Genomic DNA, 144179 nt, shown 5'->3' with positions numbered 1-144179 from the left:
AGCGTTCCGTTGACTTTTCGTGTGCGTCAAGAGATCTGCCTGCTCACAAACACAGCTGGCGAATTTCATGCAAAATCGCTTCATTCTATCGAAAACCTCATACGTCTCATCACCAAGATATGCATATTCAGTACATTAGTTATCAATTGGCACCATCTTCAACATCAGTAAACTCTCACGTGTGTGTGTGCGTGCGTGTGTTTGCGTGTGCGTTTGTGTGTGCGTGCGTGCGTGCGAAAACATTTATTGAAATGTGGTTCGGAGGCTCGATTTCTGAAGCATGCACCCTCTGGACGGCCCTTAGTTTGCGCGTGCCAGGGGCGAACATCCCCTGTCACGCTTCGGCCTCCGCGGCCCCAACATACGGGCCGCCCTGCTTCCAGCTTCGTTCGCCCCGCTACCCTTTGGGTGTCCCGGAGATCCTGCACGACCTGCTTTATTATAACCTCAGGTGTTCTCCTGAGTCATGCGTTTGCCGTTTACATGTGCCCTTCAGGAGCAGTGCTTGTAAAAATTACAATCTATCGCCGCGACGAAAGAAAGCGACCCGCGACTTATACAACACCAGTCAGAACCTTGCCCCTTCCAACACAGCGATCACCAAATGGTGCGTCCTTGACCACTGCCTCACCGCGCGGGCAGCCACCGGTGGAGTGTAAACAAATTCGACCGCACACCGCCATGCCGGCATGATTCTGGGACAAACGCATACAAAACGCACTAAGAAACCCCCTCCGTAGTGTCTAGGCAGAGTCACATATTCAAGGAGGAAAAGACCCCAGCTTTCATCTCTCGCACCGGCGCTTACTTGCGCCTGTGCAGAAACGTCGAACGCCGCAAGCACCGCCACGCCCCGTTGTACCTACTGGCAATTGTGAAAATGCTACCAAGAAAAGAGGAGCACACCAGCTTGAGGTTCTCTATCGCAATCATTCGCCTCAAATTGCCGGCAAAAGGCCTCATTGCTGAAACCTCTCGCATAATACACAGGTCCTGTTGAGTGGTGAAACACCGTCGAGGTTTTTTCGCCTACAGGCGAGCCAGCGGCGCTTCTGAAGGCGATGCCCGACTAGTTACCACTGCTGTTCGTGGGCATGATCACCATTCGCATCGCAAAACCACACAGTTTGGACACTGTGCGGCTATTTATTCTCACTCTAAGTGACAATATAAACGTAATGCAAATAGTGTCAGCCGGTTCTTTCTGAACAATAAGTGATGCAACCGGTGGAAGTGCTTTCTCTGCCGCAGCTGCGAAACTAGCTGTCCGAGAAGAGACTCAACGCCGGCGTCGAGATGACCGTGTCGTTCTGAATGAAATTCTCTGCCACAAAATATCGCGAATTGAAAACAGCTAAACGGCTGCGCTCCAAATTCGCATTACTGAATATCCTAATAGTGAATTTGTCTGCTTACTTTTTCGCATGCTCCCTTAAGCGGTCATTCTTAAGCAACATTTTGTTTGGCCGATATACACGTTAGCGCAAGACATGGTCAGGTAGTTTCACCTCATAGCAGTGCGTGGAAACAATAGTATAGAGCTACCGTGGTGGCTTAGTGATTTTGATGTTGCGCTGCTAAGCACGAGGGCGGGGGATGAAATCCTGGCGGCGGAAGGCGTGGTATTGGCATGTAAGTAACGCAGAATTCAATTTATTATAAATCATAGCGTGATACTTGCTTGAAATATCCCGCTGATAAGGCCAGTGGACACGACATTCCCTAGAAGAAATCATTATATCCAGGAAGTGCAAGCCCGCAGCGTCAAGTAGCTCATGCGCCAGAGAAGGCTCTTATTAGGAATTTTTAAAAGCTTATAAATTGATAGAAGGCCATGTAAGAACAGAATTTTTGTCTAGAAGCGCTCTAAATCAGCAAATACCTAAATACCATTGAACCTTGCCTCCCCCGGCCACACACACACACCCCATTCAAAGCACGCTTCAACGACCTATCAATAAAGGGAAAGAAACTGACATAAAAGCGGAACAACAGGCGATACAAAAAAGAACACCCGACATTTACAAAATATGTATTCTAGCTTTACTTGCCGAGTAGGCCGGATTCTGACAACTGACTTCCCTTTGTCTGTCGCGAATAGTTTAGCCGAGACACCACTACAAGACATTAAGCACGAAGCACGTAATTTAACAGGCCCAACATTCTAAGCTGACGCCGGAACTTATACCATTTGTTCACAAAATGTTGCACAACTTTAAGAAAGACTGCCAGCCAGCGCGGTTTGGCTCTCGTTTCTTCTGCCCCAAACAAGCTTTGTGAACTGCGCCCTCGAATTTGCTACGGAAACAGACGAGGTGCTAGTACAAAACACGAGAAGTAGTTGGTCAAGATCTGCAGAGGTGTGGTTCATGCCATGCCGATGTCTTCCGGCAAAGTGCACATCACCCAAACCGAACGTTGCGCAAACGACCTCTTAAGGGAGCATGCGCAAAGCGCAAAATGTAAGCAAGAAAAGGGACAAAGGCGCACGTATGGTGGTCTACGTTAGTGGGGATGGTTGTGAGGCTTCTTTTTCGGAGGCTACCATTCGGGGCAGCAATGATAATGCTTCTTATCTACTTGCATTGGAAGCCACTTTTGAGAAAAGGAAACGGAGATCTTTATATAGGTAAGCCGTCGATCGAACATTCCCCTACATGTTTGCTACCTGCGAGGTTCTTGCATTTTTCTTGTGGGCTTTCGCGACAACGCGATATATATGGGAAACTGATCCAGCTAACGAACATTTGCGACTGCAGCGGTCATAAATGTATTTTCTTTAAGTGTGTGTTGACATTTTCTTTGCGATAGTCTTCCTTTTCATGAACTAACCTGAGCACATTTCCTGCTTTTGCAGCTTTAAGAAATTTTAACCATGATTAGGATATAAAGTATATTTTTCGTAGATACTTAGCCTTATTTTTCAGAACTCAAGATGCTGCGTGTCTGGGAAATGCACAGTCACGACTGTCACCTCCAATTTCCGAAGGAATTTTGAGAAAGCCCTTATTAAACGCAAGCAAATACTGCAAATATCTTCACAAACATGCCGCAACTGTGGAATACAAGCCGGTAAGTGTCCTTACTCGCCTATTTATACCGAGTAATAATAAAATAAAATTCGTTCTGCAGCTTTTCTAAGACAAACGAATCGTTGATACTGTCAACGAGGTCAACCATTGGCACCTTAACGTGCAAATGGGCATCAGAGAAACATTAGAAAAATGAACATCAATAAAATTTCAATCTGATTTGAAATCTGGGACAGACTGCAGAAGAACAAGTGTTTTTCTTGTGTTTTAGAATTACAGTTTGGACCACAACATTGAAAATTGCTATTTGGTGTGCATGACAATGGATTCTGCTGGCACAAAAGAATACAACTTGCATTACGCACCTGATTACACACCTTGTAGCGACACGAACAAGAAGGTAAGTCACTCTTTGCTGTACTTCCACACAGTCAATTTATCCATACATGTATACCTAATAATTTTTGTTATAAATATATATTGCAGTTTGTGCTAGCATATAGTAGATTTCATTCAACGCTCACAATAAAGGCAATCGTTTGGCTTTCCTAATTCATGCATTAGTATGTGAATTTGAAAACCACCCCAGCAGTCTTAAAACTTCGACAGACAAGCATATTACAAGGTTGTTTCTTCTATTGCACAATCATTACCAGATGCTGTCTTAGCTTGATGGGCAACGAATTGAAGTATCTTAGCCCAAAATAGATTTTTGTAACACGTAATTCTAGCCTAAATTGACTCCTCTTGACATACCTGAATTCCCGAAGCATAATAACACAGACGTACAAAAACAAGCATTTAGGAGAGGCCATAAGCTGCAGAAAACCATTCTCCGCCATAAAACTCACGGCTACAAACACTATATCATTGTTATTATGAAGGAGATGGGGTTCTAATGCAAGCCATAGAATATTTACAGCATCCTCTGCAAAAATGACTTGTCAGACTGGAAACATACTTAGTCCCCCCCGAGAAAGTTTATACTATAAGCTTGTTAGGGGATAAGTAATCATTATAGAAAATTAAATGAAACCATCAAATCAGTTGGGCAAAATTGTATGTTTGCCTTCTATAAATGCAGATGTGCATTACAGTGCGGTGCGGCATGTTCATACAGTACAAACGACGTGACTTCGCTGGTTACAATACCTGAGGAAATCGGCCTTTGTGCCTCTCTTCATGCAGTAAACAATCTACGCCAGACAGCGCAAAAAGTGCTCTGGAAAAACTCAGGAAATTCTTATTTCTCAACAGCATCACTTTCTTTGCCTACATTGGATATATTTGCTGATATTACCCGGAGCAGCTAACGCAAATAATTCAAATCAGGGGAGCTATAACGTAAAGCTCTTCCAAACATTTCTATTCCAATTCTGCAATAAGCCCTACGCAATGGGTTAAAAACTTTTTTGGAACACCCCCACTTCGCCTGGCTGTCAAGGGAAGTCACAAAAACCGTGATAGCTTCCCAACTGATATGACGTGTGCACACTGAATATGCATGATTTGACCGAACAAAAGCAAAATCGTTAAACCTGATTCGACGCCTTCTCGCCATTAGCCCTCGGCTATTGGTCAAAGGCTTTCGGGCTGAACCTCCTTCACCTGCCTGTCATGGACATAACAAAACCACAAAAACTCACCGCGTCAAAGTGACGTGTACGCATTAAAGATTCATTAATATGCCGAGCAAAATGAGTTTTCTTCTGAATCTCAGTAGGCTGCCCCGTTCCGAAAGGAATAAAAGATGGCTGCCCCCGATCACTCAGGCACAGGCTACTCGCACCTACCGGAGAGCCATGGGTTTATTTGCGTAAATAAAACTTGTTACGTGGCCGTGTAATGTTTTCGAACACTTTCAGCACGTTTACGACCTCGTCCTGCCAACTCTTCTTTGCTGAGGATCCGTTTTAGCGTCATTTGTAAGCTTATGTTGCATGCCACCGGGACTTTCGACCAGCCACTGCAAGCTAAGTGAGGGAAAGCAGACCAATCGGAGACGCCAGCACGACCCTCTTCATCCGGTTATCAATTTCCCGTGCAGTGGCTCGGCCCCATCGAATCCATGTCCACTTGAGCGTACTCCTCGCCTCTTGTCAGTCAGTTAGACACGACAAGCCGCTCAGTGTAGGCAAACTTATTCGTTTTTCAAGCCAACAAAAGTGACCTCCTATGAAGGAGAGCTTTTGACTGATCAGTCCAGAAAACCCTGCGGCTGACCGCCCGATGCTTGCGTCGGCGGTTACGCAAATTTGACGTCAGGAGATTGGAATAAAAATATTTTGGAAAAGTTTTACGTTATAGGGCCCCAGAAGAACTTCAGCAGAACTTCAGTTTGGCCTAGTTGGTGTTTGCTGCATACCATATTAACCGAAAAACACGGGGACAGTGGAAGAGCACACGAAAGCAAGATATGTAATTGAAATACGTTGACATGCATCTGTTCCGGGGCTGCGTACGGCTTCACAACGGCACGCCCACTTGTGATCACGTGTTTGCCATGATTCAATCATGCAGACCTGTTGATCTGTTGTTGCGAAACATGTTAAGGAAGCCGAATTCTAACATGACCCAATGTATTGCCGGTGTATTAAACACGTATACGCGACCAAAACGTCCGGCGAATGATATCACAACCGCATACTTCAAGCTCGCCGAGCGTTATATATGTCAGAGTTGCTATTTCGAATGTCGAGTGTCGTTATTTCGCTCTCGCTATTTTGAAAGAGGGTGACGAACGCACCCTAGACCACCGCTTGTAAGTTTCGTTTTTTCGATGAGACATTGAACAAGTTCAACGTGCAAAAAAAAATACATTACGGGGTTTTACGTGCCAAAACCACTTTATGATTATGAGGCACGCCGTAGTGGAGAACTCCGAAAATTTCGACCACCTGGGGTTCGTTAACGTGCACCTAAATCTAAGCACCACGGGTGTTTCCGCATTGCGCCCCCATCAAAATGCGGTCGCCGTGGCTTCAACGTGCAAGCAATGACCATTCTGTTGTCACACTTGCCAGCATTTCCTGGCCAAGCCGCTTATTAGCGATACATGCGCCTCTGCGAACCTCTAAAGTGTCTGTTAAAGAAGGATAAATCGATTCTCTTTTTTTTTCAGGTGTGCCTTAACCGCCTATGTAGATATATTCCTTCGAAAGCAAAGCCCTTTCACCACCAAGTGAAGGAAGTTGCCAAACGCCGACTTCTCATATCAGATCTAGCGTTTCATGAATAAAGACTGCCATCACTTTATTTCGGGCCCACTATTTTATAGAAGCGAGAAGAGCCGTAACGACAAAGGTTAATGCTAAGTGCATAAGTGCTCCTGAATTTTCCTGCATACCATTTACCATACTAGGCGCTGTAGTATTGCGCAGCAGTTTGTTTTTCACGAGCGTTCGTTTCAAAAGTTCTTTAACTTGTATTATTATGTCTACCGCTTCCTGAAAATGTAGAAGAGCAAATAGAAGTTCTGAATTGGGGAATAGGTAGGGGGACAAATTGTTTCTTCTACAACAAACCATACACGTTGACCGCTGAAACCAGAGTTACCAGGCAGAAAAGTCCAGTGGGCATGCTGCTAGACTGTCCCTACACTAGCGAACGACAACAAAGCTGCGGTACGGATGGTTGTCCTAGAACATTATATTTGTCTATTCACGTTCTCTTCTCTTAAAATATGAGCTATTGCCGCGATTATTGTGAGCACAAATGACATGCAACGGTTTGCCTAATAGTCAAGTTGTTTGTGGTATCCTCTGTTTCTGCCAGAGTGTTAGCGATAGTGTTAACATACTGTATCGAGACAAAATTTTGTGTAAATATCTCCTTACCATGGTCGCATTGATTTTTTGGAGTATGGGGAATGTCCTCTAATCCTACACCTACGTTTAAAAATAGTGACACCTGTTTTAAAGGAACTTAGGTCAAACTTTAGGTCAAACTAAAGTGACAGCTTATTGCTAGACAATCTCCAAGGCAAAAATATTATCGCGAATAGAGCCTTAATATTCGGGAAGTTCAGGCAACTGCAGGATATGATTAACGACTCCCCCGAGACATTCAATACTTGCACGATGACGAAAACACTCCTCAGTTAAATTATCTCTCTAGTACTCAGCCAGTCGTTGCAAAATATTTGTATTATCAGACGAAATAATGCTTTACTTGACCCGTTCTATTTCGTATTTAGGAAAAAGAACTTATTGAAATTACCATTGACAACAGCGTGGGCGATGCAAAGGTTTCGTTTTCGCTCGACTCCACGCCGCCCACGCTTTCGCGTTTTGGTATTTTCGTTGTCGCGTAGTGCTGCGCATGTTTTGCTGGCTCGCGGAACTCGCGCGAACTGCAAGTATCACAGAATTCAACTTCCATGTAATGTCGCTGGATGCCCGAACTGTCAACGCCACTTGACCAAAAAGCAGCTGCAACAGCGAATCCACCGCTCTGTCTTGGCTTGGTGGAGCCATCTGTCGGGTGCAGTTTTACTAACGGACGGCAGCAAAAGGTTGGTGATGGCGTATCGAACGTCACCACTCCTCCTGTTGGGTGGCGGGAGTATGGGGAATGTCCTCTAATCCTACAACTACGTTTAAAAATATAGACATCTGTTTTAAAGGAACTCTAAAGTAAAACATTAGGTCAAACTAAAGGGATAGCTTATTGCTAGACAATCTCTAAGGCAAAAATATTATCGCGAATAGAGCCTTAATATTCGGGAAGTTCTTGGACGCTTCAGATGCAATTTTAGCTTAAAATAGGTTTTTTTATGGCACGTAACAAGTGTTGCGAGCTTTCCGGAATGGTATTTAAACAGTCCACACCGACGTATTACTTACCTTTAGTGCCCCTTTAGGCTAACTAATAGTCTAGATTCACCTTAAAAGAACGACTTCAAAACTATTGTCAGCTTACGGGACATTACCACATAGTGAAGCAGGAACGTTATTTACTACAGACATCATTTACAAATTCTGATATTATGATAACTCCGTTCGTTTTGGCACAACTGCGTGAGTACTCCCTATTTACAGCTAGAGGCAGTCACCGTGAATTTATAATCTGCTGAGAGAAAAGTTTCTCAGCGAGAAAGCAGATGTTATATCTGGTAGCCCTACCTTAACATATATATTACACCGCCACCCATGGTGTATGGTGAGTAGTCCCCTTTAAATTTCCGAACTTGTTCCCACATCCTTTTGGATGTGACGGTGCTATTAATTGTAGATATTTATTTCTGCCAAGAAAATTTTTCCGTCTGTTTCCGAATATATCGAGTTATCGCTTTGGTTTGTTTGAAATTCAGAAAGATATGTGTTGGGTATCTACATAAGATTCCCCAGGTTTATTTTGCTGCTTTTTTGCTTCGGTGCATTCATGTGTCCACCAAGGATTCAGCTTTTTCCGAACAACGCCAGAAGATTGTGAAATAGCCTTTTCCGCTCCAGAAGTAGCACAGTTAGTAAATTTTTCATTATTACGCCAATGTTTATGTCTGTAAGAATAAGCTCCTCTAGCCTGGCACTTTCTGTGAAAACAGACCAGTCTGTCATTTGTAATTTCCAATGGCGCGGTTTGTGGGATATAATTCCTGGCGTTGATGTGGGGTTGATTATTGTAGGTATATAATCACTGCCATATGAAGTCTCCAGTACATCCCATTTAAAATTGTCAAAAGTATGCGGAGAGCAAAATGCTAAATTAAGGCAGCTAAAACGACGTGAGCTGGGGGGAAAATGAGTCGGCGCAGCTGAATTCAAGACAGGTGTTGTTTGTCAAAATAAAATATTGGATAAGTTGTTCTCTTTGGTCGTTCTTATCGCTGTTCCAAAGAGTGCAATGAACATTAAGATCTCCGACTAAATAAAAAGGCTCCGCCAGCTGGTTAAATAAATTTTCCAGATCTCGAGTTGTGAAATGGCTACGGGGAGGAATGTACAATGAACAGATGGTGACAGTCTTAAATGATAAAACGGTGAAAGCTACTGCAGCGTACGGAGTATTTAATAAAACGTTCCGTGTTGGGATGCCGCCTTGGAGGACAATAGCGACACCTCCTTATAGACGGCTGTTGTGCTAGCGGTCCTTTCTTGCGAAAGTAAAACCTTTAAAAAAGTGTGTATGCTTGGGTCCTAGGTTCGTTTCTTGAAGGCATAATGCTACTGGTGATAACCTATTTATTATGTCTTTGATGTCACCTAGATTGTGAATTAGGCCAGTGCAATTCCAATGAATGATGCAAGTGATTTAATTGAAATTGAAAAAAAAATTACTCATGTGCTTGAGCGTACAAGTCGTAGGTGAGATGTATTAAAAAGCTGTTTACTCTGATGAAGGGCCGTAACCGTTTAGGTTAGCCTTCCTTTTCTTGGCGGAGTTACAATGTGTTCCTCCTTCTTGGTGCGCTCCAAGGAGCGCGGGTTTTTTGTCGTCGAGGACGGCGGGGTTTTTGAATCGATCTCCATCACCTTTTCTGAGGCGCGAAATGATCGAGAGCCAGGCGCCGTGACGCACGTCTCGGGCCGTGGGGTTCGGTTCAACTTCGGGCCCTGCGGCACTATAGCCTGCCGGCCCGTCTTTAATAATAATGGAGCAGCACTGGCTGCAGACACCATGGGGGTGTTTGGAGTTTCTACGGGAGAACCGGACGTGGACCTTTAGACTCCGGAAACCGCTGTGGCGCTGCCTCCTACCGCGTCACACTGGCATAGCTTACTTGAGCTAAGTGCCCTAGCCTATTCTTCGCTTCATATAATGAGATCTTTTCCTTTGCAGTTATTGCGAAGATTTATTTTTCTTTTTACCAGCAAGGGCAGCTCCGTGAGTAAGCTGGGTGGTTGCCCTTACAATTGACGCATTGTGCGGGAGCACTGCAGTTGCCAGATGGATGGTCGTTGGTACTACACTTCGTGCATGTTTCCTTTCCTCTGCATGATTGTGATGCATGTCCGAATCTCTGGCACTTGAATCTCTGGCACTTGCCTTTGGTTCGGTATGTATGGTCGGATGTTGATTTTCAGTTAGCCTGCGTTCAGTGAACTGGGCACAATACTAGAACCAAATGGTACTACTACGTGTTTGGTGGGGATCTGTTGGTCGTTTCCTCGAAGTGTTATATTTTGTATGTTGATTACATTTCGCTCCGGGAATCCCTCAAGGACCTCTTCGTCAGAGAGGTTCAAGGAATCCTCTTCTGATATTACTCCTCTGCTGGTGTTGAGCGAGCGATGTGGGTAGATTGTGAGAATAATGTCACTGATACTTGTGAGTTCACTGATTTTTTCGACTTGGTCTTTCTCTGTCAGTTCGAGGAGATCTCCGCTTGAAATCTTTGATGTTTTGTAGCCTGATCGGAGCGTGTTTGATTGACATGCGGATACTAAGAAAGGTGATAGTTCTCCAATAGTCGTGTTGCCTTCACTGTGAAGGACATGGAACTTTGAGGTGTCATGGTTTGGTTTCAATGGGAACTGTAATGTTGCTTCGGTGCGCCCTCGTTTCTGAGGGCGATCTTGGAGCGGGGGAAAAGCACTGGTTAATTCGGTGGCGATGGTAGTCACCCACCACGGAGCCCACCTAGGGGACGCTACTAGGTGGGGAATAATACCTGCAGACGCCAGCAATGCATCGCCGCTATGACCTGACGTATATATACATAAGACTGGATATATTACACGCGGTTAACGATTGCCACCTTGAAATGCGGAAGTAATAAGTGAAGAGAAGACAGGCAAGATTGAAAGTGAGAGAGAAAGAAAAATTTGAGGAGGAGCACAGGAAAAGGCGACTGCCGATTTCGTCCGGGTGGGTCAATCCGGGGGTGCCGTCTATGTGAACCAGAGACCAAAGAGGTGTGTTGCCTCCGCCGGGGGGCCTTAAAGATTCCAACAGCCGGCATCGACTAACCTCCAGGATCCCCTTTTCCCCAGACACGGCTAAACCGCGCACAGCTATTCGCGGGAGGGTCCTACCCTCATGTGCTCGGGTACGTGGTGTCGCAAAACACCAAACGCCTGTTGACGCAGACGCCCCTGCGAAGGGAGGTGATGCAAGTGGAAATGATTTGGGCTGAGGTGATTGATATAGAGGCGGTCCAGGCTGATACAATGCATTCTGAAATGATTGAACAGGAGGTGCTTCTCGCAGACCTCACTGTTGAAGACGTGGCTCAGCCCGACCTGAGGCACTTCGACGTCATTTAGTCTGATATTAGCGAAGTCGAAATGACCGAGCAACCACTCGAACTGCAGCAGATGGTTACCCTCTTTGAAGAGGAGCCTTTAGTGCAGATATTAGACACTGCCATTCTTGAAGCACCAATGGTCTCTATACCCCCAGAGAAAACGCATCATCCAATTAGCAAAGACAATTGCCGGGTACACCTGGAGAAAGTGAAGAAGGAGCCGAAGAAAGGAGCGCTAAAAAGAAAGCCCAAAGTCGAACCAAAATCAAGAATCGTACCTCACATGCATATTGTTCATACAAAGAGGCTGCCACCACCGCCTGCGAGTCAGGCCATAGCACAGTCGCCTGCCCAATCACACTGCCTAGGCTGTCTCAAGCAGAAGATAGGCCGACTACATGCACCCATGCGTGGTGATATCTCACCAGTGTCGACAGCACGCTGTCAAATTGCGTACGAGGTGTTACCTCCGCTCCTGTCGCATGAATCGCCTCGCAAAAACAAGAAGGGAAAGAAAGGCAAGGCGAGTGAACACCTCAAGCACGCGTGCAGGTGGGAGGGTGAGCCGTCCTATGGGACTGTTTGAGCTAAGCGTGCTCGGCTTATCTTGGGCGAAGATGAACTTGATATTGACATTCCTCCCAGCAAATGCAAGAACCGCTGCTGACCAGCTGTATTTTTTACTTTTTTGTTCTTTTTGACATTGTGATCTGCTCATGAGGGGACAAGTGCTTTGCAGCACGCATTTCTAAATGACTCATTTGTCTGGACTAGGATTAGTGTGAACAGCCTGATCCTGGTCCACACGTAGGCAACCAGTAGTCCTTGCCAGACTACGCGACTGTATGCCACAAAACAGTTACAGATCTTTTTTTGTCGGCGATTACCTTAAGGAGGACATTAGGATTTCAGGAAGGTCAAGTGTTAGCTATTTCGCAAGATGCTAGCTGGCGCCGCCTACCTTGTAAACCGCAATCTGCAGCCGAGACGCGCCTTGTTGTTCTGTGGGAATGTGCGTTCGCTCGTGCGACGACGAGGCTGTGCGTGTGAGAGAGAGGCACCGTGTGCGTGTCTCACGGACGGCATGTGTGAATTCCTGTATGACAAACCTGAACACCTGCGTTGCTTCCTGTGAGCCTTCTTTTTATTTCACTTAAATCCAGTTCCATTCAATTAATTGTGACATGGGGGACGCGGCGGTCTCCAACACGTGATTGAAATTTCTGTAACACGTGTTCCTAAATTGGCTCTTGTGGATGCCGACGCAGCCGTTTCTGTGATAGCCGATAAACCATGCCGTTCACTGCGAAAGGTGATCACGCCGCTTACTGAGCTGTCGTTTCGTACGGCAAGCGCCCATCACGTCACTCCTCATGCAGCCTGTATACTATACATGTGCTTATGCGCGGCATTCTTTATATCGTCCAGTGTATTGCTCTTCCCGCCTTCTCACATAACGTCATCCTCGGATGGGACTCCTTACGCCATCATAGAGCCGTAAACCAATGCACACGCGCCGAACCTAAATTGTCACCTCTGAGTGACGCACCATTGCACGAAGATCGTCATCACACTTCTAAACTTGCCATGCACGAGGACACAGATATTCGCCCTGTCAGCTACACCCTCGAACCCGTATCCGGCGATGTCATCACTGGTGCAACGGTCCTATTCACGCCGTAAGCCGCCTTCATGAGCCGGGAAGCTTTACCACTACCCTTTGCATTCCTTGACATCGCCGGTAGCTGCTGCAATAGGTACTTCTGCAATCCCTTCTGTGCGCCTATTACGTGGCTCGTTGTTAAATGCATTTAATTCGTGGAACACCTCGACTCTTCGTCTTTGGTTTACGTCCCTGGAAACTCTCGATGTCGACTCAGGCCAACCATCTATGATTTCGGCGCTTGAGTAGACGTGCAGGGATACGTTCTTTAGTGACGTCGCCGCCTCCCTTACACCTGCCGAACGCGCCAGCCTTCTTGATCTCCTGCACCACTCTAGAAGTTCATTCGACCTTTCACAACCTCAACTGGGCCGCGCGACGGAAGTGCAGTACTACATTTACACCGGTTCGCATCAGCCGTTACATCAACGACCATACCGCGTCTCTAATTAATAGTGTCGTGTCATTACCACCCATGTCGAGGGTATGCTGCCACGGAACGTTATTTAATCTTTGCACAGTCCCTGGGCATCTCCTGTCTTTCTCGTTCACTAGAAGAATGGGTCTATTCGCTTTTGTGTCAACTACCGTCGGTTAAATAAGGTAACGCGCAAAGATATCTATTCTTTGCTGGGCATTGACGATGCCCTCGACAGTCTTCAGGGAGCAGAATTGTACTCGTCCCACGACTTGCGTTCAGGGTTCTTGCAGGTTCCGATGGCTGCGGTCGATCACCCGAAAACCACATTCATTTTGCCTGAAGGCAGGCATGAATTTAACGTGGTGCCTTGCGGGCTTTGTAACGCCCTTGCCACGTTTGAACGACGCATGTACAACATGCTGCATATCCTGAAGTGATCTACGTGTCTGTGTTACCTCGACGATGTCATGCTTCCTTCGCCTTATTTTCGGACTCACCTGCTCCGCCTCGGAAATGTTATGACCTGTCTAACAAACTCTGGCTTCCAATCCAACCTGAAAAAGTGTGGCATCGTAGCGCGGGAGCTCACCATATTAGGCCACGTAGTGTACGAGCACGGCGTTCTACCCGACACTGCAAAACTTCGAGCAGTTGCTGAGTTTGCGATGCCTAAGATCATGAAAGAACTTCGAAGCTTTGTGGGCCTATGCTCATATTTGCGGCGCTTTGTTCGGACTTTCACATCGATCATGGCGCCATTGCCTGAGCTTCTACACGGTGACACCGACTACTCCTCCTGGTCCTATGAATGTGAATTCGCATTTGCTACGCTGCGTCGTCTACTCACCTCTCTTCACCTTTTTTCCGCCATTTCGACCCATCAGCTGCAACTGAGGTACTCACAGACGCCAGCGGGGTTAATCTTGGTGGCGTCCTCGCCCAACGAAAGCGAGGCTACTCCGAATACGCAGTCGTCTCTGTGACTCACACGCTGACGAAGCCCGAGGACAATTCACAGCGGGACCGAAAAAAGTGTGCTTGGCTTTAGTTGGGCCACTGTCAAGTTCTTACCATACTTATATGGGCGCCCATTCTATTTAGTCACATATCACCAGACGCTTTGTAGGCTTGCCAACTTGAAAGATCTCACGGGCCACCTAGCCCATCGGGAACCCATATTCGCGTCGTATGCCGCAGCGGGGGACACACTCAGACTCAGACGCCCTGTCCCATTCACCTTTCCGTCCAGACTTGGCCTGCAGAACAACTTGCGCACACTCCGTGTGATCTTCCAACATGGACTCCTCTGCCACCGCACAACGTCGTGAACCTAGAATCGCTTCTCTTTTCGACTACCTCGATAATCGACCATCCCCATATCTCGAGGCCACCGGTGACAAGCAATTCATTTCACCATTCGTGACCAGCTGCTCCACCGAAGCGATTACGCTCCTTAAGGCCGTAGGCAGCTTCTGGTGATTTCCCGCAGTTTAAGATCACAAATATATGCCTGTTTACACAATGATCTACAGTGTGGCCACGCCGGAGTTTTCAAGCTGTACGAGCGAATTCGCCACCGCTACTACCAGCGCGGCATGTAGAATTTTAGCCAAAAGCTTGTTCGGTGCTGTCTTGACTGTCAACACCGCAAGTCACCGCCTTTACACCTGTCTGGTGCCTCGCAGCCGCTCCCGTTTCCTGCCATACCTTTCGATCGCGTCGGTATCGGCCCATAGGGCCCGCTTGCCATGGCAACAGACGGCAATCGGTGGATCGTAGTTGCTGTTGACAATTTGACACCCTACGCCGAAGCTGCTGCTTTACCGAGAGCTACAGCGCAGAATGTAGCCTCTTTCGTCCTTCGACACGGCGCACCTCGAGAACTCCTCAGTGATACAGGTGGCACCTTCCTCTCGGAAGTCATCGGAGGTTTGCTTCCAGAATGCCACGTTATTCATCAAACCACGGCATATCATCCCCAGACTAACAGGGTCACAGAGCGATTAACCCGACCACTTGGTGACACGCTATCGATGTACGTGGTATCTGATCATCGTAACTGGGGCGCATCCTTCCATTCACAACGTTCGCGGACAGCACCGAAATCCAGGACACTACGGTATTTTCACCTTTTTTCCTCCTGTATGGTTCCGAGCACGCTCACCATCTACACGCTCCTTTCATACCGTCCTGGCTTCTACGACTGTCTACCTGTGTCCGACATAGGCCGACAAGCCAAAGAAGGCCGCCAGCTTGCGTGCACCTTTACGGCACAGCAGCAGCAGCACCAGAAAGAAAATCGCACCGACTCCCTTCCAAACACCACCTACGCTCCAGGCTCTCTCGTGTGGCTGTCTGTCCCTTTTCAAAGGCCGGGTGTTTCCCCGAAACTCGCCCCAAATACGAAGGGCCTTACCGAGTCTTGGAGAGAACAACCCCCATGAATTTTCTCATTGAGCGACTGTCACAACCTGACGACTTGCGCCGGGTTGGACGCGACAATGTCCACTTCTCGCATCTCAAGCCCTACCACGACCCTCTGCTTCCGATAATTAATTCACCAACATGGCTCTTTTTGTCCGCGGTTACATTGTGAAGATGAAGGCGCATCTCGCTGCACAGCCGCATTACCAACGCGCGGTTTGGCTCTGCTCGCGTTGCTGGTTGCTGGCGTTCTTTTGGACGGTGCTTAAGATGGAGCTGCTTAGGATTTAGATGCATAAGATGCAGTTTACAACATATCATAATGTCGTAAACTATATCTAATGGCAGATCTAAAATGGACAAAACATATGGTTTAGACACGGTATCCAAGTACACCAGTAATATGTCAGTAGAATGTTTGCGATACACCGGTAAACTAAACAAGAAATTCGCGTGATATATAAATTAATATATCCAAATTTTTCACTTCAGACGCTTTAACAGATCCTGTCAGCAAGATTGCAATATGTGGTTTTAGTTCAGGATTTTGAATTTGTATACAAGTTTTCCCGGGATTTTTCTTTAAGACATTACGAGCATAAATCGAACTTTTGCTTCATATACCCGCTAAAATGAATTTTCTGCCCTAATAGCAATATATTTCATTCAAATTATCCTAAAGGTTGCCTCGAAAAGGATGGGTACCTTGTGTACCTCGCCATCTCCAAGAAGTGGGCTTGGCAGCAACATGCTCGGACGGATGCTCAAACATTTCTGCTTTTACGTCCAGATTAACCTTTTGTGGGCGGATGCCGTGGCGGGACCGACAGAGATTCACTGCAAAACAGAAGTGTCGCACCTGCGCCGGAATGCTCCCTCGATGCAGCACCGTCATGGAAAGCCGCACCCTAAGTGCTGTTCTGACACAATCTCATCAGCATTGTGACGTCAGCGGACACTTCCCAGCTTGAGCACAATACCAGGAGCCATCTCCAGCAGCCTTTTAGTGGGCTTGGAAGCACCATGCTCGAACAGATGCTCATGCATTTCTGCTTTTTCGTACAGGTTGGCGACAAATATTTTGTCTACTCTATTCGGGACGATTCACTTACTTTGAGAAAGCTGCCAGGCCGACAGTGCCAGCTTGTTTCTCTGTGCAATTGTTTGCATGTTATTAGACGGCTCTTGTTAACAATAGGGGAAGTACAGCTTAACCCTGGACCGCACTCAGAGTCAGAATCCGAGGCAAGTGTAAAAAGCCAGCTTCTCAGAAAAATCCCAATAGTGCCAACAAAGACTAATTAGACGCTGAACATCATCATCAGCAGCAGCCTGGTTACGCCCACTGCAGGGCAAAGGCCTCTCCCATACTTCTCCAACTTCCCCGGTCATGTACTAATTGTGGCCATGTCGTCCCTGCAAACTTCTTAATCTCATCCGCCCACCTAACCTTCTGCCGCCCACCTAACCTTCTGCCTTCCTGTTAAGCTTCCTGTCCCTTGGAATCCAGTGCGTAACCCTTAATGACCATTGGTTATCTTCCCTCCTCATTACATGTCCTGTCCATGCCCATTTCTTTTCTTTGATTTCAACTAAGATGTCATTAACTCGCGTTTGTTCCCTCACCCAATCTGCTCTCTTCTTATCCCCCCCTAATGTTACACCCACCATTCTCCTTTCCATAGATCGTTGTGTCGTCCTCAATTTCAGTAGAACCCTTTTCGTAAGCCTCCGGGTTTCTGCGCCGTAGGTGAGTACTGGTAAGACACAGCTCTTATACACTTTTATCTTGAGGGATAATGGCAACCTGTTGTTCATGATATGGGAATGCCTCCCAAATGCGCCCCAGCGCATTCCTATTCTTCTGATTATTTCAGTATCATGATCTATATCCGCGGTAACTATCTACCCGAAGTAGATGTGCTCCCTTACGACTTCCAGTGCCTCGCTACTTATTGTAAACTGCTGTTCTCTTCCGAGACTGTTAAACATTACTTTAGCTTTATGCAGATTATTTTTTAGACCCACTCTTCTGCTTTGCCTCTCCAGGTCAGTAAGCATGCATTGCAATTGGTCCCCTGAGTTACTAAGCAAGGTAATATCATCAGCGAATAGCAAGTTACTGCGGTATTCTCCATTAACTCTTATCCCCAATTCTTCCCAATCCAGATCTCTGAATACCTCCTGTAAACACGATGTGAATAGCATTGGAGAGATCATATCTCCCTGCCTGACGCCTTTATTGGGATTTTGTTGCTTTCTTTATGGAGGACTACGGTGGCTGTGGAGCCGCTATAGATATCTTTCAGTATGTTTACATACCGCTAGTCTACACCGTGATTCCGTAATGCTTCCATGAATGCTGAGGTTTCGACAGAATCAATCGCTTTCTCGCAGTCTCGCTGAACATGCTCTCCGCCAACCTGAAACAACTGGGAATATAGGTAGGCAAAGTTTGAGAAAGGTTATCTTCAATGGAGAAAGCGCTTGGACGATTACAAAATGTGAGGAGATGCTGGTTGAGTACGAAGCAAACTACAAAGAAATGAGGGAGCTAGTGAATGAGCTATCGAATAAGGTTAATGATATGAAAACCAAATTCCAAGCAACGACGCGATCATTAACGCATTAAGTAAAGAAGCAAAGGAGAATAATAAATGCTTGCAAGATAGAGTCAAACAAGATATATTTAAGGAGTTGCTTGACATCAAAATCAATTCAATCGAGCGCATTCACAGGGTTGGTTATAAACATGCTGGGACATGCCGACCGGTTATGCTGAGGCCCTTCGATTTTTCAGAGAAAGCTAGAATACTGTCAACATGCTATAAGCTAAAAGGAACGCAGATTGCAATATCAGAAGACTTTTCTAAAAAGATGCGTGACTTGCGCAGTAGACTGTGGCGTTCTGCAACTGTAGAAAAGGCTAATGGAGCAAAGTTTTCACTTGTTTTTCATAAAATGAAAGTAGATGACAAAGTTTATATCTAGGACCAGCTTATACACCGGCGAGTAGAAATCACACGATCTGATGCGCAGACGCTAGGTGATTCGGATCATCCTGCTTCGGCCCGTGTGACCACACGAAGTCGCTAAAAAAATCTTCAAGCCAAGGTAAATTAAAATTTGGGGTTTGGCGTGCCAAAACCACTTTCTGAATATGAGACACGCCGTAGTGGAGGACTCCGGAAATTTCGACCACCTGGGGTTATTTAACGTGCACCAAAATTTTAGTACCCACAGGTGCACTTGCGTTCAGCGTCGTAAATAACATTACTCTGCCGGTGATAAACTGGTCTCATTTTTGTAACGGTGGCAAAGATTATAAAGGTGCTCATGCAGTGCTCACGACTACGTTCAGCTTTTGTTTACACCAACTAGTTTCCGACGATACCAGGCTCAATTGATCATCATCTTCACTCCTTGATTTAGCACTTGTGAGCAGCTTACTTCAAGGTTGTACGGTTAGTGTTGAAGACGGCATATCTGATCATAACTTGCTTGCTCTGTCAAGTCCGGTTGCAGGGATGCGTTTTTTTTTATTAAGCCTTCAGAAACTTTGGTCAGACATCAGAAGCAGGCCAACGATATCGTCGTTTTAAACTCTTTGGAATCACGCCTTGCTAATTTCAGGAAAATCAGTGATGTTAATAAAATGTGCTTTTACTTTAGAGAAATTCTTCTCTTTGGCGAGCAAGAGTATGTCCCGGTAAAGAGAAACGCACTAATAGGCAATGGCCGTGGTTCACGCGAGAAATGATTCTTTTGAAGCTTAAAATTGATCGACGACGTAAACGCGGTAATACAAGTGACCTTTCAAGACTTATTTTAACCTGCGGGAACAAGCAAGATCGGCTAAAGAACGTTTTTTTCAGTCACTTTGCAGTCATTTATGAACAAAGAACCCAAAAGTTCTGGCACTATCTATCAAAGGATAAACGGTATATATCAGAGAAAAAAGTTTCGGGTGAAAGTACTGTTGACTCGACTGTCATTTCTAACAAATGTAATGCATTTTTCCAATCCGTGTTCACGCGGACAGTTTCGCATGTACTGTTAACGTCATGTGTATGTGATAGTGCTATGCATGATGTAGAGATAACTGAGGACGGGGTTCTTGGCCTCTTGCATAGGCTAGATGTAAAGAAATCGCCTGGACTTGACCAACTATCCAATACCTTTTTGAATAGATATGCTGTATACGTAGGCAAGTATTTACTTCACATTTTCGTTATATCTTCAAGCACTGCAGTAATTCCTGATGATTCTCGCTCGGCAAAAATCATTCCGGCGCATAAATCTGGCTCCCCTCTTGAAATCAACAACTAGTGGTCCCTGTCTTTAACCAGCACCTTTGTAAATTATTCGAATACATTATCTTTAAAGCCATTATTACTTACTTAGAACATAATAACTTGCTTGTCCTCAACAGCATCGCCTTAAATCTGATTTATCTACTGTAACCCAACTAGCTGAAATAACTGATGAAATTATTGGTACACTCAATATAAAAGACCAAACAGACGCTATTTTTTCATTCTTCAAGAGCGTTTAATGTCGTTCCTTATAGAGATTTACTAATAAAACTAAAGGCAATTGGCATTGAACAGAAAGTAGTGGCATGCATTTAATCTTACTTAAGAGATAGAAAGGACCGTGTTGCCATAAATGGGAGTGTCTCCGAAGATTTCGATGTGTACTCGGGTGTTCCACAGGGCTCGGTCCTCGGGCCTCTCCTTTTCTTGGTATATACCAGCGATATTCATCTTTGCGTCGTAACACCAATCCAGATTAAACTATTTTCATACGACTGTGTTGTATACACAGCCAAAAATACCCGAGATGACCAAATTAAATTGAACAACTTCTTACATTCCAATGATGCATGGTGTGCAAGGTGGGGCTTAAGAATAACTGCTTCTAAAACAGCTTCCATTACGTTTAGCAACAAAAAGAAGCCCGTTGACTTTACTTACTCTTTAGGTAACGTTGCCATCACCAGAACTGACAAAATTAAATGTTTAGTCATCACGCTTACCAGGAACTGCAATTGGCAATTTACCAACAACTCCGATTCAACCGCCTGTTGAAAATGTCTGTCGGGGTGCACTTCAGAAATTGTCGTCTTTGAAAAAGAAACTACATAATACTCCTCCTGCAGTAAAACTAAATGAATACGAAGCGCTAATACGACCAAAATTGGAGTAGGCATCGGTTATTTGGGCCCCGTGCCAACAATGCTTGATTAATAAAATCGAAAGAGTACAGAATTTTGCTTTGCGTTTTATTTATTCTGTTTACCCGCGTCACTCTAGTGTCAGCAACTTACGTAATAGGGCCAACCTACAAAAACTTGAGCAGCGCAGGGTAATATCTGGAATAATATTTATTTACCAACTTTAACACGAGAACATTAAGCTATCACGGGAACGATACGTTCAGGATCCTTTCAAACGATCAGAGAGAACGCACCGCAGTAAAACTATCAGACAACCAGTCAGCCACATTATTGCTCACAAGTTCTTTTCATTTCCTCGCGCAATTTATCATTATATGTTATCTGAGGAGGCAGTGAACTCCGCCTCGTTTCAATTATTTGTTCAATGCATTAGTAATATCAACTTTTGATAAAATTCGAGTCCTATAGTGGAGTACACTCTGGGTTGATGATATTCCCATGTTCTAACATTCATTTGTGTCTTCTATGTCCACTGTATTGCCACGTTTTCCCACTCTTTTATGCAATACATATTTTGCAATTATGTCAATTAATTAGTTGAAATTTCCTTCTCTTGTTTACATCCTAAGCAATCCCTCCTCCATGGGCCCGAGAAGGGCCTGCAGTATCTGTAAATAAAAAAAATGAAAAAGTGGTCCGGCACCTGGGTAGACCAACTGCAGAACAGTCGGACCATATTTCGGCGTTTTACGGCCAATTTTCCACCTTCACAACGTTGCCGGCTGCTAACCCTAAATTCGAGTAGGGCAGCAGCGCCGGCGCCTGCGGGCGGGCGCGCACTCGAGCATAGCGGCCTTCAGAACTCCGGCTACGACATCGAACCCGTGACTTACGACAACGGCGCGACAAGAAGACATGGATTTCACTGCATATCAGGTGGGTGATGCTACATTCCACGACGAATGCAATAAGGTAGCTGCGATCAACAACGAGTTTTTCACCATCATCATCTTCTTTTGCGTCCGTGTCTTTTCTCTTGCGCAATAATACTTCAGTAACGGATTACCAACTTGCCCGGAATGCTGCTCTCATTATTCTCATAATGAGATCGTGATTATAAAGTCCCTTAATTATTTTTAAGTATACGGCAGAAAGAGGAAACAATGCGCCACACTGAACATTACTAATTTACATGAAAATCAGCAAGCTTTGTGTCAGCGTAGGGAATAACACATGCCATCGATTAAGGCAAAGGCGGTAACATTCTCGGGAATTAAAACAATGGTAATGTGTAGAGCTCCATGAAGGAACTAAGATGTAGTCCATAACTTTAGGCTATAAGCTAAGGAGAAGGTAAGCAATAAAAGAACTATGCAGCCTGTAAAGCAGGACATATCAACCTAACGTCATTAAAATAGGGGCCACCGGAGCAGTACGGGCCCCTGGTGTTCTTATTACATATATTGTGAACGTTTTCAACAAAGAACTTCTCTTACATATCAATGTTTCTTCTTATATTCAATAAGTATTTCTTAAGCATTTCTATGTGAATCACCATAACCTCGCACTTTCCAAAAGTCACCAGCAAATGACCAACTAGCAAAAGTCCAACTAGCAAACGACAAAGTATTGAAGAAAAATGCGAAAGACACTTGCCATGCCATATCAGAAAAACAACCACTATATCCCTTGGCTGAGAGTCCCGAAGCGCACATCTGCTATCACAAGCTCTTTTTCTTAATGAGGGCTGTCTGCCAGTCTATTCCTCACATCTAGGAAAAACGGTCCAGGCGCTTTTCGACCGATAACATTGTACTGCGAACATCCTTCGGCAGCGGACTTGTTCGAGCGAGTCATTGTTCCCCTCCTTGAAAACGTGGAGTGTCACCAAAGCTTCATCATCGTCATCAGCATCAGCCTGGTTACGCCCACCGCAGGGCAAAGGCCTCTCCCATACTTCTCCAACGGCCGCGGTCATGTACTAATTGTGGCCATGTTGTCCCTGCAAACTTCTTAACCTCATCCGCCCACTTAACTTTCTGCCGCCCCCTGCTACGATTCCCTTCCCTTGGAATCCAGTCCGTAACCATTAATGACCATCGGTTATCTTCCCTCCTCATCCCATGTCCTGCCCATGCCCATTTCATTTTCTTGATTTCAACTAAGATGTCATTAACTCGCGTTTGTTCCCTCACCCAATCTGCTCTCTTCTTATCCCCCCCTAATGTTCCACCCACCATTCTCCTTTCCATAGACCGCTGCGTCGTCCTTAATTTGAGTAGAACCCTTTTCGTAAGCCTCCAGGTTTCTGCCCCGTAGGTGAGTACTGGTAAGGCACAGATATTATACACTGTTTTGTTGGGGGATAATGGCAACCTGCTGTTCATGATCTTAGAATGCCGGCCAAACGCACCCCAGCCCATTCTTATTCTTCTGATTATTTCCGTCTCATGATCCGGATCCGCCGTCACTACCTCCCCTAAGTAGATGTATTCCCTTACCACTTCCAGTGCCTCGCTACCTATTGTAAGTTGCTGTTCTCTGCCGAGACTGTTAAACATTACTTTACTTTTCTGCAGCTTAATTTTTAGACTCACTCTTTTAGACCCACGGACAGTAAGCCGACCGGTCTATAATTTTTCAAGTCTTTGGCGTCCCCTTTCTTATGGATTAGGATTATGTTAGCGTTCTTCCAAGATTGTAGTACGCTCGAGGTCATGAGGCATTGCGTATGCAGTGTGGCCAGTTTTTCTAGAACAATCTGCCCACCATCCTTCAACAAATCTGCTATTACCTGATCCTCCCCAGATGCCTCCCCTCCTTGCATAGCTCCCAAGGCGTTGTTTACTTCTTCCGGCGTTACGTGTGGGATTTCAAATTCCTCTAGACTATTCTCTCTTCCATTATCGACGTGGGTGCCACTGGTACTGTACATATCTCTAGAACTCCTCAGCCACGTGAACTATCTGATCCATATTAGTAAGGATTTTGCCGGCTTTGTCTCTCAAGATCTCATTCTTGCCTATTCCCCTATTCCTAGTTACTTCTTCACTGCTTTTAAGCTTCCTCCGTTCCTGAAAGCATGTTCAGTTTTATCCATTTTATACTTCCTTATGTCAGCTCTCTTACGCTTGTTGATTACCTTCGAAATTTCTGCCAGCTCTATTCTAGCTGTAGGGTTGGAGCTTTCATACATTGGCGTTTCTTCATCAGATCTTTCGTCTCCTGCGATAGCTTACTGGTATCCTGTCTAACGGAGTTACCACTGACTTCTAATGCACACTCCTCATTGATGTCCATAAGATTCTCGTTCATTGCTTCAACACTAAGGTCCTCTTCCTGAGTTAAAGCCGCATACCTGTTCTGTAGCTTGATGCGAAATTCCTCTATTTTCCCTCTTACTGCTAACTCATTGATCAGCTTCTTATGTACCAGTTTCTTCCGTTTCATCCTCAAGTCTAGGCTAATTCGAGTTTTTGCCATCCTATGGTCACTGCAGCACGTCCACATCATGTATGGTGGCAGGGTTAGCGCAGAGTATAAAGTCCATTTCATTTCTAGTCTCGCCATTCGGGCCACCCCACGTCCGCTTTCGGCTATCCCGCTTGCGGAAGGAGGTATTCATTACACGCATATTATTCTGTTCTAAAAACTCTACTAATAACTCTCCCCTGCTATTCCTAGAGCCTATGCCATATTTCCCCGCCGAGTTGTCTCCAGTTTGCTTCTTGCCTACCCTGGAATTGAATTCGCCCATGAGTATAGTGTGTTTTGTTTTGGCGTTACCCATCGCCGATTCTACGTCTTCATAGAAGCTTTCGACTTCCTGGTCATCACGACTAGATCTAGGGGCGTAGACCTGTACGACCTTCACTTTGTATCTCTTATTAAGTCTTACAACAAGACCTGCCACCCTCTTGGTAATACTATGTAATTCCAGTATGTTACCAGCTATATGCTTATTAATCAGCAATCCGACTCCTAGTTCTCGTCTCTCCTCTAAGCCCGGTAGCACAGGACGTGCCTGCTTTTCAGCGCTGTATATGCTTCTTTTGTCCTCCTGACCTCACTGAGCCCTATTATATCCCATTTACTACCTTCTAATTCCTCCAATAGCACTGCTACATTCGCCTCACTAGATAACGCTCTAGCGTTGCACGTTGCCAGGTTCAGATTCCAATAGCGGCCTGTCCGCTAACAGCTTGTCCCTTGATATTTTGGTCTGCGGGACGCGAATACAGCACAATGTTTCTGCAGAGCGTGAACACAATCACTGTGTCTTCTTTCTGTCATATTTGTGGTAGCTAGAATTTTATATAAACATAGTGCCACCTGATTCTGAGTTGATGAGGTGTTTTATTTATTTTACATTTCTATTGCGTTCAATATTTCAATGCACAGGTAGCGTTGGTTATAATCGTATTTCCACGGCGAACTTACCGTTTTTCTGCGAACGAAGCAGATTACCTGGCTCAGACCCAGACTATTTCAACCGTTCCAAATGTCACAGGCCGCATCGCTGCATTTCCTTCTTGTCTCTTAAGGTGTCAGCTGAAATCATGTGAAAAGGGCAGGCTTTCTGTTTGCTACGGACAAGTCCGCATGTTCATAATACGTGAACAAGCTAATTATTTCAGATTGATCGCGTGAGTCATTTGACGTAGAACAATATTCAAAATTTCCCCGCTCTGGTATGCTAAATAGAGATAAGGCGTCACTTGTCAATTAAGGACCTTAAATGCTCTGGCGACCCGTCAGCGCACCAATGTCATTTTCAATTCACCACTTATTATATACAATTATCTTGGAGCCTATTCTGTAAAAGCAACGGAAGCATGACTTACGCACTTTTCCAGCTTGGTGGAGTTGGGCTCTGCACTTAAGGTTATGTTCGAATTTCAATATAATGTCAGCACAAATTAGCCCATGGTTAGACTCCACGTTTTGTACGCTAGCTGGTTTTCATTTTTGTACTGAAGGCAGCTTGCATCGAACAGAGCACTGTACCTGTAGAAAGCGTACGGCGTCGTGCGCCGCCATTATTATTTTTTCCCCAAGCTCAGTCGCATTCGCTGTATAGAGGTCTTCTCTGTATTAGCATTACATATGCTACGATAAATTTAGTATTTTGGCCAAGTATGACCTGGACAAGTATTTCTGGCGTCGCCAGAGTCCCGATTTTATGCATAATTATTGTACTTCGTTTATCAAGAGCAAGTAAGTACTCTGAAAATAATATATTCTCTTGCTATTTCACTTTATCTATATTTGGTCTCAAGCATACCACAGATTAGTTTTATTGAAAGCATCTTGAAATGAGGAGGGTCATCGTTGGTCTATTGTTTACCTAGAAGGAGACAAAAGAAAGGACCTTCGGTGCTTTACCATGTATGTGCCTTAGCTGCTTCAGCAGTGTCCCGTTTAGTCGACACTACATCGCCCCTCACCGTGGGAAGGGTCTGCGCCGCGACGTACGATTTCCGGTAGCTATGCATTCTAAATAGGGCTCATCCCGGTGCCCTATCCTCAGGGGAGTCAAAACAATCTAGACATCTATCCAATTATAGGCACTGCTGCTTCTCCCACATTCGGTGTAACGCCGTCAGTTTGCGTGCTGCTACCGAAGTTCTGAGCCGAAGACCCCTTTCCGTAATTCCTCTAAGTTAAAATCAAGTTCCGCCTGCAACACGTCACCTCACGGTTTCGCCGGCGTTAGCGGATGCGCGAGCCTTTTCCTCCACAAGGTTTTACATGGGTGCGCTACGGTCTCCTGGTGCCCGTGCACCCGATACGATCTCCAAGAACGCTGATCGTCAGGTCTCCTCACGCGACGACTTTTGCCTCTGCTTGCGAAAGCGGAACTCGGTGATAGTTGCCCGACGCAGTTCTATGAAATATTGGTACATCTTACTTGTGACAAGGCGCCCACTTTAGCGCATCCATTATTCGTGAGCTATTAATACAATGTCCTTCTCCATTTTGTAAGAGTCTAACAATCACGCACCTGCACTCACTCTGACAACTTGATTACTTCGCTGATCACATTATAGGAGTTGCGTAACTGTGTTGCCGCTTCACAAGCAACACGAGACAACATCCCGCAGAACTTTAGTGCTTGGTGCAGAAGTCTACTGCCCGGATGAAAGTTCTCAAAAAGGTGCTCTAGCGAAGTTCCTTCACCTAGCTGCCGTCATAAATGATCCACGTCTTCTGGTGCTAGCCGCCAATCATCATCACAGGTGTCGCGCTGAAGCTTATGGTTCTGGTTTATTGTGGTAATATTCCTGGAAAACAGCACGCAGTTTTCGGAGACTAAATATGTTTGTATGTTTGTACTTTGTCAGCAAGCGGGTACTTGGCACGGCCGCACATGGTTTCGCACGGCGTATTATGAAAGTGTTCTGCAGACGGCTTATACTTTTGTGTGCACTGTGTTCTCGCCAGTCTTGTGTTACTTCTCTCGCTGCTGCCGCTGCTGCGCTTGCTCACACCAGCGTATTGAAGGCGAGTGTCCACGCTCATGGAGTGTGATGTGTTCATGTTTGCTTGTGCGCGTTGACAATATCCTTGGTAATTTAGTTAGTAAGCTAATGTTTCCAAGTTTATACGGTCGAGAAAATTGCTACCTTTACTTCGTATAGCTGTCTATTAATTTGCTATCGCAATCGATGCTTCGCTTCTCGGGCAAAATTCGGACTTGTTTTATTATTGTGCGAGAGCATTTCGAGAGTAATTCAAGAAATGCAGACTGAACTTTCTTAGCTAAGCTCCTCATCACGACCTAAGGTCAGGTAATTACATCTTCACAAATTCAAAAGCTTCATTGGCCTATCTGGGCCATCTTGACTTCAGATATGTACGCATTTGCTAGGTTGAGTCTCTCGGCCCTTCTAAACGCCATATAATTAATATTTATGCAAACATAAATGTTTAGAATCGATATCTATGCAAGCGCTATCGAAATCGATGATAGGTTGACAGGCTAGTGTAGGGCACTTACAAGCAGATAGAGAAGGGATTGCTTGACAGAGAAGAGGAAAGCATGCCGACCGCACCGCAACCGTATGGTGTGTAGAGGACAGCTGAACATTACTCAGCAGTAAGCGGAAGGAGGAGAAGACTCGGGAATGGGAAGGTGGCAAAATGTGCAAGGGTGAGAATGCTCTCAGTTGATAGCTCTGGTGGCCTAAGCTGCTCTATGAACGCTAAAAGCATTCAGTAGAAAAGCGAAAAAAAAACGAATATTGTTCTGTCCGCTACCTTGCCTCAACGGCAGAATTTCGCTATTGCACATCTTCAGCTTCAGTGAGCCTCCACCTCCCACTATTGTGGAACATTTTGCCATTCATGAGGCGTACTCTAATAAAAAAGCCCAAATTACCATTTTCTCATTGCACCTGTCGCAGTAAAAAATATCTGCCTGATGAGAAATACAGAGAAGGAAGGTGTTTGTCGCCACCAACATTTTCAAAATTTTCCTCTAGAATAGCTTAAATTCGTGTAGGATGCTCAGAGAGCCTGGCAGTTGAAGACGAACGCAAGATTTGCAACAAATTGAGAGCGAAGGCAATAAACGACCTTTCGTTAATCCCTTCCTTGCTAGAACGAGATAGAAAAGCAGTTACTGGCATAATATTTATAAACATACAAGGCTCTATATGGGTGCGATTTTTCTGCCCCAATGATGCAACTAAGATGGGACGAGTACGCAATGATGCCAATACACGCAAGCGCAGAGTACCTCTTCGAAAATTCTGCACAGATTTACACACTTTTCGCCTCGTCTGCACTTCAGCACCAAGTTGTGACATCAAATTATGTTCTGTATAGAAACCAAGACGTCCATTAACATACTGTGTTAGTCATTCGAGAAGCTTTGTCAAGCAGGTTTTATGAAGCATTTTGAATGAGGGTGTCACTACAGCGTCCTCTTCAGCCATTTTTCAGCGGCAAAAGGTAGGATCCTGTGTTATCCTGCCGTGCTCATATCAAACGTTCGTTGTGATAGAGTTGTCGCAATGCCGTCACAGCCGTTACCTTGTCATCATTATGACTTCATCTGCTGGCATTCATCATGCCGCTTTCGTCATGTCGTCATCGTTATCCCATTATCTTCCCACTAATGCCATGACTCTGTTGTATTTATACCATCGCTAATATTGCGGAATCGTCATCTCCATATCGTCACGCCAATTCCATTCTACCGCCTTCGTCGCTGCCCACGGAATTTTGGTTTTCGTCAAAGCGACGTTATTCTCTCATGCTCATGACCGACCTTGAGATGTGGGTTCCTTAGCAAAATGGCCCTATACTGGAAATGTTTTGTACCCCATTTAGCCCAAGCAAGAACGTATCAGAATTACCACTGCATAGTCTAAATAGGCTTGTGTTAATATGGCATGTCGTGCAATGCTTGAATGCTAATCGCATTGCCTTCGAGACACATGGTCAGATAGGTCCTTTATGACCTTTATAATTTGTTGTGGCTGTCTGTCGCTTGCTCCCCGCTGCATCGAGTAGGCTAAATGATTCCTAAATAGAACACGATTTCTTTGACATTAATGCGGCGCGGCGACTCGCGACTGTGAGCAGGCAAAGGACAGCAGCAAGCATTATTGCCGCTAATATTTGTTCCTATGAAATACGATTAGCATGCATGGGGATAAAGGGATATATAACTATTACGTCTGACAGAAGACTTCGAAAGACTTCGGAAATATGTAGCTACAAATATGACACTAATTGTATTCTTAGTGCCATCTTTAGGCTATCGGAAAGACTAATCCAGTTGTTACTTTTCATACATCAATATCTGCTATACATTCTCTGCCGCTTAAAAGAATTAAAAATAATGACCTTTCATGTTTCAGGCACAACGTTTGGAACGATCGAAACGGGGCTCGTCGTGAGCTCTGAATATGCTTCTATATTTAAAGGAACGGAGGACCACGAATACAAAAGCCTGCTGGAATATTTGCGCGTTTTCTTCAGCGCCGTAAGAATAACCCTTACTTTCCCACAACTGTTCACCGACATACGACGCACTAAATCAATGGACGCGGTTTTGTGCTGCTTAAAGTGTGATCGCGGGAGCAATCCTAATTGCGGCAACTGAAACATCGGTGTTATTTATTTACGCGTTCAGCAGGCTAACGCAAGAATTCGAATAATCGCTGCCAAATTGCGGTATGTTCCCTAACGTAACTGGTGGGCAAAAAATGTAAAATTTATCGACAGCATAAGTTCTTGCGGGCAGAACTTTTACAATGATATTGTCAAGTGGTGGTGACGTTGAAGAACACAGTAGCAACACTGTGAACGACAAAACTAAATTTTATTGGGCGAACCTGTGCCCACAAAACAGGCTACACTTATAGCACAACGATAGCGGCGAACACAGTCGGCGATCGTCGAAAATCTGATCAGCGGGTCAAGCGCGGCGGCTTTTATAGATCAGTCATCGAATGTTCCAGATTAACCGCTGGGACCCGCGTGTCTTCCACAAAGTTCTACACTATTCACGTTACGCGATGAAATCAGATAACACCAGGTTCGGCGACAAAAGACAGCCGGGTAGAAGCATCGGTAACTTTCCAGAAACTTCAGATACATGCAGGCGCGTCCCGCGCTGTGCGATTACATTTGTTAGGCGGCGAAACGTGGTCGCCCGATAAAGATAAGTAGACGTGTCAATACCCCCCTCTTAAAAAGCATCGACCCGATGCTGCATACAAACGAAAGTAGTAAAGAAAAACACCCGTAGCAAAGAAAACAACAAAATAAGGAAGTTCGTCAGCGTCCATAAAAGGGTTTGAGACGCACCACGTGGTTCACTTCAGATCGTGCGCGGCGCCGCTGTGAATGCGAAATTCAGTCTGGCACGACCTCATAGTCCAGTGCGCCAATACGTCGAATGACCTTGTAGGGTCCGAAATAGCGGCGCAATAGTTTCTCACTCAGTCCTCGTCGGCGTATCGGTGTCCAAACCCAAACACGGTCGCCGGGCTGGTACTCGACGAAGCGTCGTCGGAGGTTGTAGTGTCGGCTGTCGGTCCTCTGTTGGTTCTTGATGCGTAGGCGGGCGAGCTGTCGGGCTTCTTCGGCGCGCTGGAGATAGCTAGCGACGTCAACATTCTCTTCGTCAGTGACGTGGGGCAGCATGGCGTCGAGCGTCGTCGTCGGGTTCGTGCCGTAAACCAGCTTAAACGGCGTGATCTGTGTTGTTTCTTGCACCGCCGTGTTGTAAGCGAAGGTTACATACGGCAGGACCGCGTCCCACGTCTTGTGCTCGACGTCGACGTACATTGCTAGCATGTTGGCGAGGGTCTTGTTCAGGCGCTCTGTGAGACCATTCGTCCGCGGATGGTAGGCCCTCGTTCTCCTGTGGCTTGTCTGGCTGTACTGCAGAATGGCTTGGGTGAGCTCTGCTGTAAAAGCCGTTCCTTTGTCGGTGATGAGGACTTCTGGGGCACCATGTCGCAGCAGGATGTTCTCGACGAAAAATTTCGCCACTTCGGCTGCGCTGCCTTTTGGTAGAGCTTTGGTTTCAGCAAAGCGGGTGAGATAGTCCGGCGCCACGACGATCCACTTATTCCCGGATGTTGACATCGGAAACGGCCCCAACAAATCCATCCCAATCTGCTGGAATGGTCGACGAGGGGGTTCGATCAGCTGTATTAATCCTGCTGGCCTTGTCGGTGGTGTCTTGCGTCGTTGACAGTCTCGGCATGTCTTGACGTAACGGGCGACGTCGGCGGTCGGACGCGGCCAGTAATACCTTTCCTGTATCCTTGACAGCGTCCGGGAGAATCCGAGGTGCCCAGCGGTTGGATCGTCGTGTAGGGCGTGCAGTATTTCTGGACGCAGCGCTGACGGCACAACAAGAAGGTAGCTGGCGCGGACTGGTGAGTTCTTCTTCACGAGCAGGTTGTTTTGTAGCGTGAACGAAGACAACCCGCGCTTAAATGCCCTAGGGACAACGTCGGTGTTCCCTTCCAAATACTCGACGAGGCCTTTTAGCTCCGGGTCTGCTCGTTGCTGTTTAGTGAAGTCTTCCGCGCTTATTATCCCAAGGAAGGCGTCGTCGTCCTCGTCGGCCTGCGGCGGGGGATCGATTGGGGCGCGTGATAAGCAGTCGGCGTCGGAGTGTTTTCTTCCGGACTTGTATAATACCGTGACGTCATATTCTTGTAGTCTCAGGCTCCAACGCGCCAGCCGTCCTGAAGGGTCCTCTAAGTTAGCTAGCCAACACAACGCGTGGTGGTCGCTGATGACTTTGAATGGCCTGCCATAGAGGTAAGGGCGGAATTTAGCTGTAGGCCAAATGATGGCGAGGCATTCCTTTTCAGTCGTAGAATAATTGCTTTCCGCTTTTGACAGCGACCGGCTAGCATACGATATCACCCGTTCAAGTCCTTCTTTCCTCTGGACTAGGACGGCACCGAGGCCTAGGCTGCTGGCGTCAGTATGGATTTCGGTATCGGCGTCCTCGTCGAAGTGTGCAAGTACCGGCGGCGACTGCATGCGTCGTTTGAGTTCTTGAAATGCCTTGGCCTGCGGCGTTTCCCACTTGAACTCGACATCACATTTGGTTAGATGTGTTAGCGGCTCCGCGATGCGTGAAACGTCCTTGACAAAGCGCCTATAGTAGGCACACATGCCAAGGAATCTGCGCACTGCCTTCTTGTCGGTTGGCTGCGGGAACTTTGCGATGGCAGCTGTCTTCTGTGGGTCGGGGCGTACTCCTGATTTGCTGATGACGTGACCTAGGAACAAAAGCTCATCGTAAGTGAAGCGGCACTTTTCCGGCTTCAGAGTGAGCCCTGATGACTTGATGGCTTCTAATACTATCTCAAGCCGCCTAAGGTGATCGTCGAAATTTCCGGCGAAGACAACGACGTCATCCAAGTAAACAAGACACGTCTGCCACTTCAATCCTGCTAAAACCGTGTCCATCACGCGCTGGAACGTTGCAGGCGCCGAGCACAGTCCAAACGGCATAACCTTGAACTCATAGAGGCCGTCTGGCGTGATGAAGGCGGTCTTTTCGCGATCCCTTTCGTCGACTTCTATTTGCCAATAGCCAGACTTGAGGTCCATCGATGAGAAGTATTTAGCATTGCAGAGCCGATCCAATGCGTCTTCTATACGTGGGAGGGGGTATACGTCTTTCTTCGTGATTTTGTTCAGTCGACGATAATCGACGCAGAAACGTAAGGTTCCGTCCTTTTTCTTCACTAAAACAACTGGAGACGCCCACGGGCTTTTCGACGGCTGGATGATGTCGTCGCGCAGCATTTCGTCGACTTGTTGTCTTATAGCTTCGCGTTCTCGCGTCGAAACCCGGTAAGGGCTCTGGCGGAGTGGTCGAGCGCACTCTTCGGTTATTATGCGATGCTTTGCGGCTGGTGTTTGTCGAATGCTCGATGACGTCGAAAAGCAGTCTTTGTATCGTCGAAGCAGACTTCTGAGCTGTTGCTGCTTAATCACGGGGAGACTTGGATTTATGTCGAAGTCTGGCTTGGGAACTACGGTCGTCGAGGTAGATACGACAGAATCCGAGTGGACAAACGCATCGCTGGTTTCCTGTATTTCCTCGATGTATGCGATCGTCGTGCCCTTGTTTATGTGCTTGAACTCCTGGCTGAAGTTTGTCAGCAGCACTTTCGTGTTTCCTCCGTGCAGTCGAGCGATTCCTCTTGCGACGCAAATTTCACGGTCGAGCAGTAGACGTTGGTCGCCTTCGATGACGCCTTCTACGTCAGCGGGTGTTTCGGTGCCGACCAAAATAACGATGCTGGAGCGAGGCGGGATGCTCACTTAATCTTCGAGCACACTCAAGGCGTGGTGACTACGAGGGCTCTCCGGCGGTTTCGCTTGATCTACCTACAGCGTTATTGACTGCGACTTCAGGTCGATGATTGCGCCGTGTTGGTTCAGGAAGTCCATGCCGAGAATGACGTCTCGTGAACACTGTTGCAGGATAACGAAGGTGGCAGGGTAAGTCCGGTCATGAATGGTAATTCTTGCCGTGCAGATGCCAGTCGGCGTAATGAGGTGTCCTCCAGCGGTCCGAATTTGGGGGCCCTGCCATGCAGTCTTAACCTTCTTCAACTGGGCGGCGATGTGTCCACTCATTACGGAGCAATCGGCCCCTTTGTCGACTAAGGCAGTGACTGCGTAACCGTCGAGAAGCACGTCAAGGTCGGAGGTTCTTTGTCTGGCGTTGCAGTTAGGTCTTGGCATCGGATCACGGCTGCGTCGTGTTGAACTGAAGTTGGAACGTCGCGTCATCAAGTCGTCGTTCGTCGGTGTAGTCTTGCCTTCCTGACTTCGTCGGGACGGCAGCGTGTCGTTGTTATGTCGTCGAGATCGTTTGTTCATCGTCTTCTTCGGCGGCGGAGGATCTTCGTCAATTCGACGAACAGCAACCGCACCTCCATCGGTTGCTGCTTTTAGTTTTCCGGATATGGGCTCGCAGAGCGGCCCCGGGTTGGGCCGGTGTATGGTCGGCGCTGCGGCGACAGGTAGCGGCCTGGTGACGGCGAACGGGACGGTCGTCGAGGGCTCCACTGAGTAGCGGCGAGGTAGTCGGCGATGTCACGAGGGCGTTCACCTTCCCTCGGGCGCTGTGCGTTGACGGCGAAGCCTCGCAATCCCAGGTCGCGGTATGGGCATCGGCAGTACACATGGCCGGCTTCGCCGCAGTGGTAGCAGAGCGGCCAGTGGTCGGGGCCGCGCCAAATGTCTGTCTTCCTCGCGTAGGTGCGGTGGGCGACGGGTGGGCGTGCTGGTGGCGGCGGCGGCGGACGACGGAATTGCGACGTTACAGGGCCCTGGCGCGGTCGCGAAGGGGTGCCTTGACGGCGTGCGACGGCGGCGTAGGTCATCGCTTCCGGCTGGGTCTGTGTCGATTCTGGTTGCACCTCAGGAACTCCAAGCGATCGGTGCACCTCTTCGTTCACGATGTCGGCGATCGAGGCCACTTGAGGCTGCGGCGAAGGCAAGACCTTGCGCAGTTCTTCGCGCAGAATGGCCCTGATGGTCTCGCGCAGATCGTCCGTGGCCAGTGATTGAATTCCTGCGTAGTGGGTAGAGCTTGTACGGCGGTTGAATTGCCGGTTCCGCATTTCGAGTGTCTTCTCGATGCTAGTGGCCTCGCGAAGGAACTCCTCTACTGTCTTCGGTGGGCTTCCTATCATTGCGCCGAAAAGTTCTTCCTTCACACCACGCATGAGAAGGCGGAATTTCTTCTCCTCGGGCATATCCGGGTCGGCGTGGCAGAAGAGACGGTTCATTTCTTCCGTGAAGATGGCAACGTTCTCGTTAGGTAGCTGCACTCGGGCGTCCAGCATGGCTTCGGCCCTTTCCTTGCGCACGACGCTCGTAAAGGTGCGCAGGAAGCCGCTACGGAAGAGGTCCCATGTCGTCAAGGTCGACTCCCAGTTCTCAAACCACGTTCTGACGGCATCTTCTAAGGCAAAGTATACATGCCGCAGCTTGTCGTCGGAGTCCCAGTTGTTAAATGTCGCGATTCGCTCGTAGGTCTCCAGCCAGGATTCTGGGTCTTCAGTCGCTGCTCCATGGAAGGTCGGTGGGTCCCGAGGTTGTTGTAGGATAACGGGGGACGCTGGGGCAGCCATTGCGGTGGTTTTGACCACGATCTTTGTCGACTCAGGTAGAAGTCCGTGCTCTGAGGGCAGTCCTTGCAGTCTGTGGCTAGCACGCTGGTCTTGGGCGATGTTGGTTTTTTCCTCGGGCTTCGGGCTTGGATCGCGGCTTTGCGGGGGCGTTCGGTACATGAACGCACTAACACCTCCACCAGATGTCACGTGGCGGTGACGTTGAAGAACACAGTAGCAACACTGTGAACGAGAAAACTAAATTTTATTGGGCGAACCTGTGCCCACAAAACAGGCTACACTTATAGCACAAGGATAGCGGCGAACACAGTCGGCGATCGTCGAAAATCTGATCAGCGGGTCAAGCGCGTCGGCTTTTATAGATCAGTCATCGAATGTTCCAGATTAACCGCTGGGACCCGTGTGTCTTCCACAAAGTTCCCCACAATTCACGTCACGCGATGGAATCAGATAACACCAGGTTCGGCGACAACAGACAGTCGGGTAGAAGCCTCGATGACTTTCCAGAAGCTTCAGATACATGCAGGCGCGTCCCGCGCTGTGCGATTACATTTGTTAGGCGGCGAAACGTGGTCGTCCGATAAAGATAAGTAGACGTGTCAATATTTTATCACAGCAAGATTTTATTTCTTTATTTGCATTTTTCCGCCGTTCTTAGTAGAGCCAGGCAACGCGTAATGGTCAGCAGTAACTATAGTGGGCGTATTCTGAATAATGCGTAATTGAAATTCCTATTAATTCGAATAACATTCTTGGGCTACGTCCGCTGTTTTTGAGCCTATCTCTCCGTCATTCTGTCCGTCCATCTGGCTGTCTAGCCTCTCATGCCAACCCAGTTTATAACGCGACAGCGTTAAGGAGCTTGTGTCGCAGAAAAGCCGGTGTCGTTGGTGTCAGCGTCAGCGGCGTTGGCCGTGAGCGATAAATCCCTCAGGGCACTTCATAAATGAAAAACATCTTGCAAGATGGGCTGGTGGGAATCGAACCAGGGTCTCCGGAGTGTGAGACGGAGACGCTACCACTCAGCCACGAGTTCGTTCCTCTTAAACGGGACAAAATCGCCTCTAGTAAATGCGGTGTTGCCTAAGAAACGTGCCGTAGAAAGTTATACTGCGGTGTATATAGGTAATAATGACCATGTCACTTACACACGTCGCAGTTTCACGAGTAGCGAAGTACGTTTCCGCTAAGTTTCTTCTGTGCTCTGCGCACACGCAGAGCCATCTTGCGGCAAACACAGAAGATCGCTTCCTCGCAATGTACGGCGCTGCCCCGACACGTGGCGCGCCACTCGCCCCATGACCGCGTCCGCCTTCATGGCGCGTCGGGGCCCGGCTATCTCTGTCCATCGCGACGTTTGGCTGGCGTAGCGCGTTTGAGTAGGCGGTGCGAACGGGGTGCGATAACGCTATCGCGTTCCACTCTTGAAGGCGAAGCTTAAGCGTCCTCCGATTTTTCAAGTTGTTCATCTGCTAGACCCACGCGGCATGTGAGACTTGTGTGCATTCACCTTCGATATCACTGTTAGAGTGTCACATTTCATTTCTCGACTGTACATGTCTTTAGTGTAATTTTACACTTACCTTTTGTTTCCTCCTTTCTTCATGTTTGTTATCAGATATCTATTCCTTGTGTGAAGAGAAATTTAGTTCATGGGGATCGCTAGTTTTGTGTGGTTCTTCTTCGTTGCGTGCGTTTGCGCTTACTAGCAACCATGAGTCCAAATTAACTAATAGCTTGGGCCGCTACACTTGTGTTCGGTGTCGTGATCGTTGCATCGTCATGCCAGGTTTGTCATCCTACTGTCTTCATAGCGTCGTAGTGACGTTGTTGTTTAATGCTTGTTATCACTTCAGTAATACTATCCCATTGCCGTCATTCCGCCGTCTTCCTACAACATTAGTGGTTGTGTCCACGTTAATATTTCATCTATATTCACTGCCCTCCCATTGTCCTCACTGAAATGTGATTATCCAGCCCTTGACATGCTGTCATCGTCATACAGTTACTTCAGGCATCTATTGTCAGACCGTCATCTTCACGCCCTCGTTGTCGAGCAATCACCGTCACTTCAGCTTGGTTATCCGACTCTCGTCATTTCACTACCGTCATAGATGTTTCATGATACAGTCATCGTCACGCCCTTGCCATCTTAGGCTCGTCCTCATCCAATTATCCTTATCCCGTTGTCAGGCCACTGTGTCATGCCCGCGTGGCATGCCATCATTACGCCGTCATCATATAATCGTTGTGACACCGTCATCGGGATGTCATCGCGGTTCTTTCATCGTCGTCATTATAAGTTGAACGTTCACTCTCATCATGGCTTCATCGTCATTCATTGTCGTCATACAGTCGTCATCGCTTAATTAACGTCATTCCATTACCGTGAACGACATCGTCGTCAGAACGCCTTCTGGATATATCAAAATTGTTCCCTCTTCGTTATTCTATTGTAATCGGTTATCATTCTGGCGTAATTATGCCGTCATTGTCGTGCCTTCGTCATCATTGCGTCTTCGTCATATAGTCGTCGTCATAAATTTGTTGTCGTACCATCGTGGGGCGCCGTGCCGATCGTGCCATCGCAATAATTGTAACTTCGACACCCGGGTCTCGTGATGCTGTCGGGGTGAGTCACCGTCATCACACAGTCGTTGTCATACCATTGTCATGCCATCGTCGCCACGCTGTACCTTCACCATTGTCACTTCAATAACGTGATTCCGTCGTAATCGTGCCACCCTTGTCATTCCAACTTCTTCATCGGTTGTCCTGATACAGTCGTCGCCACGCCATCGCAGTCATAAAGTTTTCGGCATCTCATTCTGCTCATATCGTCGTCGTCACACCCTTACACTCTAGTCAAACTAAAATTGACATCCCATTGTTGTCAGGCCATCGTCATTGTACCTTGTAACACTTTTGTCGTTCTACCGATATTATTCATAATTCTTCATTCATAATTTATAATTCCATCGTCACTGCAGGAGCATCACGCAGTCCTAGTCACCCGTCGTGGTGGATTAAGAGGAAGCTTTAGCTCCGGCCCAATTCCGACGCGGCCTATTCAAATACATGTAAAACGCAGAAGCGTTTTTCCGAGATAACCCCTCAAACAATTTTAATTAAATTTGTTGTATTTGAGAGAGAAAGCTAAATTCTAGCGACTGTTGCAAGCGCAATTTCTATTTAGGTCCTGAATTTTGTTACACACATTTTCAAAATTTTGCATGTTTGAGAAAAATAGCAGCACAAAGTTTACATATTCACAGCTCCGCATCAAGAAAGGATATCGCGGTTCTGTAAACAGCATACATTAGATCGTTAAAGGCGAACAAATTCGATAACTCAGTTGACATCTTACGTGAATTTATTACGTTGTTTACATGGTTCTGCAAAGGCTGTATTTACATATTACGAAATCTTTTTAAATTCATGTTTAACATATTAGTTATATTTCTGCTACGCTGAAACTCAAACGCAAACCCCTTTTAACGCGATGGCTTTCTTCAGCTGGAGTTTGAGGTCTGTCTTAGTAGGAGTGGTGCGGTCCCCTCGGTTCCCTGCACACCATCAAAACAGGAACCACAAAGCTCGCCTTCGTAGGCAGAGTTCGCCGCCCGCGTTTCACGGTAAACATTACGATTATGCAAGCTGCATTTTCCAGGAAGCGTGAGAAGCACTCATTGATCTTTGAATGCTATCGCGTTCCATGCTTAAATGCCAAAATTAAGCGTCCTTAACATTTTAACTAGTAGGTGAATGTTTACTGATGTTTACGTATTGTTTCTTCTGCAAGGCTACGAAACTTATTCCAGCAATTGTCTAATACTTTCCGATCGCTATCAATGCCTTGTTTCTTGGTCGAAACGGCGTTTTAACTGCGAATAATGTTTTGCCTAAAACGCGCAAACAATGCCCGAACAATATAAGCCACTGCCGCAGGTAATGCACATCGATAAGCTACTGCACATAGTACACAACAAATACTCGAATAGTGCAAATTACAGACGCCTGATTAGCCAATTCCGGACATAATGCAAACACCGGATATAGTGCGAAATAAGAAGGCCCGTGGTAGCAGGTCATTCACGTGTACGCCGATGTGATCTTTATTACCAAGGTACATTCCCTATCATTGTGTAGTCGTCATTCTGTAGTTGCACATTTGTTGCTTTCCATGACACTGTGATGATTATTTCTTTGTCGAGTCATCGTCACCGTTCCACCGGTTTTACCCTGCTGCTTTTTACCCTGCTAATACCGTCATCTTTATTTCATCGCCGTCATGTCTTTATCGACATGCGCCGTCATCACAAAGTCGCCGTCATGCCGTCGCGGTCCTTCCATTCTCATCAGTTTGTCACAGTGTGGATAATGTCGAAAGCTGATTCTCGACATTTTTTTTTTCTATTCAAGCCGTCGTTGTGATTCATCTTCGAAACCCCTTTCTGGTCACGCCGCCATTGACACAATGTTGTGGTCATACAGCCTTCGTCATACCGTAGTCGTCGTCTCGTCGTCGTCATTTCGTTCTAATCAGTTGAATATCGTTCTTTTATCAGCCTCACTCCAGCACCAGAATCACGCTCTAGTCAAGCTGTCGTCGTCATCTCATGATCCTCATGGAGTCGTCGTCACAAAGTCAATGTCATATAGTAGTGGTTACACCACCATCACCACTCCTTTGTCATCATATCGCTGTCGTTACTCCATCGTGGTCATCTCCGGGATGTCAGGTACTCGTCGCCAGTATTTCCACACTTTTGCGTCGTTTCTACCTTTCCTAAGTGCTTCACATCGCATAAATAGTAATCATGCATAGTTCTCGTCCTAATTTGTTGTGGTTTTTTGTGTGGTACGAATATTTATACGAGGTAGATGATACTAATCCCTATGCGGTAAACTAATTTGGCACTAGATGCAGTTCTCGAGTGGAGGTTGTAGCTTTATTGAGTGTTATTTTCAAATTTGAAATAATAAATGAATGCACTGAGTATGTCCTGGTGCGAAAATAATGGTATGGTCATTTTTTATTCCTGCAAATAGTAAGATGAAACGTTGGGAAAATGGTGAATGAAATTTTTCTAGAGTGGACGATGGCGAACTTAAATATCGGCTGTTAGTTTCATGTAGAGAAGCATCACAAGTAGAAGGCAATTTGAATATTTGTTTTGAAATTTTCATGCCCTATTCCATCTCTAGGTAAACGTAATTCTCGGAAACACACAGAAAGAAACTCTGGACATACGCCTCGTCATTAGCGCCATAGTTATTTTAACGGTAAGTCTTCCGTTTTCTATTTTTCACACAGCTATATTAGGCTCAGCGATTTGTGAACTGGCAATGCGGTAATCCGGTTTCCAAATGTATCCGCACTAGACAAACAAGCTTTAACTATACTTCAGGAAGGTAAGGTAGTTGTGCAGGCCTAAATTGCATGTCGAGATTTGTAGGCTGCTCTAACACGTACTACATTTCTATAATAAATGACCTCGATGGAAAGTAATATTTGGTCATATTGATCGGCCGTAATACAAAAGAAAAACAGATAGTATATGATATCTTTCTATGGCTGGCCCTAAGTCAGACGTCAATTTTAGTAAGAAGTATTTAGTAGGAAGGCTATTTTTGATTAACGTCATCACAGTGCACGTGCATTTATCGCTAGTTGCCGTTTAATTATGTTGGACTTGCTTTGTTTGCTTTCAGGAAGAAACTGAAATTCTAATTAAAACATATCCAGGTCACGATGACCTAATTGAAGCCGCTACGCCAGATGCATTGTTTGATTTTATGAGCTTGAATGGACACTTGTTTGCTGATCTAGACATAGCGTTATACTTGAGCAAGTAAGTTAGATAATTATTTCGATGTCTTCTTTCTATGTGGAATACACTGCCTGCTTTGTATTTTATAGAAAAGTTCTAATCGTAGCCATGTGTATTAGACTCAAGTGTCCTTGCCCAATGGTTCGCTCATTCACAAGGGTTGATATTTATAACCTGCTTTCTATCAGATGCTGCTTCACAACATTTTTCGAAAATGTCGAGGCACTCCATTGTGTGAGGCAACTTACAAAGGCGCTCACCTTTCGTTTTTATAATATGCTTGTTGTAATGTATGCGCTGTTAGTCTTAATTCCTATTCGGTGGCAAGATATTTTTGATTTTGTATCTTTAAGGAAAAACTGCGCTGACAGCACACACTATGGTAATGGACGTCATGCGAAGCATTTTGTTGGCAGCTGACTATGAAGCATCGTTTAGGGTTTTATAAAGCGTTACCTATGTGACCAAAGCATTTCTGTAAATCGAGTATTTGTGGGTTTGACATGAGTACAGTGAACTAGAATTAACCCGATTGCGTGCGTGTTACCATATCGGCAAGATGACGACGATGGTACGAGCTATTACATAAGTTCTGCGATCAATATGTGTTCACATTGATGTGAACGATTGACATGGAGGTGAAACATGAGTAAGAAACGCAAAAAGTAAATGCTCACTGAAGGCAGAGCGTGGTATCACGTGGAGGACACAAACGGGTGATTGACAGGGAGATTTTAGCACAACATCAAGCCCGTGTTATCGCTATTAGGACGAGTGGCGTGGTGCAGCTTTTTGCCTCGACTGAGCCGTGGTGACGCTGCCATAGTGGAATTCGATGCAGCGTTGTCACACTCAGACACTATGTGCACCAGGAAAGAGCACACCTCGATATTTGGTTAATCGGCCTAGTAACCACAATAAAGTGAGTGAAAGTCCGGTATGCGGTTTTAGAGGAAGGAGAAGGCGGCCCGTTTCTTTCCGGCGCTCGCAATTCACCGCTCTTGGGAACCTTTGTTTTCAATGGCTGCTTGACAGAAGCAACCACCACCCGCTTCTCTGCTGCCGAGAGCTCGAGCCACGATGGCACGCGAGAATCAGAGGCGGGAGTCGGATTGAGAAGCGCTACCGACGATGCAACGACCATCATGGCGTCACGAACACGAGCATATAGTAATCGGCTCAATTTAGCGGACAACTTGGTCCACCGGTTCGGCATATACTCAGACAAGGAGGAGGCGTACTGCTCGCTATCACGAAAAATTGCGCTTCACAGTGCATCCACGTCAACACCCCTTTAGAAACTGTCTGGGCATGCGTCGCCCTAAATCATAAAAAAGTTATTATTGGGGTCTGTTATCGGCCCCCTACCTATACACAGAACTTCGTAAATGAATTACACGATGTTGTTAACATCGTGTCATCCCGTTACCCAAACTGCCCATTACTTTTGCTGGGTGATTTTAATATGCCAAACATAACCTAGTCTAACACTGTCCCCACGATACACCCACCTTCCACGCTAGCTAAACAATTTTTAGAAATGTGCTCCGTTTTTTCTCTCGAACAGCTTGTAACTGAACCGACTAGAACCACAGACTCTGCTGCTAATACCCTTGACCTTGTTCTCGCTTCACAGCCCGACCTAGTTTCCAACATCACTCACGTTCCAGGAATGAGCCACCACTCTTTACTCTTTTTTCACTTAAATCTCGCACAACCTAAACATACCAAAAGGACTGTAACCATCCGTAATTACAATAAAGCAGACTTTGACGCGATTTATAGAGAATTATGTTCATTCCTTGATGTTTTCCTCCAGGATTTCGACAGCCGTACAGTAGAAACTAACTGGGCAATCTTCGCAGAAAAAGTTACTTACCTAACCAACAAGTACATTCCCATTCGCATCGTAACTAGCAAGTCAGACGCTCCCTGGTATAATTTTCATATAAGACGGCTATCAAATAAAAAGAGTCGATTGTACAGGTCGGCAAAGTTTTCCTCGAGTGAAGCTCGTTGGAGCGCCTACCGATTGGCTTCAAGCGAATATGTATCAGCGCTAAGAAACGCCAGAAACAATTTTTTTATGTCACACGCTGCCGTCCATGTTAACAAATGATACCAAGAAATTCTGGCGCGTTATTAACCAAAAAGATGATGACACCCTAACTCTTGTAGATAACTCTGGGAATGCCATACCCTGTGACCATATCGCATCCGTCCTCAATGAAACATTTATCCAAAACTTTTCTGTAACCTGTAATGTTTCCCCACCCACTGCACCTTGTTATGATTACCAGGCTATGTTTCCAAACACAATTGAACCCTGTGGCATCGAAACCGTGATTAAATCATTGCGCCTCTCCTCTGCTCCTGGCCATGACCTAATTTCCGTGAAATTTTTGCACAGCACTGTTGTTTATTCATCTATTTTACTAGCAAAACTTTTTCAACAGTCGCTTGACACAGGATACCTGCCCCTTGATTGGAAAGTCGGTAAGGTGATTCCACTTTATAAATCAGGTGACAAGCATTCTCCTCTTATTTATCGGCCTATTTCACTAACCAGTATCCCATGCAAAATATTAGAACATATCCTATATTCACAGCTTGCTAACTTTCTTGAGTTAAATTCATTTTTTTCAAGTTCGCAGCATGGGTTTCGAAAAACATTCTTGTGAAACGCAGCTGGCTGCCTTCATACATAACCTACACCTAATTCTTGATGCTCGTTCAATGGCGGATTGCATTTTCCTAGACTACTCCAAAGCTTTCGATAAAGTGTCTCACAAAATGCTACTTCACAAACTACAGCTCATGAACATTGACCCCAAACTTCTTGCTTGGATTGAGTGTTTCCTTAAAAACCGTTCACAATACGTGTCAGCTAATAATCTTAACTCTCACTCAAACCCTGTTCATTCCGGCGTCCCACAAGGCTCCGTCCTCGGGCCTCTTCTTTTTCTAATCTACATCAACGACTTACCTTCTTCTGTTTCCTCTCATATCCACTTATTTGCGGATGACTGCGTAATCTTCAGAGAAATAACAAGCAGTGACGATGTAACCGCTCTTCAGACTGACCTGAACGCTATTTCATTGTGGTGTAAAACATGGCTAATGGAACTTAACATCACAAAATGTAAATCTCTTCGTGTATCAAGAACTTGCAACAGTATCCCCACTTATTCCTTAGATCATGTCCTCTTAGAATCGGTAGGCTCATACAAGTACCTTGGTGTACACATCACTTCCACTCTCACTTGGGGTGCACATATCACATACATAATTAACAATGCTAATCGTATGCTTGGTTACATCCGCCGCAACTTTTCTAAAGCGCCCTCATCCCTCAAACTGCTGTTGTAAAAACATTAATACGTCCGAAACTAGAGTACGCCGCATCCATCTGGGACCCTCATCATGAAACCCTAATACATTCACTAGAAATGGTCAAAATAACTCGGTTCGCTTCATTCTTTCCAACTACAACAGGACCGCTAGCATATCTTCAATGAAATCAAGCCTTAATCTACCATCCCTAGCCTCACGTCGCAAGGCGTTTCGTATCTGTCTGTTCCATAAGATGTTTCATCATCCACACCTGCGTAGCGAATTAATCCCTCCCCCACGTCACCTATCATCTCGATTAGATCATGCCTACAAGGTCGGTGTCCCTTTTTGTAGAACTAAAGCTTTCTTCCAGTCATTTATACCTCGTACAGCAGCAGAGTGGAATCACCTTCCCGCACTGACCGCCACCATCAAAGATTACCAGCTTTTCAAGAACGCCTTAGCTAATATTGTATGAGTAGACACACTTGTTAACTTTTATTGCAATACTCCTATTCCTTGTATCATATTTCCTATTTTTTCTTGTTTTGTATGCCTGTAACCAGTCCCCTCTCCAATGCCAATGGCCCTGAGGGTACATGAAATAAATAAATAAATGTCTTACGTACGTGCAAGCATGTCACGAACTTATGTCATTCCTGTCATGCAAGTCATGACATTCATATGAATCATGTCTTGGCTTGACATTCGGGCCACTTATGATGCTCACCACGCTGACGCCATTATTTTATGACATAAATTACAGGATGCCATTATCGTAACACATTTATGTAATTACATAGATAGCCAGAATATATCGCGTTAAAGAATTGCATATAACGTCGTTCAAAGTATTGTGGTCATGGAATGATTGTCATTCATGTTAGTTCCATTTTGAAACAAGTTATATATCAGGATTTACATGACATGACGTGACGTGATTGTCATGAATGACAAATATGTGTGGCGAGGCATGCGTGCATAACATCACAAGAATGACATACAATGATAAGCTCATACATGTCCTCTTATTATGGCCATGCGATGCAATTCATGACATTCATGTGATACCATGTCACGCATGCAATTCATGTCATTAATATACAGACATATATTTACCTAAAGAAACGCCCCCTCACACTATCGTGTCATTGATACCCTTAATGTGATGGCATATATGCTATGACAAATATTTCATGTCGTGACATGACATGCGCTTGTACGTGTTCTCATTGATGTGATGACGCATGTGACATGTCATGGAATTCATTTCTTTCATTTAATGACACGCATATCATTCATGTCGTGAAATTTATGTAATCTCACCCTATCAGTCATGCAATCATTTCATTCATATCCAGATACATAATAAAGAAGCGACCACGAGGGCAATCATGTAATTGCTCCCATTTATGTTTTAACACACTCCATGACAACTATGTCATCTGAGTGGACATGTAATTCCTCTTATGTATGCATGCATTTTACGACGCTCCATGCTTATTCAGATATATATTCTGTTGAAGAAGCAACCACGATCGAGGCGTAGGAGGACACATAGATATATACATTCAATACACTTACAGTTCAGAAGGAATGCTTCGCAATTATTGTAAACTAGAGTATATAGCTGTCATAATATTAAAGTGTAGATAGTTTCTGTGCAACGTTCTATCAGACGGAACGTCATGCCTTCTATAAGGTCATATCTTTGCTTTGACGCACACACAAAAAACATATTCTCACGCGTGTATTGTTTCGCTTTTTGCGTGTAACCGTTTTCGACCAGATTCTCCCTGTTATCTTTGCGTCACTCAGCGCATGAAATGCATACAGTATTCATAAACTTTCTAAGGAGATAACCCATTCTTTGCCTTATAAATTGCACGCTGAATTTTGTACGGGAATTATATAAATGATGCGTAAGCATTTCCTACTAATCATTTGCTGTTTGGTCGTCGTACGCTGCTGAGTGATTTAATTGCGAGAAAAACCGCGAAAGAATCATGAATTTTGAGAAGCGCGGTTGCGCCACCGAAATGTTAAATGAGACGAGCATGAGAGGACGAAAAAAAGGCGAGAAGTAGCAATGTTCGTTTATGCTATATGATGGTGCGCTTGGATGATGCCGCTCCTTCGTGGAAGATTAGCACTGGCCAATACGTGCTATAATACGTGACGCACTTGAACCGCGTCAAGCTTGGTAGACTTCGTAAGTAGACGTAGTCAATGGTGCTGCCTACTCGATGCGAACAAATAATTATCAACACTGATCTCACCGTGCTCCGGCGTTGGGTACCTATGGCGCGGTCCCACTGACCCTATCTTGAAAGCGACCTACACCTGCTACGAGTGCTGATAGCTATATGTGCACTATTCTCACTGCTCAGTTCGCGCTGAAGTGAGAGGCAGCACGAAGGTCAATTTGCTCACTCATGTGGGCCCTACCTTGAAAACGATCATGTTACACGACGGACTGACGGACGAACGGACGGCTTTTCTCGTTCGGTAGGCGTAAAAATGCTTACGCATTTAAAATTTGAGTGGTTCACGACTACGTGATTAGAAATTCCGCCACCATACAGAAGTGTCTTTCTGTGAAAAATAGCGATTTATTTAGGCGTAATGGCAAGACTTACACAGGGCTAGGAGCAAATCTTTCTGCTTATTTAGAAAATAAGCAAGCTATATTAATTAAAATTTGAATCAAGCATTGTTTTAAGTGAAATTATTTTACAGTGCAGCAAACATTTTTGCTGAAAAATGTGGCACAAGCATCATTTCGTATGCTTTTCACGCATAAAACGCACTAAACGTTAAAAAGTATAATGAGCCATTCCACTCTTTGAAGGTGGATCACGGGCGAAACTGTTTAGCACACGACGAAGAGTTGACGTAGTATTTTTAAGAAAGCTATGAATTCATTTATCGTTTTCATGGGTAGTCATCGTGACGAAAGGTACGCACGCACAGTTATTGTCTTGATCGGCGGTCATTATATGATTGGCAACTTCAAACACATACTTTGACAATGTCAAATTGATCCACGTACTCCGCTGGCTGGTTGGTTGGGACGGATGGATGCGGCATCTCATGAGGTATGTCTGCAACACAAAACGAGTAAACCATTCCCTTTTCGGTCCAGACTCATCCACATTGAAATCACCGAAAACGGTTACAGATCTAGTGAGTGAGCAAGTGAATAATCTTTATTTCCGATCCGGCGAGGCCGGGAACTCGTTGCGCACCCGGCTAGTCCCACGTCGGGACCGGCAGGTCTAGCCCACCGGCCCGGTCGCGGGCACACCGGGCGGCCAGGATTTGCTTTTCTAGAGCGGGGCTACGCAGAAGCGAGTCCCACTCCTCCTTGATGAACTTGGGGAATGTCGACCCGCAGTCCCAGAGCATGTGAGGTAGAGTGGAGATCTGGCCGCAGGACGGGCAGGCGTCGTCGCGAAACACGTCGGGGTAAGCCTCGTGGAGAGCGGACAAACACGGATATGTGCTGGTCTGTGGAAGCCTAAACAAAATGGCTTGCGCCCTATTCAACTTGGGGTGAGGGGATGGAAAGACCCTTCTGGACATGTAGAAATATTTATTAATCACGTTGTGAGTAGCGGGAGCGTCCCTGTGACCGTAGGGAGGAGGGAAGTCATCATCATCATCATCAGCCTGATTACGCCCACTGCAGGGCAAAGGCCTCTCCCATACTCCTCCAACTACCCCGGTCATGTACTAATTGTGGCCATGTTGATCCTCCAAACTTCCTAATCTCATCTGCCCACCTAACTTTCTGTCGCCCCCTGCTACGCTTACCTTCCCTCGGAATCCAGTCGGTAACCCTTAATGACCATCGGTTATCTTCCCTCCTCATTACATGTCCTACCCATGCCCATTTCTTTTTCTTGATTTCAACTAAGATGTCATTAACGCGCGTTTGTTCCCTCACCCAATCTGCTCTTTTCTTATCCCTTAACGTTACACCTATCATTCTTCTTTCCATAGCTCGTTGCGTCGTCCTCAATTTAAGTAGAACCCTTTTCGTAAGCCTCCAGGTTTCTGCCCCGTACGTGAGTACTGGTAAGACACAGCTGTTATACACTTTTCTCTTGAGGGATAATGGCAACCTGCTGTTCATGATCTGCGAATGCCTGCCAAACGCACCCCAGCCCATTCTTATTCTTCTGATTATTTCACTCTCATGATCTGGATCAGCAGTCACTAACTGTCCTAAGTAGATGTATTCTCTTACCACTTCCAGTGCCTCGCTACCTATCGTAAACTGCTGTTCCCTTCCAAGACTGTTAAACATTACTTTAGTTTTCTGCAGATTCATTTTTAGTCCCACCCTTCTGCTCTGCCTCTCCAGATCAGTGAGCATGCATTGCAGTTGGTCCCCTGAGTTACTAAGCAAAGCAATATCATCAGCGAAGCGCAAGTTACTAAGGTATTCTCCATTTACTCTTATCCCCAATTCTTCCCAATCCAGGTCTCTGAATACCTCCTGTAAACACGCTGTGAATAGCATTGGAGAGATCGTATCTCCCTGCCTGACGCCTTTCTTTATTGGGATTTTGTTGCTTTCTTTATGGGGAAGTCAGTGCTCCTTATAGAGGAAGCGCGGACGGTGAGGTCACGCGTAGCCTCGTGAGCAGGCTCAGTGAGGTTCGGGGGAGCACCCTCGACCGATCCTACGTGAGCCGGAAACCAGTGAATTGAATGGTTTGTGAGAGCATGTGGACTCGAGCCGCTAAGAAGAAGAACAGCCTCCTTGGCGATGCAACCCTTCTGAAAAGCCCTAACTGCCGTTTTGGAATCACTATAGATTTGGGACCCGTGACCGTCTAGCAGGGAGAGAGCGATGGCGACTTGCTAGGCGACTCCGGGGTCTGAAGTGCGAATCGAGGCGCTATTGGAAATTTTTCCGCTCGAGTCGACCACAACGACGGCAAAGGTCTTCCCGTCATTGTACTCCGCGGCGTCGACGAAGCTTCCTCGAGTGTCGTGTTGCTTAATCTCTTTGAGGATGGCTGCTGCTCTGGCCTTGCGTCTGCCCTAGTTGTGGACGGGATGGACGTTTCGGGGCACAGGAGCTACTACGAACTTGTCTCGAATGCACCTAGAGATCGGGGTACTGACCATCGGGAATTCCGCAGGGTAGTAACCCAGCTCATCAAGAATGCGTTTACCTGTCACTGTGGTGGTCAGGCAACTGAGTTGCGCACGTTCTTGGACTTCGGCAATCTCCTCGGCGGTGTTACGTACCCCCAGCTTCAAGAGATCCTGGGTATGGGTCCTGGTGGGTAGCCCAAGAGCCCTCTTGACTACTTCACCGATAAGAACGTTGAGCTTGTCTCGCTCCCCTCTGAGCCAGTTGTGCATAGAAATCGTTACGTGAGGGGGCAGAGTACGAAAGCATTGATCAGCTTGAGAAGCTTGTTTTCCTTCATGCCTCAATGCCGGTTTGCGATTCTGTGAACAAGGCAGAAAGCGTTGTCCGTCTTTGCGACGATCTTGCGGAGAGCAGTTCCGTTCCCGCCGTTGAATTCGACAAACATGCCCAGGACCCGAATAACATCGACCCTAGGTCTCCCCCCCCCCCCCCCGGTCACAAGTGCGAAGTCTGATGCTGCTTTCGGAGACTGGCTTCCAATCTTTGGGTCTGCCTCCCTTCTCTTTTCTGTAAAGTAGGAGCTCCGACTTGGTGGGGGAGCATCGAAGTCCAAATGGGGCGGAGATACTCCTCGATCACGTCGATCGCCTCCTGCATGGCTTATTCGACTCTACCCTCACAGCCACCGGAGCACCATGTGGTGATGCCATTGGCGTAAATGGTGTGCTTGACGTCCTCGACGCGCGCCAACCTCTCGGAAAGACCAATCATACAGATGTTAAACAGTGTTGAGGAGATGACGGCGCCCGGAGCTGTGCCCCGCCCTCCGAGGCGCACATCTTTGGAGCGGAAGTCTCCACTGGGAAGCTTGGCCTTCCTGTCAGTTAGAAAAGAGCTGATGTAGCTGTGGAATCTGGAACCGAGACCCTGGTCTGAAATGGTCTTGACGATGAAGGTGGGGAGCACGTTGTCGAAAGCCTTCTCGAGGTTCAGACCGAGTAGAGCCTTGACGTCTCTGGAACGGCCATCCACAATCTCATGCTTGATTAGTTTCAAGGCATCCTAGGTGGAGAGTCCGGCGCGGAAGCCGATCATGTTGTACGTGCAAACCTCGTTGTCTTCGAGGTACCCGTTAAGCCTGTTGAGGACGACGCGCTCCATGACCTTGCCGACGTAGGAGGTCAGAGAAATCGGCCTCAAGTTTTCGATGTTCAGGGCCTTGTCGGGCTTGGGAATGAGCACCGTGCAGGCAGTCTTCCATTCTGCAGGTACAATGCCGCTATTGCAGGACTTGTTCACCTTGTCGGTCAGAAAGACAATCGACATTTCGTCGAGGTTTCTCAACATTCTGTTGGTGACTCCGTCCGGAACCGGCGCAGACTTTCGGTTGGGCGCGAAGATGACCTGTCTGTCCTCGGCAATGGAGAAGTCTTCGTCCAGCTCGGGGCGTGGGGGGCGTCGGTAGTCCTGGAGTTGGGTAGACGGATCTCCGTCACGACGGACAGGCAGGTACTTCTGTGTGAGTTTTGCGACGAGTTCATCGACCGTGTGAGACATGGTGGCTTCGTGAAGGGCCCGGGCCAATGTATGCCTTTGATTTGACATCGAGCCACTTTCGTCGAGAAGGTGCTTCAGCATACTTCAGGATTTGCCGTTGCGCATCTGTCCGTCGATGGATTCGCAGAGCTCGTCCCACTGCTGCTTGCATAGAGCCTTGCTGTGGTCATTGATGACCTTGTTGAGCTACGAAATCTTCTTTCGGAGTCTGCGATTGAGCCTTTGACGCTTCTATCGGCGAAGCAGGGCGGTTTCGTCCTCGATCAGGTGGGCGAGTCGGATGTCCCTTGGTGGCCGCGGAAACGTCGTTCCGGATGCTTTCACACCATTCTTCGAGAGTGGCGGGTGCCCTGGCTCTTCCGGCTTCTTCACGAATCTTGCGAAAATGGTCCCAATCGACGAACGTGAATTCCCTGACCCTACTCCGAGACATGTTGAAGTTGGTCTCGACAATGTAGTGGTCGCTGCCAAACTCCATGGCGGTGTTCTCCACGTCCTCGATGTTCCTCAATAAGGCGAGGTCGGGTGTCAAGTCCCGGGTGACGGAGTTGCCGATGCGCGCAGGAAAATTCTTGTCAGTGACCAGAGGGAGGTCCATCTCGTTGGCGTCTTGCCACAGACTGCGCCCCTTGGTAGTGCCGTAGACGTAACCCCAGATGCCGTACGGTCACCGACGACGACCAAGGGTCGAGGGCCGACCAAGTCGGTCGCTTTATTGAGGATGTTCTTGAACTGCTGGCGCGAGTCCCTGGGGTTGCTGTAGATATTGAGGACGAACACGCTGTTTCTATGCTGATTCTGCTGTGGTACATCGAGCAGGATCTCAACCATGACATATTCAATTCTACCACTCGCCAGCTTCAAGTCGTGGGTGAGATGAGTCAGCCTTTTATCAATCAAGGTGCAAATCCCTCACCCCCCGGGCAGGCCCGACACGGCCCTGTAGCCCTGGAGCGAGGAGGCGGAGACTAATGTTTCCTGCAGAGCAATGACTTGAGGTTTGACAGCGAAAGACCTGAAGAACTGCTGTAGACTGGTTTTTTGTTAGAATACCCCCTGCAATTCCATTGTCAAATGCGAAAACTCTCTTTGGACTTATTCATTATGGCTGACCTGACGGACTACCACCTAACGGGGCAGTTAGGCCTGCGCAAAGACTGGGATTTCCTGTCGCCGCGCTGGTGGGTTAATGAAGTCTAGCTTCCTTTAGTGCGGCGGGAACGGTTCGCGGTTGTACGACGGAGGCGGATGAAGCCATTCGCGCCTCACTGGTGTCGATTCGATTTACGAGAGCTCCGAGGCCCCTGTTGGGGTCCCCGAGCGCAACATGAATTTGGCGAACGTTATCACTGAGGCAAGCGACGCTAGCGGTGACCTGTTTGAGGCCGTCTGCCAGCCCAATAAGACTTTGCTTAATCTCGCTGACTTCTGGAGACAACGCTCACGATTCACATGTTTGTTTGAGTACTGCCCTGCGTTTGGAGGACGTCGCAGTACCGTCTACCTGATATGGGATTGGAGTCTCGGTGGCCGTGACTGACGCACCGTTACCCGACACATTCGAAACGAGTTCCTGATCTCTGCTATTTTGCTAACTAGCCTCTTAATCGTGTTCTTGAGGTCGTCGTTTTATTTGCGCAAGCGAATGACTTGGTACGAGTTGGTACGACGGGTTGGTACGAGTTGCCGGAGCAGCCTCGGTATTGGCGCCGGGCTTGGGTCGTGCCAGATCGGCCCAAACAAGGGTCGCCTGCTTTCCGCAACGTGTGGAGGCGGGCTGAAGCCCGGGTGCTGGCTGGGTTCTGGAGGCGGGCGGCCCCTGGAACCGGATCTGGACCTGGATCTGGATGGCACCCGGGATCTTGACCTCGACATCGCCCTGGAGACGGAGCGTCTCCTGGTGTGACCGCTGTAGTGGCCACGAGACCTGGATCTCCCCTTTGACCGGGAGCGGCTGCGACCATATTGGCGTTCAGGCGATGCTTGCCGCGCTTGATTCGTGCCCTCCATTAGCGGGAAATGTTCGGCGTTGAGGGCGTGGGAGCATTCCACCCGTCTGCGCCTGACGAGATATGGCGTCTGCAATCATCGCTTGCACTCCTTGGCGGCGGTAAGGTGGTCGCTTCCGCACAGCTTGCATTTGGGATCGCACCTATGCTGAGCGTCGGGGTTTGCTTCTCCGGATCCTCTGCAGATGGCGTCGTTGGGCGAAGGGCAGACGTAGGAGCGGTGCCCGAGTCTGCCGCAGCTGTAACACACGTCCACTGACACTAGATGACACTAGATCTGTAACACACAGATCTAGTGTCATCGCAACTAACCCACGCAGTGAGTAACCATGGGTCCTACGGCGCTATGAGCCATTGCATTTTTTGTTTGCTTAGGGGGGTATGAGCCATTGCTTATGAAGGTGTAAGCCATTGATGATGACAGCTTTCCACATGGCATGGTATGAAGAACTTTATTGGGTCCTGAAAGTCAACCCTAGGTTGACGCGGGCCGCTCCCACGTTGGGACTGTCAGGCCGAGCGCTTCAGCCACATAGCGGGCCTACTGGACTGCCCGTAATTGCTCAGAGAGTGATTCACTATGTAGCATTTGCCGCCACCATTCTTGTTCCTTGTCACAGTCTGTGAAGACCGCGGGGCGCTGCCGAAGCATGTGGTCAACAGTAATAATACCACTGCACTTATTATAGTTGGTTTGAGTTTCTCTATCCGGATAGATCATGTTAATAGAATCTGGACTTGGGTATGTCCTTGTCGTGTGGCAAACGTAATGTGACCGCGTGGGCTCTGCAAAACATACCGTGTGGCATTGAGTATTTCTTTCGGCTTAAGTAATAGTGCTTCGTGATTTCGTAATACGTTAATAATCGACCCCTGTGTTCCCCGGGTGAAGTGTAAGTGGATCGGTCTTGAAGAGCACGGCTAGAAAGTCCTCGCGCTGCTTCATTTGCGCCTCACTGATGTTTCTCCGAGTTCCGTCCACCACCCCCAGATGTGCTGGAGAATTGGGGCATCCTTGATGCCTTGACAATCCGGTTCTTGAACGTAGTAGTTGTTAGGTCTCTTGTTCTTGCTACTGTTGCCATGGTCTTGCTGACTCTGCGGCGATGTTTTCCCATCGCCAGCAATCCTTGTGGTGGAGCGAGATGTTCGGCTTGTCAAAATTTTCCAGCCTAGATCTTCCTCATTCTCTTATAATCCGGTAGCGTCTTCATCTTCCATTCGCGTTTCCGCCATAGCGGGCTGGGGGGGGGGGCAGTAGGCCTACTTGGGCCCTGCTAGCCGCACACGTTCGATGCACCAAGAAAGGCCAGTAAAAGTAAAACAAAATGTAAGTCCCACCTTAAAGAAAGGCATCCGCCAATCCCCGGTGACTTCACAAGTCCAGTGATGTGCTTGAATCCATGATGCTGGTTAAGGTGGCTGCACAGTCGTTCAAAAATGACGGAGCCGATGTGAGGGGCGTCTGCCCCTCGGCTTCTTTTTGATTCATCCAGCTTTCGACATGATTTTATGTATGTTGTGTGCGTGATTAGAACGAATGTAAGCACTGACCATTTCACTTGGCTGAGTGCTTATAGTATCTGCCTTACGTGGCTATGAGCCAATGAATCTTTTTGTTTGCTTACGTGACTATGACTGCTTAGGAGGCTATGAACCATTGATGATGACAGTATTAATTCATGGAGAACAACAATGCGCGGAACCCTAGCCGTATACAACTTCGCTGTAAAAACATCAGGAAGGGTGCGCGGAGGAGTGGGCTTGATTGACCTATGAGTGAAATGAAAAAAAAAAAAGACGTTGTCCTAAGCTTGTCAGACTTTCCAATGTGTAATAGTTATTCTCACTTCACCTACGAAGCTCTAAGCAAAAATGATTCATTCGTAGACGGGCAATAGAAGAAATGCAAAACGTGGGTGTGAACTCATGAACTTGTAGTTGAAGCCAGGTATTTTCCACTACAGAATATAGTAGCAACGTCACCATTCTTGTAATACTTTGTCCCATAAGTTCTCTATAAACATGCGAAATATTTTCCTAAAAGTTCTCCACTGGCCAATGGCCTCCGCCGTAATCTTCGGCTTTCACCAGTGTGCTGATTTCTGTAGCTTCAGCGCTATACTGCTGTTGTGCTTATCTCGCATAACTTTAATTTTTGCTGACCGCACTCATTTTATTTAGCATGACTTGTATTCAGGGAGCTTGCTGCGAATGTGTGACTTGAAAAGTGCATCTGCACTTCCACATTACCCTTTGCCTGGTGAAATACGCTCTCCAAAGCAATACATATTGATATAATATTTTGTAGTACTACTAAGCCATTCTAAGAAATATTCCGCAGTTGTGCTGAAGAAGCTGACAGTTCTGAGAATTCTTTTATGCTTTTGTGGAAATCGTGTTGTTTGGTGCATTTTACGTTACACAGGTTGAAGTATGCTATGCCTTATGGAGGTAATGGAAGATTTAGGAGAGTGAGAGGTAAGTATTTTTGTTGTGCACTGGTACGAATATTTTCATAAACACTGCGTTTCGACCAGATGTGTTTTGGTCACGTAAAGTAGTTTAAAATATACTGGAAAGACACTTTGGCACCGAGCGTGGTGCAAAGCTGAGAGTCGATTTCTCACAAAGAGAGCAATATGTGGTCGGCGCCAATTTGCAACTCAAACTTGTTGTGAGCAAACCATAGATGCATTTTGGCACTATGCGCCTCGTGGTTCCCAGCAATGAGGTAAAGCTTCTCCGATTTGCCTACAAGTTAGGCCTGTCTGATTGCGCATTGACTTCCAGAGGCATCAACTGGTTGTGTCACTTCTTCATTTACCTTGTGTCTCTATTTCATTTTCCTCCTAACATCCCCTTCTATACGTTCAGATGACTCAATAGGCGTTTGTGCCGCTGCCCTTGAACGAATAAAACGGTGAATGCCCACTTGGGGTGTTAGTTAAAAATTCGGCGGAACCCGTCTGACCATGACTGTTGACGATAATGCGCTCAACATTGGATCAATTTTGCGCAACAACACATTGCCATCGTCAAAAGCAGTTATGTATGCGGCAGATACAGCAGCGGTACTGCTCTTTCGCGCTTCCCTAAAAAAATCATTCGGCGCCATCTAGGGCCGCCGCCGCGAAGCTAGCGCACGGCATCTGAAATGCATGCAACACCGGTGCGTGCAAATGCTGTGAAACGCGTCATGCTGAAACCGCGGTTCTCTCTCGTGCTCATTTGTCGGCACGCTACGCCATCTAGTGGCACTGCCACGAAGTCTGCGCGTGGCCTTCGAGACGAAACGCATGGTGCACCGGCACCTACAACCTCTGAGAATGGTTCCCTGGCTAGTCGCACCTTCAGTGACATACACTCAGCACCCAAGCTGGCGACAGGTTCACTGAAGAGCGGCAGATGTCCAGTGAATTCATGACGCAGCTCGCTAAAGCATTGCAATGAAATGCGTTCATGGAAAAGTGGCTCATAGAAACATGAATACATGCACATACCGCAATGAGTGCGTGATGTACCCAACGAATGCTAACGCATTGAAATATAAAAATTACATTATGGGGTTTCACGTGCCAAAACCACGATCTGATTATGAAGCACGCCGTAGTTGGGGACTCCATAAGTTTGTATCACCTGGTGTTCTTTAATATGACCTAAATCTAAGTGCAAGGGTGTCTTCACATATCGCCCCAATCAAAATGCTGCCGCCGCCGCCGCTGGCTTACTCTAAAAAAATATACTCTAAATTTATCCGATGCTTTGAAGTACTGAAGTAACATCAGATGGCTTCCTCATGGATAGCTACGCGACACTTTGGCAGGCGGCGCCACAAATGCACTGTTTATGTGCCACGTTTCAATGAACTGCTTTCACGCCAACGCTTTGACGACCTGCGTCATGAATGAATTGAGTATGTGGTACTCTTCAGTGAACCTGCTGCCCAACAGGCTCACTGCATGCATATGTGACAATGAGTATTCGGAAAGTGATGGAAAAATTGTCGGCGTTTGTACGCACGGGGGCGCCACGCTTCGCGTCTATGAGGACACGGGCGTACTCCTCGGCAGCACCACTATATGGCCCGGCGCGTTTTGAAAGGGGCCTGAGAGAGAAGCCCGGCGGCTGCCTGACGTGTTATTCAGCGTTTTTGCGCACCGCCGCGCAATACATTTTGGACACCATGCGCAGGCTTCCCAGCACTGCCAGTCCATGACAGTGAGTTCTCTTACAGTAGCGCGAATAGGTGTCCCGCTGCTGTACACTTCTCATACATAACTTCAGCGGTGGCAATACATTGTCTCGATATATTGATTCAATGCTAAGCGCATTGCCGCCGACACGGATCGTGATATTGGTTCCGTCTAATGTTTGCACAGTTGTAGTATTTTTCACAAAATGCTCTCAAAAGATGGGCTATTTGCGAACTGTTGTGTCATCTACAAGGAAATACAGCGTTCTAACGATCAGGCTTTTTTAGGCTGGGCGTTAACGATAATGCTGTGCGAAATGACTAATGACTATGAATTATAACAACAAAGTTACTGTGAAAATCAAACGATCGCTATGTCTGGCGGCACAAGAAGTGAAGTTATTGCCATATAAAACCTTAATTTGACCTTTTTTAGAATATGCCTCCGCAATGTGTGATTCATACGCCCGGACAAGTATTGAGTAACAAGAAACAGTCCATTAGAAGTCGGCCCGCTTCATTTGTTGGCCTTACTGGTGGCAAACGTCGGTAAGCACCTTAATTAGAAGAGTGACCCTTGAATTATTATAGCCTAGGGGATAGCGTAAAAGAATGAAACACATGTACTTCCTTGACCAAAAGCTTGGCATAAATAGTGAATGAAAGATGGATTCGGTCTTCGACACACGCGATGCTTCCCTGGCTGAACAATTGCAAAAGTTTCGATGTCAGACTAATATCTAAAAGAGCTTTTCCTCGCAGGAATTTTACGCGAAGGTAACGTCTTGCACCAACATCGTTGAGCAGCCACCTATATCATCATTCGCGTCACTGCTTCAAACTATGCAATCTCCCATTATCGTGTCCACAACCTCCTTTCTTTCAGTCGAGTTCTTTAATTTGAAATGTACTTTTAATTCTTGGAATGCGCTATCACTTACGCAATTTTCTTTTGGTGGTTTTGTTATTTTTGTTAGTACGTGCTTTTATTTTCTCATGTTTTAGTACGTGCTTTCATCCTTGTATTTGAATCTGGGTATTTGATACTCACAGTACTTGTACCCATTATTGCAGTATGCATGACTCGTTGTGCACTCTTGATAAAGTCTACATGTTAAAGCCAGCAGTAACTTTGTAACCAACTAAATAAATAAGTGTATAAATGGCAGCTACAATTTACGTGAGGTAGACGCATCGTATAGCATGAGCCAATACAGGACGAATGCGAAATTGCTCACAGTCGCCTACTTAGTTCTGCACCTGCTTGATTATGTAGGAGCCGTTCGGCTTTCCGAGAGCTGTATGAATGATGCGAGCAGATTCGCCTCGCTGCGGTACTAAACCGTAGCTTTGGTGGCCAAAAGCCCACGAAAAAGGGTAGGTTATGCCTAGCAGCCAATGCAGGCGTGCCGGGGGATGGCATGCCTTCGAGTAAGGCTTACCGCTCAGCAGCTACGGGCACAAGACCACGTGCTAGGGCCAGGCTGAGGACCGCAATTGCTTCGAGCGTGTCTACCAAGTTCGCCTGCGCGATTATAGGACGAAACTGGCTAGGCTGACGTGGATGGAAAATATCAAGGTAAATTTGCGCAGCAAAGCATAAACTGCCGACGTCACGCAGTCAAGGTTGGACTAAAGAGAATCGCGACGACGCATGAACGGGTGAACTCCGAAGTGTGCCACGTTCTCAATTACCCCAATATTTTAGGTTTATGGAAGCGCAGCATTGAGGCAGAGCCAGTAAACAATTTCTCTGTGCTGTTGAAATTGTAAGAATTATTGAGCTCTGTTTGGTTGCACGAAAATAGATTATAAGCAGGGCTCTCAAAATAAAGAACTTCTGGGACCAACCAGCATTTTGTTCTGCCAGTAAAAACCGATTATTTTAGATATTTCTAAACATCTGGCTCTTCTATCAAATTGTATGCGAATCGCACTATTGTAGCTCTTCGCTTCAAAGTTATGCGATAATAATTACTATTCGCTTCAATTTCACTTTCAACAGCAACATTGATATTCGCACAAGCCTATCGAAAGTATTGCAGTTTCAACTATGATGGCAATTCTGAATTTTAGAATTTAGACTTCTCGAAAGTTTGAAACAGGGCACTGATGAGAATAACACAGAGGTCTTGCTATCATGCGAACTAAATTTATAGCTAAGATGGATACTACAGGGTTTTCATAGTGGGAATCCATTACCCAGTTATATCAGTTGGGGAGAAGGCATCTGCTACTTTTCTTGCTCGTTTCTAGACAAGCCAAGTTGGCAGTGCATGTACACCTCAGTTCTTTGTGCTTCGAGGAATGGCCTATGCAGGTGCCGCTTGCAGTAGTTTTTCTGGAGCTCTAATTTATGATGACGGTAAACTGGAAGGACTTCAAACAGCTGCTCATGAAGTACTTCACCTGTAAGTATGTGGCCTATACTTATACCGTGTTATAAGGACAGTGCCGTTTTGGAGGTGTGGTGAAAGGTCTGCCAACCTTTGCAGATTTGTTACAGTAAGCAGGAAGTGAAGTAACTTGTGCGTAACCTTCCGCATCATGAAGTAATGCTTAGAAGTTCAGAATAAATATTTGTCATTTTATTTTGTAACTTCACGAATTCGCTTTAACAAGAGTGTGATACTTGAAAGAGCGAATTTTTTTTCTATTGCTGAGCAAAGCTAAGCGCCTGGTGTTGGACAGCGAGTGTCCTTCGTTCCATCATGTATTTATTGCAAACTTTGCACCTTTACGACGAGGATGACTTTCGCTGAGCTGCGAGAGCCAAACAGAAGCAATAAGCAATAAATGTACTTAGTCGGCTAACGTAAGTGTTGTACATTGTATTCGTTTTCCTACTGATGAAGGTAATTTACGACGCTGCCTGAAACAACTTGTAAAGCAATATGGGAATTAACAAACATTGAGAACATGGCCGAGAGAACCACCAGAACGCGAGGTACCAAATAGGTTGTGAAATTCGAATATAGTCCAAAGGAAACAATAAAAATCTCTACAAGCTCATGTGTAGAATTAATGCGAGAAATTTCGGCGGTTTCCCCCGTATCCTCCCGCACGGGGATGCGAAGTGGCGTTGACCATTACATCGGTAACATACTGGTTACCAATGCAGGTAATTAAATTAAAGCTGCAAGCATGGGCAGAGAACAATGGCACTCAGGGAGAACTTCAGAATGGCTTCAGAAACGGTAGGCGTCTGGACGATTACGTATGCGTTCTTACTCAGCGAACTCAAATATTCAGAGCAGACAGGAGACCATTTTATGTGGATATTTTAGACATCACAGGAGCGTATGACAAGGTAGACGGCAGCATGTTTGGGATATTTTGGAAAGGGAAGGCTTAGGCGACGTCCCTACAGAACGTTTGAGAGAGAGTTACCAAGAAATATTGCTTGCGTTAAATGGGAAGGGATAAGGAGCGAGGAGAAACAAGGGACTGAGGCCGGGGTGCCCTCTCTCACTACTGCTGTTTATGATGTACATGGCAAGGATTGCAAGGGCGCTTGAGGGAAGTAATATCGGGTTCGATCACTCATATAGACAGGCAGGTACAGTAGTACAGCAGCAGCTTCCAACTTTGTTTTATGCGGATGATATTGTGTTGCTATCTAACAAGCAAGGCGACATGTAACCTCTGGCTAATATCTGTGTAAAGGAAGGCGAGAATTTAGGTTTGAAATTTAGAGTAAAAAATCAGGCTGTATGGTATTTATTGAAGAGTGAACAGACTCAATGCAGGGCGAGAAAATACCTTGCGTAAAAGAATATAAATACCTTGGTATTTGGATAAACGAAGGCAATAGATATATGGAAACATAGGAAAGAGCAATAACAGTAAACGGAAACAGAACTGCGGTCATAATGAAACACAGAGCGCTATGGGGATACACAGGTATGGGTTGCTCCGAGGTATGTGGAAAGGTGTAATAGTTCCACGACTGACATTTGGAAATGCGGTTGTTTTCTTGAAGTCAGGCGTACAATCAAGACTTGATGGCAACCGAAGGTCAGTGGGACGCCTCGCATGAGTGCTCATGGGAAGACTACAAATCAAGCTGTGCAGTGTAATATGGGCTGGACAAGTTTTGAAGTGAGAGAAGCTCACAGTAAAATTGATTATGAAGAACCACTGAGGAATATGGGAGAAAGTGAATGGGCTGGAAGAGTGTTCACATATTTGTACAGGAAAATAAATAATTCAAGGAGGAGGAAAAGAACCAGGACGCTTACCAGGAAGTATGTAACTACTATGGTTAGTATCATGCCAACAAAGAACGTCAAGCGGGAAAGCAGAAAATCTGAGATAATCTCGTGAGTAGCGGCAATGGGAAAGACATCTGCTATGAGCAATTACTTAAGAGGAAACGAAAACCACATCAGGAAAGAAACAATTTACGATAACTCAAAAGGAGGCTTATTACTTTTCGAAGGGAGATCAAGAAGCCTTAGAACACGCACCTCTAAATTGAGATATAAGAAGGAAGAAACGTAGGCTTGCTGCGGTAAAGCTAGGGAAACGATGGAGTATGTTTTCTTAGAATGTGATGAATTGTGCTTGGTTGATTTAGGCACCTCTGGTCTCCTTCAAGCCCTTGGGTTTAGCGATAGCAGGGGAAGGTAAACGCGTCTGCAATAGAGATTAGTAAGAGGCAATTCGAAGAAAAATAGGGGAATGAAAAACAACGGAGGCGTACGAAAACAGTTTCGAATAGGGTTCAGAAATTTAGGAGTGGGAATTCGTCATGGTTTTTTTTTCTTAGCTTCTGTTAACAAACGCAGGACATTAGGCAATGTAATCACAATAGCTTGTTCGCGCTACCATCTTCCACGTTCCAAAGGACACGCTCATGGCAGCCACACATCCATCCATGCATCTTTCAGATAGACATGCATTTCAAGATTTGCAGGTGTTTTCTTCCGAATAATCGAGCAGATCATTCTGTGAAGGGGAGAACCTTGTCTTTATCTAACCAATACAATGATCTAAAGTTAGACAGCCTTCACAGCATTTTAACCATTACCACAAATATTCTAATACTGATGCCACACGAAAACTGCTGATCGCCATCAAGGCCAATCTGGATCGAATTTTCTGATGGCGATCAACAATGTTCGCTGCTACCCGGATAACGATCCGGATTGAGTCATTATTGTCTGCTTATCATCGGCAATTCTCAGAACTGCGTAATGCTTTGGCTACAAATTTAGATTTGCAAAATATGGTTAAAGCTGGACAATATTTCAATATTGCACCTTACAATTCCTCATAAATAAGTATTTAAACGTATTTTATGTGACCTCCATTCTCTATCTGTTTATTAGTGTTTTCAGAATACTGGGCTATAGGGCGCAGACGTCAGCTTCTGATCGCGGTTCATGGATCGGGATTGTGCGGATCCGGATTGCGCAAGATCGCGATTGCTAATGACAGTAACAACCCATCCCGATCAAGCTCAAACCTGATCAGCCCGATCGTGATCAGAAGTGTGCGTGTTACATCGGTATTAGATAAGCTCTTAGTTTATTTCCCTAAACTGGTCCTATGTTTTTCATATTTCTACGAATCTTTACTTACATTGTTTTTAAGCCTACGATACACATAGATAGCTACATTCTACGCCATCGACCCGTTTGCTTAATCAGAGTAGCGGCGTCAGTATAGAACAGTTTCTTGCATAAGATTCTTGTAAAGGAATCTTACAAAAACCTATGCCTGTTATCTCTGTTACCGCACTTCATACACAGCTGATTATGCACTAATGAGTAATTGACTCATGAATTTTAGTTTAGGATCCCAGCACGACGGGCAGCCAGCAATAGAATACATTCCAAACAGCCCAGGTGCCGAAGACTGCCCGGATAACCCGCAGTACGTTATGGCGGCAAATCCGACCTCGGAACGAGTCTCATTGTCAAATTGCACCCGCGACCAAGTTCTGGCTTTCCTACAGTGAGTACTGCTTATTGTCACCTTTCGTTTTGTTATCTGTATTTTGCTGGCACAATGGTCTCTCTTAGATAGGGTATAATGCAAGAAATACTACAGCGCTATGCTCTGAGTGCACGTTAACGATCCTCGGGAGCTGAAAACTTAATCCCGAGTCCTTCATTAGAGCGTCCGTCATAACCCACTTTGCATTTTAAGGGCACAAATGCTCAAAATTTACTTTAAAACCTTTCGTATACTAAACCAAGCACTTGATGTAACATACATTTTGTAGTATTCTCCGCTTGAACACCTGCTATATAGAAATGAACATAAAATAAAGCTAGAGGTTCACTGGGAATGGTGGTCCACTTAGTTGTCACGGCGATGTTCAGAAATTTCACATCACTTCGCGGCATATTTCTTCGTTGCTTATTGCAGACGATCGTGAATTACGATGCGGCAAATCGCTATTTCCGACACAAGCTCCACCCTGTAAAATGTGGTTCTATTAAGCTTCCAAGTAGTATTGTTCCATTGAAAGCTATCTCGAAAGCTTGATAACTTACAGTTAAGCTGTTGGTCGCATGGGTTCCGTGGAGCTGTCGAGTCCGTCAACAAATCGGCGTGCGCAAAACTCAGCTCCCAAATTTTATGCAAAATCGCTTAATTCTATACAAAAGTTTATGCATCTCACCACTTGGATGTGCATCTTCAGTAGATTAATGTTCAATAGGCACCATCTTCAAAATCAATAGACTCTCACGAGGATAATATTTTTTTCCTTGATTACGGAGGTATCGCTTAAGTGGAAATGAGCTATTCATTGTCTTACGTGACATAAAAATTTCTCGTTGAGTAGGAATAGAAGTTCTTACGCATTTAATAACAGAGGTGACACGAGAATGTGTCTCCGTGCCTATCATCACGATGACCACCGATCAGGAGAATAAATGTGTTCGGACCTTTGTTCAAAATTTTATCTCATTTTTGTGTCATGAGCTAGACAGCTTCGCTGGCCATCTACGTGCACAGAGGGGAATGGTTCAAGATTTTTTAGAGCACAGCTCTTAGACGGCCGTTCCCGCAGCGAGCTTCGGCGTCGATGGCATCGGCGGTGTAACCGAGCAAAAAAGCACAGAGAAAGATGAAAGAGCGAATGCGGAGCGGGAGTTGAAAGATGTGAGCCGCGAATAGCGGAGACCAATGAAAGCGGGCCCTTCAATAACGTGCGCGCGGGAAACTGATATCATGCGGACGCTCCTCACCGCTCTTTTCGTACTATTGTCTGCTTTCGTACTATTGTCAGCTGCATCTCATGCTTCTTTGGTTTGCTTCGTTTGCTATCGTTTGCCCTTATTTCGATTGCCATAGTTTGCGATTTTTGTAATCTGAATGCATGCGCGACGTGAACTGTTTAGTACTTGCTCTAATCCACGCGGATCCTAGCGATTGACCTGAAGATGACATTCCCGAAAATCGTGAACTCTGCTCGCCGCTAACGTTGTGCTTGAATGTTACTTGTTTGTAGGGCACAAGTTGGCCAAATAAAGAGTTAGATATGTAACTCACAGTTTCACCGCTGTGTCTTTCTTCGCTGTCACTACCACGTGAAACCATGATGATAACGCAAAATAGTATTAACCAGTTTTTTTCTGAACAATGAGCGAAGGCACTGGTGGAAGTACTTCATCGGCCACACCTGAAAAAAGAGTTGCGCGAACAGAGGATCTGCGCAGCCGCCGAGGGGACTCTGTCGTTCAGAATCGAATTATTTGCCTGAATATATCGCGAATTGAAAGCACCTAAACAACTGCGCTTAAAATTCGCACTAATGAATACCGTAATCTTCAGTGAACTTCATGCTTACTTTTCTTTTGCTTGCTTCCTCAAGCGGTCATTCTGAAGCAACCTTCGGTTTGGCCGACATGCACGTTACCGCAGGACATGGTGAAGTGGTCAGTTGATTTCACCGCATAGGAATGGGCCGAATCATATTGTAAAGCCGCCGTGGTTGCTTTGTGGCTTTCTTGATGCGCTGCTAAGCAGGAGGGCGCGGAATGAAATCCTCGGCTTGGCGGCCGCAATTTGAGGGGTAGCGAAATGCAAGAACGCCGGTGTGCTGTGCATTTGGTCACGTTAAAGAACCCCCGGTGGTGAAATTTCATCCGAAGTCTCCTACTACGGCGGGCGTGGTTCTGGCACGAAAAACCTCAGAATTTAATTTATTATAAATCCCAGCATGATATTTGCTTTAAATACGCAGCATGTAAGGCCTGCAGACACGACATTCACCAAAGGAAATGATTAAATCTGGGAACTGCAAGCCCTTGGCGTCAGGTAGCGCGTGCGTAAAAAAAAGGGTGTTGCTTCGAATTTTGAAAAGCTTATAAAATTATGGAGGAAGAATAAGTCGACTAGTGCGGACGCGATGACATCGGTTTTGGCATTCCTCAATTTTCTCGAGTGGTTCTCCCTGCGGTACCAGGTGATTTATGCCTTAATTAACGCTGTAAGTCAACAGGACTCTGCTGATACCGTATTTTCGTCGGTTGAAGGACTTTTCGCCGCTCCGCGAACGTTCGAAACACGGCGAGGGTAGGCTTAGGCCTACTCCAGCACATGTGGGACTTGCAACCAAGGATGGACATTGTGGAAGGAGCAAAGACTACTAAAGAAGAGGCATGCGACCAGGGATGGACGCTGGCGTACGACCGCCGGACCGACAGGCGCCGGGAAGAATATTCTTCGGCTCAAGACGGTGGAAATACACGTGAGAGACGCAGGAACGATGGCCGCACCGCCGCCCCACGCGACGCGATGCGATGTGTCACCGCTGATTCGAGGCTCCCTCGACTGCTGAGGGACACCTTTCGCATCATTGTCAGGCCGCGAGACGGCCTGAATGTAAACAAGGTCTATAGAATACGCTTTGAGCAACCCTTGGCCATGGCGGCATCCTTGGCTCCTGCCACAATCGAAGAAGACACGATGTGTCCCAATGGATTTCAAAATATTTTCGTGGTGTGCGCTTCGCACGAGAAAAACGCGCACGCATACGCCCGAGTGCGGCAAATTAGGCTCGGCAAATGCACGTTTGGGGTGGCGGCGTACCTGGCCCCACCTCATAAGGGGAGTCCACGAGGAAGTCAGCGAGGCTCAACTCAGAGCGAGAATGTAAATCATCGCCATCCGGGCACCTTAAAGGCCAGGCGGATGAAGAACACCACTGCGGTGGTGGTGCTTTTTGTGGGCATAAGGGTGCCCAACTACGTGGCATGCCGCTCGAGCTTGTTTCGCAGCAGGCTCTACCGATGTCACGCGGTAGTCTGCTACGGGTGAGGAGGGCTAGGACACCGGGCTGACATGTGTCCCAACCTGGGAAGCAAGTGGTGTCCTACCGGCGCCAAACGATCACCGTCGGAAGATCACCAGTGCGATCCGAAATGCACAATGTGCGGTGGTTCCTACTCCAGAGCAGCCAAGGAGTGCAGAGACAAATTTCAAGTTCCCTATATCGTCAGAAGAAGACGGCGGCAGCGGCACCGACGCGCCGAGCAGCTGCAGCTGGGGCGCACGTCAACATGGCAGCCGGCAGGAGTCGCTCGCGTACGCCAGCTGTGCGAGAGCGCGCCGCAATCAGGCACTGCTATTGATTCAGAGGGCGCTCGGTTTGCAGCGTGAGGATCCTGGAAGAGCCTACCTGGGTAGATGTGTCAAAGGGAAGACGTCGGAGGACCAACAGAAACCCATGGAGGTAACGCGGTCGGCTTCGCCAGATCATGGTAGTACGTCACATGATGACGCATTATTTAAGGAAGTTAAGGAGCTTAGATAGGAGGTACCCCAACTCAAAGCCGCCAAGGCCAACCCCAAGCCCAGTGAAATAGTGGCAAGTGACCAGACGCCACAGGTAGTCGAGCATATACTCCGCGTAGGACTCACTCAAGGAAAGCTTAAGGCCCTCAAAGATGAGAGCGTCACGGAAACGTTTGAGGGAGCGGCTCAGAAAAGAATGATGGAGAAATTACTCAGGATAAGTAGAGAAAATCAGAAAAGCATAAAGATTCGGTCCCCCCCCCCCCCCAAAGTGTAACGGTACTAGAATAAAAGGCGGCGATTAGGGCCAAAGCCAAGATCCGAGCGCAAAGCAAGGTAATGAATCACTCCGAGGTTGCTCAGGGCGCGGAGCAAGGCATGGTAATGTAGCACCAGGCCTGGCGATTAGAAAGAGCTGATAAGCTGGCAGTGAAACTACACTAGTTTTCAAAAGCGCAAGGCTCCACTACAGCAACTTTTGGCGAATGAGGTGGAAAAACTGCAGATTTTGTGATTACAGGAGACATTATGTGACGTTCCTACCCTCTCTGGCTTCAACGTCGGTCACGAACGACGGAGGCAGAGGACTAGCCACGATGATCAGAAAAAAAAATTGCCTTTATTGAACATCCAATCCAATCTGAACGGGGTAAGCTGGAGGACATTTTCCTGGAGGTTATACAGCACGAGTGGCTTAAGCAGCGGGTCTTTGTGCCTAATGTCTATAGCCCGCGGTCGGACCAGAGACAGACGTTAAACTCCCTGCTTAGGAAGGCAACGTCGATAGCCAAGCACCCTCCCCTGATTGTTGCCGGAGACTTTAACGCTAGTCATAGTGCATGGGGCTAAGTCAGCCGGACTGTAAAATGAGAAAACCTGGCGAGGATCCTGGATGATCTCGCGTTTACGGTAATCACCGACCCAGGGTTCCCCACTAGGCTGGGAACGTCAGTTGTGCGAGACATAACGCCTGATTTCGAATGTGTAAACAACGTAGGTACCGTCACGTGGACCAATAAGCAGAATCTGAGCACTTCATAGCGGTGGTAACCTTAAGGGTGGACGCCTGACCGGCCAGGGTATTTCGAGTCACAGACTAAGAAGAGTTCCGGAAACTTAGGAAGGAGCGAACGAGCACGTTTTACTCGTTTGGCGAGGCTATCGACTCGCTCACAGAGGAAGTAGAGAGGGCTACTAAGGTAGTAAAAACGGAAGCGGAGGTCTTAAGAATGGACCCGCACCTAGCAAACCCTGTTGGAAGCGAAGTCCTCAATTCTGATGAGGTGGAAAATTACACGGCTAAACCGCAAGCTGAAGAAAAAGGTTGCGGAGCTTAATAGAGAGATCAAGAGATATTGCACGCAGATGAATAGGCTACAATGGGACAAGGTCTGCGCGTCATTAGACGGGTCCATGCATTCAGGAGAGAAGTGGAACCTCCTCAAGCACCTCCTGTGTGACGCGCAGACCAAGTGGAATCAAAGGCAAACACTTGGTAAAGTCATACACATGTACAAACAGGAGGGATGTACTGAACCGTCTCTTTTGAATGCGGTCGCGGATAGATATCTTCCAATAGGGCCGACGCAGAAAGAAGATTACCCCCAGATCGAGTGCGCGACGGTGGAGGAGCTGGACGAGTCCTTCACCGACTTGGAGATCAGGGCGGTGCTCTACAATTGAAAGAGTAGATCCCTAGCGAAAAGGGAGAGACTTTCCTAGCGGTCTACAAGGGGCCTTGGAGGAGACCGACGCTTACCTTGCGAACACGGGTCTCAAGCTGTCTTCTAGTAAGTCGGAACTGTTACTTTATCCGCAAGGCTGGGGTTAGGGGTCTGACACTCATTTAACCAGCTACCCGTGGTATTATACACGAATAATGGTCAGAAAATGCACATAGTCGACTCAGTTAAAATCTTAGACCTGCTCATAGACGCGAGGGGCTGTAATGCCAGAAAAATTACCCACGTTACAGCTAAGACGGAGAATATGCTCCGGGTAATCGCTACGTTGTCCAACCAAAAGAATGGTTAGGTGAATACAACCTCCCTCGGACGTACCAAGCCTTTCTCATGAACCATATTAACTATGTGGCATCAGCTCTAGTATGGACAAAAACGTAAAACACAAAGTTAAATACTCTAATGCCCAAGAGCATCAAGAGAGTGCTAGGCTTACCTATTGCTACGAGCTCCGGCAGGCTTGACGAACTCGGGATGCACAATAACATAGAAGAGACCATAGAGGCGCAGGTCACTGCCCAGGTGATTAGGCTATCGTCGAGCAAGGCTGGCGGGCGAATTCCTGACGATGTTCGCATGGCTTCTAGGATAATGAAGGACGGGCTCATAACACTGACACGGGAAACGAGGGCGACACACCTGATGAGGCCCCTCTCGCGAAACGTACATCCACAGCATGACGAGGGTAGACGTAACGCCTGTGCACGGTCCATCTTGAAGAAAGTTCTTTGTCGACGCGGCGCAATACGGAAATAAGAGAAGGTTCGCGTTGTCGGTTGTAGATGGGCGGGGGGTGTTTTGCTTCTCCACCTCGGTAAGAGCGGCCACCTCGAGTATAGCAGAGCAAATTGTGGTTGCACTGGCCTTGTGTGACCCAGATCGTTCCTTCATTTAGACCGACTCGAGAGACGCAATCAGAGCTTTCGAATAGGGTAACCTCGCTCGAGAGGGTGCCTATACTCTAGAGAAAAGGGCTTGCCCCGGTTCTCGTTATATCACGTGGTTCCCCGCACACGTGCGGTCGAACATTCTGGAAGACTTCCCAAACTTCAACGAGCTGTCTTACGGCCATGCGAGAAAACACACGCGCCGCGACGGTCTGGAGGCTCCGGAGGGGCAGGAAGGGACTCAGCAGAACGATCCACTTCTCACATTTACTGAACTTACTAAACATTACCAACTTGGTAGGAGAGTTTATCCTCTTCCTCACCCGAAGCGCGGAAGAGGTCCGTCAGCTACTCTAAGAACGTTGCCGACGGGATCTTTTCCGTCGCGGGGATCACTCAGTAAGATAAATTCGGATGGGGACCCTAGTTGTCCCGACTGCAGAGAAACCTTTTGCTCTAAGGCTCACATGCTCTGGCGATATCCGGCATTTCCTAATGACTTTTTCTCCAGCGAAGCCCAATGGGAGGAGGCCAACAGAAGCACGGTGCTCCGAAAGGAAGCCTAAGCTATCAAGAGGGACCAGGAAATGGCGGAGCCTCATGGCGTTCCGTCCTCTGCGTGGGCGCGGCCAGCGGCTACAAAGACATCCAGTTAGTGGGTCCTGACAGTAGCTTCTCGATATCAAATGAAGTTCGTTGTCTGTCTGTGTCTTTTTAAATGATATCAAGCGATGTAACGTCACCCTCTTCATTTAGAGGCACTAAAAGTCAGCAGACACCTAGTAATCTTTAAAACTCCCCATGCGCACACACACACCGCATTAAAAACGCGCTCCAACGACCTATAAATAAAAACATAGACATAAAATCTCAGCAAAACATCATACATTACAAACCCCTCAACGCTCAGACCAAGTGCAGTCCACCGTTAATAGCCAGGTAGGTGGTATTCTGGCAGCTGGCTTCCCTTTGTCGGTCGTGAATGCTTTAGCTGAGACACCTCTACGAGATGTAAAGCGTGAAGAACGAAGGGTAAAGCCACAGGCCCAGCGTTCAAAGCTGAGGCCGGAAGTTATGCGATTTGTTCACGAAGTGTTACACAACCTTAAAAAAGGCTGCCAGCCTTCACGGTGTCCCTGTAGTTTTTTTTCTCTTTCAAACCAGCTTTCTGAGGTGTACCCTCGAATTTGCCATGGAAACAGGCGAGGTGCTGGCAAAAAGCATGAGAAGTCGTCGCCTTTTGCTGAGGTGTGGTTTATGCCATCCCTATGTTTGGCGGCAAAGTGTGAATCGCCAAAACCGAACGTTGCGTAAACTACCACTTAAGGCAGCATGCGCAAAATCTAAGCACGAAAAGGGACAAAGGCGCACCTAGGGTGTACCACGTTACTGAGGATGGGTGTGATGCTTGTTTTTCGAAGACTACCATTCTGGGTAGCAGTGGTAACGCTTCTTAAAGACTTGCATTGGAATCCATTTTTATAAAAAGGAAGTGGAGATTGTTATACAAGAAAGCCATCGAACGCACTTATTACATCAGAGGCCGTCTTCTTGCGCAACAGCCTTTCACCTGCATGTTTGCAACCTGCGAGGTTCTTGCATTTTTGTTGTGCGCTTTCGCGAGAAGGATATATATATATATGCAAAACTGTTCCCGCTAATTAACATTTGCGAGTGCAGCGATCGTAAATGGCTTTTCTTTCCGTGTGTGTTGACATATTGTTTGCGATAATGTTCCTTTTCACCAACTAAGATGAGCACATTTTCTATTTTTGCAGCTTTAAGAACTTTTAAGGATGATCAGGATGTAAAGTATATCTTGCCTAAATATTTTGCCTCCCGGCCTCGGCGGCCGCATCTCCATGGCGGCGAAATGCGAAAACACCCGTGTACTTAGATTTAGGTGCACGTTAAAGAACCCCAGGTGGTCGAAATTTCCGGAGTCCTCCACTACGGCGTGCCTCATAATCAGAAAGTGGTTTTGGCACATAAAACCCCATAATCTAATTTAATTTTTTTTTAACATTTGCCTTATTTTTCAGAACTCCAGAGGCTGCGTGTCTTCTAAATACGGAGCCACGACGCTCACTTCCAATTTTCGAAGCACTTTTGAGAAAGCCCTTATTAAACGCAAGCAAATACTGCAATTATCGTTACAAAGACGCCGCAACTGTAGAATATATGCCGGTAAGTCTCCTTTCTCACGAATGTATATTGCTTAACAATACAATTAAATTGGTTGTGTCGCTTTCTGAAGAGAAAAGAATTGGAGGTTTGTCGACAAGCTTAATTCTTTGTGCCTTGAAGCACAAAAGGCCATTCGAGTAACCAGAACAATGCATATCAATGAAATTTCAATTTCATTTAAAATTTATCTAAGATCTGCACAAATGTTTCTTTTTTCTTTATAGAATTACAATTCTGACTACAACATTGAAAAATGTTATTTGGTGTGCATGACAATTGATTCTAATGGCGAAAAAGAATACAAAATAGATCCCGCACCTGATTACACACCTTGTAGCGAAACGAGCAAGCAGGTAAGCCGGTCTTTGCTGTACTTCCACACAATCACTTTATCCATACATGCGTGAGTAATAATTTTTGTTATAGATATTCTTTTAGTTTGCCCCATAGTATAGTAAATTTGCTTCAAGATTAAGAATAAAGGCAAATTATTTGGCTCTGCGAGTTGATGCATCCATGTGTGAAGTAAACAACCATCCCAGCATCATTTAAAGAACTTCGATAGACAAGCATATTATAAGATTGCTTTTCTATTGCACAATCGCCGCCACGACAATTGCTTGTTTTGATGGACAACGTAGTCATGTCTACTTCCACATCGCTTTTTTTTGTACGCCGTATTAGAAGCATAAATCGGCTCCTCTTGAAAAACCTGAATTCCCGTAGCATGGTAACAGACGTATTATTATAAGCATTTACGAGCAGCAATAAGCAGCTGATAATTAACCTGCGCAATAAAACTGACGATTAAAGACACTCTACCTTCTTTATCGTCAATGATATGGAATTCTAATGCAAACCGTAGAATATTTGCGGTAACCCGTGCAAAAATGACTTGTCATACTGAAAACATATCTAGGCCGCTTCGAGCAAGGCAATATAATAACTTTGTTTGTTGACAAGTCATTATTGTAGAAAATTAAATAATAGCGTCAGATCAGCTCGTAGAGCTGTATGGTTGCTTTCTACAAACGTAGATGCAGCCTAGCACGATGCGGCATGATCATACATTACAGAAGACGACAGAATCCACGTGACCTCGTCCATTTAAAAAAGTGAGAAAATTAGCCTTTCTGGCCCCCTTCATGCAGAAAAAATCTACGCCCTGGAAAAAAGTTCTCTGCGAACATGCAGGAAACTTATATTTGTAAATAACAGCATTGTCTTAGCCTACGTTGGAAATAATTGCCGATATTACCTGTAGCAGCGAGCATAACTAACTCAGATAGATTTACATGCATCTGTTCCGGGTCTGGATAGAGAATGACAGCGGTATGCTCACTTCTGATGGGAATGATCGGGATGATGATAGCTAACGTTTGCCATGACTGCATCACGCGGACCTGATGATCTGGTGTTCCGGAACATATTAAGGAAACCAAATTCTAACAGGATCCAATGTATGGCAGGTGTAATAAACACATATATGCGACCGAAAAGATCCTGCGAATAATATCACCACCGCATACTTCAAGCTCTCCGAGCCTTATGTTTGTCAGAGTCGTCATTTCGAATGTCGAGTGTCGTTGTTTCATAGTCGTTGTTTCGAAAGTGGGTATTAAACGGATCGTAGACCACCAGTTGCAACCTTCGTTGTATTGATAATAAGCCATTGTGCAAGTTCAAAATGCAAGCAGTGATCATTCTATTGGCACTTTACCATATTGGTTGAATGTTCAAGCTGTTTTTAGTGCAACATGTGCCCCCTGCCAGCCTCTAAAGAGTCTGTTAAAGAAATATAAATCAATTCTCTTTTTTTCAGGTGTGCATTAAAGGCCTATGTAGAGATATCCCTACGAAAGGAAAGCCCTTTCACCAACAAGTGAAGGAACTTGCCAATCGCCGACTTATATCAGATCTAGCTATTGATGAATAAACACTGCCATCACATTATTTCGGGCCGCTTTATTATAGAGGCGAGAAGAGGCGTAGCGCCGAAGGTAAATGTTAAGTGCATATGTGCGCCTGAATTTTCCTGCGTACGATTTACCATGCTAGGCGCCGTAGTATTGCGCAGCACTTGTTTTTCAAGAGCTTCGGTTTCAAAATTTCTTCCTTTAATTTGTGCTATTATGTATACCGCTTCTTGGATATGTCGCAGAGCATATAGTGGTTCTAAATTGGGGAATGGGTGGGTGGCCGAATGCATTCTTCTGCAAAAAACGGTGCATGTTGACCTCTGAAACCAGAGCTAACAGGCAGAAAAATCCAGTGGGCATGCTGCTAGACTATCCCCACACTAGCGACCAACACCAAAGCTGCGGTACAGATGGTTATCCTAGAACATTACAAGTATGCATTCGCATTCTCTTCTCTTAAAACATGAGCAACTGTCGCGATTATTGTGAGCACAAATTACATGCAGCGGTTTACCTATGAGTGTAGTTGTGTAGTATATCTTCTGTTTCTGCGATAGCTTTAGCGAAAGTGTTAACATAGTGGAGACGTAAAATTGTGTTTTGAAGTCTTGTGGCCATGGTGGCACTGTTTTTTTTTTTTTTAGAGTACGGAAAATGTGAACGAAAATTACACCTATGGTTAAAAATATTGACACCTGCTTTAAACAGACACTAAAGGGAAATATTTAGTCGAGCTAAAGTGATAGGCTAGTGCTCGAGAATCTCTACGGCATCAATATTATCGCGACCAGGTGTAAATAACCGAGAAATTCAGGTATATACCGGGCCTGATTTGAGACTCCCCTGTGACATTCAAGTACTAGCCTGATGACGAAAGCACTCCTCATTTGATATCTGTCATTTGTACTCAACCACTGGTTGCGAAACATATTCCTGTATTATCAGACGAAATAAAATTCTACTTATCCAGTCGTATTTCAACTTTAGAAAAAAGAACTCATTGAAATTATCCTTGACAACAACACGTGCGGTTGAAACGTCTCGTTTTCGCTCGAATCCGCGCCGCCCACGCTTTCGCGTTATAGTACTTTCGTTATCGCGTAGTGCTGCGCTGGTTTTGCTGGCTCGCGGAACTCGCACAAACTGCAAGAAGCAGAGACTTCTACTTCCATGTAATGTCGCAGGATGCCCGAACTGTTTACGCCACTTGTCCACAAAGCAGCTGGAACAGCGAATCCACCGCTCTAGCTTGGCTTGGTTGCGCCATCTGTCGGGCGCAGTTTTACTCCCGGACAGCACCAAAAGCTGGTGATGGCGTATGCAACATCACCACTCTCCCGGTTGAGTGACGGGAGATTTGAATTTAAAAAAAAATGTATTTCGACCCTTCAGATGCAATTTTAGCGCAAACTAAGTTCTTTCTTGTGCGAAACATGTGTTGCGAGCTTTCTGGAATGGTATTTAAACTGTGCACATCGACTTATTACTTGCCTTTAGTGTACATTTAAGCTAAGTAAAAGTCTGGAATCAGCTTAAAAGAACGACTTCAAAACATTTGTCAGCTTACGGGACCTTGCCGCATAGTGAAGCAAGAACATTGTTTTCTTCAGCCTTTCTTTACAAATTCTTTTATTATGATAACCACCTTCTTTTAGACACAGCTGCGTGAGTACTCCTTATTTATAGCTAGAGGTCAGCCAGTGTGATGACATAATGTGCTCAGACAAAATTTCCTCAGCGAGAAAGCAGGTGTCATATCTGGTAGCACTACCTTATCATAGATATTACACAAGCCAGCCATGGTAACAATTTTTCATCTAATATACAGTGAAACAAGCTAAGAATAAAGAAAAGACAAGGTCTCAGATCTATGAACACTTCTGGGGTTAAACTATTTCTGCAGGTATGTGCAAGAGAAACGAAGCCAGGATGACTTTTGGAGAATAGACAAATGAAAGTAAGCAAATTTCTTCTAAATTGGCATACAGCGGCAGCGACTTACACGAGGGAAGCTGCTTTCCCGCTCTACGAGTCGCGGTTCATTTCGCAGGCCTTACTATCTGCGACCAACGAACGATAAGTCCTAATAACCACACGCTAAGCAAACAGCGCCATGAAAACTTACACTATACAAAGAACAATCCACGGACGATTACGGTGCTTCCTAATGAGAAATTTGAGCGCAGCTCTATACGTGTTTTCATTTCGCGATATTCTGGCAGGCGCGGACAATCTATCTCGTGCGGCACGATGCAGAGGGAGCGAATTGTGGCGCTACTGTAGCACTAAATCGGAGAGTGCGAGAGCCAGCGCGTGGGGCCAGTGCATGTGGCCAGCGCGTGGGTGGCACGTGGACGCGATTTACAGCAGCAGCCGCCGCAGAGAGACCTCCAAGACAATGCGCGCTACTCTAGCGCCATCTCGTAGCCATTGTCGCCGTACTATGCTTTCCTTCTCACGCTTTTACCATACCCTCCTCCTCCGCGTCTTCCAGCCACCCGCTGCGCTCCGCGTTCAATCTTTCTTCTTTCACGGCGTTCGTTCGTTCGGTTACGCTGACGCTCGCCGCAGAGCTACGCTCTGAAAAAAATGTTCAGAGGTTTCCCACGAAGGGCACAGCATTGACATGGATGGCGAGGTTTAGCATCAGACCTGAACTCCTTGGCTTGTGTTCTAACTATGCATGGGTGCAAAATGGTGTCGTGATGCTCTGCACAAGATAGCGCCTGCTGCCTAGAATGAACAGCACCCAGAAAGCTACCAGGCGTGTGAGAAATTTGGCGTCATCAGCACCACCAGTGGCGTTGCAGGCCCCGCAACCCGACGCTGCACAAGGTGCGAGCATCACCATTAGCAAGCTCCCCACGAAATAATGGATAGTGCTAGCTTAACGTTTACTGCACAGACAAGAGCATACACAACAGCTTAGCAGGAACGCTGGTGTGCTCACATTGTGTGTGCGTGCATTGCCAATGGCTGCAGTGGAAGGCGGAGCGCAGTGCTTGCTATAGCTCTCTGAGTCAAACTATCCGATTGGGCATCAGTTTCAGGCTTAAGTGAATTTTATTGTGCCAATTCATGTTCGGAACCTTCGTCAGAATAGACAGTAGAAGCGCCGAAATTCGAGTAACTCTTGAAGGCACTAGAAAGCCCAGTACGACCTGTGAAGAATTCGCGCGAGCTCATCTACGCTGTCGGTAAATTGGACTCCCAGCGCCCGTTAAATTACATGCCTTTCAAATTGTGAGCAGTAATAATGTTTGTGGAGTTTTTCATTGAAGTACTTCAAATAAAGGCGTACCATGTTAATGAAATGCTTCACGACTATGACTTGCCGATTGTGATGGTGAAAACTTCCGAGGAATAATTCTGTCAAATACTTAAGCCAGGTCAAACCAACATTGTTATTTATATAATGCAGCCCTTGCCTAACAAATCAGGCCGTCACGGTGGCCGAAACCAACAATGACGATGGCGAAAAACTGCTTTGGTGTCCATATAACTGCTACCGCAGTAAAACAGTTTGGGTTTTAGCCTTACCCAGGGCGCCCCCATGTCCATGGGAATGGAGCAATCGTTTTTCTCGACAACCTCTGCATATCACACGGTAAAGTATGCTGAATTTGAAAGAAAAATTTAATACCTAGCGACGTGTCATAGATCTATAGCATGTCGAAGTTTCCCTTATATGGGTAGGTGCCATGGTCACTTAAGTCATCTCATCATCAGCACCACCCGCAGCATCATCATCATCATTCGTGTGGGCCCACTAAATGAGCCACGAAGAAGAAGGAAGTCCAAGATGTCGACAACAACGTCAACGTCTACGTCTGCAGCTCAGGAAGAGAGCACTTCATCGTTAAAAATGACACCTGCCAGGGAAGCAGCTGAGTTGCTGGGCGAACTCTTTCCGGAGACTCCAGCGCCTACGCAGAAGCGCCAGTGGCCAGTGATGGCACCGACTGTGGATAGAAACGACAGTCGCGCTCCTGTTCGCGACGCCCCTGATCGCCGCAATCCCAGCCTCACGTACTGGCTCGGCCTCACTGCCGCCGTGATCTTCGCTGCGATTGTGATCGGCGTTGGCATGATGCGGCGTGCCCCTGTCAAACAAATGATGCGCGATGAGCGAAGAGCCACGCCTCCTATTCCGGAGAAGGACACTGAGGCCTATCTGCCACCGGCGCAGTTTTCCGCCCGGCGCCTCGGTATCGGGGGCGTCAGCGATGACAAAGGCTATCTTCCCACGGTGAAACCGAAGAACGAGGTGGGTTAAGACGAGTAAAGGCGATAGAGTCAACGGTTCTAGGTATAGCGCCAAGAGAATATGATTTGTAATGAAATTGAAATAGGCGCCATGTCGACGATAGTCTTCGGTAATAGGCTTTACTAGCGCTTTCTTCGCGTCACATTACAAGGAAAGTTCTAGTAAAGGTACGAAATATAGGGGGAAGTCTGATTCAGTCAATAGGAAGTGCTCATTCAAATTATGCTATGACCAAGCCGAAACGATCCCGTAGCTACGTAGCTGAAAAGCGCTAATTGCCTCTCTGACTTCCAATCCCATATAAAGCCTAACAAATATCTGATCAGATAAATCCGAGATATTAGAATAGATTATGTTTAACGTAACCACGTTGATGTTGAGCTTAGCATTTCTTTTCGTTCAGCACTTCTTACCGCAAAACTTCTCTTACTTTTACAGGATGAAGACAGTTATGAAGACTAAGACTGCCTTTTACATCACTCAAACTGGTTGGTGTCATATTTGCGAAACTTCCCAGTACTCATGATCCACTTACGCAGAATATAGAAAAGACGTTTTGTGATTTCTTAAATACATTTCAAGCGCATTTTTAAGTGATTGTCCGTATGATATTTAAGGAGCTATGTCTGATTTTCTCAGGTACATGGGAATAACTAGGCACGCAGTTTCTTCTGCACGTTATTATTTACGAATGTACAAAAAATAGTGTGTTTCACTGTAAGCTGATAATAAAGGACTCCTTTGGAAGAAAGCTAGATGTACCTGTAGAGTGTAGTTTGTTGAGTTCCAACAAAATGTTGGTGCACCCATGTATTACACCTGAGTTACCGACATATATGCCTGATATGAGAGAACATGTATTGGGACGCAGCAATGCGGTACCCCGATTGTTACGACAAGACTCTTGTCCATAGTGCGAACACCGGTCTCCGTACTTAAACAATCATGCGCAACACTTCACTTGCTATCTTTACAATAACGAAACGTCTCGTGCACTTCTCTAGATAAGTACAGTGAATTGCCACTCGGACAGTGTGTTGTGTAATGCCCGAAACTGACCCTCACTATCGTTCTTCTATGGCAGATGCAGTAAGTTCATTTGGGATCTATAAAATGTGTCGTTTCAAATATTACGGGGAAGCAGTTAATGTGACTAGAAGCGCTCAAAAACGTCCTGCGACAGTTGTTCCCGGCTTTCTCAAAAAAGTTCCGCCACTCAAAAAGTTTATACTTGAAGAAAACGAGGGGATGTCAGTGGAAATGGGCAGCCAATACGTGCACCGTGTGTGTCACTTAGAGGTTAAATGACAATTAGTAAACTCTCGTTATTGTGGCATCCGAAGGTGTTGTATTACACGCCTAAATCCCACTCTGGGACGAGAAAGCGTGAGCTGTATTTACACGAAATTAGGGCAGTGCTTCTAGTAACGTGCAGGGAACATTTAGTGCGTGTAGGGTAAATATGTGCTTGCATAATATTTTCTGAAATCAAATTTCTGTGCGTTAGACGAGGCAACAAGTTGATTTCCCCTATCTTCACGGTGAACGGGGCGAGACATGGTGTTCCTATTTTGTTGAAGTAGGAAGCATGTTGTGAGCGACGAACGAAAACTGTTAAATGTGTGTGGAAAATTTACAGCATGTGTAGAAAAATATTTATTCTCGGTTTATAGAGTGTCACATTTCTGTTATTTGCCTAGTTTGGCACAGTCCTAAAACAAGTGTACTAGAAACAAACCTCGAATTCGGAGAACGCTGGAGGAATGTTTAGTCTAATTTGTAGCAAACATTCACGTTCCTGGCCTAAACAAAAGTGTTGCTGAAACCACTGAATAATCTGTTTTTCCTTATTTTATGCGGCATAAGTGCTTCAAACTTGGTGTTTCCGCTTTTCTGCGTGAAATAAGCAAAGCACCTTGTTTATTGCTGGCGAAAATAATGGGCATGTTATAAGTTGTGTTTCGACGAAATTCAAATTATGTAAGTTAATTATCTACCTTTGAAAAAAATTCAGTTTCATGTGCTCCGCCGTGTTGATAAGAGCATTTTACTAGTTTCTCAATATTAAGATGCTCTTCTGGCGTAACCGAAATGACACCAATATAAAACTTAGCCGAATGGAGCTACCCACAATGACAAATATCCGTGTGATGTTAAATTAGTGTGGAATCAATACAGCTGATACAAACAAAACCTTAGGCATGCGTTAGAGAGTGTATTGTGCCACTCTTCAGCTACGTTTCCCAATGTGCCGAAAAAAAACTTCGTCGTACCCAGTTGAAAAAGACAACAGGAATTCTTGTCGCAACTACAGAAATTTCTGTCGCGACCACAGAAATTTCTGTTGCACGACAGAAGTTCCTGATGTTTCTGTAGTTGCGACAGACATTTCTGACGTTACGACAGAAATTCGGATGTCGCAACAGAAACATTCTGTCACGAAGACCAAGAGTTCTGAAGTCGCAACAGAAACGTTCTGTCACGTCAACAAGAGTTCTGAAGTCGTTACAACAGCTTTCTATCATGACAGCGATCCTGACGTTACGACAGAAATTCTGTCATCGCAAGAGAAAGATTCTGTCGTAACGACGAAGAGTTTTGAAGTCGCAACAGAAACGTTCTGTTGTGACAAGAATTCTGTAGTCACAACAGCTTTCTATCGTGACAGCGACTTGCACGTTACGACAGCAATTCCTACGTCGCAACAGAAACACTCGGTCGCGACGGCCAAGAGTTCTGTAGTCGCAACAGAAACGCTCTGTCACGACCACAAGAGTGTATGAAGTCGCAACAACTTTTTATCGCAACAGCGATTCTGACGTCGCAACAGGAACCTCTGTCGGGACTACACAAAAACGTGCTACTTTCTGTCGCAGCGACATAAGTTCTGACGCCTCGACAGAAGCGCTTTCCGTCGCGACGCAGTTTCGCATAGGTGGTGTACACTGTACTTTTCTCTTGCACTGTATTCAATCGTGCTTCTCTGAAGCCGGCAATGCTCATAGCACCGACACCGGTATTAAAGTCGACGTGGCCAATTGTTATAATTGTGCCTTACGACGAGGCACTAGAAACGCCCTACCGGCCTCTTCAAAATCATACCATCTGCGGGAATGGCTGCGTATCCGTTTTACTTTATTTGGTAAGATGTGGCACATAGGCCTGTAGACTTACATGTGCCGTTACACTGACACATTAGTTAATTTCCCAGAAATATTGCATAAGCTTTTGCAAAGCGAAAAGGAAGTATTGGGTTGTTCCTTAAAGTTGCGTGAAAAGCTGTGTCGCTCTGGTCTCATTACTCTGGTACAGCGCTGCCGTGAGAAGCCAGTATGCTGTCAGAAAGAACACTCATCCACGAATGTTCATGTAGCTATTTTGCATTGAACACACGAATTATATGCGTGCTAGAAAGTGTAAAGAACGAGAGACAACTTTCGAAATTAGCAGTAACAACCCTAACAGTCACCGTTGTCTATTTCTGAACTTCTTATTTAATATGAATATCGTACATCAAAATTGATGTTCTAGCACTCCACGATGTACCTGTCGATGGCAACAACACTTTTTCTTTTCTAGAGATGCGGCAGTTCACGCGGTGGAGTGATAGCGGAACTTGGCTCTTAAAATGCAAATGTAAACATCAGCGCATCGTAGTATTGACACGGCCAAAATGTACACTCGAAGGACATGTTAGGAGCGGATAATGGACCGAAACGCCGAAACGGTTGTACCTACAAGGTTGAATTTCATCCAAATGACACTACACCTAAAGCAGGTTTATGATGGACTTGATACCCAGCTGGACTGGTACCTCATTTTGGTGAGGTGCCTATCCTTACCACCCTTCTAAAGTGAAACCACATTTCTACCCACAGTATGAACGATGCATTTTCTCTGAGTGACTATCATTGTGCTCTCTATTCCCTGACTATGCACAACTGGGGAATATTGGGCTGTTGCTAATGTAATAAATACCATAAAAGAAAAAAAAAAAAGTTAGGAGCGGTGTAGTGGTAAGATACCGGGTTCGGAATCGTGAGGTCGCTAGTTCAAATCCTCGGCGGGGACTTTCTTTTTACTTTTATATTTGTCTTTTTTGTACTAACAAATTTACATAGCCTTAAGGAGGTCTCTGTCAATTTTTAATTCAATATTGATCAAGAACTACAGAACTCTCTACTACAGGACGTCACACTACAGACAACAGTACTACAGAGAACAGATCTACAGAAACAACGTCCCAAAATACGACAGACTGAAATTTCCTGTTGTGTTTTTCAACTGGGTACACTTTGCATCTAGTAGAAATGAGGGACATCTTGAGTGCAATGTGTCGCGAAATTTTCATGTTCTGTAGCTCAGTTACAACCTGTACAAAAAAAGTTTGCAGCCTTTTTTTTTTAGGTTTTTACATTCATTATGTGAGCTTCTCCTGGTGCACCCTGGGAACTAAACTAGGCACCTTGTTTTTGTTTGCTGAATGTAATGACATATTGAGTGATGTTTAGACAAAGTATAAAGCAGGTGAATAAATTGCGACCTTTGCAATTAATGACGTATTCAACTGCTCCCGTAAGCTATGACTGTCTTGACAGCTGCACACAATTTAATTGGTTGCCTTGGAAGAACTACAAACGCCACTGATGCCACACTTCGCATAAATGTGCTATGACAAGTTTTTTTTAGAGCTTCAATGCCTTTGGATCAACTGCAGCCTCTAAAAACAAATTTCTGCTCAATATTTCGAAAATGTGATACAAACATTTGTCGGTATGGTTGCCGATGTCTCCGAGGTACGTTACACTAAGCTTATACTTCGTGAAAATGGAAGTCATGTGAAATGCATTGTGGGGTTAAACATTAGGATGCCTGACCTAATTAGAAGGGTTTCGAAGTAATTGCTTAATCCTGCATTTTCTCTTTTGTTATGTGCTAAATGAGGTTCGTAGTAGGTTTTCCCGTTGTCCTCAGCGAAGCAAACCAGGCATCTTGTTTACATTTCTTTGAATTTATCCCAAGGAAATGGGTTGTGTATTGGTGAGATGCAGAATGTGTGTGCTCACTACGAAGTTCGTACTAAGTTACGTATGCAAGCGATCGAAAGCCTAGTAGATGTCGTGTAACCAAGGTATAATTTATCCCACTGCCCTGGGATAGCCATGTAAGCAACAGACAGACAGACAGACAGACAGACAGACAGACAGACAGACAGACAGACAGACAGACACAGACAGACAGGTGCACCAATTGGAATAAGTAACGGTAAAGTAAAAAAAAAATTGTAATTGGTGACCAATTCGCAAGGCTTTGAAGCAGCTTCATTTGTTTCAACACCTTGTATTGACAAGGAAATACGGCTCTATGCCTGCAGCTTCTTTTCTGTATGCGTCATACGTTTTTTTTACTCAATGTCTCATCTACAAACTGCGTCCAGCTTCCCTCCTACAGGTCTGCAAGGACAACAGGCTGTCGTGGTTAGCGCGAGAGCGGACATATCAAAGTGAATTCGCCTACAACAAGATGGCAGAATGAACGTTCGTCTATGATGGTATCGATGGTCTTTACACTAAGGCATGTTCGAGCTTTAGAAAACCTTCAAACATCTGTCCTTCGGTAACGTTTTCTTACTATCTTTTTTTATGACCGAAGTTACCAGATAGAAGACTCTTGGTTGGAGCTAGTTAGTGTGTCCAACTTGGGGAAAAATAGACGACGCTAGTCAAATGTGAAGCAAAAAATTAACACAACGCGTGTCCTATGTACATTTAGGCCATCCTTTCTCTTGCGATGTATATTTTTTTGAGGAAGCGGTAGCAGGAAGGCCCCAACTTAAGCAATTGGGGCCTTTGGCATGCCATGGTAAATGATTTTCAATAGCAGATGCACCTGAGAAGAGTTTAAGGAAGAACACCGCGTTAACTTCGAACTACTTTATTTGTGAAAACAGCACCCAATGCACGCATTTCAACGACTGCAGGGGACAGCGATTATTCCCTTTTCATAGGAAGCCTATCTCTGTATCTGTCCAAAGCATTGACGCAGTACTCGCACAATCTGGGCCGAGTCCGAAGATGAGATTGGCTTCCATAATTTCACGAGTGAACCGTTCAAGATGCTTGCGCACAACAGTAGAAGCCGCCCGCCACTTGTATTTTTCACTATATTTGCATAATGAAGGAAGACATCCTTGAGGCAGTGATCCACCTGACCAACGTACAGCTTACCAAACGAAAGCGGTTCCTGATATTCCACGTTGTAGATACAGCTGAGAAACTGCATTCTGTGTTTTTAAGCATGAAACGCTCTTAGTTCCCGTTGTCGGAGATCTTCAAGCGACCTTGAGCTAAAAGCCAGAGCCGTTATCTGGCCATTGAAACGACGACATTCGGGCAAGTTACGACAACAAAACGAGATCCCCCCTCCCAGCCTTTGTACAGGACCGCATTACATGCGCTAAATACTGCTCAAACAAGTTACACAAAATATTGCTTCCCAGATCTACGTCATGTTTGTTCACAATATCGCTTCAGCTGCAGCTTCTATTACGCTGAAGTTTTATTTGCCATTTCCAATAGCGACGTTCAAAAAGTAGATAAAGGTCCCATACACTTCATTGTCATCTCTTCGCGCTGAGCGCTAAACGCCAGTGGTCCACGAGTTCCAAGGCGCGGGTTTTGCGTCGCTTCGAAAGATGGCGCCACAGTGCGAGGCGCCTCATTCAGGCATTTCCACCTGCCGCGGAGGCTTAGCGGCTAGGGTGTTGCGGAATCAAGCACGAGGACGCGGGATCAAATCCCAGCCTCTGCGCCCACATTTCGATGGACTCGAAGTGCAAAAACACCCCTGTCCCGTGCATTGGGGGCACGCTAATAATCCGCTTGGTTGTCAAAATTATTTTGGACTGCCCCACCACAGCGTGCCTCGAAGTAAAATCGTTGTTTGGGCTCTAAAACCCAAGAATTCAATTCATTCTTCTACTAGCTGGGAAGTCCACTCTCCCTGGCGTATTTTGCTGCCTGTCGTGCGGCCTTCCGCCGGTTTATTTATTCTACCTGAGCAGCGTCTATATGGACCATTGCTCAGTATGACATTTTGCGGTGTGATTTGGTGTGATGTGCCGTTGCGAACATACATGCATATATACATGTTATTATACATGCAGCTTTTCATCTCATGTGTAGTAGTTATCGCACAGACTATTACGTCACATTCTAAACTATGTTTCTGCTGTGTGAACGCAAACTACCTTTCTAATTATGGGTTACGACGACTCCCGCACTATGTCATCTGACCACAACCGGGGACTGGCCAAGAAGCGAGTGGTGCATATCGTGCCAGCGCAAACTAGCTCGTAGCGATGATCGCCGCGTTTCGATGACGAATATGATTTTCATATTCTCGGACACACCCATGGCCGGCGGTTGGCCAAGAAGCTGCCGATACATACAGGGTGATCATTTTTAAGTTTTATGGAATCTTTAAACAGCGACTGTTGTAGGTAGCATAATAGCTGTCCTTGTGCTGAAGTATTCAAGGAGGCGGACACTACTAGCACGAAATATGTAAACACATAACAAACTAATTAACAAGAAATCACTAATTAACTTCATAATGAATTACATGATGGCCCACATTGCAAATTACGAGTTGCAGCCGATCAGCTTGCAAGGTTTCGAGATCAGTTTCGAGATATTATTTACCAAAGTGTGGAACGAAGTACACGGACTTTCCAACTACTTATGGTATGCAATCCACAAAATCGCGCTTGTTAAAAAAAAGTAGCTGGAACAACAGCGCATTTTTTTGGGCATGTTTGATGGCGCACATATTCAAACTGGCGTCATCCTGAAAATTATTCCCGAGTGGATAAACCTTTCAATCTCACCGGCTATAATTCGTAAATTCCAATACCTGCGGTAAATTAATAATTTCTAAAGATACTTAGTGGACTTTCTTGTCATTGATGTGAATGTGTGCCGCGATTTCTCACGCAAGTAATGTCCGCCTCTCTCAATAATGCAGCTCAAGAACTATAATTATGTTATATGGAGCAGGCTATTGTAAAAAAAATGGCACAAAGCTTAACATTGACCACCCTGTATAATTCTATAAGAATAAATAAAGAACCACAAGGCAGTCTAAGGGTCGTCACGCTGCATAGCACGGCTTTGTGAGAGCCTATGCGTGCGCGCGCGCCAGGTTATTTAGGCCAGAGATGCGAAAATAAAAGGAGCGTAATTACAGCATTAATTAACCGCCTCTCTAAAGGTTCCCTAACACTCGTTTTTAACAGAAAAATGATGTAGATGCAACGCACTATTTGGAACAGAAGTGCAATGCATTTGCGTGCTAATTCAGTGCTACCCGTGCCAAACATTTCGGCGTTTCACGGGCAATCTGAAGTTTGGAACAGGTTTGCTGTTAAAATTTTATCTATTATTTTATCACGGACAGCTGAAACACAAATGTATAGTAGCGAGGACGCTGCAGCGGAGGAACATGCATCGCTGAGAACATTTTAAGTGGGAGCCATGCCATTTTGACGCCTTGCGTACAAACCTATACAAAGGCACTCTCAACACGCAGAAATATGCTAAATGCAATCTGCTAGATTTGCTGTACGTGCTTAAATGAGTAAGGATGCCCCCTGTTGAGTGGATTGACAAGTGCTGAATTCTCACATGCTGCTTCGTGATAAAGTATCAGCTCGCAGCGTTTTCGGATGATGAGAAAGAAGCATAAAACAAACACGAATCACTCGTGTCCGTGCTAAGTGAAGTTTTGCTAACGCTTCATGATAGTAACTTCTGTTGGTTTGTGTGTTTTTTCCTTTTATTTTTTTCACCACACGCACAAAATTAAGTGTCGAACCACCATTTACCCAACAACAAACTTCTCTCTTGCGGAACACGCCAGGAATCATTTTTCTTTCCATTTTGCTTTCCAGGGCAACTTTCTTTACTCAGGGGAGAACTAGCAATGCGCAAAAGTTGCACAGCTGCGTTTGTGTCAGGCGTGTCTCTGAGGGGTCCTTTTCTTTTCGCCTGATGCAGAAACTGAAATATAGCATTCGGAATTAGAAACTACCAAAAATAAAAGAGCTCAAGCACACAAGCTAAGGAACTGGAGCTGCAATCTCCCCGAGGAGGGATAGAGAATGCGAGAATTTCGAGAGTTTTCAGCACTTCAGAATGAAGTGGTTCTCACTTATCGGATATCACTGGCGCTTATCAGTGCAAAGAGCTCTCGTCGGCTACACATAGAAATTTGGGATGCTACACGCCTGTATTAACGGCAGATCTCAAAAGCACCTTCAGAAGCCGCCTCTACAGCCACTTAGGACAAGTACCTTCGGCGCCGGTGGTCACTTTTCTACAACGGTACATGCTGTTGTGACACTTCCCCGTACATGGTAAGTGCAACCTGGCTATACGGAACTTCAAGGCCTACTGCGAAACTGAGAATGTTTTTAATAGCGCTGAAAATATAGATCTGTGAGGCTATTATCGTAAAATATGACTCTTTGTGGACTAGCTTACGCTGAACTTGCTAATACCTACTCGAGTAAACGTTCGATTGCTGCTGCTGCTTTACATTAAAGCTGCCAAGATCATACAGAGCGTTTGAAAGAAAGGCAAAAGCACTGCACACTGTGGGCTTCTTGCATTCACGGATAAATAGCACATGTCTGCCGGCCTTCTAATAAGACTGCATGTTCCATTCCGTGCACTATTTTAAAACGGGGGTTTATGTCACATACGGAAAGCCCTAAAGCTCGAAATTGTGCCGATTTATAGTTGCCTACATTGCCATCTACCTTATGGCACCAGTAATAAAAAAAAAAAGAATGACGCTAGGCCAGGTACGCAAATGCTGTCTTCACAGGAATTTGTGCGCCTTGGTGGTCAAAATCATTTCTAAGAACTAGCGATATCGAATTCGTGTTTACCGAGCACTTTTTAGTTTCGCTTTTAGACATTGCCGTTATGACATGTTTACAAAATTTAAGATAATTTTGTTGGCAAGACGCTTGCCTTGTATAATCCTTCTAAAGAATTTTCCCTTCAAGCTTAAACACTCAGATTTAGTGCTCTAATATTGCACTAGAGGGCGACAGCAGCGACCAACAAAATACCACTTCCACGCGTTACCGATTCCTTATAACCCACCTTTCTTGAAGCCTACTGAAGCTAATATTATGTAGGCTCGCACTGTTTGCAGGCAAACAGAAGGCTGGCTTCCTCCTTTTTTGCCGCTGTAAGCAAAGTGAATTTTTATGTTTTAAAAAACGTATCTAATACTAGAATGGGTTGGGATATATGCCATGAAAGCGAAAAGCCCCAATGAGGAAAAAGAACCAATTTCAAGAAGTCGATGACTCGTGTCAATTTGGGGGAGAAACATGTTAAGAGATCGCCCACGTATAAAATTTCTTAATAACTCAAGATGGACGGAGTTTTGTTAACTATGGCAGTAAATATAATAAAACGCTATTTAAAAAACGTTTCTATTGAAATAAAACTTGCAAAGAACAGAGGATGCCATTTGTTCTGATGTGACAAAGAGCGAGAGTGGAAAATTGCTCTGGACAACTCACGTTTTTCATTATTGCTTGTTGACAACCACCGGAAACCTATTCCTGCTTTCTTAGAAGAGTGCGCCCAACAACTTGACAACGACTGCTTTTAACTAAGAATCTTGTGCAGGCTTGGTCAAACTAGTCCCTATTTCGATGAACGCACAGTATAAACAATTCTCCCAATTCGGTCCTTGCAGTGTCAAAAAAAAAAACATTATTGAACATTTCGACATCCCTAAGCCTAATCGATTCACCTACTTATGTATTGTCTTCCCCAATTCGTTGTGCGGCGGATTGTTAGCCGTACAAAAGCTACAAGAGAAAGCAGTTGATGCAACACTGTGCAAATGCGTGACAGATGTTGATTCACAAATTCTAACATAAACAGCCAGAGACGCGGTACGGCGACTGAAAGACAGAAACCAAAATTTGTTTCCTTTACCTTGTACGTAAATTTGTCGAAAAGTTGGCTCCAGTGCGAGGCGTTCATTCATTCCTTAAATGCTGATAACATTAAACCAACCAATGCGCAACCGCAACTAATTACCTGGCCAGATAACAAATGCGGAAGGTGCGCTTATCAAACTAAAATACAATAGGCATTCTTCGATGCGTCTCAAAACGTGTTACATAATGCGAGTTTTTCATATTTGCTTACGAAAGCAGTAAAAATTAAGAAATAAAAAGTGAAGTAAAACTACATTGCGCTAATTCTTCTGTTTTACGTGACAAAACCACCGTCTTCTTACAAGACACGAGGTAGTCAGCTACACCGAATTAATTTTGTGCACCTGGGCTTCTTTAACCTGCACCTAAATCTAACTACACGAATGTCTTTCCATTGTGCCTCCAGGTTAACGCAGCATGGACGGCCGTGATTCAACCATTGATCTCAACCACAGAAACACAACGCAATACCACGGTGCTGCCGCGACGGGTGGCTTAAGAAAGCCGTATCTCCTTCACAGTAGCCGAATAGCTGAGACGATTACATCCGGCGTGAATTAGGCGATCGGCGAGCATAAATTGACTAATTACTGATGCAAACCTCGACGGAACTACTGGCTGCCTACGTCATTGGCACCCATTAATTATGATTCTAGTCAGTATGCGTTCACGGGGCTATTGGCTGCATGCGCGCTTGCATGTATCTATTAGGGTTCTATTCAGTGCGCGTTCTTGTGGTGCGTTGGAAAGTGCCCACGTGAATGTCACCAATGATTTGGCTTTGCGTCGTAGCTTCGTGCTTGGAATTCTGCGAAAGCGGTGCACCACAAAAGAACCACTGGTATGCGCGACCGCGCATGGGACAATAATTCACCGAAGAGCCAATTGCAACCGTTGCATTCGCATAAAAAACGCGTCACCGGGGAACGCACGAGCCTTCCCTATAGAGAGGAGGGTGGAGGCCAAACACAAAAAAAAAAAAAAAACTAAAGATAATATATAAGACAATGGCGCATTACGGCCACCTTCTCTGAGCGTTCCTTTGTTTGCGTCCAGCTACGGCGGCAAGCTTTCACATGCAAACGAGGCGTCCTGGACGAAACCATCAATCATGGCTGTGGAGAATAGGGCGAAAACACTTTCTGGGTGCGCCTGTAGGCAATGGCACGTGCGGCAAACTTTTCTCGCTACCACGCCAATGTCGCCCGATGTTGTGACATTGCATGGTGGAAAGAAACAAGTCAATATGCTATTGCCTGTGTGTTTTAGGGCTGCGGCTCGGTGTGATGTGATGGTGTAACAGTATCGACGGGTGAGTTACACTTGTCGACCCGGATGAAGGATCAAAACAAGCACTTCGGTTAGAGGTACTACGCCCTGCTGAAGGTAAGCCGATGCACTAGACGGGTGGAAAGTTATGAGAGAAACGATGCGCACATTTAACTCACGAGGGACAGCAAATGGGGTCGTCTGGGAACTCGCAGAGTTTCACTAGAGGTTGAAATTTTGTGTTTTTTGCTTTCGGTTAATTGCTGTATGAGGTGTCAGCAGTTTACGCGGCGATAATCTGGGAATAAACAAGTTCACAGCTGATATAGAGGAAATTATATGCGATGTCTTTTTTAAGCGAAGCATTCTAAGCACACCCGCCCGAACTTTGCTGACCGGGGACGCTGATGCTGGGTACAGCTGTAGATGTTTTGCCGAATAGTTCACTTACTGAACAACACTCACATAATGAATAGGACTACATAAAGCTCTATAAGTGCTGCTCCTAATGATGATGCAGCGTCGGCCCTCTTGTCGACGGAATTACACAGCAAAACAAGAAACGGTACCTAAATATCATCTCTAGAAGCTTACACGCAGCCAACCGCGTAGTTCCTTTACAATAACGAATATTTCTACACCCTCACTGAATGGCTTTGGCACATTAGCTTCGCCCAGCACTTGCCGAATATGGTGAGCCCGTCCTGCAGATAGTGAAATAGCTGGGCTTATCTCAGAGATCGCGTGATGGAAACTGGGACACTCCTTCAGACAGTGCAATCAGCGGTCGAGTGGGCCACGTGGGTTTCGGAGAGGGGGGGGGACCTCGTCTTGCTCTTTGGCCCGGCAAGCACGTAACCACTACTGTTGAGAGCGCGTCGCACATGATGAACACAGCATTTTTTTTTTAAAATCCCGTACGAGCCATATACCCTTCATCAATATTTATGTTTGATCTTATGGGCTCCTGTATAAAACCTGTTTCTTCCCATCACCGGCATTTGCATGTCGTCATATAAGAATTTGGCACGAGGTACAATGGACTTCCTCAATACGGCAGTTTTATAGCATGAGAATAACCGCCGCATGAGAGCTTGCAATGGCACCGATTCTGATAGGTGTTTTAGATATGCATAACTTATTCGATTTTCCAGTGCCAGAGAGTACTCTTCTGCTCCTGGAGCTGAATTACATGAAGAGAAGGACATTAATTACAAGAAAAATCGATATGTCCATCGGAATAAATAACATTACTTTAACTTTAAAGTATTTACTTCAAGATGTTTCTATATTCCTGTAAATCGCATCGGCCACAATTTATATATAGCAAAATGTACCGTGCAGTCACTAAATAAAAACTTGGTGAAATTTTGTAATTTCAATAAATATGCACATCTGTTAATTCTTTAAGCGATGCCGGCTTAATCGACTAACCCAGTTCTAGGATTAGAATTGGGCATGCTGCCAAAGGCACTTATAACATAACATTCTGTTCACTGTACGAAGCGCACCTGTGTGTCAGCATAAAAAAAAGCCCACAGAAAATGATTCTAGACACCTAGACAAATCTTGTTTTGATGTATTGTTTACCTAACATTTTCCTTAGCGTTCCTTTGGGTAGCGTTGCTTACACGCTTGGATAGTTGGTAAATACTCAAGAAGGGCAGTCTTAATGAGTGGGTGTGGTTATTAGTGAGCGCTCCTTTATTGACCACTTTCATTGGTCCTTGTTTATTTTTCCCCACGCTGAAAAATGTAACGTAATAGTTAAATTATTGTAAAAGATAACACGAACACTTGAAAAGATGAACAGCGGTGCTCCTACAAGCACGAGCCCTGAGTACTGTCACAGTCCCACAAAATGTGCTCGGGCAGCAACAAAAACGCAAGAAACGCGCGAACATGAATCAAAGACTAGGAAGGGGAAAATTTGGTCCCAGTTTCATTGCCCTTTAACGGCTGATCTCCTATGTGTCCTTATTATTTATTCGGGCGTGTACCACTTCTTTGAGATCATCATCATCAATTTGGCAAGAGCAGCTGCGTCGGCACCTTGCAGCTCGTGTGAGCAAAGAAGAAGTGCCGTGCCTCAAAATTAGGCAAGCGGCGGGTCGCCGCGCTGATGACAAAATTCGCGAAGGTAAGGCGTTCCCTTATATAAAGCGAAATCCCACCTCTTCGCCTAAGACAGGTCGCCGCATGAGATAGCGGCTCATCTACGCCCGTCAAACAGGCCTTCGTCCGGTGTACGCGCTCTTCTGCGGCAGCTCAAGGACCGACGGCAACGCGGACGCTAGCTGGGTCGCCCAAGTTCGGGGTGAACCGCTACGCACCAGGTTGTCCCCACGGGGCCACTGCGTTTCACGAGGTACACGGAAAGCCTAGCTGGAATCACAGAATGTGAAGTTGCGCCGAATAGTGCAACCAGTGCACACGCTCGAATCGAAACACCGTGGCCACACAGATGATGCGTAAACGAACGAGTGTATTGTTCACATTCACGTGGAAACTATAGATATAACGTGAATAAAACAGTTAACAGTTTGCGCATCATCTTGCGTCCTATTATCACGTTTTCTTGGCGTGTTTAGTGTTACAGAGCGCCACTGCGACGCCACGATCACGAACCAAGTAGACTATGCGCAGCCGTATATTAGTTTCAGTCACCGCGGCAGCATAACGGAGGTGCACTGGAAGAATTTACCTTATCGATTTCGTACACAGGCCAGTGAAACGTGAACCAGCGTAGGTTCAAACAGGCACTGAATGTCAATAAGTGAATGGATAAAATCGACCCGTCTTCATATATCAGATGACTACGAAGGCGAAGCGCACAAATTGCCCCTGCTCGCACATAGGTATACACTAAATGCAAAATGTCAACCTACGGGGATAGACGGCGCCTAGGCTCAGTTACTAAATGCCTCACTTCTTGAATTTAAATTATAAGTTATATTCACGATGGAATTTTTTTCGAAATATATGTTTGCGGCCCTGCTGTTTGTTCTGGCAACGTGAGATTTATGCGCCTCGAAAATAATTTCAATTCTAAAGAAGCGCGTGAATCGCGAGAACAACACGAATAGCAGACAGAGGCACACATTCTTACAGGACAAAGGGCATATAGTGCTGCGAAAGTTAATTTCAGCATGATTCATTTTGAGGTTGTGCTCCGTACAAGGCGTGCTTGCAAAATTAACTTACACTAAATATCACCATTTATTGACTTGCGTGTAAGATTGGTACGCGTACGTCCCCGCCTTGCGATCCGCAATTTTTACACTGCAACTCGTTCGCCACAGGTGGGATGCGACGCCCGCAAGTGTGACATGCAAATTTGATTGCGCCTATACGAACCTCTTCATTCGTTTCAAGATGCTCTAGCAGAGTTTTGCGCAAATTGTGTTCGAGAAAAGGCAGATCTCGTTTGCGGCATCGCATTATCGTAAGAGCCGGCTTAAGCGTGACTTACTACGTTCGGGAACTGGAAGTACTAGTAAAGTAAACGGTGGATAAATTGCTGGCTTCGGTCGTCTAATTAGCAATGTGTGTGGCTGGGCTAGTTGGTAATCTGTTATAATGAACACTGCAACCGCGGACAGGGGATGGAAAGACCAGACCCACAGAAACGCTCATTTTATATTTGAGGTTTAGTAATAGGGGCTATTATATATATATATATATATATATATATATATATATATATATACATGGAAAACCGTTTATTTGCCCTTAGCAGTGCATTGCATGCACTGCTCCATTTTTCTCACTTAATTTCAACTAGAATATCGGCTCTCCATTTGCTGTCTGATCCACACCGCTCTCTTACTGTCTCCTGCCGTTACGCCTAAAAATTTTCGTTCCATGCCTCCTTGCGTGGTCCTTAACTTGTTCGCGAGCTTCTTTGTTAACCTGAAAGTTTCTATCCCACATGTTAGCACCTGCGGAAAGCAATGATTGTACATCTTCGTTACTAAATATAGTGGTGAGTTTCCAGAGAAAATGTGGTTACGCCGGTCGTGTGCACTGCAACCTATTTGTATTCTATTATTTGCCTTGTCGTTATCAGTGTCCCCTGTAAGTAATTCGCCTGGAGAAACTCACATCTGCGGAGACTCCGGTGGCTGTCTGGCGAACATGAATTCTAGTTCCCTTGCTGGGCTATTGAACATTAGCTTTGTCTTTCGCGCATTAATCTGCAACACTTGCTGGGTTAAGATCCTCAATCATTGGTTTCCATTAATCGTTGCTCACCAGGACACTGTCATCTGCAAACCGAAGGTTGTTGAGATATTTGCCATTGAACCTCACTCCTATAACCCTTCCACTTAATAGTGGGAATACTTCTTAGCATGTGGTGAAGCGCATTGCAGAGATTGTGTCTGTGCCAGACCCCTAACTTGGCAGCTTGGTTTTCTTCTGGAGAGACAAGGTAGCCGTGCAATCTTTGCATATATTTGCGCAATATTCACATCCCCCCCCTTCTATCGCTTGATTACACAATATATGCATGAATGCTGGTATCTCTAGCGAGTCGAATGCATTTCCATAATTTTCGAAAGCCATATAAAGAGGTAGATTGGTGATGCTTCTTGCACTTGCCTTTAAAAAAGCACGCGGAATACAAAAAAAAAAAAAAACCGCGTAATATCGCCATTACTTCAGCGCCCCCAGACGACTGATCAAAAAACTACATCAGCTCGTCCCTGCAGCGCTGTGCGGGACAGGATTGGCGTTTGCGGTGGCCGCAAGGAAAACGCCAGTAACTGCTGACGTGCGCAACAAAAAGCAAGCGGGCGCCGCTTCTGTACGAAGCGCAGCCTGGTCTACATGGAGCCTTGATGCGGCGGAAAGGCACTTCGCGTGACATGCGCGTGGCCATGCCGCCCAATTTCACGGTCACGGCCACAAAAAGCGGGCGCGGGAAGTGCGTGAGATAGCATCTCCTGGGCTGCACGGCCGTGCGCAGTTTCTCGAGCAGTAAAGCTCGATGCGGGCAAGTCTTAAATTATGTGCAAGCCTAAATATAATAACACAACTTCCTTTCCTGATTGCAAGTATAGCAGCCCGGACATTAGGCTACCAAACGTAAGATTAAATGACAGAAGAAATGAACCATGCGTTGAGGTAATTAGCCGAAAACAACATACGAAGAAGCAACGGGATCCGGTTTTTCAGGTTCGCTCTTGTCTTGGGGCAACAAGTTCATGACAGAAGCGGTGGTAGGCGCCACGAAGGACATGTTCTGTGTACGTTTACGCTCTAGGAAATGAGTCTTGACGTGCCTCCCATTATTCTCTCTTTAAAGCAAATCTGCTTCTGAAGCGATTCAGCACTGATACCGCTTCAAAATGTCTGTCGCTGCGCTACTGGCGACACCTTCAAGAATTTCGCTGCAAACGTGGGGAATTCTGCTTTTTAGTGCGTCTGGTGTGATGTTCTTCGTTTGGCATATGCGTTCTTTGACGTATCGCCACAAAAAAAGTCTTGTGGGGTCATCTTCGGTGACCTTGCAGGCCATAACACTTGTCCGTGCCACCCGAACCACTGTCTTTGGAAGGCCATGTCAAGCCAGCCTCGAGCTTGACTACCGCGGCGGAGGAGGGGATTGCGCCAACCAGTGCGGGCACTTCTCGGTCCTATATAGGGCGTTACGGATGGAGCTTGGCCTGCGCGTTTATGAAAAAGTTGGTTTCATTTGCTTCGTCTGTCCCCAGGACGTTTTTGGGGAAGCCCAGCTCATCGTTTCAGGATCAAAATCCAATTGATGAAGTACAATGGTGTATGGAAATCATTCTCGTCTAACTTTTCGTGAAGTTCAGTACAATACGGAAGAAGGTTCGCCTTCTTCGTGATGATCCTGATAGTTGGTTTTGACCCATATTCGTCAGCACTTACGTTACGAACTCTAACATGAGGTTCAGCAATCATGAACTCCAGGATGTCTTTGTCTACGTCTTCACTTATAGCCGAAGTCCTGTGCTCAGTCTTCTTGAACATCCCCGTCTGCCTTAGCGTCTGCTATGTCCTAATTCCAGTGGATCCAGTTGGTCTCCCTCCACAGCGCCAAGATTTGTATCGCTTTGAGGAGTTTCACCTATTGCAGCCCGCCACTGCCAAGAGGAACTCCATATTTGCCTTCTGATCATTTGTAAAGGGCATTCTTCTCGTCTCGAAAAGACAAAATGAACAGATGCCGTTGTGTCAATAGGTCCCATTGTTTTTTTGTTTTTTTGCTTACCTTCTTTCGAAACTCACTGGCGTGACGCGTCGCGATGAGGTGCCCAAAGCGAGTGACGGTAATGGTGAGTCGCGCTTCGATTTGACGTGGCATGAACATACCTTTCGCTCGACTTGTGCACCAAAACCCGAATACGCACGGCAATAAAAACAAAAAGAACTGCTTGGGCTTGACTAAACGCTGATCACATAACTGTTTAATCGGGAACGAATATGAAATTGTCATGTTCCTTTATTAGTTCGCGATCACACCTTACCATCAAAAGTTGCTGGCGCGTATCTTGTGGCCACCGGAAACGCCAAGCCCGTCCCGAACAGCACTGCAGAGACAAGCGCATTTCCTCTCTTGAGCTGTCGTCTGGGGCATTGAAATATTGGCGCTATCACGATCTTCTTTTTGTACTTCGCGAGGTTTCTCTAAAGAGAAGTACAAAAAGTTCAATGAATTGCACTTATTTGCAAGCACTTCAGTCGGCCATTTTGACATGTTATCTAAAGCTCGTTTTGGTAATTGCTTTGTGACACCAATATTTACAAAGTTAGATGATGAGGTACACTGATTAAAAGGCTTTCCAAAATGACGAAAGTACAGCAGACAGGGCTGCGCGATTCACAAAACCACTGAGTTGGTTTCAGCTCCGTAGCGCACTCCTTCGTTTTTAAAAAAATTGGTTACACTTTAAAAATATTGTGGCGTTTTGCGGGAGAAAACCTCAATCTGATTTGAGGCATGCCGTAGTGGGGGACTCCGGATTATTTTGACCGCCTGGGATCACATTGGCCCCCTAAGTACACGAATGTTCTTCCATTTCATCCCCCATCGAAATGTGGTCGCCATGGTCGGGGTTTGATCCCGCGACCTCGTGCTTAATAGCGCAATAGAGCAATTAAGCAACCACGCCGGGTAGGTTACCTTGAACTAAGTCAACCTGTGTACGGTATTATATATATATATATATACAAGCATACTCATACAAGTCATTGCAATCGAACTGTACCGTTGCGTTTGTTTGTGAAAACAAACGATAAACAACTGACAGCACACAAAACTTATCATTGATTTGTGAAAAAGAGTGTACATTAGCCGCGAGAAGCACCCTCAGTGCAGACATAAGCCAATTCCTTGCCGGGTAGAACAACAGAGGGATAGCGAACACAATCACCCTGGGCACTGAGTGATGCCTCAATTGTCACCCTTGTGCTACCATTCGTGTGTTTTGCAACTGCTGCAGTCTGGTGAAGCATCGAAACGCAACCACACTGATTACAATGAAATGCGAGAAACCTCTCCCTACCTTTCTGCAACTTTAAGTTGCAGAAAGGAAACTGTATAGTACTCCCATATCTTGGGAAATGAAGTACGTAAGATGGGCTGGCAGCTGCCTCAACGATAGACTGCATGGTCACAATTTAGGGGAGCAGAAGGGTAAGAAGCGTTCTCTCACATTATATTTTAACCGGTCTGTTTGGATGCCTTTGTTTTACCAGACTGCTGTCGTGGCGAAGCAAGAAAGGAATCACACAACGGTGATAATTGTGGCCTCAGTCGTCACCAGGGCGGATCGTGTTAGCAAAGCTTCTGTTTCCCTGTCTCTCAGTCCACTGGCCTATCTGAATTGCACGGAAAGTGGTACTGGCTCCCAATCTACCTTGCTTTATCACAAATGAATGAAAGGAAATGAAAATGAACACTTGCGTTTCCTTTACCTTATTGTTATTTCTCGTTTTAGCGCTGTTAGCAATTTTGGAAAGCGAAAAAGATACCTGTATATATACAGGGTGATCATGTGTAAATTTTACGGAATCTTTTACAATTTGCCTGTGACACAGGGCATAATTCTTGTAATTGAGGTGGATTAATAAAAGGGCGGACATTATTGATACAAGAAATTGAAACACATATTATATTATTGAGGAAAATTTTCTAATGAACCTATTGGTTATTTACGGAACATGTTGCAGTTTTCGAATGGTAGCCGGTGAGTTTGCAAGAGCTATACAATAGAAATGAATTTCAATTCAAGGAAGTCACCAATTTCTATATACTATTTCCCAATATGTGGGACGAAATGTATGGGGGCTTCCATTAATTTTGTGCTTCAGTGCATCAAATATTGTTTTGTTAAATAGGTAAACAGAATAGTGCATCTTTATGGCGAGTTTCCTGGCGCCTCCCTCCCAATTTACGTCATTCTGGAAATTCATTACATGTGCGTATGCCTTGAAAGCTCCCTGACTACACTTGCTAAGTTGTAATACGTGATACAAAATAAATAAGGGAATTACTGAATTTTCTGTAATTAGTTCAACAAGTCTCAATTTCTTGTGCACGTAATGTCCGCCTCTCTGAATAACCCAGTTCCAGGACTAGCGACTATCATTTGCAACAGACAATTCTATAAATTCCGAAAAACAAACATCATCTGCCACTATATGTGAGGCTTGTAATAAACCTTGTGTTGGAAATCAGCGCATGTGTTCATTTGTCCGTTACTTTCATCCTTCATCCGCGTTTACTCTTTTTTTATAATGACTAATTAGGGCTACAGGCTGCGTATTATGAATATACGCTCATGATGAAGAGGAGGAGAAGATTTTAAGCTTATATACTATGTGCAACCCTCTTCTCCTTATGTCGAAAATACTTCTCACCAAACTTTAACGGGATCCTTCTCTTTGATTTCAAATAATTTGTAGAATTCGCCCATTGCAGATAGTGTGATTCTATTCCTTGAGTTTGATTCCTCGTACAGGTGGGCTATATTTAGACGAAACATCCAAGTACATCGATCTGTTTCACAATATGCTGTTCTCGCCTGTACCCAATGCCATCGCTGTGTAAAACAGTAGTCAGTGTATACAGACGTTCTGTTCCGGTCCAGATGATTGGTTCAGCAGTTTTGCGATGGAAGTCACGTGAGTGCAAAATCGCGCTGCAACCGACTGATCAAAAATGGTCGCTTTTTGAGAAAAGCAATCACTTGCAGAAATGTGAGACCGGTGCTACGACCGCTGTTAGTAGCCCATGTGAATGAGCACTAATGCAAAGCAGCACAATCCCATATCGTCAATCATGTTCAATCACCGAATCTGTATTAGTAGCCATCACGTGCCGGCCATGTAGTGGTTTTATGTTCTGCGCCCACTGACTGGCCAGTTGCTTTTGATTTCGCTTAATTTATCAAAACTACGAAGCTTCCGCCATTGCCTACATCAAATGTTGGCTTTGCCTTTTTTTGTGCGCATTTTATTTATTCGAACGTTCTGAAGCACTCCTTGGTAAGAGTTTTGCTTTTAAAAAGTGTTTACTTCCTACTTTTTGATGGTCTCCATGTACACCATCAACTTAAGCGGAATTTCCTTCCACGGCTCAGATATACCGAAAAACTTCGGCACGAATCACGATGAAAACGCAAGATATAGTCGTATATAGATTCTGCAGTTCTACAGAAAGGTGCCTACAAGAATAGTTGCACATATGCACCTTGTGAAGTCGAAACAGTGTTCTGCTTAACACTTCACCGTTGTTTTTCGGCTTCAGATGCTTAGGTGGTATATTAACTTATTGCACTTGCTGTTAGAAGGCTTCATTTATGGCCTACAAAGGTCGCAAAAGCCAGAAAAGGCCATAGTTAAAACTATCTCTTTTCAGCTAGAGCTGCCTATTAATGGGGAGCTATAGCGGGCTGTATGATCATAATTAAGGCACGAAGAGCACTACTATGATGTATGCCCCATACCCAAAGGGCACTTTTGCTGGAAGTTTCACAGCTGAGGTATTCTATGTACTTGGAGCTTAGTGCCGCTCTAGAATTTTCGATGTTTTCAATCGAATGTGTTTTTCTTTTTGGCAATATTCAGAATGCATTCATTCGAACTGGCGTTTTATTGCTGAAAGCTGAAGAAATTTGCAAGTGTAAGCCAGCCTCTGTTTTAAAAAGGTGAATGCGCGAGGCCAGTGTTCATGGCGCCCATTCCGCATTCTTAACCTGCGGTAATTGGCGTTCGTCGCATGCGGTGTAGTTTTCGCCAACCTCAGCGGCAGTACGGAGTCACTACATTGCATATTTGACTAAAAATACACATTCTTGCATCCATGAACAAGTCCTTTTTTTAAATTATGGGGTTTTACGTGCCAAAACAACTTTCTGATTGTGAGGCACGCCGTAGTGGAGGACTCCGGAAATTTCGACCACCTGGGGTTCTTTAACGTGCACCTAAATCTATGTACACGGGTGTTTTCGCATTTCGCCCCATCGAAATGCGGCCGCCGTGGCCGGGATTTGATCCCGTGACCTCGTGCTCAGCAGCCTAACACCATAGCCACTGAGCAACCACGGCGGGTGAGCATGTCCTACAAGTTCTTGTGCAAGCATGGTACTTTAACGGAATACCGCGCCGCGTTTTCGAACCTTCAGTTCTAGTGTTCAGTGAAAATAGCGTACACCGAAGCACTAGTAAAAGTTACTCTAAGCCAGAGAGCTCTTTAAATAATTTTTCAGAAAATATTTTCGTCCAACAACCTTCAGTTTCCATTTCCTGGAGGCGTGTGTATGATGTCATCATGCAGAAGCTGTTCACATCAGAGGTTGACGCCGCGATGAAGTCGACGTGTTAACACTTGCCCAGGCTTCTTCGGGCGTATTGTATACTGTTGCTCAATGCTGGGTGCCCTATCGGGGCATAACAGACGAACGAGTGCCAGAGCGTCGGGATGTACACCTATCTCAGGATGGAAAAAGAAATAGCCTCAGACGGAGTATGCTATACGGACGCGCCGTTCTGAAAACGTCTGACGTTAACCTAACAAAAATGAAATAATGCAATAAACTATCGCGTGCAGCGTCCTAGTGGTAAATTTTTCATATTTCATGCAGGATGACTTCATTAGAATATAATAAACTTTCTCCATCCCTGCAATGGCGTTTCAGAACTGATAGGTTTAAGCACTGAACAACGTTTTTGCAGTCGAGTTGACAAGCAGATACCGCACATGGCGGCAGTGGGCACCATCCTGTTCCTTCTGGCCACGGCCTCATGCGGCGTCGCATTTGATGTGGAGAAGAGCACTTCCAAGGGTGTCGTCGGCGGAAACCGGATCGGAGTACTTGGTCGTACAATACAAGAGTACCGCGGTATCCCGTACGCGCAGCCACCAGTGGGAAGGCTACGCTTTCAACCACCACAGCCCCACCAGGAATGGGAAGGCGTGTTGGACGCCACAAACAGGAGGACTGCTTGCCCACAAGTAGGCATACATTTTTTTTTTGTCTAACCGTAATAATGCAAAACCCATAGTGGTGAGCGGACAGCAGACGTGCTTCGACGGATAGGAACAGGAACGTCATACGAGCGCTAAAAGGAGATTACATTTAAGCGCCCACTGTTTGTTGCTACAAGCTGAAGAATTCTTGAGGCATAACTTACGCTTGTTCCTATATTTCTGTCCGTTATGCGGACATACTACCAAGAATATATAATTAAGCCGTTCATGGTGACTATTCGGATAATAGCTAAGACGCTAAGTATGAGAATTGATGACCGAAACATTCCTGCTGAAAGCATTTCAGGATGACTGTTTAATAACGCGATTAGCATCGCAGCAATGTAACGACACGCCTGTCTCTAGCACCGAAACTCGCCATGTTTAATGCAGCCACAGTGGCGCCGCCCTGAAGTCCGCACGTGGTGGGTCTGCACATATTGATTATTTAAAAGGCAAGGGATGTTGACACCAATCAAAAGGATTTCAAACCTTTTTGATGCTTTATGAATGTATATGACGGGGGTTCGATTCCTTACAGCGCGGGAATTTTTTCAAGGATTATTGGTATTGAATAGCGGCGCATAACTAGTGGCACACACCCAGCGACCCAAGATGGCGTAAAGGAGGTTTGTTCAACAGCGCTACTTACTGTGCACATTCACGCGGATTCACGGCCATGAACAAGTTATATTTGAAATGGATTCTAATGCGATCAGCATTCTAGGCGTAGTTAACTAAATTTTGGGGGACTATGTATGCATCTATGTATGTATGTATGTATGTATGTATGTATGTATGTATGTATGTATGTATGTATGTATGTATGTATGTATGTATGCATGTATGTATGTATGTATGTATGTATGTATGTATGTATGTATGTATGTATGCATGCATGCGTGTATGTATGCATGCATGCATGCGTGTATGCATGCATGCGTGTATGCATGCATGCATGTATGTATGTATGTATGTATGTATGTATGTATGTATGTATGTATGTATGTATGTATGCATCTAGGTTCGCCTCTATGTATGCTTGTGTTGAACCGTTTTCCTGCCTACCTGGGCCGCTGACTAGTTTGTGGTTGACTGGGTAGCGAATGCAGTTGATTATAAGTTAGCACTTCAAACGAGACAGAAAAGGTAGTCATATTGCAGCTTAGGAAGCTCAACTAAATTGAGATGATTCATGTTTTACCCAAGGCCAGAATAACAGACAACCAAGGGAACAAGGCTTATATGCAGGAAGGCAAACGCACAACAATCGTTTTGAACGAAAGAAAACGGCCCTCCTCCCGTTTGCGTTATCCCTATTGTTGTTTTAGTTAGGCGTCTCTAGGGCAGTCAACTATTTTGTCACACAGACAGGCCGCGCAATAAGTATCACGTATAAGATACATTCACCATGAGAGCGTTGGCTCGACTATCTAGGCAGCCGTTACGTTCTAGATTTTAATGCTAGGCGGCACTAAACCCTAGACACACTACATGAAGAACAGTTATATTCCGCATTTCGCAACTCCGTAAGTGTATCGTTATCAGTATTTCTGACAATGTCCCCAGCAACTCATTTTACTGCAAAGTCTTCTCCTTTACAAGCGATAACAAGTTGAGTGTTTAGTCACACCAGAAAAGCACATTTGTTAAAGTGGCAGTGTTTCACCGTACGTAATCGCCACGACACCTATTCAGTGTGGTGATACTAATACATACCTTGAGTGTTCCACCCGGATGATATTATACCCCCGGTGCATTCTGAAGAACAGTATATGCTTAATGTGAAAACGTTAAATTGATTAACCTTGTAAAACAATATTTCAGAAAATATAGCAAATGCTCCAAGCATCCATTAAAGAACCTCTACTAAAACCTGAGGCCTGAAAAGAGCACAGGTCTTTACATTCCTTAGAGCACCCAACTTTGTCACTCCAACTCACTCATCGTACTGTGTAGGAATGCAGTTATTCCAAACGAGTAAAATAAAGTAATAATATCCCATGGCATCCATCCATGCAGGTCGTCATTAGCCCCCTCCTGAGTGCCGGCGTACAGTTCACTGAGGACTGCCTGCACCTTAACGTCTGGAGTCCTGTCGCGCGCGCCACCACGCCCGCTCCAGTACTCGTGTCAATCCACGGCGGTGGCTTTTCGCACGGCTCCAGCAGCGTCGAAGTTTTCAATGGCGCCATCCTGGCCGCCAGAACTAGCTTCGTCGTCGTCTCCTTCAACTACAGGCTCGGCGTCCTCGGATTCTTAGACGCGAACTCGACAGAGGCACCCGGCAACGTGGGTCTCATGGACCAGAACTTGGCGCTCAGGTGGATCCAGGAAAACATTCGCAACTTTAGAGGCGACCCATCGAAAGTGATGATTTTCGGGGAGAGCGCTGGAGGCATGAGCGCCCACGCCCACGTGATCTCGCCAATGAGCAGCGGCCTCTTCCAAACGGCGGCCCTTATGAGCGGAACGCTACACAGTCGAGATTTTGTCGAGCCCGTGGGGGACAGCATCCGCAAAGGCAACCTTGTTGCCATGGCCGTCGGCTGTGCCCACGGTAGCATCACCTTGGCCTCCCACCCCGAATCAGTGGTGGCCTGCCTGCGAACCAAAAGCGCCGACGAACTCGTGCGTGCGGCGAGCGAGAAATTAGCGCCCAAGATATTCCCGTTCGTGCCCACATTTCCCAACCAGTTCCTGCCAAAGGATCCAGACGTAGCGATGAAAGAAGGGTCGTTCAACCCTGCCGACATAATAGTCGGAGTGACCACGGACGAGGGAGCCATGGCGCTGTTGTACCCTCCCAGGCCGCAACTGCTGGCAGAGAAGATCGAAGGCCTCGAAGAACAGTCCTTCTACAGTGCCATCCACGAGAGCATCTTCTCCTGGCTCCAGACGAACTCCTCGGAGAAGCTCGCCGCATACACTTCAGAAGTGCGCGACAAGGCTTCCCTGAGACGCGCGTACGTGGACTTTCTCTCGGACAGGACATTCGTGTGCCCTAAGCACTTCACAGGCGAGGCTCATTCCGAACGCGGTCACTCCGTATACTCGTACGTCTTCGGCTACATATCAGCAAAGAGCGACCTGCCGACGTGGATGGGCACACCGCATGGTTGGGACGTGAGCTATATGCTCGGATTCCCCCTCGTTAACCAGGAACAATACGACGCGCAAGACGCAGCCATGTCCCAGACTTTCATCAATGCGCTGTCGACGTTTGCTTCCACAGGGTGAGTGAGATTTTCGTTTAGCATAAAATGGTCCTCTTGGGGGATTTTCATTGTACGGGCTTCTCATGTTTTGATTTATCAATTGCTAACACTTTTTTATGCCCTCTGAATTACTATTCGACAGGAAAATATCGTACTAATATGGGAATATAGTGTGTAGACATGGTGCACATTTTTCAAAACGTGTTAGCTATATATTCAAAGCGCTGGCAGAGTTCCCACAATGCTGATAAGGTAAACATGATTACGGTTTCTAAAGTGTTAATACTTTGTGAAAAATGAAGGAAGAGCGGGAGCAATTCTCTTGTCGATGTATTTACGCAATATTTATTGCGAATAAGTTTTATTTTTGCCAGGCACAAATTTCTCTGAAATCTAAATAATATAAATTTAACAAGACATCATAGGGACGACACCAGTGCGGTGAATAGGACCCATTTTCGACTCTTGCCACCTGCAAGAATGTAATTATTGTTTAGTATTCGCCTGAAGAAGAGCCAATTATTTACCCGTATTTGGCTCAGAAATTAGGCAATTTACCTTACCTTTTTATTAAACCCCAAAGATCGCACCTGCTTTGAAGAGAGCGAGAGCATAGGAACTTTCTTTCATTGCAACATGAAATGTCTTTCGCGGGGTCCTTTCGACGGGACATGTCAACCTTACCCTTTCGGCCAGCGATGCCGGTTCAAAATATCGTTTACTTCCGCTGAATTAGCTCGGACTGCACATTCACGCGTGTTGCAGAAAGGAAAGCACACCTTTTATGCTCTCTTCACCCGCTCTATAAAGTTCTCTTTGTTATTGTCATTGCGTCTCCACACAAAAATCAAGTAATATCAGGTGATCTAGAGAGCCCACGTCTAAAATTGGCTCCGTTCCTATCAAGCCTGTTTAGGGGTCTTCGTCATTCTCGTTGCCACATGTAACGCAAATTAGGGCTGTTTACATTATAGCTTTCTTCAGCAGCAACGTCTTCAAAGCGTTGTCGACGGCAATGATGATGACGATGATAATATTACTTTCGATCGGCATCCCCCTGTAGAACTGGGCGGTGAGTAGTAGTCACCTAGCATCTTCAGGTTTATGGGCTTTTATTTCAGGTATTGCAGTACAGCTTTTCCCTATCTCTCCTTGATCTTTTTCTTCATTATCAAACGATCTGTCTAGATAATTAACACTAACTTATGACCATAAGAACACCGGCACCACTGATCTCTTGCCTGGTTTGTTTCCGTCCAATAGTCTAATCGTTTCATGCTTATCTTTACTGTTGGTCAGGTTGAATTTCCATCCTCTTTGAATCCCAGAGTGCAAAGAACGCCTGCGCTCTACTCCCACGTCATTATTTATTTATTTAATTATTGATTTATTTGAATATCCTAAACTAAAGACACAGGAGGGCATTACATTTTGGAGGGGGGTTGAAAGGGGAATCACAAAAATAGACAACGCAGGCAAATACCGAAATCGAATAAACACGAGAATGCAACGTTAAGTATAGCATGGAGAACAAAACAAAGATAAGATAAAGGTACAGTGCCAGCACGCACAGTTCAATACAAATATTTTTTCGACCTACAATCTAGACAACACTTCCCAAAACAATGGGCGCATCAGGTGGATAGCTTTTGTGCTTTGTTTAGTTTCTTATATAAAGTACAACAGGCACCTCATGCACTTGCGAATACAAAATGAAAAAGTATTGCAAGATGCCTTTACGTTCGAAAAAGTAGTGAAGCGCTGAATGGAAAGATTGAGCATCGTTGATAGAGCATCGCACGCATAATGCGAAGACGTGGGATTGTTTCCCACCTGCGGCTATTTGTTTTTTCACCCACTTTCATTGCCATTAATTTATCACTTCTTTATTTCACTTCGTAAGTACAAGTAATTTCCCCTATGTTTCCCTTGGTGCCTTTGTTTCTTGGCTTCTCATGATATAAATAATATGCTTATTTCTTAGATGTTCTGGTAACTTACAGCTAATTGAGGTTAGTGAGACGGGCCTGTAGAGGCATCGAAGGGAAATTTCAGCGGATTTAGATACTACAAAACCTGACTTCCAATCTTCCAGTACGCATCTTGTCTCAATAGATTGCCATGATTTTGTTCAATATACGGGAGCTGAATGCTGACCGATTAACATTAGACATTCAGTGCTGATGCCGTTGGGTCCTGGACTTGTGTTCATGAAGATCATGAAACAGAACAGCTACAGCGCATGCCTTTTAGGTTACTTCTCGAACTGAAATATTTCAAGTTGGAGACAATACAGAAACATGAAAACAATGTAATTTTTTAATTACGACGGCGCCGGCAGTGGCGATTCGGCGAAGCTCAGCCTATTTTCAATGTTACTACACTGCTCTTCACTTCTTTGGAATACGCGTGAAGAAATCGAAAACACGTGGGCAATTCACGTTCTTGTAACGTGTGCTACCAACATATTTCATTATAAATAAGCTCCCCTGTACATTCTGGTGTGCCGTAATTGTCGTAATAAAAGAGTCACTAAAGATGTTTAATTTTAGCTCAAGCTTTGTTATGACGCTGGCAACATGTTCCTGCAGTGGGTTTTGGTTTTCCTTGTTTTATTGAGGTGCGCTACTGAGTTAGCTGCAACGTCTTCGTAACGTTGCGTCTTCCCTGCTCTCATTGGCCGCTGCCGCTCGCCGGTGCGGGACTTCATATGTGGCAAATCCATCATATATACTCCGCTGTACGCAGGGGGCAGCCGCCGGTCTGCCGTTGCGACCGGTCTCGCACCGGCGTGCCGTTGCAAACTTCGCAGCGCTCTCCGCTCATGTGTCCTATGTGTCCCCGCATTCAAACCCCTTCAGAGTGAGCGCAGCGGGCGCAGCTGCGATGCCTCACCGCAGCGGATCACGTGGCATGACGTCACACATGCAACACTCTTACTCCGGCGGCTCAAGGTCATTGCGACGCGATGAATGACCTTGAAACACATGGCGTTGTGCAGCTTTCCTTCTGAAAAGAATTCCGCGCTCCTCTCTGGGTCTTTCTAAGGGCATTAGCCCTTTCCGGTATCGCTAGCGCTCATCACACGTCAGCGGGGTTACAGGGTCTAGAATAGGGAAATGTGCGTACCGCGCCACCGACTCTCAAGCCTTTTGGCGATGCGTCGGAAAGAGGTACAGGTGGCCCTGCCAGCCGCTTACACGTCCGCGCGCTGCAATGACGTCTGCTCGCCGCCTAGTAAATAGACCGAGTTTGCCGACCTGCCTTTGAATTCCGGTGCGTTCTTTCTGCACCAATTTTGTCTGGTGCCAATGTGCATGAAGACTTTTGTAAAACGATCTCTTCGTTTTTCGCCGTGAATTTAGTTGCAGCAGATTGTTATGGGATCTCGCGCTTCTTTTGCTTGCTTTTTTAGCATGCTGATATGCAGCACGGATTCCAGGAGCCCCAACTGCATTTGCTGGCTCAATTAAATTTCTGGCGTTTAGTTGAAATGGGGATGCGGTGCCGCTATCAAAGGTGACGCCCTTTGCCGAGGTCTCGGCACATGAGAAATAAAAGTTGACAAGTTCGCTTCGCGCCGAGCGAGCTGTTGCAATACTATCTGGGGACAGCTGTATATCTGCTTGAATTGTCATCTGGCTCTTTTTCTTCTACAATTAAAAAACAAATCTTCGCTACAAAAGTTTTATTCAACAAATAAGTGACACTAAAACATTGAAGAAATTACAAAAATGCAGCGAACATTGAATTTTTTCCAGTTAAATCAAACATATTCAACTCTACTTTTAAAAGGCTGGCTTTCTACATGATCGAGGACACAAATGAGAACATGCCATATATCCAACATAAGCCATTGCCATTCAAGTGGTTTTCCCTAGTTTCAGGTGTTTCCTTCTTTCGCTTGCTGACAGCCTATCTTTATTCAGGGACTTGGTGAAACAATCGAGCCTAGTCAGAGAAAGAACTTCGTTATGTTGTTGGTAAGTTCTTCCTGGTGTGCCTGACACACCAGAAGAAACAGTCGGAACAGCGCCAGGCAGAAGGACTGGCCTCGTTCTCTCAAGGCGCGCACTTTTGCCGTCAATGGTATGCTCGAAGTGACGAGACACGAACTGTATGTCAAAGTGCAGCTCAGCTGTGTTGCGCTCAAAACGCCTGTCTGCTCTTAGAATATTGCGATGTCATTGTTGAAATACGTCTTGTTTCGGCACACCAAACAACAACTTCTCCTTGCATGATTTGTACCCGCTTTTGCAGCCGGGTACAAAACATTGACTTTGTCGTCGACTCTTCGTGTATCTTCAAGGCAGCATTTGCACGAAATAAAATTCGTAAAACCAGCACCATGCAAGCAGTCGATGGTACAAGCATGAGTTTCATGCGGCATCCTGACGTTTAAGCAGGCGAGCACGCCACCTAGTGGTAGCACCGCCAAGCGGCTTCGGCGATTCTCATACGCGCCGCTTGGGGATAATCAAACTTCCAAGTATTCTAGGCACTGTGCCAGGGTGCATTTAGGGATGTCACCAGGAGCAGAGGCTGCGGATTGGTCGAATAAGGGCCGACGACTTCCGGTTAATCTGCTAGCAGGTTCGCGCGCTCCGTGCTCTTTCTCGTCGTGTAGCACGCTTGGGCGCGCTCGCGAATCGGTGACTACAGCATACAACACAAGCGCCAAATCGCTCGCGTTCCAACACAGTCGTGCTTAGCGGTCTGATTGGCTGCGCAAACAGGGTCTGACAGTGTTTTGGGATGGCTAGAAGGTATACGTGTACGGCGCCTTGCTGCAAAAGCACCGACTGTAAAAACGAAACGACGTGACACCGGTCATACCCTGTGCAATGCCCTGCGTGCAACACACGTGCGTGCAACACAGAGTCCATAGCGGCACGCTTCGCTGGAGGACATGCCAGTACGGCAGCAACAGCGGCTAGCCGAGAAGCGCGGAGTCACGGTAACCGGGCGTGCACGGACCGTGCTTCGAAAAGCGCGTTGGCGATGACGTATGTCACGTGACATTTGGAGGCGCACTCGGTGATGACGAGAGAGCAGCTGATGAACATTGCGTAGGGAAGGAAGGAGCCAAACGAGCGAGGGCCGCGTTTCGATCATCAAACGTGTGTAACTCTGCTATTACGGCACCATTTCGAAAAATGACCCGTGCGCAGCAGCAACACCACAACTAAATTTTGACCTTTGGGAGGTTTATGGGCCCTTTAAGCGTCCTCCGCTGTGTTACTAAATTTTTGTTTTGTCCACATATGGAAGCGAGAAGCAACACCACTTTGCGGTCACTAATGATTTATAGAACGTAAATTTCGGCAATGTCAGGATTGTCTGTGAATACAAGCTCAAAAATCTGATTACCGCCGTGGGTTCGTTAACTAGCTGCGTGAGGCCATGATCACGACGAGAATCAACAAAACGAAGGTGTGCGAGCCGATTAATCCGTAAACTAACAGATGATGTTCACGTGTCCATGGTAGATTAGTTTTAATAACCGCGTATTATTAGGAAGCGATTAAGGAACATGTTAGTAACTAGCTCGACTGCTTCGCTAAATACGTCAGTAAACTCAGATCAGCTTTGTGGGGGCCGATAGCAGACATCTAAAACCCACCCTGAGTGACCAAATTTTTGTGAGATCCAAAGGGCTTCTAGGGGTGAGTTCACAGCTATGATAGACGGCCGATAGTCCTCTTTCACTGGAATAAACACGCCACCTACTCTAGAACCAGCCCTATCTTTGCGAAAAATTACGAACGATGAGGGGAGCACGAGGTTATTGCTAGTGATGTCATCTGGAATCCACATGTCCTAGCAAGTAATGATATCTGATGAGGTGGAATGAATGGTTCCTTTCGATGTGTGAAGTTTGGGGAAGATGGTGCGAATGTTCGCCAGAGCAGTGACACCGGGCTGAGATGAGTTTGCGTGTTCAGCTTAAAGGGACGACAAAGCAAAAGAATAAATCAGTTTAGACTAATAAAGCATTGTTTGAGACCCTTGCAGGCAGTCATTTCAAGATAATAGTTTGATTATTAGATGATAAAATGAAGGTCAAGTATCAGTATTTGAATTTCGCACCGAAACCCCGACACCGGTACGTCTTTCGGACGTCAGGGATTCCAAAGTATGTTTTCGCATTTAGGCCGAATTGGCTGAGTAAAGGTTTCCGAAACATGTCACGTTAAATACTCGGTTCCTATAGAACACAATGTAGTCAGTCTGTACCGCTGTATAATTAGGTAGGCCCTAGAAGATGCCATCGAAATTCATAGCGTCACTGCGAGTAGGTGCCCGAACTTCAAGGAGGCGTAGCCAGCCATCTTTCGTTCTTGCTCTATTCCTGGCTTACCAAGAGTCTTATCGTGGTAAGAGTGCTGTTTTTGGTTTTGTGGAAATATCATTTACTGATGCAGAAAAATATCATTCTTCTCTTGAGTGTCCCTTTATTTACATGCTGTCATTCGGTTTGGCCCTACTGTGGTTCTTTTATTCTAATGTCCGTTTGTTTGTCCGAGGCACGGTTACACAGGTAATTTCTGCTGCGCACGTGTAGTTTGGTAAAGCGCACGAAAAATGTTCATTTGGTTTCCATTTTTCTTTCGCGAAGTCACGCAGCTTCTTTTGCACAAGTTGCACCACTGGAGAAAAATCTAAGTATACTTTGGGTGTCTCCAGGTCCTCCAGCGTGCTTGCTTTATATAAGGCAGCCATTTTAGAACGCAGCGCTTAGGCATCCGATCCTCTCTTTCACGTTGGCCTTTGGCGTAACAGAGTAAATGAGCACGGCGAAGGATGAAGCAGAAAACGCGGAGGGCAGTGGGAGATGAAGGACATCAATACCGAAGAGAGCGCGAGGAGGAGAGCAGATGAGGACGGCGCACGTGAACCTGTAGAGGCGCAAAGCGGAGGAGGAGGGTGTCGTGAAAGCGTGATAAAAAAGCATAGTGCCGCACAATACGGGCACTGCGGTGACGACCGCTACGAGATAACGCCAGAGGAGCGCGCTGTCGTCTGTTCACCTATAGCCTGCGGCAAGCGCGGTGACCGATAGCGTATATGGACACAAAGCGCTGCATGAGCGGGGGTCTGTCTGCGGTGGTGTGTCTGACGCGTTACCCACCCACTGCCTCTGCATCCTTACGCTTAATTATTTTGTTCTATGTTAACCTTGACTTCCAGATTGAATCAGCCACCGCATCAATGTTGTCAAGTTTTGATACGTTCTCTATACTTTCTTCCACGGCGCTGACGCGGTCGTTTATGCTGCTCATTTCTCGATTGATATCACTCTGAAGCAGTGGTTTCGGCATTATGCTCCCTAAGAAATGTCAGTACAACCTTGATCTTAGGTCCTGGGTTAGCCTCCACGCCACCAAGGCAGAGAAACAGTAACCCAAGACACATAGCCAACAAAAGCGAGGAAGGCCTAGGAAAAGGGCTGTGAGGTACAGACCGCTCGCGCCAGGCAACCATTGTCATGATTGCAATTCACGCCCCCAGCAAGGAAGGAAGATAACATCCGATGTGCGCACGATACGCACCGATACGTGGAAAGGTCTACACCCATTTATACAGAAATGCATACTCGATGGCAGGAAATGACGGCCAGAAAATTTGCAGCTAGGCAGTTTAGAAAGACAAATGCGAAGCCTACCTAAAAAAGCGATGAGCGGAGGTTGAGTATCAAGTGGCGGCGTATCCCAGCACGGTGATGTGAAGTGAGTGGATTTGCAGCTTCCCGGTGCAGTATCTTGCGCTCTTGGTGGCGCTGTCACTACCGGCAACGCAGGGCGTTGAATCACTCACCCAGGCAGTCACACAGGCGATGCCAGATAGAACGACGACTGCGCAGAACATCCGGCACCGAGCAGTAGCCAGATTCTTGAGCGGAGGCACGCCAGTCTAATCACCAGTTGGAAATAAAGTCAGGTGCACATGTTAAGCATGAAGTCCCGCTACTTGCTCGGGGAAATATTCCTTACCTGTGAAGCGAACGAAATGTGCGTCAGTATTTTAAAGACAAGGTCTTCTTTGGTGACTTCACGAGGGTGCGTGGGATCTTCCTGGCCTCTTAGGAAAATAGTAATCCTTTCAACGCTCGATACCGTTGTAGGAAGTCGCAAAAGGCAATAAATGTAGGTCTCAATGAAACAAGAAGCGAGGATATGTCGCTGAGTAATTAAACCTACAACACTGGCATTTTTTAGCGTCAAACTAGTTGAAAATTAAGCACACTGCAGCACACAGTGCACAATCTCCGGGATCGACAAACCTGGCCAATGTGTATAAACATAATGAATGCCAACCAAGTCAACGCTAAAGAAAAAAGGTCGACTAACACGCACGTAAAAAAAAAAAAGTTGCAGTTTCACCCGCAAGGCGAAGCAGCGATTACGATAGCAAATTAGTACACAGATATACGAAGTCTGAAAAGCTGCTATATCGGCCGTGTAAACTAGAAAACATTCGCTCAATAACTGAATTAGCGAACATGTCAGTGCGCGCAAGTAAACGTGAACAAATCGCATTTGATTGACGCGGACAGTCGCTGCCAAAACGCTACTGTGAGCAAGCCCGGCAGCAGCACCGAGCGAAGTGACTAGCGGTCTATCGCTTCAACGCGAGAACGGCTACAACACACCGCGCACAAACGTATTAGCCGTCTCCAAATCCCTTTCAAGATACGGCGCACGCGACCCAGCGCTGGCCTGCAAGGTACGCATTTGTTGGCGGAGCCGAAGCCACTACCCCTCCCTCCCGTGCCTCTCCACATTCCCCCATATATGGTGCGCGAGACTGAGCCGCGATCGTCAGTTCCCCTTGCGCCCGGCGGACTGCACACGTCGCAGATGGCTTTCAAGACACAGGGGCCCGGGCGCGACGCGCCGCCCCGTGTAGAACACCCCCTCCCTATCCACGGTGGACGTTGTCGCCGACGCAGATTGTGTTCAAGATACAGCGATCCAATCCGGGTAAGCGGGCGGACGCGACCGCACGGGCCACCCGGAGGACGACGCCTCACCCCCCTTCCCTCCCCCCACCTACCTGGCTCTGGAGTCTTGCGCATACCGGAAGACGGCGCGCTTTCCCACTTCGCAGACGAGATTGAGCCGCGATCGCGAGCTCTCCGTCGCATGCTTTCACTCGCACATACAGCACCAGGCGACGATTTTTATCGCCTTTGGACTTCATGCGGAACCTCACGGCGACAGTGGAGCCGACGTCAGGAATGCGCCTGGAGTGTCCATACAATTGCTATCGAAAAAAAAGGAATAAAAAAGTCGAAATGCAAGGGCATCAAGGAAAAAATATGTAACGTTTGACAATGGAACGAATAAGAAATCCAAATATTGCAAACACTTCGCATTAACAGAATTGCATCATCTTGCTCGCCTCCAATTTCAGCGTGCAGTAAGGAGGAATAAAAGTTTGCCAACTGTAGAATTGTGGGATAGATAGCATGCAAGACTACGCCACGCTAGAAAGCGCCAGTGTGTACTTTCTGGAACTCCACGACCTCTCCTCTGCTCAGCTTAGGGTACGGGGGTGGATAGGACCTCCTTCCTAGCGTGTAATTAAAGATTGCAGCGTATCTCTTTCAGCACGCCTTCGTTTGTGCAGTCCGCGGCTCGTGAATCCGTTGGGATAGCCCGGGCAATTTGCTCATCGGGCAGCGGTGCCCGCTGCTAGATTAACCCCCAGGGACTCATGTCCAAGGCCGCTGACAATGCATATTGTGAAAGGATTTTTGTGGCGTCCACACGGGCAGAAGGTGCGCGCATTTGGCGTTGCGTATACCCCTGATTTTCCCCAAGGTGTTCGGTAGGCCATTCATCCGAATATTGAGCAGCAACCGTATCTGTGCAATTTGTATATTTTCTCTCCCAAGGTGTCAAACGCCTAATCACTGTTTGACCCGTCAGGAAGTCGCCGGACGTAGTTGCGTTTCGTTCATCATAAATTGGTATGTTTTGAACGATTTAGCACCGCGTCTTAGGAAACAATATACAATGCCCCGTTCACGTCCAGTTCGAGGATAGTACTCATTTGGCGTGTGCTGAGGCTTTCAGTTACTTCTTTTATTCTTTATTATTTATTATTAACACCTCAAAGGCCCCGGTGTGGGGTATGGCATATGAGGGATATGTGGATTAAATGGCAGCCTTGAAATGATGTGGATTGGAATGGCACACGGTGTAGGCGGAAAGTTCATTCCAGTCCCGGGCAGTCTGCACAAAAAAGGAATGAAGGTGCGCAGTATTTCGAGTAGGGGAAAGGTACACAGTTTTTTCGTGACGTAATCGGCAAGATTGACGGGGCTCTGGAATGATAGCTGAAGTACTTGGAGCTGAATAATCAAATTTTTGATAAAGACACAATCTAAAAGCATGACGCCATATATATAGATGGGAAATTCCTGCTCTCAATTTTAGCTAAGACACACTATTGTGGTATGAATAATCAGAATAAATAAAACTAGCTGCACAATTTTGAACTGCTTCCAGAGTATTAGAAGGAACTGTCTGGTGTGGTTCCCAAACAGAGCATGCACATTATACCTTAGGTCTGACGAAAGTTAGGTAAGTTAGTATTTGTAAGGATGGTGGTACAAAACGCAAGTTGCGGCGGAAGTAACCAAGGATGCGATGGGGTTCGCTCGTGATGTTCGTAATATGAGAAGACCAGGAAAGGTTACTTTAAAAGTGAAAGGCCAAGGTAATTACATGACTCCACAGATGACATTTCCCAGTTGCAGAGACCGTATTTAGGAGTGTGGTGATTGCTGCTTGTCTTCTGCAGCCGTAGAATGTCCTGGGTGGACAGATTAGGCCGGAAACAGAACATAGCGTTTGCTAGCCTAACATGAAGCCGAACATGAAGTTGAAGTTGAAGCCGAACATGAAGTTTAGAATAACCCCACACTGCCCCGTCTTCTGGTTTTTTTTGTGCTCGTCTAATTTGTGCATGTGGCTACATAAACTATCAGCACGATAAGTGAGCGCCCCGCAATGCAGTGAGGCAGTTATACACCGGTTGCCGCAAGCGTTCATCTTCTGCACGTCTATATGTATTTTCCTGCCACCCCATTCCTTTATGATAACGTCTGAATCAATAAACATCGGAAAAACTGCGACGACCAGCGTTCTATTATAGCGAACCAGAAGCGTGCACAGCAGCATTTTAGACCGGCCAGGTGGTGGCGCCATCTACCAGAATTTTGCAATATCATGAAATTCCTAATGGGCAGGCACGCGACACTCTTTTGAGCACATCTCTTATTCCATCACTGTGCCGCTCCCTTCTTGGTTTTCTTCGTTTCTTTTCATTGTATATGCCTCTGTAAGGAAGGTGGGCTAGCCTTGAGTGATGGTATACTTTCTTTCATCTATGGTTCCCTGGTGTGCGGGGCAAGCTATCTGAGTATTAAGCTGCACTTTATAGAAACTTTCACATTTATAAACAGATAATATTGATAGATTTACCCGTGAGCAAACCTGTTGAAGCAGTGATGATTTAAAAAATAATTTAACGTTCAGTGACTGAACAAAGAATACGTCACAATTTCCATCAGCGCGACGTTGGGTAGGTGCGCTTCGTTGCATTGTCAATTCGGAAGGTCAACTAGCGACTGAAAAGAGCATTGTGCTTTTCTCCAATGTTAGGAAAAGGTGCCATCTATCCTTTGCGAATGAACCTAAATTTTTCAGCCCCTCATCAGGCAGCACTAAACGCACTACCAAGTCTCTTGGGCGCCATCACAAGTGTTAAAACAGCCTTTCTCTACCTCAGTACAACGAAGCAATGACCCGTCATGCTTCAGGAACCTGACTTCATTTACTGTTTTTCACTAAAAATGTCGCTCTGAAACAGAGTACGAAGCTAGATGTCCAGGTTATATAATTTTACTGCTCGAAGTCACATTGATAAATGTCACGTAATCTGAAACGCAGTACGTGTTTGCCAAGTTCGTCTGTGCTAGCAGTGCAATAATATTTCACCATCTGGAATGATCAGGATAATATGAATCCGAGAAATCACCCTACTCTGTATGGAGTTGAGCTTGGGCAAGCTTCAGATAACAGCCATGATGATTAGCTAGAAGCAGGCAGGATCTACACATGACCGAAGCGCAGCGCGTTAATTAGAGTCGGTGCAATAATTTTTTATTTTCCATGTTGTACTACGTGTTAGCTGTGCTCTTTCTGAACAAAGCACGTTGTCTTTTGTTGTTTCCGTGGTGGAAAACCATGTAAAAATGGCGCAAACAAACGTTTGCTTCGTTCAAGCATTGTCAGCTATTCTTCCCCTTATCAAGCATGCATGCGGAATTCATTACATGCATACTTATTTTCAGGCGTACCTCTCTAATCGCCGTACCTCACTTTATTAAGCAAGCCCCGTGAAAGATGCGAGCATTAACTGTAAATGTAGTTCGCGTTTTGAGGTTGCTAGTCCTTTCCGTACGACCGTTCTCACGTTCTTGAGATTGTCAAATAACAGGAGAGGCAGCAAAATGAACGTGATATATTTTTGTTACATGCGCAGGGTGCCCCAGCTGCCAATGGGGAAGCAATGGCCAAAGTACACCGCCGACAACCCCGTTTCCGTGCTCATGGACAACGACAATATCACGGACGTCGTGGGTTTCCGCAAAAATTTCTGCAATGCCTGGAGGTCGCGAAATTAGCAATGTATTCGAGATTGAAGCGTCACGTATTATCAAAGTTTTCTACTGTAGATAAACAAAACATTATGTATTTTTTGTACCCTACACCACCTGCGTTCCGCAATTTGAAATAGATTACATTTACTGTTACATCAGACATAAAAGCATCTCGACGCAGTAACACGACTGTAAATACCATTTTTGTTAGCCTGCGAATGTAAGTATATTTTACAGCAGGGCAGTCTGACTAAAAAATGGCAGTGGCTTAGCTCGGCTGTGCCAGGATATACGTAGCGAAAGCTAAGGCATAGCATGGTTAGCTTTGGTTAATCTTGATTCCAAGTGCAGGTTAGTTTGGCTGTCTAGCTATGTTGCGGCGTTTAGCCAGGCGTTCGGCGCGCTGTTCGTCTTTTCCTGGGCGATTCGTTTCCTTTTCATCTCGTTCCGATGTCGATTCCAGGCCTCCTCCTGCTTATCAGAATTGTCGCCTTCCATACTGCCACCTCAACTGTGTTTCCGGCGCACGCGAGCTCTCATTTTCAATCCTCCGACATGTTATCAGGCATGCGACGCAGCTGGCGAAGCAAGCGGAGGCGAGCGCAACGACGAGGAACGCGGTGTGACGTCATACCAAACGGCGGCGGTTAAAAGGCGCGAGGCTGCGCAGCGGCGGAACACCTGTGGCTCGATGCTACTAGTGGCGCATGCGCAGTAGTTACTAGGGAACGAGAGAGAAAGGAATATTCGCGGCGAGGCGCGCGTTGTGACGTCATGTGCCTCCACGGAGCACCGCCACAGCAAAATCGCAAGTTCGCGGCCAGTAAAGCTTTCCTTTAAAAATATCTATAATTTTTGTCTTGCAGCGTCACGATACAGCCGATATCTGATCATGCATCGTGAAGTTTAGTGCACTTGTGGAGCGTACATTTCGCATTTAGAAGTGTAACAGCAAGCATCGGTCACATTGAAATTCTGCCAAGCGCAAAGTTAACTGGTCAATATAGCTGCTCTGGTTTCGCTGGCTTTGCGGCAACCTAAGGGATGGGCATGCAGGCAAACAAAGGAGAGAATCCAAGTGTTTTATTAAACCATGTAGACCATAAAGAAAGCAAACGTTTGTCAAAGACGACATAAGAAGCGAAGTTTCGTTTGCGACTTATAGCAAGTTGTGATAGTGGTTAATCTTCGCGCTAACAGGCTTACACAAGGATAGTATTCTCCCAATGGATAGATCGTGCGCAGAACTGCAAGGAACGTTTGCGGACCATACGTTATATAACCAATTCATATTCTCAATTTGAGCTCTAGGGGCTAATGTTATACGCATAGAGAATGCTTTTCCTCGACAGAATACAGCTTTTCTCCAAGGTATTGCACTATTTAGCAAGGACAGCGATGACGGTTATTTTATGGCGCCTCGTCACCATTGTATCCAAAGGGACCGTCACATGTAAGCAGAATTTATTTCATCAGCTAAAGAGCAATGTAGTATATACTAGAAGTTCCTTACGCGCATAACGCAGGATCTGGCGACATGCGCTACGACACAAAAGCACAAGAGGGTGCCTAATAAAAAAATATTCTCTAATGTAACAAGACACACTTCACTATGACTGAAGAGACAGGTGTCAAGATGACAATCAAGTTGACACCAGGCGATGCTGAAAACCACGGCAACCAGCCGACCCACGAACTGATAAGCGAGGCTCGGCTCGCTCACACCTCCGTTACCCGTGGGCTCCCCACTGATCTTCTACAGCGAGACATACTACACACTCTAAAAAAAGTTTGCACCCTTCGGAGTGAAAACCTGCCACACAAAATCGTCATCCGCCTTGATGCGTTTCCTTTCTTTAACGCTGGAGCCCGGTACTTTCCAGTAGCGCACGGCATGCGCGTTATAAGCATGACATAGCATTCTCGACAGGAAAGTAGCGGGCGCAGCATTTTCAAGAAAGGAAACTCATCAAGGCAGATGACGATTATTGTTGTGTGGCAGATATGCACCACAAAGGGTGCAAACTTTTTTTGGAGTGCAGAAACGACGCTGCCTCCGGAAACGCCAAAAATATTGCCTTCTGGCTACGATGCCTGATTCAGAATCGAAGTTGGCAATTTTACGGTACCAAAACCACAATCTCATTATGTAGCACGCATTGTGGCGACTCCAGAATAATTTTACCTCCTAGGTTTTTTTTTTTTTTTTTTTTGCCGTGCATTCAATGCACATTGAAGCAGATTCTTGCATGTCGGTCCCTTTCAAAATGCAGCAGCGCTCGCTTGGGTTCGATCCTGCTACTTCTGACTTGAAGGCGCCCTAAAGAGAAAAATGATTTCTTCAGCATATGTAAATTACTTTTCTACGACATTAAAAACACCATTCTCATCACAATAAGGCTCTTGGCAAGCTATAGAAACCACAGGAACGAAAGAAGGGTGGCCACACCTCCTTGCAGTTCCCGCACCTGGTCACTGTGACGTCATGGATTTTGATAACATCTTCTAGGGCCGACTTACTTATACAGCGGTACAGATTGCCAACATTGTGTTCTAAAGAAACCATATAGTAAACATAAGTTTCGGGAAACTTTACTCAGCGAACGCAGCCCAAATTTGAAAACATACTTTGGAGTTCCTGACCTCACACTGACGTACCGGCATCGGGGTTTCGGCGTGAAATTCAAATACTGATATTTCGACTTTCATTTTCTCACCTCATAAACTATTATTTTGAAATGACTGCCTGCACGGTTTTCAAAGAATCCTTTATTAGTCTAAACTCATTTGCTGTTTCGCTTTAGTGCAACTTTAACAGCGCCACGCCATAATGGTTAAGCCACCACGGCAGTTCCACCCTGATCCATACGACGTTATTCCCAAAGGACTATATATACCGTAGGGTAGACGTTGCAAAAAGTAAAAGTCACAGCAAGGCCTGAGTAGAATAGACCTATACAGACAACATTATCGCCATATGACAGAAGTGAAAGGGAAGTAATTCCGCCAACTGACCGCGATCACCTCTGCAAATGAAATATGTCTGCACATGGGTGGCGGCCCCGAGTGTCCGTCACCTCCTGTAGTGGTGCGAAGGGCTAAACACATTCTGTGAAAAACAACCTGCCTAAAGTGGTGACGAAATTAGAGGACAGGGACAGGCCGCGCGGTGGCATCAAAGGGAGACAGGTTTTAATGGATCTGCGCGCATGGAACTTTCTAAGTAAGCCGGCATTAGCCTTTCTCCCATCCAATTACCGTTGTCCCCAGATAGACTCCCAACCTTTATTTCAACATATACTCTCTGTCTGTCTCTGTAAGATATGGACATAATAAAAAAGGGCCTACCATAGGCTCTTTTTCAGCGTTTTTTTTTACACATAACACCAAGCAACTCGCACGTATATTGGTTCTCTTATGGCATTTGCGCACATGCAATGGAAAATATTTAAAAAGACTCGCGGGAAACATCACTTGGAGCATAACTGAAAACAATAGAGTACCTTACAGTGTGCCACCGTCTCCTCCTACTGAAGTTAAACAGACTTAATATTGATCTCTATATACTTACCTTGATTGAATGCTTTCTGAGTAATCGAACACGGTACGTATCTCTCATTTTCTTTTATCTTCTCATATGCCGCAATACTCAGATCTTGGGCCTTTGTTGTTTACTATCTATATTAGTAATCGAACGAACGAGTCAACATCTAACAGCCTGCCTTTTGATGATGACTGTTATCATAAAATAACCAAGCGAGGCAGTTCACTCTCACCTCAGTCAGACCTTGTCGACATCTCTTCATGGTGTAATCAATTGTTATTGAAACTAACAAAGTAATAAATGTAAAATTATGACAATTTCTCGCCGAAGTGCTGTTTCTACGTCTTCCTACCAAATTAACACTGTTCTTTCCACCCTCATGACCTATAAATATTTAAGCGTTCACATTGCCGATAACTTGCCGCGGCGAACACGCATCGAATATGTGACCAATTCAACTAACTGAACAATTGGCTTTCTACTTCACAATTCTCGCAGTCGCGCTTCCCTAAAACTTACATGGTATAAAACACTCGGAAAGTGAAAACAAGAGTATGCTTACATTATTACTCGAAGTTATTCAAAACCGTGCCGCTAGTTTTTTTTTTTTTCTTATTGCCACGTAGTAGCGACAGTGAAGAAGGCAGAAGCAAAACTATGAATGAGGAAACTAACTTTTTGTTGGGCGAACCTGTGCCCACAAAAATGGGCTGCAGTCAAAGCACAATAATACCGGCGGACGCAGTCGGCGATCGTTGCAATCTGATCAGCGGGTCAAGTGCGTCGGCTTCTACATATCATTCGTCGACAATTTGAGTGTAATCGGTGGGTCCCGCGCGGTTTCAGAAACCACTCCACAATTTCCGTTGCCCATGCAATGTGATAATACGAAGTCCGGCGAGGACATACACAAGAGATAGAAACGAAAAAAAACGGAGTTAAGCAAGGGGCCCGCTTCTTGTTATTCATGTCATAACGGGCCAACAAAAAGACACCAAGGACAACACAGGGGAAACAACTCGTACGTAATAATTGAAATAATGAAACTATAGATTAATGGCAATGGAAGTGGATGAAAAAACAACTTGCCGCAGGTGAGGAACGATCCTACGTCTTCGCATTACGCGTGCTATGCTGTACCAATTGAGCTACCGCGGCGTTTTCCATCCACTTCCTGGGGTATTCATGTGTTACTTATAGAACTAACCCTGGGAGTATTAGCCAACGCCACAACACACGAAACTTGGTGATTGATGTGGAACATCCTTTCTGCCGCAGGCGTCAAGAGTACGCGATCTTTGTGGGTAGCCTTGCTATGATACCCACTTAACAAGGTCTGCCATTAGCATAGCGACAAAAGGACGATAGCTTGATTACAAAAAAAAACGACATCGATGAGAGGACTAAGGCCCTCTTCCGATAATGTCATTATCACAATGACATGACGAATATGAATTTATGACGCTGGTATAACGACGACCGCGTGATGACACTGTAATGAAGACGACTGCATGAAGATGATGGCATGGCGCCGACTGTTTCAAAAACACTTTGGGACGACGAAGGCGTGATGAATACGGTACGCAAGACGACAAGCGGATGACGAAGCTCGAATGATGATGATTGAACCACTACCGCCGCATGACGACGACAGTATGACAGCGAATGCATGACGATGACTGTCCGGTGTTCCTGCTATTGACCTCTGATGAATATTTGGTGTCGCGGCGTCAAAGCCACTGCGAAAGCCCGGACGTGTAAAATATGCCAAGCTGTCCATAACCGTTGAAAAACGACAACGAGGCCGCAACAAGAAAAATACGTTAGCCTTTGTGCGCGCATTCTGGCCTCCTTCCCCACTGCGCGCACGACGCCCTGATGTCTGAGTGGGCTTACCATTGCCGTCTTTTTTCAGCGAGCGAGACGGTGAAGCTTCGTCCGTGCATTCGCTATTTCTCCTCCTCGGTGAAGGAGATGCTGACGTTGTGGGTGTGTGCGCGTCAGTGTGTTTGCCTCAGCTGCGCTAATGACCGATAGAAAATTCGTGGGACTGACATGTGGGACAGACAGACAGACAGACAGACAGACAGACAGACAGACAGACAGACAGACAGACAGACAGACAGACAGACAGACAGACAGACAGACAGACAGACAGACAGACAGACAGACAGACAGACAGACAGACAGACAGACGGACGGACGGACGGACGGACGGACGGACGGACGGACGGACGGACGGACGGACGGACGGACGGACGGACGGACGGACGGACAGACAGACAGACAGACAGATAGATAGGCTCATAACGTGAAAGTAGGCAAAGAATGCTAATCGCAATAAAAAAGATTAGCGTGCCATTGACCTTGACGAGTTTGTGTCATCAAAGAGCATGTAGGCTAGCAACCTTCCTTCGAGCGTACTTTATCTTCTAAATTGTTTCATTGATTCTTTCAATTAAGAAAAACCAAAACTCCTGAACCGTGTGTATAAAACGGCTACATATTGTGTCAATACAACAGAATGTGCTGCTGCACCGACATCTTAACGCCCGCAATGCGTTCTCAGATGTGGCAAGGATTCAAAGCAGAAAATATTTACTTTAGCTGTAGGTGATGTTGATTGACGGATATGTCTATAACAGCAAACATGCTGTGCTACTCGACAATTATAGATCCCAAACACACGTGCCATGAAATATCGACCTTTATTTTCTTTTCTTAGCCAAACAAAAGCATGGGGCAGCAAGTGATGTTGCTTCTGCTTGTCCGATATACCCCTCTGCTATCGGTCGCAGAAGCGCCGACACATCACTCTTTAAGTGGCACGAGGCCGCTATCCTTCTGAGATTCCCGACCCTTCACCTTGAGTTTCTCTTCAGTCGCTTCGCAAGTAGCGAAGCAGCAGCCCTCACACGAGGTAAAGGTAAGCGCAGTGAAAGTGCATTGGAGTTTGGTGCGCTTACTCATAATGCACGTTTCTGGACTATATAAAAGAAAGCCTGCATTGTAGAAATCATATTAGAGGTGCATTGCTTTTTTGTATAAAAATATTGAGTACTTATGCCGTAACAGCTGTTGAACAGATCGATTACGCTGTGAGCCTCAATGCAGGGGTCCAAGAAAGTTGACTATGCTGTAAGTTAAATGTCTTTAGGAGTAAGCCCGTGGGGTATTCTGACCAGCTTTGTAATATTCCTTATACCAGCGTCGTTTTCTAGAACGAGCACGTGAACCAATTCCAGTAGTATGAATGACAATCAGGAAAAGAAGCAGAATAAGGTTTTGTAGTTCGCGACAATAGTATGTTTAAAGGTAACATGAGGCAAAGTGTTCATGACTGAAGTTGCTGCGACGCTTTGGGTGAATTTCATTTGAGTGCGTAAGAATCCAGCTCACTGGCTCAAAACTGAATGTTGAAGCGACATGCGGCCAAAGGAACGTTGGTTTTTCACTAACCGACATTGACACAAGATACATATACAGAAATTTTTGTTTGATAACCTTACCAGATGGGACTTTAAACCGGCGTAAACTTCAGCCTCGATCTATGCAGTATTTTAGCCTAGTTTGGTTGAATGTTGGTAAAACGAAGTAAAGCAAGAAAGTGTTAGTTTTCTTGCAGTATTTGTATGTTCTGTACAAATTTTTTTGCTATGGCTTTGGAAAGTACTGAATGGTATGTGGCAAACGTCATTTGTTAAATTGGAGTGAAACAGAGGAGAGAGAAGCAGTTGGGCGAGCACCTCACTACCATGCAAAAGCTAGGTCCCAGGATGTACTAGTTAGAAGGAGTATATATCCTTGGTCTCGATATCCACCAGTCCTCAAAAGGATCAAAGTGGCTAAGCAAAATCAAGATCACATAACGCTCCACCCTATATCTCACACAAACTATTGGCATTAAAATTTAAGGAGCATGAAGATAGCCAGCCCGTAGCATTGTTTGGTATATACTTCTACCAAGCATGCTCTATCCGGCTAAGTTATTACCTGACGGGCAAGCAATGACACCAGATCGACATCATTATTCGAAGAAAGATGAGTGCCGATCCCAGCTCTCTCCCACATTACCCACCAGCTCATTCCAAAGGACATGTCCAGTTGAACACCATAGTGGTATTTACAAACCAACGAGCGCGTGATACTAAATGTAACACTGCACAGTTGCTGCTAAAACGGATGACTATTTCATCAAGACATCAATGTGTCTGAACTAGATAAATTACCCCCACCCCACTCACTTGGAAGAAGTACACTTGCGCTACACAGAACCGATCGCTCAGCTGCGAGAACAAATCTATCTATCTATCTATCTATCTATCTATCTATCTATCTATCTATCTATCTATCTATCTATCTATCTATCTATCTATCTATCTATCTATCTATCTATCTATCTATCTATCTATCTATCTATCTATCTATCTATCTATCTATCTATCTATCTATCTATCTATCTATCTATCTATCTATCTATCTATCTATCTATCTATCTATCTATCTATCTATCTATCTATCTATCTATCTATCTATCTATCTATCTATCTATCTATCTATCTATCTATCTATCTATCTATCTATCTATCTATCTATCTATCTATCTATCTATCTAGCACCAAGGGCCGACCCAGTTGGCCAAGTTGTCTGCGACCTTCTGCTAGGAGGTATGTATCTGATTGTGGTCCATGGAAATTGTGCTTGTGGTGCTAGGAAGGGAGCCTGGAAATTCAAAGGATCAAGCCGTTTCTACAGCACGTACTCTTCTGAATTGAACTAATAAAATTCCTGAAACTAAAATGGGTCAGAAAAATTGAAAAGTACAATTTAAACACAGCCTAGAGACATAATAGCATCAGATCGTAACTTCACTATACCAGAAAACATAATCTTGTTACTCGGAAATTCACACGCACACCCCTTTTCTAGCGTTTCTACCATCCATAGAGCGGTGCGGCCCATTCCGTTCCTTGCAACAACACCATCCATAGGCCACTCGCCTCTGCGCATCCACAAGAAAGCTGCGGTTGCCGGCAAGCGTGACAGGCCGTGAGGGATCTTTGAATGCTGTCACGTTCCACTCCCAAAAGAAAAGTTTAAGCGCCCTCCAAATATTTTCCGTGCGAAAATAACATGTACCCATTATAAATAGCGAATCTACAACGCCAATTAACTCAGTCATTGTCACATTGTCAGCATTAGTTTTCATATGACTTATCAGGAGTGCCTAGTTTTTCTTTCCCTTGGGTTGCGTCGGTGCCTGCAATCGAATCAACTATGAAACGCCGAAGACACCTTCTAAAGATGTATAAGATTTCACTTGTACCCTTGTCAGCTTCTTCTATATTGTATGCATAGCAATCCCCTCTGTAGTGTAGAGTGACTCTCACGAGCGCGCGGCGAAAAAATAGAACATTTTATTACATTTCGGCCTTCATAGTTATGGGAAAGAGTGAATATATTATCAGTGAGTTTCGTTTATCTTTGCAATCCATAAAACAACATCCACCTTCCCTCGTCATCATCACCCATCATTCGCCTTTTTCTTCCCTCTCTCTTTCCCACTTCCCCTCTCCTACATCCCACCTCTCTGCATATCGTACCATTAAACTTTTCTCTCTCTCAAGAGGAAGACTGAATTGTCAATACAAGAAGAATCAATCATGCACACCGGATTTCGTGGATATCCATCTAAGATCTACGCTATCATTTTGTAAAAGGCATCAGTAATGGCATAAAAGAGATTTAGGGCGCAGTTGCGAAACAGGAACTTCCACAATGCATGAAACTATGAAATCGGAGGAAAGTGGCTGCAAGGCTTGCGAGGCCGACTATTAGTCGAAACTGTGGGCCAGCTTAAATTTTGTTCTATCCCCACTCACAGACTTTCCTGACGCTTTCATTTGGGGCTTATGAATACATATTTAGCACAAGTCTGGCATAATACGATTTGGAAGCTTGTGCCTATTTGTGCCGTCTGCTGGTTTCCTTTTTAGACAACAAAATAAGTTTTACTTCATCGTACTAGATTGTGCAAAGCCTTAAACAACCGTTAAAACGACGACCAACACATTTTCTCTTCTTGCAGATTGCTTCACGAAAGCTATGGATAAGATGGGCGGCACCGTGACAGCAGCTGTGGTCCTCCTCTTGATCACGGGGTCTTGTTGCTTCGCTTCTGTTGTCATAAAAGACACGCGTCTCGGCCAAATCAAGGGTAACCGACTGAATGTTCTCGGTCGTGCTGTGGAAGAGTATCGCGGGATCCCGTACGCGCAACCACCCTTGGGCAGGCTGCGCTTCAGGCCACCCGTACCTGCTGAACCATGGGAGGGTACACTAGATGGCAGGTCCAGACGAACTGCATGTCCGCAGGTATGATTCCTTCTTACTATGAACCTATAAATGACTCTTAGCAGACACTATGCGCTTGGTAGGTTCTTGTCTCGCTACATGTGAGGTTCCTTGCATGAAGAAATTGCAATTCCGATGGCTGGATGAAACTGGGTTCCCCGAGCACAGCCCACAGTGGACCCACAGCCACAGCCCAGGTTCCCCCACAGTGGACCAAATAGGCTCGCAATACATGAGGAAATAACAACCTTAACACACTCATTCAGAAGTGCTATCTACCGCTTAAAGGAAAACACGGGGAATGCCGGATATGGAAATTCGAGACGACGAAGCAAAACGAGAACACGGTAAAAGCGGGATCCAACGTTTTGACAAGTGAACTTGTCTTTTTCAAGGTGACATATGCTTTCTTTGGCACAGTACGTATAGGTAGGGCTCTTCCAAAGGGTAGCGGGGGTAAGGCGGGTAGATGAAACAAATACCGAAGGTCTGTTAGCGGCGAGGGTGTAGAATTGAGAATAAAGGGGTGCTGTGCACACAGTTGGTGACAAGGGCGTGTGCGTTAGCGGGCGTGTCCACGGCGATGTGCACAGCGCCCCCTTATTATCTGCTTCGCTGGAGGTCAGCGGGCTAACATGTCTCTGAAAGAGATTAATAAAAAGAGCGGCAGGAAACGCTGCTTGTGAGAAAAAAGAAAGGATTACTGAAATGGAATAAATACATAAAAACAAAAGTAAGGGAGAAACAAAAAGACTAAGCAACCAAATAATGAGAACTAAGTGTTATTGCCTATAGCTTGAAATTTAGCATACCCAATAAATTCTAAAACCCCCTTTGAAACATTTTACCTATTGGTTTCAATGTCTTGAACTTAAGGATGAAGTGAGATTCTCTGTATTTCCTTTCTTGTGCAGAACGGACAATTGTCTGTAAGATGTACTGATTAAGTTCATCAAAGTTAGGACCTGGCTGGTTGAAATGCTCGGTGATGTCTTTGGAAAGTTTTTAGCTGTGTCCGCGCGATGTCCGTTTAACCTGACGTTCATTGACTGTCCCGTTTTACGTATATATTGCTTCTTACAGAAGGCAACAGCGGTTAGTGCTTTTCATTTGGTTCTTCAGTGTTTCTTTCCTCCTCCGTTTCTTTCTTTCCGGTTATATATTTATTACAGTTCAGTAATATATATATATATATATATATATATATATATATATATATATATATATATATGCATAGAATTCGCGGAACTCTCAAAACTGATCAACAAGGCGAAAATAATGATCTGCGAAACTATAACGTGAGAAAGACTGAAGAAGCCGTAAAGAATGGACGTAGCCGGAAATCAGTGCGAAGGAAACTTGGCACAGGACAAACCAGGATGTATATCTTGAAGATATCGTAACCAAGATTAATCTTGAAGATATAGTAAAAGCAGCGGAAGAATTCTGTACTGACCATTATAGTACCCAGATGATACAGGAACGCTCTATTCAAAACAATAATGAACAGTATACAGACACTCCTCCCATAACTACAGATGAGGTGCGAAAGGCCTTGCAAGGCATGAAACGGGGGAAAGCGGCCGGAGAGGATAAAAGAACAGTCGATTTGATCAAAGATGGAGGAGACACAATGCTGGAAATACTGGCGGCTCTCTATACGAAGTGTCTATCGACTGCGAGGGTCCCAGAAAACTGCATGAATGCAATCATTATACTGATCCATAAAAAGGGCGACATTCAAGAACTAAAAATTTATAGGGCCATTAGCTTACTCCCAGTATTATACAAAATATTTACCAAAATAATGTCCCACAGAATAAGGACAACACTGGAATTTAGTCAACCAAGGGAGCAGGTTGGCTTCTGGAAAGGTTACTCTACAATGGATCCCATCCACGTCATTACCCAGGTTATCGAGAAATCCGCAGAATGCAATAAACATCTTTATATGGCTTTCGTAGATTACGAAAAAGCATTTGATTCAGTAGAGATACCAGCAGTCATCGAGGCATTGCATAATCAAGCAGTACAGACCGCTTACGTATAATTACACAAGAACATATCTACAGAGATTCCACAGCCACCTTAATTCTACACAAGAAAAGTAGGAAGATACCTATAAAGAAAGGGGTCAGACAAGGAGACACAATCCCTCCAATGCTATTCACTGCGTGCTTAGAAGAAGTATTCAAGCTATTAAACTGGGAAGGCTTAGGAGTAAAGATTGACGGCGAATACCTCAACAACTTTCGGTTTGCTGATGACATTGTCCTATTCAGCAACAATGCAGACGAGTAGCAACAAATGATTGAGGACCTTAACAGGGAGAGTGTAAGAGTGGGACTGAAGGTTAATATGCAGAAGACAAAGATAATGATAAATAACCTCGCCAGGGAACAAAAGTTCAAGATCGCAAGTCAACCCCTAGAGTCTGTGGAGGAGTACGTTTACCTGGGTCAACTAATCACAGGGAACTCGGACCATGAGAAGGGAATTCACAGAAGAATAAAAATGGGCTGGATCGCATACGGCAGACATCGCGAGCTCCTGAAAGGGAGCTCACTGTTATCATTGAAAAGGAAAGTATACAATCAGTGCATTTTATGGTGCTCACATACGGCGCAGAGACTTGGAGGCTGACAAAGAAGCTTGAGGACAAGTACCACGCAAAGAGCGATGGAACGAAGAATGCGAGGCATAACTTGAAGAGACAGAAAGAGAGCAGTATTGATCAGAGAGCAAACGGGCATAGACGACATTCTAATAGACATTAAGAGAAAAAAATGGCGCTGGGCAGGTCATGTACTGCGCAGACTAGATAACAGAATGGGTACCAAGACAAGTGAAGCGCAGTAGAGGACGGCAGAAGACTAGATGGAGTAACGTAATTAGGAAATTTGCGGGTGCTATTTGGAATCGGTTGGCGCAGGACAGGGGTAATTGGAGATCGCAGGGAAAGGCCTTCGTCCTGCAGTGGACATGAGTAGGCTGACGATATATATATATATATATATATATATATATATATATATATATATATATATATATATATATATATATATATATATATATATATATATATGTGTGTGTGTGTGTGTGTGTGTGCGTGTGTGTGTGTGTGTCTGTGTTTAGTTTTATGCGGAACCCGGTATTTTATAGGAAACTGCCACATCTAAGCACCTGCTGCTTTTGCAAGAAGGCTACGTGGCTGAGCTGTCATTGGCAATAAAATGAAAATCAACGACACTTTCAATAAAAATAAACTTGTGGTCAATATTTTTTACTCAATTCAAGGCGCGTATTTCACAAGTGAAATTGAGGATTGCTAAACTCATGCCCGCTTAGAAAAATCTGCACACTACCCCTAATATTAAAATATTCCTTCCCACAATCTTCTAAAATATGTCTCGGTGTTTCGGTTGTCACTCCAACAGTTCAGTGCATGCTTCTTGGAAAATTTTTTCTGGAACACCGATGTATTTTCGTAACTGATTTTAAGGTCGCATGTCTCGAACGTCGTTATATTGTTAGGATTTCATCCAAACGTACATGACTTCCCTACTCTATGGCTTAAATTTCCCAATTACAACTTGGCCCCTAAAAATATTTATAAATTTAGTTGGTGCACCATTTTATAGAAGTGACAAGCACGGACAGCACTCATTTTCTTTTCAGCTTCTTCGTCTACAGCCACCAGCGGGCGACAACCACCGCACGTTACGTCACCCTACTAATCTGTTATTAATAACCTGCCGAGAATGACAAGGTCACCTTTGACAAAGACAGGTTCTACTATGCAAACGTTGGCCTGCCTTTCTGAGACATCTTATCTCTGTGTGTAACTTTTATACCACAGTGTGTTACTCCATCTGCTGTCTCCCTCATTTTTTTTTTTCATTTTAGTGCACTATTGTTGCCTAACAAAATATTATATCGCAGCTCTCAGCCATACTTCCTGCGGCGACTGTCGGCGTCGGTGGGTGGCGTAACCGAGTGAACAAGCACAGCGAAAGATGAGAGTGCGAACAAAGAGCGGGAGATAGAAGACTCGAGTCGCGAACGGTGGAGGCCGATGAGAGTGGCCCCTTCAGCGATCTATGAGCAGGAAACTGGTATCATACGCAACTGCCCGACCGCTCGATGCTTACTGGTATCTGGTCCCAGAAGGTTGCTCGTTTTGTACTATCATCTGCTCTCGTCCACTCTCGCTCGCTGTTGTTTAGTTTGCTTGGTTCGGTCTCGTTCGTGGTTGTTTGGACTGTCATGGTTCGAGATGGTTTTGCAATATGTATGCGCGACGGGAATTGGGTGGTACTTTCTGGAAGCCACGCGACACCACCGTTTACACGGGAACCTTCCACGAGTCATGTATAAAAGCCGACGCGCTTGACCTGCAGATCAGCTTTTCGACGACTGCAACTCTGCTACATGACTCTCTCAGATGATTTGCCTCAGTGTATCGCGAAATGAAAACATGCATAGAGCTGAGCTCAAATTTCGCAGTGGGGAATGTCGTAATCGCCGGTGATTTTTTTTCTTTTGTTCAAATAATTCGTCCGTCGACAGCGTAGGGTTGGCAGAAGTTTCTTGTAGATAAAGAAGCCTTCCATCTGGGGCTTTATGTGAAGGCAAGGTTCTTCTGTTGCTCTTTCGGAACCTGGATTTTCAAAGCACTGCCACTGATTAAATGAGGATGATGACGTCCATTCCTTGCATCGCACTTTTTTTTATACAGCTTCAATAACGTGCTACCAAATCTTGGCGTAGTAATTGGGTCCACTACATTGACGTCACACCGATGGAAGCTGATTTTTCTATGCCTGCAGGTATTCTTCCTTCCCCAAGCATTCGCTAACATCGAGCACACGGAAGACTGCCTGCACCTGAATATATGGAGCCCTCAAGAGCGGGGAACCGATGAAGCCGTTCCCGTGCTCGCTTGGATCCACGGTGGCGGCTTTGTGCAGGGATCAGCTACGCAGAAAATTTACGACGGTGCCGTTCTAGCTGCGAGGACAGGTCTGGTCATAGTGACCTTGAACTATCGTCTCGGTTTCCTGGGCTTCCTGGACACGCAGTCACCAGACGCACCAGGCAACGTCGGTCTCCTGGACCAAAACATGGCCTTGAAGTGGATCCGGGACAACATCGCACTATTCGGTGGTGACCCTTCGAGAGTGACCATTTTCGGCGAGAGCGCCGGTGGCATGAGTGCTCACGCACATGTCATCTCGCCCATGAGCAGTGGTCTTTTCATCAGGGTGTGCCTAATGAGTGGGACTCTGCATCGCCACGGCTTCTACCAGACAGTGAATGAAAGTATAAGTAAAGGAAACGCTGTTGCCGCAGCAGTCGGCTGTTCGTACCACGGCAGGAACCTGACTACTAACCGTGAAGCTGTTGTTGAATGTCTGCGCTCTAAAAGTGCGTTTGAACTCGCCCGTGTATCAAGTGACATATTCAAGCCCAAGATATTCCCATTCCTGCCAACTTATCCTAATCAGTTCCTCCCTGTGGAGCCCAGCACCGCTGTCGATCAAGGACTGTTCAATGCAGCCGACCTCATGGTTGGAGTCACCGTGGACGAGGGCGCACTAGCGCTAATGTTACCTATGAGGAACGATATTCTTCCGAATAACGTGCACGGCCTCGTTGGGAAACAATTTGAAGGCTCTCTACGTGAGGGTGTCTACTCGTGGCTGAAGACAAACTTTTCCAGGCCGCTGGATGTATACACAGCTGACACTCATGACAAGAGATCCCTGAGGCGCGCCTACGTGGATTACCTATCGGACTCAATATTCGTTTGCCCAATGCACATCACTGCTGAGGGACATTCTAACAAGGAACAGTCAGTGTACTCCTACGTCTTTGGTCACTTGTCTAAGAAGAAGGCGCTTCCCGCGTGGATGGGGACACCACATGGCTCTGATGTCAGCTACGTATTCGGAATTCCCCTTGCTGACAAAGAACGTTTCAGTGCAGAAGATGCCGAAGTGTCTCAAGTGATGATGACGGCTTGGTCAACTTTCGCTTCCACTGGGTAAGTTAAAGGAATTGAGCAAAACCAAACCACAGCTTTTTCAATAACAAAACTTGTGGGGCGTTACCCGTATTTCTGTGTTGAAATATTTACACGTATATGTAGTCTATTAAGAAGGGGACCGTAGAAATGTGTGGAAATATACAGAATTTCAGAAGAGCGTAGGCGACAAAAATGTAGACTCGCGGGTAAATTTTGCCAGAATGTACGAACTAAAGAAAAGAAACATGATTTCTATTTTTCTGGACTGTGTAGATAACTCATGAACTTATAGAGGGTGTAATTCGCGACAACTAATGCAATAACTTTGGCGTGACACAAAAACACTTAATACCTAGCAGTGTCATGCCGCGGGGTATTCATGAATAAACATCAGTTCAGAACAGAGGACGGGCAATCATTGGTGGAAACCATTCTATTGCTCAAACTAGTATTTTGCTGAACGTAGAACAATTTGCAATTGCTTTCCTTCTTCGTGCTCATTGCACTCTTATAGCGTCGATGGTAAGCAAAAGTAAACTGCCAGGATATTTTATTTTTGATGATACAGTGCCGAACCGTACATTACTAAAAAAAAGGGGGCAACGGGACTGTCATGAATTAGTTTAGCTACTTTAAACAGTGTAGCCGTTCTATCATAATTTTATGGCTTCAAGTGTAGAACAGTTGGTAACGTTGAAAAGGCACGCTTTAAATTGTGCTTAAACGTATTTTTTTACACTGCACACCTGATTAGAAAAACCAGGTCTTATACTATATAGATAGTAGCATGGGGCTATCAAAGTAAGTCAATCCGCATAGATTTACATAACAAAAACGAAAAACGAGAACACATGAAATCGGATCTGCATTTATGGCAAGATGTCCTTGTGTTGGTCTGATTTCATTGTATATGTTTCACGTGCATCGCAAAATACAAGAAAAGCGCTTCACAGCTACCTTAATCGAATGGGCCACTGTAATGCCGCCTCAAGTTATTTTTCCGCGGACCGAACATTTGCCCTCAAGTCCTACAAATGTAGCCTAAGCTTAGACATTGGTTAGGCTCGCGTTATATAGCTATCAGAAAGCCAGTTTTTGAGCTATTACACAGTCAATAACATGTCGAGATCTCACTGCCACGTATTGCTCTCTCGTCTTCAGGGTGCCCCAGCTTCCAGGAGAGTACCCGTGGCCCAAGTACACTGCTGACAACCCGGTCTCAGTTTATATTTCTGCTGACAACGTAACAGATATCTCTGGATTTCATATGGAGAAGTGCAACGTTTGGAAGTCCTACTGGAAAATGTAGAGCGACGTTTCTTATTAAAGGACGCTTTCTTCAAGTATGCACTGCATTGTGTCGATTGCCCCTGTGTGTCTTTTTAAATCTGTGCCTAGTCAACGAAGAAGCCAGTGCGTCACGTAAGAGAAATCACTATGTAGCAAATAATGCATAAAACATTGTTTCAATGAATGCTTTGTTGAAAAGTTTGGTGATGGGGGAATAAAAGCTGTCATTGGAACTACAGGCAGAGCCGACGTAGTCAATTGTAGGAATCAGAAAAATTGCTGCTTTGCGAGAATTTAACGTCAAACACTCCACGTCCTTGTCGCGTTGACGTGGTCGCGGGTTGCGCCTTCCATTGGGGCATTTCTTCACCGCCCAAAATATCACCGATCTATAATGGGCCATGCACTTCACGTCGCGCAACACAGATAAGCAGTCAATTACTTTATTAGGATGATAACGAGTGATAACGGGTTAAATGGGTCTCATCACGGCTGGTAGCGGTTTGATGCGGATGGATGGGTGCTAAGAAGCGATAAGAGCCTACAGTTCTCGCATCATTTCTGATCAAAGTAATGAGCGCTCATAAGGTCGGATCGAGTGCGATAAGGTTGATAAGGATCGGATCATGTCCGATAAGGTTGACAAGAACAGATAAGGGTTGGATCGTGTCTGATAAGACTGATAACAAGCGATAAGCGTTGATGAGGGTTGGATCTAGTCCGACAAGTTTGAAAGCTATGATAAGGCTTGATAAGCTTTATACTGTACGGACCAAGTTTCATAAAGTTGATAATGACGCCAGACTAAATGGCGATGAGAAGGGGCACAGCGCTCACGCATACTTAGACAACTCGCAGTGTGGTTCCTGTGAGATTTTTCGTTTATTTGATTCTCTATAAAACAGTTGAGGAAAGCTTTATGCGTTCAAAAATGCAAGAGAATTATCATTCATTCGAGACCATATTTTGAGAACTTATCATATGGAGGCAATGTGTATAAAATGTGAAAATTTCTTATAGCTTGATCCAGTAGCACACCGACTTTCTGGGCATGAAAATAAATCTCCTTGCGGTTGTCCTGCAGTAACGAAATAACATAATTTTATTCTTTTCTATTTATGTAGATGACAACTGAAAACAGCCGGCCCTAGAAGCTTGCTGACGAGAGGATACTTAGAGTGAGAACAAACGCAAATGATTTATTGCAACAGGCGCACTCTGAATGTGGCCTTCGCAGAATGTGACCTGTATGTGCTGGGAACCAGATGATTTCCTTGTCGTGAAATTGCTCAGATGATGTGAGTTTGGCTTTACTGTTTAGAATTCTTGCGGCCTCAACTGACATCCGTCCTCTAGCGCAATGTCGTATAGCCGATAGAGAGTGGCTAATAATTTATCTATATTTGGGAGAAGCGATAGCCAGAGGGATGACAACCTCCTCCGCAACCTCAAATAACCTGGTTTTGATCGAGTACGCTTTTGTTTCTTTGTAGTAATTGTTACTGCTCTAAACGGTTGGGGATTTGAATATTTGGCGGAGTCTACAAAGAGTGCTTCCTCGTCATTGTCATAGCGTTTCAGTAGAGCTTCAGCTCTGCTCGTTCTCCTGCCCTGATTGAATTCCGGGTGCATATATTGGGGAAAATTTTAGATTTGAGTCCTGCGCCTGATCTCTCTGGCTAATGTAATCTTGGGTTCTCGCTGGTTGTGGTAGTTTATTCGTAATTTTTTTAGTATAATTCTGCGAGTGCTAGTACCAGCTTGTCTTTCCATCTGAGCTATCTTCTGAGCTCAATCAAGTCTTCTAAGTTGTCATGCATGCCCAGCTGCATTAATCTCTCAGTACTGGTGTATTCGGGCAAGCCTATGGCCTACTTAAACGCTTCACTTATGAGTGTGTTGATATTGTCCTTTTCTGCCTTGTACCATGCAGTTAAGGTACGCAACTCCGTAAATGATGTGGCCTATAACAGCCAAAGAGTAAGTGAGCCTAAAATGCTAGCCCCTTTATTCCCTGATACTTGTTCGTGATTCTCCCGATCAGCCTAATGGCGTTAGTGACCTTGCTAGCGTGCTTTCTAAGATATTCGCCGTTAGTTCCCTTCGAATCAATGTTTAAACCCAGCGCCTTAATTTGTTTAACTGTTTAACTATAGGATGGCACCGCCATTCTTCGTGCGAAACTGTATCTCCTCATACACTCTCTCCTTGATGTATACCTTGGGCGGCCTGCCCTTGAGAGTGGGTCTATAAAGGAGAAGCTCTGATTTCTCTGGGGAGTATATGATTTCTATGTAAGTTACTCCTCCACTTTATCTACCGCTTCTTGTAATCTCCGTTCTCTGTCTCCATCACTGCCTTGCGAGATCCGTATGGTAATATCATCCGCGTATAAGGAGTGATTGATCTCTACGATGTCCTCGATCTTTTCCGACAACCCTGCCATAATGAGGTGAAAGAGCATAGGCGACACCACGGAGCCCTGAGGCGCACCCCAACTGCCCATGTCCCTCACCTCAGGCTTGAGTTCCCCCATGGTGATGGTAGCCTTCAGATTCGTTCGGAAGTCTCTGATATAACTGTACGTCCTTTCTCCTAGGTTTGTGTTACCGAGCCTACTGAATAGGGCGGAATGTGATGCTTTGTGAAATGCTCTCTTGAGATCCAAACATTATATAGCTCTGGTGGACCTCGCTTTACTGTCTAGTTTTTGCTGCTTGATTTTCAGCATAACGTCCTGAATAGAGAGTCCAGCCCGAAAGCCATAGTATTTAGATATATTTGGTTTTCATTCAGGTAATTGTTCATCCTGATTAAGAATGCATGATCCACAAGCTTTCCTGTGCAAGAGGTGAGAGATATCGGCCGTAGATTTGCGATAATGATTGGTTTGCCAGGTTTGGGAATAAATATAAACTGGGCTTCCTTCCACTGTTTGGAATGAAGCCCTTGGCCCAGCGTTCGTTTAGGTATTTCGCGATATTCTCTATAGCCAGGTCATCCAAGTTTCTTAGCATCTTGCTAAAAATCCCGTCAGACCCGGGGCAGATTTCCTATTGAGTTTTCGCAACACTGCTCTAATGTCTTATGTAATGAAGTCCTTATCCAAGGGCTCGTTAGGCTTTCCCTCATACCGCCCAGGCTCGAGGACTGGGTTGGGGGAAAGGCATGTGCCATTTGCCTCAGCGATGACTTCGTCTTCTTTCCCTTTGTGCGCGTGCAGAAGCTTTCACAAATTCTGTTTTTGATCTATGCTTGGATTTTGTAGATTTAGCAGGTATTTCAGCATAGGCACGTCCTGCCAGCAAAAATTGGTCCATCCATTGCATTGCAGAACTCATCCCATTGTTCCTTGCATAACTGCTTGCTATGCTCTTCAGTCTTTTTGTTTAACTAAGCTATTCGCTTACGTAGACTCCTATTGTACTTTTGCTGACAAAATCTACATACTAACGATTGTTTTCACCTCACACATATGTGCGAGACGACTATCTATTTTCTCAACCGGTTGCTCCGGCGTGATAGTGTGAGTGGCTACGCTTACGTCTTTGATGAGGTCTCTACTCCATTGTTCTGTGTTTTCAATCGGCTTTTGCTTCCTGTCTACATTTATTTGGCAGAACTTATGCCCGTCGATCCATATGACGGATCTATTATTTTCAGCATCTGCGGCTTCTTCGATCTTGATTTCTAAAATTCTGTGATCGCTGCCAAGGTCTTCGCAAGTATTTCTCCATTTGACCTTTGCTACTTTGTTTACGATTGTAAGATCCGGTGAGGTGTCTGTGTTGAGTCCGGTCCCTATACGTGTAGGGGAGCCGGGCTTATTTACGAGTGTTGACTCTGCATCTTGAATGTCTCACCATGGCATTTTCAATTCACTCTAGAATAACCATACGCCCAGGCACCGAGTGGGGCATTGAAATTTCCCGATAAGATTAGAGAACTAGTACGTGCCATCACCACAATCTTGCTAAGGAGAGTATGAAGCGCTGCCTTTTGAGCGTTATAATAATATATATGTTTAAAATAAATATAGTTGAGGATTTCCTCCATCTGGGGAGAAGAAGCTCGATAAGCATGTGCTCAATATTCGAGATTCGGGTGACGTGACGAATCACCGCACGCTCTTTCCTCACTAACGTTGTGAATGTTATTTTATTCTCGTTCGGGGACCCGATAGCTTCACATACCCGCTGTTTCACTAATCCATGTGTTTCCTAGTTGCAAGACCGCCTTTTTGGCTTCGTAGCTCCTGCTACTCTACTACCATATGATAAAGCCCGTTTTCTCACGCTTTCGCACATTACAGTGTGGTTAGCGTGAAAGGTGGCGGAAGGAAGGAGGGCACTCTTCAAGCAGTGTTAGAGGGCCTGGAATTCCAAATTGCCTGTAAATTTTGTAGATTTCGTGCCGAACTGATCACAGTAATGCTGTTGATTTGAGGCGATTGGGTTCTCTGCTTAAGTTCTGTTATCCTGCTATTAATGTCGGCGATACTGGCCTCCGAAAGATTGCTGGTAGCCTCCGCTTGTTCCTTAGCGGCCTTCTGCAGGTCGGATATTGTCTGGTTTAAGTTCATAGCTGGAGCCCTAGCTGCGTCCTTGGTCGCCTTTATTTTGGGTGGAAGTGGAGCTCTATCCTCTTCTATTTTTTGAATTACTTCTAGTCTGCCGGGGCTTGGGTGTCGCGTTTGTCCGTTTGACTTATTTTTGTCGCTCTTAAGCTCCTGAATCTCCTTGGTTAACTGTGCAATTATTCTCTCATGTGCGCATTCTCTTTCCTCTTTTCAGCTCATTCGTTAGTATTAGTAGAATTCTGTACAGTCCCCTCCGATGTCTTAGGACGGTGGCCCTTTGACCGCATCGGACCAGCTCACCTTAGCCATCGTTCCCGGGTGTGCTTGTCTTTCCCTGGACCGGGACCTGGATCTGGTCTGGAACCTGGATCAGGATCTGACCTTAGGCGTTGCTGTGCCTCTGGACCTGGATCTGCCCCGCTCAGTAGGCCCATTTGCGCAGCGACACTTCTACTGCTGTTCTTCCTGTTGTTTAATTCCTTGCTCTTGGCGAAGCCATTGTCGTTGCTTGACAATGTAGGGTTTCTTGAACATGGCTTTATAGGTTTCGTCGGCCGTGGGGTGGTCATTCCCGCGCAGCTGGCACCTGGGCTGACATGTGTGATCATGATCCAGGTTGCACTTGCCGCGTCCCGCACACAGCCTATCCCGAGGCTTCGGGCACGCGTCTCTTCTGTGTCCAAGTCTATTCAACTGTTTGCAAAAGTCCACTTGTTTCCTGTTTAACGAGCACCTCGTTAGCACTCCTCCATAACTCACGTACGTGGGCACATTGTAACCGTCGAATAAAACGATCACAGTTGCGGTGTTTCCCAGTCGTTTGGCTGCGATTGCCGTCGGATTTTGGGTTGTAATAATGGCTGCCATCTTGTCTCTCGGGGAAACGTCGACAGGAACACCTCGGATGACTCCTTTTTCTCTAACGGCCGAGGCCGTTTCGTAGGCTCTAACTTCATATTCGTTGCCGTTGAACTTGATAGCTTTGATGCACTGATACTTATCCCCATGGTCCTGATTCGGAGTACTGATGACTAGAATTTTCCGGACGTTTTTGGGGCATATGGTATCCGTCTCACGTTTATCGTAATGGATCCCGGCCGCTTCGTAGATGACTTGTCCAAGTTGTAGTAGGCTTAGCTGGGATAGCTACAGACATCCTCTTGGTCTGACAGCAATTTTAGGATCTCCCATAGGTAGTTCAGGGGTCTTGGTGGCCCTGTTAACTTGCGAGATGATCTTTTCTCCGCTCGCCTTGGAATGTCGGTTAGGGCTAGCGCTAGCACCTATCGCTTCTTCTTTCGCCGGTCCTTTATATCTAACGACTTTCCAGGTGTTATCGTCCTGAATCTCCCGTCAAATCTCGTCATCGCTTCTCTCAAGAATCTCTATTCTTGATACAATATCGCCACGTAGGTTCAAGAAAGCCGAGGCCTGAATCACGCTTAGCCGCCGAGGTGGGGCGAAATAACGGTGGCTATAGGGCTACTGGTAGGCTTAGCCGCCCGCGCCTTGACGTGGTTTTTGGCCGTAGAATCTCCAAAAATGTCCACCCACATCTGAATCGGGTATCCACAGATTTCGGCATAGGAGCTGAGTCAAATGGTGCTAATTTGTGAGTAGGCCTTGATTATTTGCGACGTGAAATCATGTGAAGAACACGGAGCCGGCGTAGGGTGCCTCCGCTCCCTTCACCTTCGTGTTCGCCGCTCTTCAAAAGATGATATATGCTTTTCGGCGATCGTAGTTTATTGAATAGCCGACAATGTTAATAAGTGCGCAACGTATGGTTCAAAAGTTGTCCTTCTCATGAAACGTCTATGCAATTCTGTAATAAGAAATGCTCAGAGCTGATAATTAAAAAAAATTAAAGCTCTCTCAGTCAAAGCTGCACATAAAAAACCCGCCATGTCGCCTGAAGAAGAATTATTCATTGTGAAGCCAATAGACTCCTATAGCCGTAATGATAGTATTTTTATCGGCCGTATCAACTTGTAAACATTCATTGCCAATAACTAATTAATGATGCCGTACACGCACAAGCAAACATGAACCCATCTCACTGAATGACCGCGTAAACTCGCAGTGAAAACGCTTGAGTGAGGAAGCTTGGCAGCAGCGAGCGAACTGACCACTGTGCTGCCTCCCGCTTCACCGTGAACTAAGCGGCAAAAACGCAGTGCACACGAAGCAATCAGCACTCGGAGCACTATGTCCCGATTGAAGATAGCTTTTTAGATAAGACCCGTACCGCCGCGACATACGCAGCAGCCGACGAAGTAGAACGCCCACCCCCCCTACCCTCACTCCTGTGCTTTGCGCGCGATGGAAAACGGCGCGCTTCCTCCCCACTTTCCTTCCTTGCCGCGCTAGATTGAGCCACCATCGTTAAAACCCCTGAACTTTACTAAAGGAGTGTCTCTCTCCTCCTCTATCTTCACTCCTCGTTCCCCCTCCTTTTCAGTTTCCCTCCTCTACCGTGGCGCCGCCAGAACACTTGGGCGTAGCTGACGACCTTTTCCCAGATTGAATGCATGCATACCAAGGCGTTGCGCTTTAAGCGTTCGCGTTATCATTTTAGCTCCAAGTAGCGCCGTGTACAGTACAGAATTTTTATACAGAGGGTTATAGAAATTCTGTGACCGCAGTTTTTTTTTCCTTTTTCGATAACTATATTTTGACGTAACTAAACAAGCGCTAACGCCATACCATCAGGTCTCCGAATGTATCGCGTACGTTACTATTAAGTGTTCAACATTTGGCAAGCCCGTGTCACAAGATCTTGCTGCGAATGGTCCTAAATAACAGGTTTACGATCGAATGCCAACATCCTAGGCTCCAGCAAGCCCTCAATAACCTAAATAGTCCGCACCGTCCTTACCATTTGAATTCGCGGCGCGTATCAGGTATGACGCACGAAGGCTCGCAGAGGGCACGATCTATCGCTGCTCTGAAGGTTCGTTTGAGTATAAGAAGTTACAGGAACGCCGACGTACGTGCTTGCCAATCTTCTCAGCACGCCCAAAAAACTCAAAGGGTGGCGCTAGGGCTATTATCTTTCTTTTGCCTCAAAGTCGACTAAACCACTCGCGGCTGATCGTCGAGTCCGGACTCTGCGTACATAGAAAATGAAATCAGTTTCGTAGCCTGCGTTCGCGAAGCGGGAACGCGATATCGGCGCTTCACTCAGTCTAAAACAAGAATATAGTGTGCTTAAGTTGAGCAACGTATTTTTGAGGTTAGTGACTTATCACGAATAACATTTCGTCGTGCGTTAGCTCGTCCATTGATGAAGTGACGTACTTGTTGCGAACCAAGTTACATTAAGGTGAATGGACTCAGTACGGTTGCGCTCTCTTCTAAATAACGTCGGCGAGATATGACTTTAATGAAGTGATGACCGCGCGAAGAACTGTCGTGCTATGACACAGCTAAAATTGTGGTAAGTGAAACCATGCAGTTTATTATATTTAGGTAACATTTGTTGTCTGATTGCGTAATGAAACGCACCCGCCTAGGTTCCCTACAGCAAGTGCGTCTCACACATAGTGACCGTATGAAATAATAGTTGAATGAATGAGCGTGCGACGTGTAAACGAACGGCGAAACAACTAAACGAACGAGCAAACGACTAAACAAGCCAGTGAACAAGCGGGCGACTGCACGTTTTCTTGAGTATGCGGCGGTGGACCACTCCACATCTTCACAGACTTTAAAGCTCACGCCAATTAGCACGCACCTCTCAAAGACGTGTGATGCTGTCGTTCACCCACTAGCGCACCCCGTAAATGTGTTTCGGGTGATCAAGGCGCTTTTTATCAGCTCCTTCGTGTTGCAAATCCACTGGGTGACAGCCGACGACGAACATCAACAAAGTAGGCAAGCAAAACTTTTCGTTCTACAGTAAACAAATAGCTACCTTTAGCTAGTATAGGTGTTTTCATGTTTGGTAGTGTGCCGATGGTCGCTCGATGATTGGTGTTTGGACTCTGCAAGAAAAATTTTCGTTATCTCTTTCTCTCTCCCGTTTTTTTCTCTCCAATTCTTCCAATCACTTCCTTTCGTTTCACTTCTTGGTTCGTTCTTTCAGGCCATCCTACCTGAACGACAATCTTCACCGATGGTTTCTGCACATGATATTCATCCACCAAGTGCGCTATTTGTGCAGCGGCCAACCTAGTACTAAAATGTCACGGAATAGCGCGTTGACATTTAAGCTAATGACACGTAGAATAAAGTAAACAACAGACTTCAGCGGTTCCTTCGGCTATGAACGCAAGTACTTTCAGTACAGACGTTCCTGGGAGTGAACATCCCCCTGTGAATTTCGCTTGTCGGCTTTTT

The 144179-nt window shown here is 45.7% G+C and overlaps 2 protein-coding genes across 3 annotated transcripts; both read left to right on the top strand.

Annotated features, from left to right (window-relative positions):
* Positions 1 to 25907: 25907 nt before the first annotated feature.
* LOC129380647 (venom metalloproteinase antarease-like TpachMP_B) lies at positions 25908 to 79105 on the top strand. 2 transcript variants are annotated; one of them, XM_072285120.1, is made up of 12 exons: positions 25908 to 26124; positions 29778 to 29902; positions 40758 to 40835; positions 41265 to 41404; positions 55824 to 55876; positions 59896 to 60001; positions 63387 to 63551; positions 72018 to 72162; positions 72387 to 72515; positions 73985 to 74162; positions 75985 to 76038; positions 78787 to 79105. In XM_072285120.1, exons 1-10 carry the CDS (start codon positions 26046 to 26048, stop codon positions 74096 to 74098), a joined length of 1134 nt encoding a protein of 377 aa, XP_072141221.1. In that variant the 5' UTR covers positions 25908 to 26045; the 3' UTR covers positions 74099 to 74162; positions 75985 to 76038; positions 78787 to 79105. The 2 variants fall into 2 exon arrangements, with proteins under 2 accessions (XP_072141221.1, XP_072141222.1); XM_072285121.1 differs by lacking the exon at positions 75985 to 76038.
* A 10568-nt stretch (positions 79106 to 89673) lies between these two features.
* Positions 89674 to 135319, top strand: LOC126543740 (uncharacterized). Its single transcript, XM_072284680.1, has 8 exons — positions 89674 to 90763; positions 101855 to 102134; positions 104172 to 105385; positions 117926 to 118054; positions 124386 to 124513; positions 127676 to 127962; positions 132771 to 133987; positions 135131 to 135319. Exons 2-8 carry the CDS (start codon positions 101880 to 101882, stop codon positions 135276 to 135278), a joined length of 3378 nt encoding a protein of 1125 aa, XP_072140781.1. The 5' UTR covers positions 89674 to 90763; positions 101855 to 101879; the 3' UTR covers positions 135279 to 135319.
* The last annotated feature ends 8860 nt before the right edge of the window (positions 135320 to 144179 follow it).

This window comes from Dermacentor andersoni, chromosome 10 (genome assembly GCF_023375885.2).
Source record: "Dermacentor andersoni chromosome 10, qqDerAnde1_hic_scaffold, whole genome shotgun sequence".
NCBI classification, from domain to species: Eukaryota; Metazoa; Arthropoda; class Arachnida; order Ixodida; family Ixodidae; genus Dermacentor; species Dermacentor andersoni.
Note: the sequence above shows the minus strand (reverse complement) of the source record. Positions and strands in the feature narration are given on the sequence as shown.

Coding starts and splice junctions, on each gene's coding strand:
- LOC129380647 (XM_072285121.1), top strand. CDS start 26,046: ATGACCTGGACAAGTATTTCTGGCGTCGCCAGAGTCCCGATTTTATGC. Junction 41,405..55,823: donor ATAGCGTTATACTTGAGCAA/GTAAGTTAGATA, acceptor TACGTTACACAG/GTTGAAGTATGCTATGCCTT. Junction 55,877..59,895: donor AAGATTTAGGAGAGTGAGAG/GTAAGTATTTTT, acceptor TTGTGCTTCGAG/GAATGGCCTATGCAGGTGCC.
- LOC126543740 (XM_072284680.1), top strand. CDS start 101,880: ATGGCGGCAGTGGGCACCATCCTGTTCCTTCTGGCCACGGCCTCATGC. Junction 102,135..104,171: donor GGAGGACTGCTTGCCCACAA/GTAGGCATACAT, acceptor CCATCCATGCAG/GTCGTCATTAGCCCCCTCCT. Junction 118,055..124,385: donor AATTTCTGCAATGCCTGGAG/GTCGCGAAATTA, acceptor TATCGGTCGCAG/AAGCGCCGACACATCACTCT.